Source organism: Trematomus bernacchii, unplaced genomic scaffold, assembly GCF_902827165.1.
Source record: "Trematomus bernacchii unplaced genomic scaffold, fTreBer1.1, whole genome shotgun sequence".
Classification (NCBI taxonomy): domain Eukaryota; kingdom Metazoa; phylum Chordata; class Actinopteri; order Perciformes; family Nototheniidae; genus Trematomus; species Trematomus bernacchii.
Genome location: NW_022987910.1, coordinates 1044262 through 1187005, shown reverse-complemented (window position 1 = coordinate 1187005; position 142744 = coordinate 1044262). Strand labels below are relative to the sequence as shown.

General features: G+C 40.3%; 1 protein-coding gene and 1 non-coding gene across 5 annotated transcripts; one reads left to right on the top strand and one right to left on the bottom strand.

Annotated features, from left to right (window-relative positions):
• Positions 1-24600: 24600 nt before the first annotated feature.
• Positions 24601-137030, bottom strand: LOC117470345 (cytoplasmic dynein 2 heavy chain 1). 4 transcript variants are annotated; one of them, XM_034115089.1, is made up of 97 exons: positions 136944-137030; positions 135724-135941; positions 135223-135396; positions 134679-134817; positions 134243-134361; positions 133517-133661; positions 133014-133159; positions 132768-132854; positions 132147-132281; positions 131656-131769; positions 131430-131541; positions 130893-131017; positions 130477-130652; positions 130043-130238; positions 129860-129955; positions 129468-129629; positions 129226-129324; positions 128486-128625; positions 126358-126586; positions 125632-125759; positions 123921-124036; positions 123514-123641; positions 121221-121370; positions 120536-120741; positions 119896-120051; positions 119677-119791; positions 119138-119308; positions 117671-117829; positions 116667-116735; positions 116355-116509; positions 115864-115996; positions 115538-115655; positions 115321-115433; positions 115051-115164; positions 114661-114811; positions 112000-112205; positions 110844-111026; positions 110481-110663; positions 110038-110261; positions 108363-108478; positions 105346-105545; positions 105029-105160; positions 104655-104787; positions 104216-104423; positions 103998-104127; positions 102942-103097; positions 102421-102680; positions 101242-101488; positions 100882-101033; positions 100517-100661; positions 99773-99875; positions 96747-96911; positions 95374-95498; positions 94562-94810; positions 94217-94325; positions 93974-94087; positions 93423-93565; positions 92984-93068; positions 92392-92555; positions 91839-91976; positions 90040-90153; positions 89743-89903; positions 88536-88659; positions 88275-88396; positions 88001-88087; positions 86420-86546; positions 85047-85188; positions 83945-84054; positions 83550-83570; positions 80137-80235; positions 79125-79248; positions 77977-78140; positions 77730-77849; positions 76240-76374; positions 74764-74907; positions 71129-71218; positions 64849-64914; positions 64695-64745; positions 64564-64617; positions 64205-64336; positions 63078-63150; positions 57227-57387; positions 56213-56338; positions 51630-51740; positions 49381-49450; positions 48776-48861; positions 43885-43960; positions 43122-43348; positions 42002-42106; positions 38228-38344; positions 35934-36041; positions 35296-35397; positions 30303-30392; positions 27912-28021; positions 27749-27830; positions 26536-26652; positions 24601-25416 (listed from the first exon to the last, which is right to left on the bottom strand). In XM_034115089.1, exons 2-97 carry the CDS (start codon positions 135904-135906, stop codon positions 25255-25257), a joined length of 12939 nt encoding a protein of 4312 aa, XP_033970980.1. In that variant the 5' UTR covers positions 135907-135941; positions 136944-137030; the 3' UTR covers positions 24601-25254. The 4 variants fall into 4 exon arrangements, with proteins under 4 accessions (XP_033970980.1, XP_033970982.1, XP_033970981.1 ...); XM_034115091.1 differs by having other exon boundaries at positions 92392-92552; XM_034115090.1 differs by having other exon boundaries at positions 136921-137007.
• trnam-cau lies at positions 60633-60705 on the top strand. Its single transcript has one exon. It is a non-coding gene; the product is annotated as a tRNA-Met (tRNA).
• Positions 137031-142744: the final 5714 nt, after the last annotated feature.

Sequence of the window (142744 nt, the reverse complement as noted above, 5' to 3'; positions counted from 1 at the left end):
ATCAACAAGTCAGAGAAAACACAGATTTGAGTCGCATTTAAATGAGATTAAGAGCTTTACTTCCCAAGTGACGTATACTAGTAGGGTTTGCTTTGTGAATCAAGTGGATCTTCTCTGGTGCGCACACACACACACACACACACAATGTTGAGTCACAGCTATGAATGATTGCAGGCATGATTCCTGTTTGTACCCTGTGGTTTTCGTTCCACATATACCAACATGAATATCAAATCATTCACTAGAATAACCTTACTTTCCTTTCCCTAAGCTACGCCTCACATTTCCATTTCATTACTGTAGATTTCTTGTCCAGTCTTAAAGGTTGCCTCTATTTGTAGTCTCTTTTTAAAATACACTCAAGAGTTACCACCTACTGTATGAGTGCAGTCAGACAAAAATGATTACCATGCAAACAGTTTCTAAGAGAATGCACTTGTATCTGTAGCATGTATAAACATTATATTTTGTGAATTGTGTACAATTGATGTAAACTAACAGCAGGGATATTTACTATATGAATCAACAGATCTATTGTGGGACTGAATAAGATCCTTCAGCACAAATAGTAATCATTATTAAACAACTGGACCAATTTTGGGATGAACACGCTGGTCCTTCATGCAATAGCCGCGTTCACACCAAGTACTTTCCTGTACTTAGTTCCGGCACTCAGAGCCCCGGCGCTTTTTACCCCAGGGCACTTAGTCCAGATCGCGTTCACACCGGAGTACTTTTCCCTGAGGGAAGATTACGCAAATGAGCCGCTGACGTCACTTCTTCTGCTTTGGCTTTACTGGCAGGCCACAAACCACTTCACGGCGAGTACAGTAGGTGGCGGTATGCACCTTAAAGTTGTTTGCAATCCGCTGCAAAACAAGAGAAGAAGAAGAAAAATTTCCCGCGTATACTGCGACGCCCACCCACTCGCTGTACATTAGGCGTCTGTTGTTTACCTTCCGACCTCAGACATGATGGAGATGGAGTCGACTGAAGTTGTGCTGTTTGTGCTCATGTTATACAGCTTTGTAACTGAGTTAATGCAGCCTGAGCAACTTGCGTACAATAACAAAACAAGCCGAGCACGAGTGGTGGTGGAGAACGCTTTTGGCAGACTGAAGGGCAGGTGGCGGTGCTTGATGAAAAGAAACGACTGCAAGATGGACCAGATCAAAATCCAGGTGGCAGCATGTTGCATATTACATAACCTTTGTGAAAGTAATGATGAGTACAGGGACGAATGGACTGCCTTACCGGCGACCCAGCCTTATGAGGCATCTGAACAGCGTGTAAATTGTAAACATTTTGACAATAAAGCTGATCTTTTGTACAGTGCTTTTGTTTCTCTTTTATTTTCCAGTCAAGACAGGCAACATTACAATAGTGTACAGTGTGGCAATATAATAACAATAAACGGTGCCAGGTGTGTTGTATGCACAGTAAATAGGCTCAGCAGCAAACCCACCTTTATTATTTATTATATATCTTCCTGAGACCCACTGCATCCGTCTGCCATAAACACTATGCAAACATACATGTTAGTTTCGGCCCATAGTGGACTCCATTTTGTGTTGTGTAAAATGGGGGGGGGGGGGGAATTAAAAGTTTGCTAATCCCCATGTCCTCCTCAGAGGACAATCATAAAAACATTTAGTTTTAGGTCAAATAATATTTAAAATTATATAAATTATCATATTTGTGTATGTGCCCCTGCCATTCCTCCACAAGGTTGCAACATTGATGATAAATAAATGACAAATAAAGCTTTGCCAGTTTATAACCGAAGAAACATGATGGTATCAGAATAATCACTTACATGTGATGTATAGGATGCTACACAGGTCACTAAAGATAAAGTGTCGGGAGAAATAAGCAAGATACAGGATCTGTTTAACAGTAAATAGAAGTTCATATTTTTAATGTAAATAAAATAGAAGTTGTACATGTAAATTAACATTATCAATATAAAATAAAGTGTCAGTTGTATCAAGACTATATAATAACAGTAATAACAATAATATAAAATGAACTGGTGAGCATCTTGTCCTCCGTTTCCTGGGCCTTGGTGAACAGCACCATCTGATCCCCGTGCATAGACTCTTTCACCACGGCACGCCGGTCCTCCAACGCCTGGGCGGTGTCAAAGAAATTCGCATCCCGTGTCCGCTTTCCAAAGAGGGGAAAATAAGCAAGATACAAGATCTGTTTAGTCGCCATGTAGTTTTACAACATACTAGGAATGTGTTTTTTGTATTTTCACAAATAGAATTAAGGTTTCACAAATCTGAAACTGTGTTATAATGAATGTTTAGACCCTCTGGGATAATCCAGTCCAGATTTGATGAGTCTAGGTATAGTGGTTTTAGATCAGGACCTGGTCTAATGTGGTCTACATGTAAAAAAAGCACTGAAATCTCCCTTTTTTGTATTTTCACAAATAGAATTAAGGTTTCACAAATCTGAAACTGTGTTATAAAGAATGTTTAGCCTCTCTGGGATAATCCAGTCCAAATAAATCGGCTATGCAGCGATTTAAGAGGTTCAAACACGGAGGATTGTGCTTCATGTATGCTTGAACTTTGTTTAATGTTGTTGAGGCAAGTTTTCTTACCGGAAGTCATGTGACCTCTAGCCCGGATGTTTACAATGTTTGTGAGAGAGTAAAAAGGCGCGAACATTTGTAAATGCCGGTCTAGGCGAATACGTTTTCACGCTGTTTCATAATTGTACCAAGAAGGAAATAAACATGATTGTGAACATCAGTTCGATGCGTAACGTTCTTTCAAGACAAAGTTACAGTGTGTGTACCTTTGCGTTTGGTTGCTGGTAAGGGGGGCGAGCTAGCGCTGTGATCTAGAATGCAAAGCTCGCTTGTTTCCAATCCCGAGAGTTGTCCATCCTCGCCTGAAACAGACGATTAGTGCCATGAGTTAGTGAAGCAAATTACAGAAACACTGCACAGTTATTCACAAGTCAAAACGTTTTCATAGCGGCCGAGAATATCTAGCTAGCTAGATGTAGCTAGCTCGGGGCCGGTGTTAGCCTATTCAGCCTAGCATGGCTAGCTTGATCTACTGAGCAAATAAAAGTACATCTGAGACCATTATTGTGCAGATTAAAACCCCAGTGCATGTAGTTGATTTTACCTTCGTCGTGGTCGTCATCGTTGGCCACTGAATCCGCCGTTTGTAGTCCTGCCTGAGTTTCTTTATTTTTAGCCGGTGTGCCGTGGGGCTGTGCACGATTCCCAGGTCGAGTGAAAGCTACTGAACTGGCTTCAGTAGCATTCCCTGGGTCGCGTCCTCGGCGTAGATCTCCAGAAGCGCCGACACCTCCTCATCATTTCTTGATGCTTGCCATAACTGCTTTCAAAAACAAACTACTCTCCGTCGGTGCGGTCGGTGCGCTGGGTTTTTGTAGCGAGGAAAAACAATGGCGGCTCGACACAACATTTTCACAGTTGTACGGGGCGTGGTTTGCAATTCGCCCAGCCAATCACCACAGGAAAGTACGATCTCTCAGCGGGCACTAAAAATGGGGGTAAAAGTTCCCGAGATTAAGTACGATTTTTGGTGTGAACGCGACATAAGGGGTACTAACGGAACTAAACGCGAAAAGTACGGTGAAAAGTACCCCGGTGTGAACGCGGCTAATGAGGAAAGAGTACTAAAATGATCGCTTGCTTTCACCCAGATTCCTGTCAACAGTAGGCGCTTTCACACCGGAGTATTTTTCCCAGGAATAGTTCCGATAGTTCCTGGGAATCACACCAAAAAGATCTGGAACTAGAACTTTCTTTCTGGAACCTTTTCACCCCTTTTCAGTCCCTGCTAGAGGTGGTACTTTCCTAGGGAGGAAAAGGTTCCAATTTCTGATTGGCTGGGTGAATTGCAAACCACGCCCCGTAAAACTCTGAAAAGTTTTGTGAAGCCGCCATTTTATTTGCTCGCATTAGCATTATTAGCATTAGCATTAGCCCAGCGCACCAACGGAGAGAGACTAACTTATGGCAACACAAAAGAAAACATGGGAGCGGTGGAGCGTTGGAGTGATGAGGAGGTGTCGGCGTTCTGGCAATTTACTCGGAAGGCTTCAGTAGAAGCTGCTGGGAGTCCCAGCAGCTTCTACTGAAGCCAGTCCCCAACTCCGGGGACATCCGGCCGGGGACTTCGGGTTGCAGTATACGCCGTGAAGTTGTTTGCGGCCTGCCAGTAAACCCAAAGCAGAATAAGAAAAAGTGACGTCAGCGGCTTAATTTGCGTAATCCTCCCTCAGGGACTTATTCCGGTGTGAACGCGATCTACTAGATAGTTCCGAAACTAAAGATTTCCGGGGAACTAAGTTCCAGGAACTATTCCTGGGAAAAGTACTCACACTCAACCCGTGCAGCAAATAAAGCTTTACGCAAGTTCAACCAGGAAGACCATCCTCAGTCACATTACCCATTTTACTACTCTCTCCTCTCAATTAGTAATCGGGGGCATCACTCCCCAGCTAAACCTATCACTTCGCCTCTATTCCCACAAGCCTATCATAGTGCATTGCTAAACCTTTAAAGGTGGGGTAGGTAAGTTTGAGAAACCGGCTCGAGATACACTTTTTGTTATATTCCATGGAATGCTCTTAACATCCCGATAGCAATGAACATTTTAAGTGCTTTGACAAAAAATCCATAAAAAAATGTCATCTGTGGAAGCTGTGGCGCTGTAAAAAGTACGACCAATCATTTTAGCTGGCCCGCCTAAAATAACTGGATGGCCTACCTGCCTGTCAGCCTTCCATCTCGTGCACAAACTTATCTCGTGCCCTCATTGGTCATGTGCGCGTTTGTGTGTGTTGGAGGAGGGGCTCTGTAAGGAAGTGGCAGATTTGTTCCGGCTGTGTACTGTATTTTCAAATTCTAGCGCACTCGAGCCGGTTTCTCCAAAATGACCTACCCCACCTTTAAATCTGCTCTCAAAGTTGTCATTTCAGGTGACTCAACGTAGCCCTCCTCCACCCCTTCCACCTTCCTTTCTTCCAAATCCAGGGTCAAGCTTAAATCACTACTCTTCAGACCGACCTCCATCAATCCCTTCATGCCTCCACCACTACCAGTGTGTAGACCCCAGGGGGGGGATTCATCGGTTCGGTTGTTCCCCTCCACATTCCAACACAACGGGGTCTAATCGCCAAACACCATTACATGCATCTGTGTATTCCCGGCAATAAAAATATATCGTTATATCAAAGGAAACTTGTCTCTCCTGATTGAAACAGAGTTGGCAGAGCTCAGCAACCATCATGCTCTGGTCTCTGACTCGTACAGGTTGATCAGGACGCCTGGTCAGCAGGGACGGTGCAATCTGCAGAGGACAGCATGAACCTCCCAAGGTGAGCCTCCTCACTGTGTACACAGGGAGGCAACTGGTGGTTTCCTGGCCATGGTTTGGCAGTGACACACACTGCATACACAATGTGGAATTGGCAATGAATGAACAGTCTGGCATGTCTTTCTTATTCCTCTGCCCTCTTTTATCAATAGCTATTGAATTTGTGTTTTTATGTACCAGTTCAGGGTGGCTTTTTTTTATTTTTATGAAGGGACTGCAGATTAAAGATAGCTATGTATCTAACTTTTGCACATTTGCACTAGTAATGTCTATTAATGTTCACTGTGCCCGTAACTCTGTTTTCTGAAATAGGCTCTATTAATGAATACAAATATTATTCTGATTTAAAAAGTGTTTTAAAAAGAAATACATTAATAATAAGAATAATGCAACAAAAACAACATTGGAAAAGAAAGGTTAATAAATCTTAAATAAAATATCTACCCATTCACATTTCTCATATCTAACCCTCCACAAACCTCCTTTCCCCTTCAACAATTGACCACTTTTTGCTTGCCCAACTCCTTACAATTCCTACGAATAATAACAATTAAAAAAACAACTGATGTATATTTCCTAAAGCTTTTAAGGAAAAAAAGAAAGAATAACATCGAAGAAGATTGATGGAGGAAACACAATAAATCTATAAACAGCATGAGAGTAGGAAATAGCAGATCCTGGAAAACAGCATTACAAAGTGACATATTTAGTGACCGCTCCAAGCAGGAAAGTGTGTCGTCTGCGGTTTGTCTCTGAAGTATCATTTATTTTGTGTGTGAAAGAAACCTGTCTGGGAGAACTGGGTTTAGCCAGAGCAAAAAAGTGCAAAAAACAGGAAACACATGGTAGAAAGGCTAAAAAGCTCACCTCAGACCATCGGACACACTCCACACACACACACACACACACGCACAAACACACACACTATAATAGAATGTTCTAGGGTTATTAGAGTTGGAGGGTTATTATTATTAGCTATGGGGTGAGTAAGTTTGTTATCACATAATTGAATACCAATGTTTCACTGGAGCAGACTCTACATACATTATTTACTTTAAAAAGGTACGTTTACATGTTTTTACAGAATTATCCCAAATCAGATCAAACACAAACAAGCTGAAATGGGAAATTCTGCGACCATCAATTCAGATACAAATGTTTATAAATCTTTCAATCGCAGTAACTGATATCCAGTAAACTGATATAGCAAATAGATTTGTTCTGTTCCACAACAACAGAACAAGATATTTCCACAGACAGTTAACTTTATGACATTAGCCCCAACAAAACACTCATATCTTCAGAAATCATTTCAATAAATTCCTGCAGCAGGACAGGAAATCTTATTGTCTACTGGGTCGTCTGCTGTAATGCGATATTCATAAGGTAAAACGTTAGACTGCTACATTAGCACATCAGTGAAAGTCATCCTCTGGGGACCATGAATGTCTGGACAAGATGTTGTGCCAAACCATCCACTTGGTATTAAGATATTTCACTTTACATGTGTAAACTTTGATCAGCAGGTGGCTTTAGAAGGAAGATTAAGGAATGACAAAAGTCATTACGATTTATCCTATGGGCAACATGGAAATCTGTACCAAATATGATGGCAATCCATTTAACAGTTGTTGAGATACTTCAAATTGGACCAAAGACAGACTGATTGATGATGACGAAAATACAGTTATTCAACTCGTATTTTATTCCTAAGCACTAAAATAGCCTGTCCTATTCAAGATTCAAGGCTTTTATTGTCATTCGTACATAGCTACAGTGTAGTTATGTCAATGAAATATGGACAGAGACAAATGATTGTAAGGATTTAAGAATAACCAAAGAAGTATGCGCTGTATCCTTAAATCCTGAAGCATCTGCTCTGTTTACCCAGTGGCCTCCGAGTACTGTACAACTCATAAAACCCAGTGAGTGTGACACTCATAATAAAACCTCTGAGCAACTTGTAAAAAGGAAACAACATCTAAACCACAGCTGGGGAGGGATGTCTGTGGTCTTTGCACAAACATGCTTACCATCACACTTTATCTGTTCATTAGAAAACTTTAGCATTCCAAGGTTGTTTCCCTGAATTGCTGGATAAACACACAACCACTTATGTAACGGGAATGTGAACCGCACTAAACACAATGTTTAACTTCAATTTCCCCATGCTGGTGTTTAAACAGCTGCTGAAACCCCTTAGGGCTCACTTGTAGCTCAATAATAACTGCACTATACAGTTTTAATGTAAAGGTAAGATGTTTGTAAAACTGAAGTAGGAAAAATCTCAGACTGATATTATCAGTCGATCGAGGTAATACCAAATTAAACCCTGCTTGTGTCATCCAAAGATGCACCTGGGTTACCTGAACACTGCATGTATACAGCAAAACTAACAATATTTGTAATGAAAGATAATATAGATGTTACTGGGGTAACTTTCAAAATTAGAGTATTGTATCCTGTATGAGTGTAACGCCTTGGTGCATTGCAGATAAGGTTTGTTAAGCGTTAATCTGTTACACCAACTGGACTTCCTGGATTAACATCAGACCTCCAGCATAGCAGTGTGGCGCTGTGCTGGGCTGTTTTCTGAATCTCCATAACATAAATATAATGTTCTGCACCCCACATTGTGTGGAAGGGTCATGTAAATTGCAATAGTTAGGGAGACGAGGACAGTGTTATTCACCTTGATACAGTATCTATTCACACGCAGCAATGACACAAGGTGTCCCTAGAGAGGGGCGTAACAATCACACATACCTCTCACCACTGTAGAGCAAGAAAATATGCAGAAGGTTGAAAATCGAAAGTTTAATTGATTGGAAATATACTGGAAAATATTTCAATTTGCAATTTAACAAAGGTCTACAAAACCTTATTCACCCAAACATACAATCCTTTTTTAGAAAATCTGAGGCTTTCAAGGCCAAACAAATCAGACATGACTTCACCTACTGAGCAAACAATCCAGTGTGAACCGCTAACCTCTGAGCAACATTTCCCTCTGCAAAACAAACCGCTCATACAGATTATGATTCACCATCAGTAAAAGGTATTTTGACAAGGACAACTCAAAAAAGCAATAACTTCATTGTGGTGTGTGCAAAACAGGAGGACTGATTACTCACCTTAGACGCTTCGTGAATAAGTGTCTGGTAAACAGTCCATTAGCTAGTTCTTACTGGAAAAGAAAGTCATTTTAAGACCAGCACATGTTGGGGGAAATGCTTTTTGAAGACAAGGACAGAAGTGGAGTGACAAGGTTCTGCTTGAAAAGATGCACACAGCAGAGAAGCCTTTTAACATCTGAAAAGCTTGATTACCTTACGTTATGTAACCATCACTTGAGGACAATTTCCTGAATAGGTAAAGTGGAAAACATTTCGGTAATTACAACTGTTGAAAGTCTACCCTGTACCACATGGGGTCACATCATTTTCAGTAAATAAAGATATTAGAAATCCACAAATATATGTCTTTAAATGCATTTGCCATTTTCATCAAAAACATATTTGAAAAGTGTTGCTTTTATTTAAAATCAAGAAACACACTACGTCTGGATTAGAAAATAAATACACGATAAACATTTGTGAAGCGAGAAATGTAAATCCTGAATTAAATATGTGAATCCTGCATGGGCATTTGGTATATTGAAACTAATCCAACCGCATAGTGACACGAGTGTGACTTTTCTGTCTTTTTGTACGTTTTAATTGCATTTAGAGGAATGTGTGTGCATTTTTAAAAGTGTGATCGGCAGTCCATCCTTCCACAGTAACACACACTGACACACACACACACTCCCTAAATGAAGTCCACACTGTCTGCCCTGATGGCCCTCAGCTAAATATTTTAAAGCGAGTGTCTCACAACATCTGACCTGCTTTTTGATGATGTTGGTGGAAAGTTTCAGACCATAAATGAAGTCTGAGCAAAATCCTGACTCAGGGATACACTTTTTTATATATTAGTGTGACTTTTCTGAAGGTGGGGAAAGGGACAGTTTGGCTCTTAGCTGCCTATTTATTGCCTCTAATTTGTTTTATAAGACAAAAACAGCACACAGGTGATTCTCAGTTGTAATCCGCAGTACTAACGAATACACATACGACATATAATTTATGATACTTTAAGACATTTCACTGTAAACATGTCATGCTTGATATATAATGTAAGCGTCCTCTTGGGGAGCAGTGACAAGATGCATCGTCTCTCCATATTTTATGAAAATTGCAATTATTATTGCACAGTGTCGTACTTTTCACAGTGACAGTGTGTCATACAGTTTGTCAAACAAACGTCAGATACTTTACATCAAAGTAGATCAGATATTAATAACATTAATACAAATGGATTATGATTTAACTTCACAATAATTCTGCTCGTCTATGAAGCACTGAATGGCCTTTCTTTCTACTTTTTAATAAAACATAATCTTAGTAATTGAAGACTTTATCTAATAAATCAAGCACCATGACATCTGAGGGAGGCAGGGAAAGTATGTCTTATCTTATATCAGAGTTAGAAATATGGGAGGGACTAAGAAAGCCTTGTAAAATAAATGAATTGGGAGATCTAAAATATGCCTTTTTGTGGTGTCTTTTCTTCTGTATCTATAATTTATTTCACAGTTTATGTGTTTCAACTTTGCACATGTATTCCTACATGTGCAAGTTATTGGTACAGTTTGATGCATATAATAAAAAGGAAGCTTAGCACCTTTAAAGAATTAAGAGAAGCATTTATCAATAAGGTTGTCAAGTAGAAGTCAATGCAAAGTGGAAGCTTACTCTAAGTTTGTCTCTGAATAAACACTGCAGCTTCTTAAAACTAAAGAATATTTTCTATGTCTTGCTTGCAAACTCGCGAGAAAAAAACAAAGTAGCCCCTGTCCTTGCCAGTCTGGGAGCTAAAGCAAACACGTGGACTCCTGTATGATGTTGTATTTGCATTGCCACTTTACCTCAGAAATGTGTTACTATGCAGCATGTATTACCGAGCATTGGGTGTGGTGTTTTCAGCTGTTGGACAAATAGTGTTTTCAGTGTTTCCATAAAACTTACATGATATGACAGTGTGGTTATGTTCATAGTTGTTATTGGATTCAACCCAGGTCGGTCTGTTCAACAAGCGCAAGCCAGGAACTGTTCACTGTGAGTTGCCTCTTTTGAATTTGTGGGCAGGGAGCAGTTAAGGTTAAATCCTGCAACAGTTAACAGTTATTTTGTGCTTTCCAACAATAAATATTTACATAAATGTATAGATAATATGCATGATTGTATTATCAGTTCATGCGTACAGTACCCTCCCATCCTAAAAAGCCACGGTTTGATTCCTGTCTTTATTCCACACGTGTAAAAGAGCGATCACATAAATGTCAATGAACATAGTTTCATTTAGTTTAGTGGTTTAAACATTATGCTGGGTTTTCATAAAATGTGTAAGGTCTAACCTGTCTGCATTCACAAATGAGGATAAGAGCAGTATCGGTTTTAAGTGGTTTAAATGCTCATACTGCGGGCTTTATTTAAATGGCATACATCTTGCCTGACGAAACAAACACTAAATACACAAACTGTCAATGTGTACAAAAAGAAGAACCAGAACATACAGAGGTAATGTTCAGCTTTCTATAGAAAACCTATTTGCGTATCTGTCACACATCTCCATTTCCAGCGACCATTTTGTGCAAATGCTGTAATTGGACCAGTGAAAGCAAGATGGAGAAGGTAATAGTCTGATTTGTGTGGGTGGGAGTGTGAAAAGCCTTTTCAAACCATTAACGCCATTTTCTCTCCTTTCACAGCCTTTAATAGCAATGCAGTGTGACACTGTCTCTTTCAGTGCAGGGTGCTTTGACTGTGGATCCGTCTCTCAAAGAAAAGGGTGAAATCAAGTTGGATGAAGATTAGTCAACCTGGCATTCCTCCCTTGAAGAAGTTTCATTAGAAGAGCACTCTCAGATAGGTATGGGCTGCTTTAGAAAGCAATACAAACACTCAGAGATGATCACAGTAAATTGATCGTAATGGATTCAGATTGAATATCCTCAGGAGTGATTTTAAAAAGCTGTCTAACTTGTGATGGTGGTAGTAAAGTGAATAAAGTTGCACATTATGTATCTATATTTATGCAGGGGGACACTATGACTATCAATTACCCCATTTGATTGTATTTGACTAAAAGGTGTCCACAAAAACATTCCTATCTGTGATGTAATGCAAAAATAATATGCTCTTTTTACCGGCAACCTGTATTTCAGTTTCCCTTTGAAAATGAAATCTCCAGCTCTCCTTGTAGTTGATTCATCTTTGTGTAAATGCATTTGTTAATATATTTAATTTCTCTCTTACTTCTCTCCACCTACAGTATAATCTATTTTCTTCTATTCCAAACTCTTTTCCCGTCTCCATCAGTCTTGCCTTTTTCTTTACAGTATACAGTATTTTTTCTTTAATATTCGGCCAAAAAAACCACCTTGGCTTTTTATCTTCCTCCCTTTTTAATCTTGGTGTCCCATATTTTGGTCTTTCCTTTTCTCCATCTCGTCCTAAGCCTCTTTCTCTGCCGTTCTAATTTTACTTTCCCTACATTTCCCGTTTCCAGAGTCCTGTCTTGAGGGCCCAAACCCCAGCTGCAATTCTGTCGGCTTTTCTATTGAATTTACTCTCCAAACATTTTCTTCATAGATTAACAGTCAAATGATAACATATATGGACTGCACACATGCAGCATTAAACAGCTTATTAAACATGTAGAAATGTTGCTGCTAAGGATTAAATGACCTTATCCAACCTTCACTTCACCACCTGTCCCCCTCACATCTCTACACACACACTCTCCATTTGTTCAGCTGTTGTGTCTCTGTCTGTCTGACTGCTTGGCTGACTTCATCTTTACTAATGAAGCATGTTAGTGAAAGAAACACTGCACTAATCCTGCCCTGGCTGCAGCACTTAGTAGAATTACACACACACAAATTAACAGACAAACCATCCAAAAGGCATTCAAATGTACTGTAGACAATGTTACATTGAGTCACATGAGAGCTGGTATGATGTTGGAGAAAGTGTGTGTCCAATTGGGATATTTAGTTGTTTAAAAACAAAATCAAAAAGTTAAAAGAAGCCATGTTGCATCAGCTGTCGATCTTTTCAAGACACATTTGAAGGCTTAAACACATTTTCATCATCAAGTATTTACAAATATTCTGAGATTTCCAGACCACTGGCTACAGTTGTCTGTTCCTCAAGACGGAGGATTTTGAAGAGCTAATCTGAGTCAAACACTCCACAGATCTTCTGATGCAATGCTGATGATATAGAGGAAATTCAAAGATAACAGTCTCTCTTATAGGCAAACAAAGAGGAACGTACACACAGAAAAGCAGATACGAGTATGATCACAAACCCACATAAATAATATGTTTACATGCACAATAGTTTTCTATACACAAATGTTTCACTGCTCAGGAACATCATTTGTTTTTTCAAAAGTCCTCTGCCAAGTGAAATGAGGATGGGCTTTGCAGAAGTTGCTGAAGCTAAAAGTTGAGTTTTTCAGGTGTCCGGCAAGACACTTCATTAGTTTTGCCAAAAATATATACTACTCAAACAATCTATGTGACAGCAATTATCAAAATATTCTTGTGAACACAGTGACGGACCAAAAGTGCAACTGTTGTTTAAATCTAAAGAGCCTCATGCGTCTTTTTAACAGACTCATTTGAAAAAAATATATATTCCATTAATTAAAAAATGTCTGTGAGATTGCATATATGCATTGGACACAGTCCAAATATAAATCATTTTGGGTTTTAAAGCAACATATTGGTAATTTTTGTCTATGGCTAATCAAAAATGTTCTCTTGATTCACTGTAAAAAGTTATTGTGCTCTTTCTCTTCTAAAGAGAGAATAAAGTCATAGCATGAGGTGAACTCTTAGTTAATATACTTGTGAAAGTGGCCTGTGTTGAAACAGTTTTTGATTATGAAACACATTTGGTGCCACTGGTCCTCTGTGAATGGTTGTGTGGCGAAAGCAATGTTTTAACAATGATAAAAACCATCCGCAGCTCAAACTGATCATTCACTGCCTAGTATTCAGAAAGAAAACTGCCTCTGGGTTTAGGATACTGATGCTTCTATTTGAAAAATCAGTAATACAAAATGCAATTATAGGGAGTAAAATGTTGAATTTTGGTTCTCTATTCTTCTTAAGAATTTATGCGAGTCAAATTGGCCAGTGTCAGCCCACACATGGTCTGAATCTGAAGCAGTCGCTGCGTGATTGTTTCTGACACTTCCCGACTGCGCCTCTCCTCCCACATCAGTGACGCCAAGGTCATGATGAGTCATCGAAAACAAAATGGATACAGGTGAGAAGAAACTGATGAATAATGCTATTTTTCTGAACCCCCACCATGAACTGTCACACACACAAATCCCCTTTAAAAAAAACAATTTCTGTCAAAGCCTTGCACTTTTATCTCAAATCCACAGAATTATTAAGTTCCCTCTCTTTCACCAGAGCTTCTGAAAGTGCATCCCTTTCAGCTGCAGAAACAACAAAATGAACTGCAAAATCCTAAAAAGGATCCGCACTTTCTTCTCTGTATTTTACACCTTAAAGCCTCTGGGGCTTCAGATGCCAGTTATAACAAAAGCTCCGAGATGACACATCGCGCTGTCAGTCAGGACTACACAGCGCTCTTCATGTAAAAGCAATTCTGCAGAGATTTGACCAAAAAAGCTGCATTTGAATCATCTTTAAATCTGACAGTGTGCATGTTTTGTTCACAGGTTTTAGTAATCTGAGGTTAGATGCTAAACTGTGATAGCAAGGTGCCACATCTGCTGTGACACACACACAGACACACACACGCACACTTTACATACTGAGCCACAAAACTCTACAAAGAACCTTTAGGCTGTCTGAGGATGTGTATCATCCTTAATATCCTTATGTGTGTGACTGTGTGCGGGTGTGTGTGTGATCCATGGTTTGTCTGAGGGCTGGTAGACAGGGCCGCGGTCATAAATCCGCCCAGCCGTAACCACGGTGATTTGCAGGTTCAGAGAAACCATAAACATCAGCACTGAGCGGCCCGCTGCCCTCAGAGGAGGCTGAATTAAGTGGTGAGTGTGTAGCTGTGTGTGTTTGGGAGTGCCAAGTGTGTGTTTGTGCCTCCCTGGTTTGAATGAGTGTCTATGAGTTTGCTCAAGGGCATCCCGTGCTGGGGATGAGAGCCCAGTGCGGTGATTGGCCGGGCTCTGAGGGGTCATTAATCTAAGCTGCTCCATTGGCTGTGACGGCAGAGGGGAGGGGTTAGTGCAGCTGGACAGTTAGCCGCTGTCAGCTTTCTAACCGGCTACATTCTTCAATGTTAGATGGAGTGCGCAGAGGTTCACTGGGGCCACACTACATTTCTGTCCTGTGCCGTTTAGTTTCTCATCTTTTATATAAAGGCGGCAAAGTCTCTCGATTTATTTACTTGTTGGGGTTTAGAGGCAATTATTTAAACCGTGCCTTTAACCTTGTTGTCTCTTTTGATAATCCTGATCACACCAGCATCAGCATTACAGCAACAATAAACTAGTGTGTGAATCCTAGGTAACATGTTCAATGGTACCTTTAATGCATTTGAAATGATCAAATGCATCACAGTAGAATCATTGCATAGTGTGTTTTGTAGACGGCATAGTATTCCCTGTCCTTTTCGTAAGGTACATTCAAGCTTTTTCAAATAATCAATGTGCCTAAGTCGCTAGTGCCGTTTCCAACAAATACAGAGGGACCCAAAATGTGTGTCGAAGAAGGATATAAAATAGTAGGTCGTAAATGAATACAATTGAGAACATAAGAGAACTACAAGGAAGAAATAGTGAGCAAAAACCAACATAAGGGATATCTGAAAAAGTATTAAAACAACATGATGGTTCCAAAGGTGCATCGAAGGAAAGAAGCTGCCGGCAGGACGATGACGAAGAGAGAGGGCTGTTGGGAGGGTCTAGTATTCTTTCCACTTTAATTATATTTTTATCTTCCTTCTGCCTCTCTCATATCCTTCTCTTAATCATTTTTATTTTTCCCCCTCCAATCCCTTCCTCTTTTATAGGAGGAAGGATGGACAGTCCAATCTCCGACAAGATTGTTTTTGGTTCCAGTAGGATCCTACAGTGGCTATATGGTGACATTTTACAGCTGCTGCATTCTTGTTGAAATGAAAGAATATAATTCAACTTATATTACAGCCAACTACTGCTGGACAGTGCTCTACAGACAATTCAGGACAAGTCCATGACATGTTGATAGAGAACAGAGGAGACACACACGTATTTCTTGTATGGTTTGACCACAAAATTGCTCTGAATCTGTCCACTGGAACAGTGTACCACATACTATAACAGGAGAAGGAGATCATCTGTGGCTACAAGTTGGAATCGGATTGATCCAGACTGAAGGCTTCATGTAAAATCAATCCACAAAACAGCTTTGAGATGGTGTGTGTGGCCAGTGATGGTGACATCGATCCACTATGGGAAAAACACTCCAAATAGCTTGCTGAAACTTCAATGTCTGGGATAAAAGTCCCTGTCGCCTTCAAGTGGATTCATAAACGGAACAAGATTATAGAAAGAGGAGCTGCGTACAGGGGAACAGTTCCTCTCAAAAAGCATTTAGATGATGTTCCTCTAACGATGAATCACACAATACTATCGATGTATTGGTTTTTTCTTGTATAAAAGATCAAACACACAATACAAATACATTCTAGGTAGAGCAAGATGTGATTCCTACATCCTTCTGCATTGGGTTTATTGAAATTCTTGGGTACAAATTGGTGCCAAGTGATCTTTGCAAAAGCCTGGGCCATCTGTTGAACATCTGGACTGAATGAAGAACACAGTTTTGCAAAGACTTCAGATCAATTCAGGAGGGACTGACAACTGTAGAAACTGCTGAAGGCGACTTTTGAAAAGGCTGCTGGGCAAAGTGCAGACGCCTCTAACCAAAGAGTAGCTGCTGCCTGAACAGAGCCAAGTTTTAATTCCCTCTCTTTGGGAATTTGTACATGCCTTGAATGCTATTTAAGGAACTGAGTTGTTCCTTTTTAGATGAGAAGCTGGCTAAGATCCTTTACAGAACTCTATGAGATCGAGGGAAATCACAACCATTGGACACTTTCCAAACTCAGTGTTACGCTCAAAGCCAAACCTGCTTCGAGAAAGTAGAACTAGGCAGCCCACTAGCACTGCCAATAAAATGTCCTTGTGTATTGACAGAATATAAAATACATTTTTGCCATCCCTGTTTTATTGAGGAGACCTCTTCACCTAATGGGCACAACTATCTCTATGCAATGAAAAGCTTCAAACTGCAGCCAGGCTGAGTCATCACAAGCTACATTATCATTTGTATTGAACAAAGTAATATCATTCAATGGGCTGTTTGTGTGATTTATTCGCAAAACAAAAACCAAGTCACCATTCAGTGCGTATACAATGTACTTTTATGTGCATTTTAAAAATGGTGCGTACAGGATGTCCTTGCCTTTGAATGTTCTGATGACCTTATGAATTCAAAACATTCTCATGTCCAGTTCTCTATTTATTAATTGAAATAAGTCCACTAGCTATAAGGAATCTTACTTGAAAAAGGCTTTACTTCTTCTATGAATACCTTTAACCTGTGTGACACTTAAACAGTGAGGGAAGAGAATACTTCATTTCATTAAAAATACTTTGAGGCTATTGAACTACAATTGAAATTACCTTTGAAACACATACTAGGTCAGTTAAATGGCCCTCAGATGAGAGTAGGGGGAAAGGTAAAGAAAAGAAATGCAAAGGATTATGATGTTATAAGATTGACCCATTTAATTAAAGAACACTTCAAAATAGTGCAATAACATGTACATGGATGCAGACACACAACAAAGCCCTGATGACCAGATCAAAAATAGTCCTTGTCTGTCTGTGCACCCTATGATCTATGTGACTTTTCCTAGAATGAACCAGAAAACATACAAAACTCAGACATTAAAATATTGTATAAAATAAAAATGACCAACAATAAAATGGACACTGCGGTGGGTAAGAGTCAACAGCATCAACAAAGCAGACAACACAAACAATATAAACTCCACACTAGGGCTGCTCAATTAAATCGTATTTTAATCGCAATAACGATTTTGGCTTGCAACGGTTATGAAAACAACATAATCTAAATAAAACGATTTTCAATTGAATTATACTTAAAGTTCAGGGTAATCAACTGTTAAAAACATACTACACATTTTTCTTTTCAATAAATTGATGTTTTCAAAGTAAATGGATAATCGTTTTTAATAATCGTGATATCAATTATTGGCCCAAATAATCGAGATTATGATTTTTGCCATAATCGAGCAGGCCTACTCCACACTGCAGCACACTATCCAAGTAGAAAGCAGCAGCAGTTCCTGAACACAGTGACATTTGTTTGTACTCACCTGTCTGAACCATAGACTGTATATATAAACTGAACACCATTCTGCCAGTTTTAGGCACTGAAGTCCTCCACAACCTGCTTCAGGTTTAACATCTCCACTCTCAATCCATGATATATCCAGTCCACCAAAAACTCCATTGTCCCACTGCACTCCTCAAAGTATTCCAACATTTTGAACACTGCGCTAACAGACAGCAGAAAGGCTTCACACACCTCACGGTACAACTTGTTTTTTAGTGAAAGCAGGAGCCACATGGAAGATCTACCATTTTAGCATTTAGCGTGTTAGCCAGATCCAGCATGCACCTGTTAATCATGTGACCTCATGGGTGTGTTTGATTTGTGTCACTCAGTATGCTGGCTTGGTGGTGCAGCAAACCAGTGATCAATTAGGATGGATACTGTATGTTGTACAATCTTGCTAAACAAAACGGCTAACCTTGTCTATTGATGCAACTTGAAAAGTAGCAAAGCAATTAAAAAAACTCAAATAAAAGATAAATTGTTTATTTTTTAAGAAATACTTGTAAAAGTATAAATACACAAAAGGGTGTATAGCTCAATGAGTTAGTGTAGTTTGAGAATTACATTCTTGCACTGACAGCAATAAACACTGATTATAAAATAAGAGCAGAAAACCCCATTTTCTTTCACTCAGCAGCCTGCATGTGCGCTACGTTCACATCTCAAATACAGACTCCTTTAATACTGTGATCTCTTAAGTCTGCAGGGAGAACATGAGTTGTCAGCTCAGACATGGAATTATACCATAATGACATAATTAACACATGTTTACACATAAAGGCTTTACACTATATCACATATTGCAAAAAAAACGTTGATTTCCTATATACTTTTTTAACAAGTATCGTTTTAACACAACCCTAATCTTGTTTTATGCAGGCTACAATGTTTGTCGATATTGTGACACTGACTCAGACGTTTCTTACTATTGTGCAGGGTGGCTTTCAAAAGAAAAAAATTGTATTCTTCAATTGGATGATTACAGGTTACAATTTCTGAACAAAAAGAATAAACCGTTTTTTACCCAATCATTTCAACCAGTCAGTAGCCTCAAATATAGTATGAAAGATGGCAGGAGGTCCTTAAGGAATGTTGTCTAACATCTAGCAATAATACAATAATCCCCTTAGTCTGCAGGGAGAGCTTGGATTAGAGGAGGGAAGAGAGGAAGAGAGAGAAACAGCCACACAGGAAGAAACCGTGAGAGAAGAGAGAAAGAAAAGTGAGAGGAGTGAAAGGGAGGAGAGGAGGAAGAGTGTGAAAATAAGGTATAGAAAAAGGTGTAAAGCTAAGAGAACAACAGAGGAGGCTAAAAAAAGAAGCAGGATGAGGCAAAGAAAGAAAATAAGCAGGATATTCCCCCTGAAGTATGTGCGTGTCTCCTGAGAGGATCAGCGATCAGAGACCAGTGACCTTGTGGTCGTCTGTCAGCCCTCTGACTCTGCTGGAGGCCGGATATCTCTCCAGGGAGGAACACACTGACACACACACATCACATTGTAGAGAATACTGAGGAGAACATATGTCTTGCCACATTTCCACTCACACATCTAAACAAAGCAACGACAGGAAATAACTTGCTGCACACAAAAAGCTGTGATTTCACCTTAAATGGAGCGAGGAAGGTGCCAGATTACATCATGAAGGCTTTTACAGTAAACAGCATTTTCTGTTTTTCTCATATTTTGTCTACTGTCTGACTTTGACATATCACAGAATGTCATGCTCACATAAAACAGTGAGTATACTGTGCAGACTCATAAAGGGTTAACTAACCCAAAATATGTAAAAAAAAAAACCTGCTTGATAAATAATTCTTCAGGTATAATTTTGAGAAATGTGTCAGAGCTTTCAGCCACACATCAGCGCACAGGGTTAAAACAAATCTCTCTGGACAAATCATACAAAAACGATGTCAGAAACAGTGTGAACAATTATCATTCTACTTTCTAACAAGGAAAAGGTCCTTTCAACAAATTGTTGGCAACGTGTTCTCCATTTGAATCGCTCCACAAGGCACCTACTCCTATGAAACAGCACTGCATGATAACACTGGAAAGGGCTATAATAATGGAACGATTTTTCTCTCCTATGATTACACTGTCTTTATTCTCAGGACACAAGGCTGGGGCTTGTCACAAACAAAATGATGTGAGATCATTTGGACCTTCCATCTTTTCAGTGTGGGTAAAAATGCTCTACAATTATTGTAATGTTCATTGGGGATCATATGGACAGATGAGGATGGTTTAATCCTGGCTCAGGCAACGGCTGACCACTTGCCTTTATTTCATACATCGCCTTATTAAGATCTATATTCTCAGAGGACAGAGCTGCCATAAGGAGGGTCCATTAGAGGATGGAACAATCATAGATATCACAGAAGTAATGTTGGGTAGTGCTATAATATGTCAGATCAGAGATGGAAGGATGGAAGGCCAAACATGCTGCATCACTTTGATGAGATAAATGTATCTTTTATGCACTAATGCAGTCAATAGCAAGGAAAAAAGCTATGTAAATATAACTGCAGTATGACAGAAAACAAGCTCCAACCTTGAGTTATGTGCATATGTTTGTTTGTCATTTAAAATGTATCACAAAAAAACATTATATAAAAAATGTTATAACACATTATTTGTACTTCAATTGGATAGCATACTGTATACATGTCTAATACAAGGATATAGCCCTGTAGCAGCTTCTTTACATGAAGTGTCAATGAAGAGTGTGTGTGTGTGTGTGTGTGTGTGTGTGTGTGTGAGTGTGTATGTGTGTGTGTGTGTAATGTTTTGCTTATCAGCAATTTTAAAATGATGACGGTAGCAATATGCTTGACTTTATTTAATATCGCAAATCCCATTACAATATTGATAATAGCAGTATTTTAGTCCATTGCCAGTTTTTCTTTGGCTTTCAGATCAAAGCCCATTCGCTACTACTTGATATATTAACAACACGTACAAATTGGTCAACAATATCGTTTTATTTTGTAAAAAGAAAATATTATCTGTTGATTTTATTTTTTCATGTGATTCATTTACAGCAGGAGAAATCTAAAATACCACGATCACTATCATTTGATGTAGGTAGATAGCTGCATTTTCACGTGGCAACATACATGTTAAACAGCTATCCCAGTATTATACAATCCACGTTTACTGAGTAAATGAGGGTCAATGGCACTGATCTCTGTGTCAATCAAACCTGCTGGAAACCAGGTTGATCCTGTTTGTCCTCTTCATCACTTTGCCCTCCAGCCAGTGAAGATCTGCTTCTCGCCCCTTCTCCACTCCGCTCCCTTTTCCATCCTCTTCCTCCTGAGAATCCTATGTCCTCACCTCTTACTCTTAAAACCCTCCTACTGATGGAGGACATACTGTGACATCTTTTGTATTCCAGGGTGTTTATTGGGAAGACCGCACAGTGAAAGGATCAAATCTCACACAGAGTGAAGAAGTGGGAGAGACCAGAGGTGTCATCACCAGCTGCCCCCCCGACCGGGTTCAACCCTCAAAGCCTTTCAGAATCCCTGACACAACCCACTCGGTGTGTAGTGAGAAAAAAATATCATTACATTATGCATACTATAAATAGAGCACATTGATCAGATAAAAACTGCAAATGTGTCCATTTTATTCCTGCATATATGCTAATACTATTTGCATTCTTAGTGAATTCTGCACTCACACATGCAGATGGCTGTAGCACTTCTGAGGTTTCTGTGGTTCTCTCTCTGAAACATGGCTAAAGTCGGAGGCAGCAGTAATTAACAGTTTACATCCGGAAACCCAAATGAGAAATCTCACCTCATGCAGGAACCAAACACATTTTCCACTCTTGCTTCATGGGGATTCACCAGATGTTGGCCTAGTTAGCATGCTTGGTGCCAACAGTTAAAATACCAAGATCTGACGATTTAGACAAGCTGTGTCAGGACAGACTTGATGTTGTTGAATGAGCTAATCTGACTGAGTGATTATAAATCCACCGGATAGGAAAACAAATTAAATGCCTGATTCTGATCTGTTTATACCGGCATGCTTTATAGTATTTATTTGGACTACATGTTACTTATATGTTTGTTGTGACAGATTATCAGATACAAATGTTTATGTCTCACATTTAAGCTTTACACAAGCATTGTATTGCATTGTTGGTTAAACAGAAGAGTAAATCCAAACACTGCATGGTGGACGTCATAGAGGAGAGAATGGAGGAAGTTGTGGATGAATTGAAGGAGGGGCACATACGTAGGAGAATGGAGGAAGCAGTAGAGATTGACTTGAAACCGTAAACACAAATTCTGTGATAAAATTATTTCTCGAGTCATTCCCATTGACAAAATCGGTTTTGTAAGATCCAGACAAATTGCAGACAAAAGGAGAAAACAGATTAACATAATGCATCACGACAATTGACAGTTTAACCAACAATTTCAGTGACTCTCAAAACTATTTTATGTTTTGTCCATATGGAATTGATTATGTTTCCTAATAAAAGGAATAAAAAGGAAACAGCCAATTTTAATTACAAACCAAAACATATGATTATTTAAATGTCAGCACTCTTGCGGCATTGTGACGTGTGTCATTGCTCTGAAATGACTCACATAGTGTGGGTTTGTGATCAAAATAAAGCACGTCTCTCTCCCTAATGCAGCTCCTGGACGTCATCAGAGTCAGAAAAGTATCACAATAGGTTAAACCTGGCATGCTATTTTGAGATAAAGACAAACTGTAAACACATTACCTTGGAAACAAGCTCCTGGCGACGCATGTGTTTCTGTTTGCTGCGATGTCGATGTTAATTTCCACCTTGGGCTGCAGGATTAGTCAAATCAACACTTATTGAAGAGTTGTGCAACAAAACTCCCTCTTGAATTTCAAGAAGCTTTTGGTGGATTCTTAATTCCAGGAAAAATAATCAGGTTTATACGTTTGTAGTTTATTTGACCTGCAGAAACATTTAAATAATATACCAAATATGCATGCTTACAAACATGTTTATTTTTCTTTTATAAACAGTCATTTAGTATTGTAGAAAAGGTGAAGACCAATCAAGTCAGCCCAGTAGTGTAGCTAAACGATCAATATGATCTTTCACACTGCCCTCCTGTAAGTGCTGGAAAAAATATAAAAGTAATTTACTTGAGTACTAATACCACACTGTAAAAATAAATAAAAGTACTGCATCATGAATGATACTTAAGTCAAAGTATTTAAGTATAAATTAAGGAAATGTACTTTGAGTATTCAGAGTAAAAGTACAGGGAAATATTTTTTACCAAAAAACATAGGCAATACATTTTGAACCCACTCTGAGTTTAGATACTAACATATAATGTTGGATGGTTTAATCTGTACCAAATAATTATATTTTATTAAGTCAAAATTTGAATTTATAAAGTAACTAGTAAATCCATCTGTAAAATAAATATAGTGGAGTAAAAAGTAAAAAATGTGCTTCTGAAATGTATATGTATAATATGTACTTAAGTAGTCAAATTGAGTAAATGTTCTTAGTTACTGTCCACCACTGCCTCGTGTTCATTTCTCCATATAGCACATCTGTCTGATCGGGTAGAGAGACCCAGCTCCACCCCTTTAACTCTCCTCCAAACGTCTTCGGCGTCATTCTTAACAACTTGTTTCTCTACAATTTTCTCACACGGGTTTTATTGCCATTTTCTCGCTCCTTCACTCCCTGCATCTTCCCCTCCCTCTCCTCTTCGCCTCTGCCGCTCTGTCTCTCTTTCGCTCTCTGACCCAGAGGGCCGTGTTTCGCCGAAATCCAATCCTCTCTTTTTTTTTTTAAACCTGGTGTTCTATTTCATTCCCATTTTGTCACACTGCAGTGCACACACAATACTCGCTCCGCCCTCATTTCAAGCCTTTCTCCCCGTCTCCACAAAAACACACATTCACAGAAGAGTGCACACACAGATATCCTCCATACATCTGCACAACTGCATAAACACAAAGGTGGGTAAAAAGCAGATACAGGGAGAAATGCTTAATTAAGCCATCCATCACATTTGATGCTCTTGGTTGCATTCATGCACAACCGCACACAAACATCTTACACACTCCCTCGCGCTTCTGTGGCTATCCATCACAGCTTCACGGACTCCACTCTACCTCAACTCACAACCAATCACAGAGGTTAGAGACTAACAGAGCTTGAGAATTGTGTGTGTGTGTGTGTGTGTGTGTGTGTGTGTGTGTGTGTGTGTGTGTGTGTGTGTGTGTGTGTGTGTGTGTGTGTGTGTGTGTGAGAGAGAAGCACAATTTGCTTTGGGAAAAGACAGTGAGGGGTTTCACGCCTGTAAGGCCCGTTTAAGCAGAATTGAGTGAGTGGCAGATCAAGCAGAGTGAACTTTGATTCGTATTGTTTACTGTCGATCAAACGTGACTAATGCTAGTGTGTGGTCTTGCTTGCACACACACACACACACACACACACACACACACACACACACACACACACACACACACACACACACACACACACACACACACACACACACACACACACACACACACACACACACACACACACACACACACACACACACACACACACACACACACACACACACACACACACACACACACATTCTTAACTCTGATAATAGATGCTGAACTGAAATCTATTAAGAAGGGAGACCACCTGACTCGAAGGATGCAAGTAAAAGACAAAAAATGACAGCAATAATGACTTTAATTTCATCTTTATTTTGAATAAATATGGTCCAAAAATACATGTAGTTAACAGAATAACCATGAAACAAACATTCAATCCTAAATGTATTTCATCAAATTTGATATTGTTCTTCACAAGCTTTTAACACAAAATAACTTTTAAGATAAGTAAGAAGATAAATACGATTTCTACACTATTTTACGAAATGTATAAGATATCTGTAGTGAGACTAACATTAGGATAATTCAGAGGTATCAAAGGTTATTACTTGATGTTCAATTAATATTATGTAATGTTACTGCTGCTCCATTTTGCTGTCAGGAGAAGAACGGGCTTTACATTTCAGTATTAGTGTTCCTATAAGCAAACCACTTCAGTCAGTTATGCAGTTTTCACTTCTGTTGTACCATCTAATGCAAATGGTGGCATACTGTAACTGCTTGTTTTAATCTTTGGTCTCCAAGCTAAGGTGCTTCATTAAAAAAACGATGGTGTCAGCGTCAGAGCCTGACTTTTTGCAGCGGTAATAATTGTTCCTGTTATTTGAAGCCCCAGTGAATCTGCCTTTCATGCCAACATCATCTTCATCTGAGGCTTACAGTGCTCACACAGTCCTCTGTTGTTAGGGTCTCTATGTGTGTATCCTACTTCCTTTCACTGTTGTTTGAGGAACAGAGCGGCTCCAGTCTGAATCCACTGGTTGGGGTTCACTCCACAGGGGAGGCAGATGTGTGTGACCACCTTCACCCTCTCTGAGCTCGTGTACAGAGGCAGCCAGATGCTCTCCTCTGAAGCAGCCGAGTCAGCAGCAGAGCTCTGGGACCAAACACAGAACACAACAATTAATGACTGTATGCAAAATGACGGAAAATGCAAGTAGTTAACATGTATTAAACTGATGTGTTACACACACTAACTGAAGTGGCACATTCTTGGATTTCACTTTTCTGAAGCCACTTGAGGTGAGGTAAGGCGAGGTGAGGAGGTCAGCACATTTCCCCAAAAGTGGGCATAGAGAAGCTGCTTTGTTTAACCCAAAAAAAAAATCACTATTCTGATCATGCTATCAAGTGTCCAAAATAATGTGTCAAATGTTGCCTGAAATAATGTAACAGAAAATGTGGTCGGTAAACATTAGGCTTTCCGCCAACTAAAACAAGACCACCCATTTGTCCTGTCTATTTAAAGACTATCAGCCTTCCCTCTACAGCTGGAGCCTAATGGTGCCCATTATTAACACATATTTATATAACTAGTAGACATAAGTATCTAAATATATATAACGATATACAGTATATTTCAAAACTCATATTTTAAGTCTAATTAAAAAATATATATTTTTGTTATTATCATCAGAAAAACCAGAAAGCTGAACATTATAGATGGCTTCAACCCGAATCAATGAATGTATCTCCAAAGATTCCCTGTAAGAGCACACATGTTTGGTATTCTGCCATGGACAACTGCTTCATCCTGAATACGTCTTATTTAATCATGACTTTCATATTAAATAGATAAACCGCCCTTTAGCATTCACACAAAGTCTATATGTTGTTGCATGACCGATCAGACTGTAGAACAGAACCACATATTTGGTTCTTTAGATTAAGTCATCATCCCATTTCCATGTTTCAAACACCTTTGAATGTCAAAGGTTAAAATATGTTGCTGTTGCTTTAAATTCTTATATACTGTATGGCACATATTTTGACAGTATTTACCGGATATGTATATTTCTTGTAAACATATTTCTTTTATCTGATTTTATAATAGTTATTTTAAATCGTTGTTAGAATTGGTTTCTCCCTTTTTACAACTTAACTCCCCCTACGATATTGATGTATAAACCATTATACACCAAAGCAAACTCCGTGTGTGTGTAAACATACTTGGCAATAAACATGATCTGATCCTGATTGAAAGACAAACACACACCTGTGCCACCCAGGCCATGTAGCAGGGCGGGACCGCGGACACACTGGGAGAGTCGTGTTGATTCTCACAGAGATGAACACCGTCAAAACTACAACCCTCCAACTGGAGACCCCCGACCTGGAAGAGGAGTACAAGAGGAGGCATGAGGCGCAAGGAGAGGCAGAGGAACACATGAACACAGCAATTGAACAAAGTGATTGTAAAATGAGCAGAGAAGAAAGGAAAGAGAGGAAGGATTATAAGCAGCATATTAAACTATGAATGACATAGCAAAAAGTCTGGTGAGATGTAAAGAGATACACAAATAAAAAAGAAGAATGCTTGTTACTACATGTACAGCTTGAGAGAAAAGATGAACTAGCATGTTGTACACACTGTACATGAGTGTTTATATGAGTGAATTCAGCACAGTGACTCAGGGACTTTCCACAGAAGAGCAGACTATAAAGGGAACTCTGGCGTCAAGTCAGACATGCACAGACAACTACTAGATCACCATAACCTGGGCAAGGATAAGCAAGAGAGTGAGCGAGAGACTAATCCCAGAAAAGCAGCATTGTGTGTGTGTGGGTGGGTGAGTGTGTGTGTGTGTGGGTGGGTGGGTGAGTGTGTGTGTGTGTGGGTGGGTGGGTGAGTGTGTGTGTGTGTGTGAGTGTGCTTGTGCGTAAGAGAGCTCATTGCTTTACAACAATTATCCCCTTTCACTTTCCCTGTCAGATGTCTGAGTATTCCTCTTCCCTCCCTGCAGCTGCAGTCTCCTTTTAACCACCCCGAAACCCTTCCCTTCTCTCTTTGTATATGTTCACTAAGTGCACGTCACGCCATGCCAATTCTCATTGGCAACAATAAAAAAGGACATCTAGAAAAAGAGTATTTAAATTGTAGACAATACAATTATATCCCCGTTAAATCAGAGCATGCAAATGTAAAACTGAGAGTTGTTCAAAGTGAACACTCGCTCTTTTTATTGTATGACTTGGTGTCCATTAAATCCATGAAGAGAGCATATTACACCAGGGTCTCTAATGGATTTGCAGCAGTCGTACTCACTTGCTTCTCTCCTTTAGGTGCATTTGTATTCTATTCTTGCAGTCTACCACTTAATTTCTTTCCAATTATCACTGAAAAGAGTCTTCCTCCTCCAAGTGTTGTTATGTTGTGTGTGCCTGCTGTCTGCATGCATGATCTGTAGGAGAGTGTGAGCTTGTCGTACCTTGACTTGCAGCTTGGCGTGTGCAATTGGACTCCTCCATGACGACACAAACACTAAACTATCCATAGAGCAACCCATGGATCTAAAACCACAACAAAGAAAAGATGGTATTAACTTCAGCACTGATTATTTTTCACACAAATCGACTAGCATTCAGTGTCACCTGGCAGTTTCCTGTCTCAAAGCGTTGAGGAAGGTGTCAGGGTGGAAGAGCTCGGAGAGATCCAGGGCGTCTGATAGAAGAGCCTGTCTGCCTGCACGCTCCACCCAGCTCTGGATACACAGAATACAACACACATGAATGAACCAAAAACCTAGCAAATAATACACAGTAACACATCAATCAGGCATGACATTGTATTTGTCTCACAGAAGGGAGCCAAAACATTCAGCAGATCAATACAAGATAACATTTTCTTCAGTTCAATTAGTGGCATTTGACACAGATAGAACCGGCTCTCAAAACTTGAAATATTCGTTCTAAATCTTCGCCCTCTCATGACCACAATAGTTTATAACAATTCAGAAAGTACATTTTGAGAGGGAACATCGATCTGTGAGTGGAAAGATCATCATATTCCTATTTGAGTCAGTGTGTGTTTGTTAATGAGAGATAAACAGGGTTACAAAGAGGCACACACACACACACACACACACACACACACACACACACACACACACACACACACACACACACACACACACACACACACACACACACACACACACACACACACACACACACACACACACACACACACACACACACCACACACACACACACACACACACACACACACACACACACACACACACACACACACACACACACACACAAAGACAACACATGCAGTATGAATCTGTGTGATGTGTGTACAGTGTGTACAGTCTTCCTTATACAACACATCTGCTCTGATAGTGTAAGCAGCCTCCTTCTGTGTCACTGCAAAAACGAGTTATTGTCAAAGGCCTAGCTCAGGACTGATACCATATCTAACACAACAATCGTCTTTTGTACGCTTTCCTTTTTTGGGGGGGGGGAAATGTTACTGAGATGCAAAATAGCTGATCTCATTGTCCTTACCAGCGAGCTTATCTTGATATAAATAAGCCTGAATGGCTTTAGTGGTCAGATTTAAGCCTTGAGAGTTGACATAATATTTCCGTTTTGATCTATTCTGGGCCATTTATTTGCATTGTATTTAACAGTAGGCGTGTTTCTCTGTCACACCGTAACGACTCAAGGATTTTGGAGGACAGCTTCAGAGAAATGCTGACAAATAGAGGCAGAAGTAGAGACACACATCTGATCCAATCTTTATTATAAATGTATTCCCTTGTAGCACAGCATCAGTCTTCACTGTCTTACGAGATAAATTGGGATGAGCATTATGTCAAAAAAATGCATAAATGCAAGTTCATACTGATTCACAGTCACGCACACAGAGAGGCAGACATGCTCAGAGTATTTTGGGTATTAATAAGACAGCCAGGCAGCGTGTCCTGCTATGCATAGCATTTGTGTGCATATTCTTTATGTGTGTGTGTGTGTGAGCAGTTCAGTGTTTTCAAGGTCGGCCTGCTCATTTGGGGTGCTCTGCTGCGCTGTTAGCTCTTTATTCTTCTGCAGCTCCACACAGCCTTTATTAGGCTGATTAGCTAACAGGACGCAGACACACTGCTAACAGAGATATCACTCAGTGCTGATGGGCAGGCATAGACAGCTAAGGACAGTGCAGCCTCCAGATAGATACACAGGGAGACAGATGGAGAGCAGGTAGACAGAAAGAAAGGAGAGATGGCAGGCAGACACACAAACAGATGGGGAGGCAGACCGACACACGCAGGCAGCGATGCTCGCCCACATGAATAACGAAGTGCATCAAATTCACATGAAATAAATAATTTCTGAGCATGTGTGTTTTCTAGTCTGCCAGAACATATTGAAGTAGGCGTACAGTCAGACAGTTGAGAGGAGTTTCAGCCAGAACCAGGGCAAACACTTCACCGGACCTCATGCTTCTATATAATGATCCGATTTAGTTTTTGAATGAAACACCAGAAAACAGGTTTATCTGAGGTGAAAATATATATTTTTTACAATTTTGTGACTACAGACCCCTTGTGTAATATGAATCACAAATGGCTCCTGGTAGGGTATTAATGCATGATGGATTTAAATACATGTCTTAATCAGTGTACTAATGCTGATTAAAACACTGGTATGCCTCTTGAGTTTAATTCCTGTGAGAGAACAGAGGGTTGCCAGGGGCTGTTGGGTTTTTAATAAGGAGTTAGGTCGCCAGAAACATATCAGGACTACCAGTTATCGCTCACAAATGTTACCACAAGTCCTCTGATAGAAGCAAGCCTGTGTGACTTTCAGCTGCTGAATGACACTCAACTTAACCATGACTAGGATCACATGATGATTAATGATTATATGACATTTTTCCCCATAATAGTGTCTTCTAAGGTTCCATCAAAAATAAAATGCACTGTACCATTACAACTCAGAGAAAGGGAGAGATGAGAGTACAGTTTGTTTTGTTACCTGTATGGCGAGAGCCCGGGTTACTACAGCTCGGAGGTACTGCATTGGCTCTTCTGGTCCCTCCCATTTAGTCTGCCATGTTAAAGGACACTGAAACAGAGGTAAAGGGATAAAGAAGAAGAATGTTTATTCAAAGCCATAATGATAAAACGCAAAACATGATGTCAGCAAAATAGTCAACCATATTAGCTGTGGACTCTCAGTAAGCCTGCAGTGCTTCGGTCCTGCTGCTGTGTTGTTGACTGAACGTGCCTCTTCACCACTTACTGAACGCTGCTGACAACCCAAAGAGCCTCAACAGCAGGACTGCAGACTCACTGAGCTTTGTTGGAGATATTCTTCCAGGAGAAGTAGCTAATGTGTGCAGAAAGAGTCACTTGATTTGTTTTGTGCCTGTTATTTTAATTAGGTTGCTAGTGCAGTGTTAGAAGTCACTTAGTTGTGATGCTTCCTGATGGCATAAACCACAAACAGTGCTAAATAAAGTCTCCAAATCTCAGTGAGATTATGTCTCCCTCTTTCTCTATCACTATAGGGCTGCCACTGTTGCTAAAATGTCCTCGATAAACCTGACGACACTGGACCCTGCGGGGTCACCTAACACATTTAAACATGTGGTTTAGCCGCTAAAGCTCATACACACTCCCAGGCTGGACTGCCACTGTGCTCTGGCAAACAAAATGTCTATTTCTTCTGTGGTGTGAGAGGCGAGATCTCTTTTTCATCTCCCTGGGTAAAGGGTTAGAGGTGGCAGATATGCAGATGAATAAATATTGTAAGTGCTTGTTTTACTGTATACATATTCGGCTTATCACAAAATAAATGCTTATACAAAACTTCAGTGACTAAAGACTGAGATGCAAACACAGAAGTGGTTTTCGGTCTGGCTCATCATGTTAGTACAGTACGTGGTACAATTCCTTTAAATCATTAAGTCTGTTTACCCATTGTCTCACACAGGAACTGTTTTAAAAGAACATTGTAAAATCTTAAAGTACAGTGCCTCACTGATTTGGCAAAACAAACCTCCACAGAAAAAAACAATTACTTGTTTTTTCGAGGCAGCATTGTTCATTTTATAAAACAGAACCCAAAGCAATGTTTTAAAGTGCAGCAAAATGTTTGGATGAGGAAGGATGGGCTAATGTACGAGACTACAGTCAATGTCCTTTACAATAACAACCATCTTTACACATGCTTACTAAGTAGTTTTAACCTTGAACAAAGAGGGGGCAGTTTACAAAACACTCATTTGTGTTGTTTTGAAATGCTCAAAGAATTCATCATCCTATTTGTGTGTAGGTGGCAAAAGAAAACATTTCCCCAGGAGACAAGCGTTAACTCAGAAACAGGTTAGAGATTATTAAACAGAGATCAAAGAACATACTCTCTTCACGCATTAGCACACATCCTCACAGTGGGATATTAAGGATTACAAATTCGATGTTATTCAAGCTTGAAAATTCATAATGGAACTAAAAGGGTCCTTGCATGTCTCTCAGCTGCAAGTCAACTGTTCAGTGACTCTCCTGCTGTGTGTGTGTGTGTGTGTGTGTGTGTGTGTGTGTGTGTGTGTGTGTGTGTGTGTGTGTGTGTGTGTGTGTGTGTGTTGTGTGTGTGTGTGTGTGTGTGTGTGTGTGTGTGTGTGTGTGTGTGGTGTGTGTGTGTGTGTGTGTGTGTGTGTGTGTGTGTGTGTGTGTGTGTGTGTGTGTGTCTAACTGATTTGAAATGTGTGGGCAGATTAACGTTATATCAATGAAATTCGCTAATATTTGTTATACTTCTTTTGATCAATGTTAAGGATAATGGAAGACACATTTACTTCCAGAGATATTAACACCCACAAAAAGCTTATCTGAGTATAGATTAAACTTTTGTTTTAATATTAAGCAGCTTTTTGTGAAAATAAACATCTAAAGATCTGTTTTCAGACCAAATGATTGTTGACTTAAAAAAAACGAATGAAAAGACTAAGCAGGTGTGAGCTCTCTTTAGTTTGTAAGAAATGAAGAAATCAAGGAATACTTCCTGCATTCGCATAGCAGTTTGTTGCCTGAGCATTTCATTAATGCAAATCCAGTCTCAGAGGTAACTGCATTTTTAAAGTAGCTGGTGGGGCTTGCTGTCAAATACAAGTTTTAAATAAGAAGATTAATTTGATCAATTATTTGCTTGGACGTCACTTTGGTAATTACGTAAAAAAGTACGAATTGACATACCAATTATTACAACTAGCACTTAAAAGAATTACTGATCCTAGAGATGTTTGAACCTTTAATCAAAAAGCCATCTCTGCATCATGTCTCGATATTAATGATCTTTCCACTGACGAAAGGCAGTGCTGATATTTATTTCTCTTTTCAGCGCTGCTTACAACTTTCTTGTGATGCTTGGGTAGTTTCCAAGTATCTAATTATTTTTTACTGCACAGCTCAGGAGAGGGGCAATGGAGCTGAGCCCTCCAGAGATGTGCTTGCTATACTTTTACAATATTACACAACCCCAAATGGTCCGTTTTCCAAATAGATAAATCACTTCAGCAGCTCATCCTGTTCCTCTTCTGTGGCTGGAACTGGGCTAATCAGAGATGGTTGGTTAAAACGGACACTTAATACATAATGGAACATGGCTGGAGACCGCGATGTGCAGAGTCATTTTACTTCATGTTATTTCTGGTAAGACATCTAATGTAATGTAGACTGAGCAGTGACAACCATCTGTTAACACATGTAGAATTTAATGTAATTATTCTGAGGAAATGGACTTCATAAAGGCCAATGAATTAGTAGAAAAAAGAGGTATGTTTTTTATTGCAATATAACGGCATGGGATTAATGGTATTTAGCATACAGTAAAAAGATGGGATTCAGATTTATGAGACATAACTTAGCTCTCTTTTATTTTGTTTGCGAAGGTGTTATGGACCAGGATGTAATGTCATTATCTACAGAATCAATCTAGACTTTACAATTTAACTGCAGATTATGAAAGGTCATCAAATAAATTCTGCTCTGATAGATAATGGAGGATTATCATATAGCTCTGAGCTGTGCAGTACTGAGTGGTGACCCAAAGCTGCAAGACCACGGCGTTACCTTCATGTGACAATAATAATGCTGATGTGTCTTATACCGACTATAGAATTAGTGGTTGAAGTCAATCAAATAATAAAAAATACATTCTCCATAACCACAGAAACACATTTACTTAAAGGTGGGGTAGGTAAATTTGAGAAACCGGCTCGAGATCGCTAGAATTTGAAAATACACAACCGGAGAAAATCTGCCACTTCCTTACAGAGCCCCTCCTCCAACACACACGTGACCAATGAGGGCACGAGATAAGTTTGTGCACAGATGGAAGGCTGACAGGCAGGTAGGCCATCCAGTTATTTTAGCCGGGCCGGCTAAAATGATTGGTCGTGCTTTTTACAGTATTACGGCTTCCACAGATGACATTTTTGTATGGATTTTTTGTCAAAGCACTTAAGATATTCATTGCTATCGGGATGTTAAGAGCATTCCATGGAATATAACAAAAAGTGTATCTCGAGCCGGTTTCTCACGTTCATCACGTTCTCAATTCAGCTGCTAGTAAATCTGATGTAAGTCAAGGATTTTCTGAACTGCAAGAATATACGACAGCATCAACAAGAGGTGACAACTGCTCCTTTTTTCCAAGGTTTCGTGATACTACTGGCAATTTCTGTTCAACACACTGTTATCTGGGTCTGATTTCTTTTTTAAACAGGCTATAGTCAAACTCTACAAAGTTGCACTGCCCCACAAAACACCAAATGCATAACAAATACATGTATTTGATTAGTAAAACAACTCATTGAAATGCAGCATTTTGATTATTCGCAACACAAAGAGAGAGAATGTCTAAAAAATGGGTCATAGAAATGATCACAAGGAACAAAAGCTTTGCTCACTCCTACTGGGTCACAGGAAGTCTTTTACCAGCTCAATTAAAAGGCAGGGGGACATTTATACACTTGTAAAACAGGAATGAGAGCTCATCTGTTTCATATACTGAGTAGTTACAAGAGCAGGTCAGTCAGAATGCACTACGATGTGTCCTCATTTGTGGCAATGGTTGGATACTTCAAAGAAACAGAGAAATCAAACATTTTTTTCAGTGTCTTTTAGTTACCTGCATTATCTTCAAATTCCTCGTACGTGTAAACCTACCTGGTAATAAACCTGTTTCTGATTATGATTATTCATGGTTTTGCATACATATTCAAAAAACTCACAAAAACTCACCTCTTCAATCTGGCTTTTAATGTGTGATTGTTTTTGTATTATTTGACTTTAACTTTAACTATATATATTTATTTGTTGTTCTTTTCTTTTCACTATATCTGTAAAGCGTCTTTGAGCACCTGTAAAAGCGCTAACAAAATAAATCTATTATTATTATTATTATTATATTCCGCGTTTTATATTGAAAAAACACTCCATTTTGTGGGATTGATTTCAACTCTATAACAACCTACCTGGTAACTAACACATTTCAGTGGTATGTGATATGTTAGAGGGAAGAGAGGGACACATAGAGAGAGAAGAGTGGAGAGAGAAGGGGATGAGACTAAAGACATGGTGATTAATAGAAAAAGAGAGAGGAGGAGAGCCGTGAAGAGGGAACTCTGCCCAAGGCTGCTCTCAGGAGATTACACACGTAGAAGAAGTAAAAGGTTGATTGTGCATCTCTCCCGCTCTACCTCATCATATCCCCTTTGTCTTCATCGCAGCCCGGGGACACACACCAGGACACCTGCAATGTTTGCTAGATGTCTACAAGTCAGCTCTCTGTAATGTTCAGTATGTATGCCTTCTCATGTGGTCTCAACTTCAGCACAGTATGAAGGCTTTACCCTCCTCCTTCAAAACCAGTCAGCAGAGAAAGTGACTCACCTCACACATGTGAAAATGCTTATTCTATGTGTTTCAATGTATGATTACTCCCTGTCTTCTTTCTCCTTTCTTACCTCTTGATTGAGCAGGGCGGTGGCCAGTTTCTGGACTTCAGGAGTCAGCAGTTGGGTCCCTCTGATGACTTTGCTCAGTGCAGCCAGGGATTGGTGGATGCTCTGTGACCACACTTACAGTTTAGTTTACATACTGTGCCAATATTTAGAGCAGTGATACCTGGGGCTTGATTTGACATTGTTCCATTTAATTGCTGTTAACTACAGTAGTTCATTATGACAGGCCCTTTGATTGACTGATTGGGCTTCTTTCTCTCATCTGATTACCTAGCTCTCTTAAAAGACATTCTAAGATGTTAAAGAGAGTATTCAGTATATATGCACCTGTGGTTTATATAACAAGTTAAATACAGACTGCTGCTAAGACACTGGAGAAGATGAATTACATTTGTCTCACTGTTTATGATTCGCACTTATCTCATGCATCTTTATGAAGCTAACGAACCATAACTCTTATCATTCTAACATACACATCTCTTTAATATTTTAGGTACAAGCCAAATGTTATTTGATAAGAGCGTTGAGTCAAATTCAGTAAACAACACACTATGAGAACTTTTCTTTTTCCTTTTTAGGCAATGTAATGCAGGGGTAGCAATCTTTTCTGAGATAACGTTAGCACAGTTTATCGGACCCACCTGGACCAGGCGGATGGCGTTGAACTGCTCCAGAGTGATGAATGACAGGACCGGGGACCCCTGGCCTTCTGTGGGTGGGGCCACCTTCTGGTGGATCAGAGAAGAACCCTGAAAGAAAGTAGGAACATAAAAAGACATATCAGTTTATTGACAGGATAGAAAGATAGCTAGAGTCCTTTAAAGATGTTATTTCCAAGACTGAAAGGGACAGGTTTGTATAATGGAAGGAGAAAGAGATGTTTTATTCCACAGACAAAGCATTACAAATAATTACACAATCCTCAGTCTAATTAACTGAGAGCTATAGATATTTTTCCCTTGGCTATAGACGCTTGAAAGATTGTTGAATAATATTGATCAATTGTCCTAGAATTGCTTTATGTCCCTCTTACGGCTGGAACACTGATAAACTTCAGGCTACCTAAATTGGTCGCTTCACAGGAGCACAAACATGATGTTATTCACATGTAGAGTAAGGCGTTTATTGCATTTTGTAACTGCCGCTGTGCATCAGCATGCTATCATTTTTCTTTTAAATGAGTTCCTCCATTACCACTGTATATCTTCCCTGTGGATTTCCTTAGCTCAACACACATAAACTAAATTAATTCGTTCTTAATTCTTCCACAGGAATAACAAGAAGTACCAAAATGGGGAATTGTCTTTCTCTCTCTCTGCAGTGCCAACCAGGGGGAACATTTGTTTACAGAAGTGAACACAAAGATTTACTGTAAGTACACCCAGTGTTCCTGTTTGTTGTTGTGTACGTAAAGAACATATTAAATAAACAATAGGCACAGACAATGATCATTTGTTGTATTCTGTTGCAGATATGACATTCTGCGCATCCAATTGTATTTTCCTCGCATCAACTCAGATCGAAGCTGAGGAGGAAAGAGAGGGAGAGAAAGATGGTAGGACTGTTTGATGGAGGAATGAACATGTTGAGAGAGAGAGATAGACGAGAGATAAATGAGACGAAGAAGCTGGCAGGGTGGGATTCAGCTCTGCTATTGTCTCTATTCAAAAATGCAACTTAACAGCCAAATAACCAGTCTGCTGTCTCATGCTTCTAACATTGTCCCAGACTAGATAAACAATACACAAAATAAATACATTCATGTTTTCACCCGTACAAAATCCTGCACAGACAGTTTAAGACACCAAAATGCACATGGCCATACAAACTCATACAAAAGCATGCAAGGGCACAGTTATAGAGACGCACACAAGGTTGAACATTTAACACACACACACACACACACACACACACACACACACACACACACACACACACACACACACACACACACACACACACACACACACACACACACACACACACACACACACACACACACACACACACACACACACACACACACACACACACACACACACACACACACACACACACACACACACACACACGCTATACAGGAGAACACACCCGCTGATGGTCAAACGTAGAGTGTTAGCTTTCGACAATGGGCTGTTAATTGAAAGCAGTCAGAGGCAGATTGTGATCTACAGTATGGGGAGCTAGCTGGTGATACAATGGCAACAATTAACACAGTCAATCATTTTTTCTTCTCAGTGGGTACAAAACAACTCTGCTGCAGTGGACTGAAAGAGAGACAGAGAAGGAGGAGAGAGAAGGAGAGAGAAAGAGAGAGGTTGAGGGTGCCAATGAGAAAAAACCCTGATGGAAAGTGTGTGTGATTTACAGCATGAGAGAGAATAAAAGACAGGCAGAACGAGAGAGAGCGGGAATATGGAGGCTAAATTATTTAATGTAGAGGTGGATGTCCTTTTGATTTGAAAAGGTGCCAATCTCCAAGCAACTGCACACAGCAGTGCAGCCTGACGAGGCAAGCCAGTGGCTATCACACACACTCCTCAATTAGACTCTGCTAATTTCCAATTAGCTTTCACAGCTTTTAATTTAGACTAGCTGCTGCTGCATGGGCAGTGCGGGCAATGCAAGAATATGTTTTTGCATACCAATAAAGACTAGCATAGAACTGTAAAAGCCTGAGAAGAACTAAATACCAAGCAGGTACTATCAGTTCAATGAAAAAATTGTATAAGATACAGTATGATGTAATTTACCAATTTTAGAGTTTGAGGTTTTGACATTGAAATTAAATTAGTCATTTCAGAGAGGTAGGGTACATCGTATGAACCTCAGGCATGTTAACCAGTGGGGAAAGAAGTACTGAGATATTTTACTGGCAGTTAAAGTAAAGGAATAAAACATGTGAGGAAGATAAACTGAAAATACGGAAACTGACCTGGTTGAGTTTCTTCCACAAGTGAAGGATGGGCGACAGTCCATTGGACCAGAGCTCCCTGTCGAACTTTGACCCTGTGGCTACAGAGCGGCTCAGGACACGCAACTGGGAAATCACCTGTGGGTCAATCAAATATAAACACAACAGTTATTCAATATAGCAAAGGTGCTGTATAAGGGACAATGAGGTACTTGTTTCAAATTACAAATTAGTCATTTGAGGATTGTATTTGTTTATGATACAGGGTCTGTTGTAAAATGTTGGCCAAAAACAAATGTTTATGAAGCATGCATAAAGGTAGAAATAGAGATGTGATAAATGGTTTAAAAGAAGCTCAAAATGTATACAAATGTGTCTTCTGTGAAAAATTTGAATTTAATAACAAGAAATATATACTTTTTCTAACTTTACCCGAAATAAATGATCATAGAAAAGGAATCTACTATTAGTTTTTAAGATAAAGTAATAACATGTCACTGACACCTTGTGGCTACACTCTCCAGTGACAGTTAACACTGTTGCATATCTTTGAATACCGCAGGTGAATAAGGCCTAACCCCAAACTCATCCCTTAACTGCTCCTTACACACCTAATCAAGTATGCTTAGCTTCACTTCAGGCTTAGAGTCTTGGATAGTGCCTTTACTCAGTGTGTGTGTTTGTGCAGATGTGTGAATTTCTATATGTGTGTGTTGTGAGCAAGGCAAAGTGTCTGATAAATGGCTTTCATTTGGTCCAGGAGAACTCCTTACTAACACCTGCCTTATCTTCTCTGCTCAGGAGGGAGAAGTGTGTGTATGTGAATGTGTACGAGCATACATGTGTTTGTATGGAAGGGAGAGCCAGGGGGTGGGGGGCAAAAAACTAGATAGCTAATCTAGAACTTCACCATGACAGCATTAAAAAAGTGTGCAGCTGAGGATGGAGATTTGAAATATGTTGAGTTTTAAATATACAGGGATTTCTCTGAACCATGACTACAAAACAGCAACTGCATTCTAGACAATGTCAATGTGAAAAGTAGTACCACTAAAATAACACTCAGTGCAGTCCACTCAAAGCTTTTACTTTTGTTCAATGTCATCCAGGATTGTGATTCAGGGTTTAGAGTTGGGACAATTTCTCATGGTCTTAGTCAAGATGGTGTTCAATTAAAACAAACATCTAATGGGCTCTGAAAACATAAGCAAGGATGCTATTATACCCATATACCAAATGGGGCTTTCAAAGAACAATAGTCCATTCAGGGACAGCTCATTTATAAGTAAGCTGTAAAATACTGTTTTACACCTTATTTTAATCTAATCTAATTTGCATGCTACCCTGATGATACATTTTCACTTGCTAGTTAATACTTATACTCATTTGCATTCAACACAAAAATACATTATGCACGTATACATCATGCATTGTGTCTGTAGACCCTGATGACCCGCGTTGGGTCATTCCCACTGAGCCTATGCATTTATTTGAAATGGCGTCCACCAACACAACTCTGTTCAGTGTGTGTGTGTGCATGTGTGTGTGGTTAAGTGCCCAACCCACAGACAGTGACAATAGTCTTAAGGGAGAGGAGAGGGCACAAAGAGAGGTAAAGAGAGAAAAGGAGAGAGAGCATGAACGTGACAGTGACAAATGACAGGAGGGAGGGGGAGACAATCACAAGTAGGGGAGAGAGGTGGATAAAGACACAGTCGAACACACACACACACACGCACGCACGCACGCACGCACGCACGCACGCACGCACGCACGCACGCACGCACGCACGCACGCACGCACGCACGCACGCACACACACACACACACACACACACACACACACACACACACACACACACACACACACACACACACACACACACACACACACACACACACACACACACACACACACACACACACACACACACACACACACACACACACACACACACACACACACACACACACACACACACACACACACACACACACACACACACACACACACACACACTTTGGCCTCGTGGGATTTGGTGGCTACATTGGTGGCTACATTGGTGGTTCCGGTGATCAGCAGACCACAGTGACAGTTTGAATAAAGTTAAATGCATTACCACCCACAGGAGGACTGTATACACAAGCTGTCTCCATCTCAATTTATAATGAAAGCATATACTGTACAATATGTGTGTGTGTGTGTTTTTTTGCTACCATTTCTCAATCGTGCAAGAAACAAATCAAAAGAGAGCAGTCCAGTCATGCACTGTGCAATCTAGATCTACATCCTGTCTTTGTCATCTCTCAAATCTCCATCTGTCGGTTTTGATAAACACACACACACTCGCATACACATGACAGTAAAATAATCCATTTGTTATACGTTTCAGCGTATTGCGTTAAGTTACATCAGAGTCTGCAGTGACCATCAGCCATCCACACACACACCCACACCCACACCCACACCCACACACACACACACACACACACACACACACACACACACACACACACACACACACACACACACACACACACACACACACACACACACACACAATGATAATTCATGACAACATGAGCTTCAATATTGCAGACCATCTGCAAACACACATGCGCTCATACGCTGCAAACAGACCAATAGACGAAAAAAGAACCCTAAGCAGATTCACAACATAAGGGGTCCCTCTCTTTTCTCGTGCATGACCGCGGTTCTTGGTTTCAGGATCAGACTAACAGAGATTGATTTTAGATTTTATAGTGATACTGTAGAAATATCAGTTAAAATATGTGAAGCAAATCCAAGGTCGAGAAACGTTGCCTTCACCTTTAAACTCGCATGTCTAACCTTTACAGTAGATGGGTAATTCTCTGTATTGACCACCTTTACACTTTTTGAAGACTGTTGAACAATTCACTATTTATTTGATGTTCCATTATTGCTGCAGTGTGGAGTTTTAAAAATCGGATTACACCACAAACGCAATGACCACACAATGACAACATAACCTTGACACAAACAATGAAAGCAGACGTGATATTATATGTGATGGATTACCCATGTCTCTGCAAGTGAATTTTATTTCATAGTGAAATAAATGGAAACGGATGAATGCTTGGTAAAAGGCTTCAACCTTAAATTGAAGTCTTGACCCTAAAATAAACTGCCTGTTTGCCTCCACGACGGAGGTGGTTCCCCGCAGCATGACTCGAATTGTGGGTTTGTTTGAAGGGTAAACGCACACAAACCTTATGCACTGTAACCCACACACTCAAACACACACACAAACTTAGAATTTAGACTGATGAAACTGAAATAACTGCATTGTTATACAACGTAACAGCACAGGGTTCGTCTACAATCTGGTTGAGTAATCAACTCTGTAATTTGAACAGTAATTGAGAGATAAATTGCCTTCCTGTACAAAGAGTGCAGTGAAGGAGAAAAACTTTTTACAGGAGCTACCGACTCACAGAGTAGAGATTTAAGAAAGAACAAAAGTGTAAGAATGTCTGTTTGTGTAGTGGCATGTAGATAAATAAATGTGTTTCTATGAGCATGAACAGTGTAAAATGTGCGCTAGTGTATTTCTGCAATGTGAAATCGCCTGTAAGTTTGTATAAGCATATGGGGAAATGTCTGTGTGTGTGCCAGTTGATTTATTTCTCTGCATAATTGAAGAAAATATGAAGGTTGTTTGGTGGTGTGTGTGTGTTTGTGGGAAAAGCAGGTGGCTGTGGCTGTGTGTCTGTATGAATGTTTGTGTGTGTGTGTGTGTGTGTGTTAGTGCACCTGGGAGCTGATGATTCTCTGGGAGGATCTCTCTATGTTAGCAGGCAGACCAAAGAATGCAGGTCTGTCGTCTTCTGGGAGATTCTCTATTACGCTGCGGTAGTCCTGGGAATAAACAAAGATTAATCTTCTACAGGTCACACAGAGATGCACTTACATGCCCTCTTTTTTGTTTTATTACAGATCAAAGACACCAGATAATACGTCAGCATCTACTACTGTAGCAACATGCGCTTTTAAGTTGAAACAAGTTGAACTCGTAGCACACTAAGATTATTAACAGTTAGATTTCTGTGTTGGAGTTTAGGATAACTTTTTTTTTTTTAGTCAATTTATTGAACATGTCAGAAACAAAACATACAACAATAATAATAATATATATATATTTTTTTTTTCACTCATAATAATAATTATAACAAAGTACAAAAAATAATAATACAAAATAAAAAAAATAAAAAATAAATAATAATAATTCTAGTAGTCTCTGTCATCTTCATCAACTCATGCTATACTGTCTTGCATAAAGTGAATTGTTTTTATGGTTTGATCTAATAATGTCAGTATGGCACACAAAGTACTTTAAATACTTAAAATGAACTCTGACTTACTAGTGACTGTCACATTGATTTTAAAATATAGATTTCCACATTGACTTACCAAATGGTCTCTTAATGGATCTACTTTCAAAGACATCTAATTAATAGTTTAGGGTATAGATGTCCACTTTTAATTGTGTTTTTCTTTTACGTATACTTAGCATCTAGCATCAATATAATGGAAAGGTAACATAAAGCAATGGAATAACAAATCCAAGTGAGTGAACATGAGGCTACGTTATAAACTAACTTAAAATGAAGCAAACACAACATCAACTAATACACATTCAATACAAAACTACCTATTGGAAATCTAGTAAGCGAAAAGATAAGGTGCATTTATTTATTATAATTTTATTTTTAATGTGTTTGCTTCCCTGAGTGCTTAATGTAGAAAAACAATATATATACAATATGCTTGTTTTTTCTCTGTAGCTGTAATAAATGTCTTGTAGCTGTACTATATAATCCTGCATCTATTCTTGCCAACCACATTGTGTCACTGTGTCATCCTCAAAACCTACCAAAACTGAGCAAGAGTTCGGGAGGCTGATCTGAGGTGGAAAGAAGCGAGTTCCTCCTCTGCTCTTTCTCTGACCGGCTGAGAGGGAGGACGAAAAGAGGCGTGCAGAGAAGAACTGCTCCAGGTAGGAGCGTAAGATGCGGAGGTCAGATGGGTTGTCGATCCGTCCTCCATATATGGCGCTCTCCAACAGGCCATGGACAAACTCCCACTGGAAAGGTTTGCCACCTTAGAAATACAACGACACACAGACACAAAGAGAGCTATAACCCTGTGTAATAAGGGTACACAGAACAAAAGAACACTTAGGCTGTGCTAAAATACACACACACACACACACACACACACACACACACACACACACACACACACACACACACACACACACACACACACACACACACACACACACACACACACACACACACACACACACACACACACACACACACACACACCACACACACACCACACACACACACACACACACACACACACACACACACACACACACACACACACACACACACACACACACACACACACACACAAGGAGATACAATGAAGGGCTCGCATATAAACACAACATTAAAATGCAAATGCTGCATTGTCCAGGTCATGCTTTATCTGGGGGAGTTTGAATTAAACAGGTAATTGATCAAAGAACCCACAGGTTCCAGTTCTCATTACCATAGGTGCTGCAGAGCAAATCAACATAGCAGAGCTCTCCACTGCATTGTAATGTGTGTTAGAAGCCCCCCTACCATCAAAAAGCCTGTCGATGATCTCAAAGCCAGCACGGAGGTCCGACATAGAAAACTCATAGAACTTAGTCCAACCCTGGAAAAAGGCACAAAGGAGGGAAAATAAGCTTTTCAATGTATGGTACTGACTGTAGGGTCACAATACATCAAGTACTACTGGGTTATTTGAAGTCAAGATAACACGACAGCCCTATGTTTCTACACCAGATATCATGTCCAAGTCTGAGAAATGAAAGACACATCTATTGATAATCATTAGAGACTGGGTAGTAGGTCAATATCTTTTCTGAACAAATGTTGTTGTGGGTCTATCAACCATCTGTATGAGCTATACTTGAGACTCTTGAAACATCCTGAATACCTCCACAAGATTGTTAAACATTTTACACAATAACACTCAAAAAACCTGGCACAACCCCAAATATAAACTGCCTTAACAGCCAGTAGCTGTTGAGTTATGGTTAGTAATGTTTAACACTATTCACTTTTTTAGAGTTTTCCAGTCTGGCCACAAGAAAACGTCTTTTACATTTAAGAGGGACAATCACCAAAGCTTTTGCACATACAAAAACATGCTACCCGGTGACTTGGATCACAGATTGAAGACATAATAACTGAGGCTTCAGGGATGAAAAAAACAACAAGCCTGATGCAATCAGACACGTAAGTATGCACAAAATAACACACCCACAGTGTGAAACATTGACCATTACACAAACCATACAGAAGTGTGAGGGTGTTCAGTTTGTAAGTGTGTGTTTGTTGCTCTTCACTGCTATTCAATCAGCAGTTGTAATCTACTGGCTGATGGTGTAGGTGGAGGAAAACTATGTAGGCAAGTTCAGTAATTCTTTGAATGATTAAGTGTGAGTTGTTTGTTCAGTCATTTTGTGCTCGAGTGTGTATTCACAGACAGTGGAGAATGGTTTTATATTTGATAAATGTACTTACATATGTATAAGTGAGAATGTGCTCGTGCATGTATGCATATGTTTTTACCGTTGGCTGCTTATGCAATGAATGACTCAATATACATTATGTGTCCTATAAGGTAACAGTGCAAGTGTGTGGCATGTGAACATTGATTGTGTGTGTATATGTTTCCGATTGCTTGAGATAGTGAGTGCTACCGTGATTCACTAGAAAGTATAAACACACACACACACACACACACTTCTGTCTGCTGCAACACACACATGTTCACACAATTTACCATTTCAGTTGGAAAAGTACATAATTGGGTTTCAGGGCTGAACACAATCTCACACATGTCTCTGTCTTTCTGTTTTCATCTCTCTCTTTTTCACTTTCCTCCCTTTGCCTCTCAACATCTTTTTCCCCTGTCTTTTTAAATGAAGTGGTGCCTGCACACGCTAGTAAAAACGGTGAAAAAAGGGATACAAAAAAAAAGGGGTAAATGAGAAAAGGATGGAGGACAAGCAGATGAAGCAAGGAGGGAGTAACTGGTGGTGGTGGAGTGGACGAAAGGAGCTGTGACGGTTTGAATAATGAGGCGATCATGTTCTTGGAAGAGAAACAGCATTACCATCTCAAATGAAAACACTTACCAGGGATTCAGTGATTGAGAAAGTAAAAATGGAAGAGAGAAGGTAACAGTAGGCAGGGAGGGAGGCCAGTAAGAAGAGGCTTGAAGGGGAACAAGTAGGCAAAGTAAAGTGAGATCATTTGAGGGAAGAGAAATGGAAAGACAGAAACAAAGTCAAATCTTATAGGGCAATCAATTGTTGCTTTTTCCCCAAACAACTCCACAAGGGAAATGGCGAGAATTGGGAGCAACAGCCTGGGGCAATGGGAGAAACAGAGAGAGAAGAAACACGTGCAATGTTTCTTGTTTCATTACATGTCTTGTTTCAGTGTGCAAATGTTACACTAATCTAATTAGAATAACATGTTCTCTGCCACAGATCTCCCTGGTGTTAACGATTATCTGATCTATGTTGATTGTGTGTTGGAGAAGAGACCAAAAGAGATGCCTTTGTGCTTTAACTGAAGACATGTTGTGTCAATCGATTAGACAGACCACTTTAAGGCAACACTACAGTGCACACAAATGAGTCCCAGTGCATCCGGCCACTCATCCACATGCTCCCAAAGTAAGTAAGTAAAAAGATGACACAAAAAACTGCAGCAAGTATCAAGAAATGACAGGAGCAACCACATCCGTTTCTGCTTGCGTTGAAATGTCTTTGCATCTTTATATTTGATTAGCCTGGACTCAATCTCGTTAATCACAAGCAAACCAGCTTATTAAACAAATCAGACTCTAGAAGCTTTAATTAGTGGACTTAAGGCTTTATTGTGTTCCTTCCTAACCTTCATAAAATATTGTGCATAGTAATAGCAGGCTAATGCTCAACACAAACAACTTTGTTTTCAAAGTGTTTAGAGCTTTTCTGGACAGCTACAGTCCAAGGCCGGGAGAACATCCTGCTGTCATTGAGAGGCGAGCTGATAATCGCTTCAATATAGGGATAACACACAGTCTGACTTTCCTGAAAGGCATTCATAGTGTTACACTCTGATGTACACATGAACAGGGACAGAAATGTCCAATAATTGTCCTATTAACTTAAAATGCTTCTATAAAAACTTGATACAGAAAATGATACAATTCATTTTGTAATCAAATTTGATTATTTGCAAGACCTGTCTTCTTTTGAAGCAAGGTTCCCAATAGTGCAATAACTCATTGTTCAGCGTCATTTCCCTCAATGTTTTTTTATTTGCTATTAATTTTGTGCTGATTCATCTATGCCTCAGGTTTCAGAAAATAAATAAACTAGTTTTCTCTGTAGGGATGCAAATGATATCATTCTTTATACCCACAAGATACAGGATTTCGTTTTTTTTACATCTCAATTATAGAATAATAAGCAAATATGAGTTTTGGTTCCTCGACATTGCAGCTATCTCTCTTGTTATGTAGTGGTGAATTATAATCGAAATCCCTTAAGTTCAAATAAGAAATACTGTTATATACTGTAACAGCATCACAGGAACTCATTTTTGTTTGAAATCCTTGTGTATGACATCTTAGTATTTCCCAAGCTTTTATATCATGACAGCGCAAACACTTTGATCAATAGGCAATGTTCAGTCTGAGTTGACCAGGCAAGAAAGGAAAAGTTATCCTTTTTTTTTAACAATTTCTTTGGGTGTCAATGCGTTTACGATAAGGCAATGGAATGTATCGAATTTCAACTACAATTACGATTATGAATACAAGATAAACGTGATTAAACCTTTATTGTGGCACATAACCTTACAGTATGATACTTTTATTATGTCTTTATTGCTGTATTATCTCCAGACATGTCTCTTAAATAATCAGGATCTAAATATTGAACAAAATAATTGTGATTATAATTTTTGCAATAATCAAACAGCCTTAGTTGACCATGACTTTTTATGTCAATCTGTATAGTTTTGGGTACTTTTCATTAACTGGATACAAAATAAAAATAAATTCATTTGTATAGATGTGTGGTGTATATATTTGTGCTGTAAATATGAACTGCATTTCCTGTTCCTGTAATAACCAGTGTGCACACAAAGTCTTTTGCGGTTTGTGTGGGTGTGGGCAACTCTTTAGGTTTTAAAAGGTAAATTGTCTGCATTTATATTGCTTCTTCAGCCTACTATAACCTAAAGAACATATCTAGGATTAAAAGACTAATGTCACAGCAGGATTTGGAAAGACTTGTCCATGCTTTTATCTTCAGTAGACTGGACTACTGCAATGGTGTCTTTACAGGTCTCACTAAAAAATCTATTAGAAAGCTGCAACTGATTCAGAACGCTGCTGCTCGAGTCCTCACTAACACTAAGAAAGTGGATCACATCACTCCTGTTCTGAAGTCCTTACACTGGCTTCCTGTGTGTCAGATAATTGATTTCAAAATATTGCTGCTGGTTTATAAAGCTTTGAATGGTTTAGGCCCAAAATACATGTCTGACCTGCTGCTAAATTATGAACCATCCAGAACTCTCAGGTCTTCAGGGACTGGTCAGCTTTCTGTCCCCAGAGTCAGAACTAAACATGGTAAAGCAGCGTTCAGTTATTATGCTCCAAATATCTGGAACAAACTCCCAGAAACCTGCAGGTCCGCTGCAACTCTTACTACTTTTAAATCCAGGCTGAAGACTTTTCTTTTTGCCGCTGCTTTTAATTGAACTATTCACATCTTAAACTGGACTGTAACTTTTATCCATGTATTTTTTCTTTTAATGTTTATTTTATTATCTTTTCTTTTTAATGACTGATTTTAAATGCCATTTTCTTAATGTCTTCCATTTTTGTAAAGCACTCTGAATTGCCTTGTGTTGAAAGGTGCTATATAAATAAACTTGCCTTGCCTTGCCTTCTTTGTAGCTTACCTGAAAAAGCGCTCTACAATTTACTTCTCACAAACCCATTCATACAGCAATGATGGTGGAGCTTCCTTGCAAGGCGCTGGCCTGTCCAACAGTTTATTCAAGTAAAAACTTGTGATTTCAAAGGAAATTAAGACACATTATTATGCAGTAAGCATCAATTTAGGTTGTCAGATGTGACAGCAGCTAATGCTGGTAGAATTCATAAAAAGCTTTAATCGAATGGCAGGAAGATTCAAGAAAAGGGGCTGATTATGAAGTTCTGCCATACTTTTGCTCTTATAAATGACATTATAATTCTACAGATCTTTGAGTTTACTGTCCTAAGATTAAATTGTAGGACTTTGACTACAACATGAACTTTTCAGAATATTTGTAACTGTAACTTTAAGTATCATTTGAATATCAGTCATACAAAAATCCCTCCATAGATCAAATGTATAATTATTATTATTATGGCCACTTGAGTGTATGTTAGGGTGTTTGTTTATTTTACCTGTGGTATGTAGTTGCGTCTCTCTTGGCAGACAGCATGGAACCAAGCCAGACAGAACAGAGACTGAGCTCTGGCCAGGATGCCTCCTGCACACAAACAGTCATCAGCCTATCACATCCGAAATAACTACAATAGGCAATCATAATCAGTGTCAGTGTTTGATGGACTTTCATGGCAGAAATCTTTAATTATTTATCAAACACAAAACAACAGAGAGGACAGAGGATAATCAAGCATTCTGCTGTGGACTTGTTCTGAAGGCTGTGCTGGAGCCCCATATGCTGCTGTTCAATTTCTGTCCCAGAATGTGCAAACATGCAGGGATTCATCTGTTCACAGGATGAATTAGCATAAAAATATGCAATGTAAATAAAACAAACAAAAGTGAACTATTTCTTTACTTGGAATAACTACATAGCACACATTCTTAGAGCATAGGGCCAAATCATTAGCTGAAACTAGTTGTTTCATTCCTTAAAACACAAAGCAGAGGCATGTGTACACATTTATATAATAGCATTACTCAAAAGGTTGCCTTTGAATAACAGGACATTTGAAACAACTGACTTTAGAGAATTATTTAGGGGCAGAAGAGAAGAGCCAACCTTTACTGATCTGCTCCGGAGTCCAGGACTCATATGTTCTCAGCAGATTTTTCTTCAACCCGGGAGGAGCCTGGAAATGGCAAAAGAAAGGGAGGAACATAGACGGGCAGGAAAGGAACCAGGTCAACAAGGGTAGAGGAAGGAAGGGGAAGAAGAAAAGGGTTTTATTATGATGGAATATCCCACAACTTTCAGATGTTTTATGCAAGAACAGATTCCAAGATCCAAACATAAACCTTCCATAGCACAGAAGCATGGCAAGGCAAAGGGTGACACTGAACATGTGTGACAGGCTTATATGCTGCATGATAAAAGGATGATGGAAAGTCTGTGCACCACAAAAAAGGCACTGCTGGGATTTGAACCGGGGATCTTCTGTTTACTAGGAGCTTTAAGACAAGATTGTCCATCCAGCAAACGGGAGGGGATACGACCTGGACCAAGAAGCTATAACAGATCAAGATTCAGATTTTTCAGTGTGTCAGTGACATTTTTATATATTTTAATTACATGTGAGCTTGTATTATTGTGAATAATTGGTAGTGTGTTATACTGACATGCCTAAAGGCTATGATTCTCAAATTATTCATCAAATATGTGCGACTGGCAAGACCAAAACGAAGATGTAAATGCAATTCAACGTGTCAGGTGATAATTCCAGCTCAAACTTACTTTGTAGGACCAGGAAACATTTGACATTTGCAACTACCTTTTGTTAAAGCAATTTGTAGCCCGTTTGTGTCTCTGTTCATTAAAACAGGAGTCTAAGAATACATTGAAAACATATTGTTACTTCAGTGTTGGATACCCAGCAGCCTTTGCCACCCACAGTGTCTTCCTGTGTTATACTGTACTTTAGTTAGTATATTCTCTACAGTTCATGAGTCAGCCCATACTGTATCTCTGAACAGTTCACTGTACATGTGGTTCCTCCGGCAACATGATGCTCTTTTTAGAATAGAAACAATGAGCATACATTGACATCAGATCACACATTAACAGCTTTGCTGAACATTTGGCTCATCCATCTGTTGGCTCTGATAACACACACAGCCTAATGTATGTGCACTGCATTTCACAAGAACAACTATTACAACAAAAACATGAGATATGTTGCCAACGTCAGCAGATTACGCGTTTTTGCAAGATGCTTACTTTTTTAAGTTTTACATCGTGTCAGTTGGAATTTTACTCTCTCTGCTAAACTGCAGCATACATGCATCCCTGATACAGATCATGCTTTTATTCACCCATACTATAAGTAAACTCTGCTTTTAGACACTTAAACAAAACAAACAATTAAATAACCCTTTTCTTCCATTAAAATGTTCTCATGGAGTTTGTTCTTTCAGGATCTTTGCATCTTCACTGCCAATTCAAACTTTCAATATCTGCTCTTTGAGATGCTGGTTTAGTCTGTAAGCCAAGACTAATCTGCAAAGTGGAATTGAGTAAGGTATTTAGGTTTTTGATGGAGAAGTTGTAGTCACTGTGTTAGAACAGTTTTCACTTTGTTTATATCAGCTCTGTACAATCCAGATACAATGACACTGACACACTAAAAACATCCATATTATCAGTTTATGTACAGTGTATCGTTGGTTTAGAAAAAAATACACTTTCTTGTCCTACAGTTGGGAAATGATAAATGACAGTGACTTTGGGAATGTGTTCAGGATTTGTGTCAGAATTTTTAAAAAATGTCAATAAGTATGCCCATGAAAGAGTGAGATGAGAGAAAAAAGGAAAATCAGACAGATAGAGAGGAGGGAGGGAGGGGTTGGGGCGTTTGTGCAGCATGCTTGGCTGCCGAAGCAGCTAACCCCTTGAGCATGACTCCCATCAGATTTAACACTAAAACACGCATCACTACCACACAAGCTGCAGGCCTCTGCTCCTTGCAAATGTACAGTATATACGGCTGCATCGCGTCTGTAGCATGACCTTTCCACACATCCTACACTCTTCTTAGTATGCATTAGCCTGTTAACTTCACACACCAGGGCTCAGACAAATATGACTGCCTTCTGAAGAGATTCAGAGACACACAGCCTGTATTTGGGAAAATGACACTGTATGTGAATAAAACATTGTAGTGAGCATTAGTGCTAAGTGTTCCTGCAAACATGTGGGAGCATGTTTGTGTTAAGACCAGTTAGGTCAATGCTAAATAACACTAAACTTCATCATACGATATTGTAGTATTTCGGCGTTTGTTTCTATGCCTGAATACATGTGTGTGTGTTTACCTCATAAGTGATTTTGAGGCTGGACTGCAGCAGTATGGGAGGAAATCGGGGGTGAACTTCAGCTGTCAGCCAGAGACGGAAGCCTGCTTTGGGATGTAGCACATTTAGCTCCTGTGGAGGAAGGACAGCAGACACATTAGACATTAAGAGATCACCACAGGAGAGCAGACGACCTGTGCAGAACTATCTGGCAGTAGAAACAACTCTGAGCGAAGTTCTCCTTTTATACACTCATGCCCAGCCTCACACACATATGCAAACACACTCATATACTATTTCTCGAATCATACAACGCATATATTTATAAATACAATTACACAAGACTTGAGCCTTTGAATGCACACATGTTCCATACACTTTATTACACAGGCTCCCAACTTAAAATAATAGTTGCCATTCAACCTTCATTAACCCCTCCCCCCTCCCCATGTTGCTGTCTCCTCGTCTCACTCTCCAGCTCTCTCTCCCCACTTCTCTTCTGACATTCCTTCCTTCTCTCTTTCCTTCTTTCTCAAAGACTTGTGGTTAAAAATAGCATTCTGGCACCTTAGGGTCTTGTGTCATCTGATTGGGTTCTCACACACACACACACACACACACCACACACACACACACACACACTTGTAATCAATGTGTTTCTGCATCATTTGAAACCTGCAATCACACATGATCACAGAAACTCAAAGAACACAAGAAGTGACATCCTTCTAAGAAAATTCCTCCTTCTGTCATTGAGTATGTATATGCGTGTGTGTGTGTTTGTATCTGTGTGTGTGTGTCCCATGTGTTGTCAAGCAGAATTTCACCAGAGCAAGTGAAAATATCTTGAGAAAATGCAAGACAGAGATATTTACAAATGAAAAAAAAGCCATCACATCCCAACCTTTCTTTTGATAATATATGTTTGTATTGTTCAGACGCACAGTGTGTGAAAGACACAACACTCTTATGCTGTTAATAGAAAACCTCAACAGGCTTCATTTCCAGTCATTTTTGATGACGAAAGTTGCATCTCCACAGTAGAGATAGGAATCATTCAATTCAGTTTCTCCTAAAACAATCCTATCACAATGATTTGACCAGTGATGAAAATCAGATGACAATAGATGTGATTTATTTATTACAATCCACTTCTATCTGTTTTTAATTTCATTACATTGTGACTGGCAGGCTGAGAGACATTTAGAGCGATAGATACATAGATGGATGAAGTGGATGATGATAAAAATGAGACAAGTGGAAGAATCTGAGCAGACAGGGATGAGAGGACATCTGGACCGCCAACTTCAATTATGAACACTGACCGCTCCCCTTTCGCTGTGTCTCTTCCCCTCCTTCTCCTCTCTCTAAATGACCAACTGGGTTTTGGAGGGATAGGACCGGAGAGACAGATGGCAAGAAAGAAGCGGGAAAATTAAGAAACTACATTTAGATAGAGTAAGACTCAGCAGATGGACAGAAACACAGAAAGAGAGGCAGATACAAAAACTAAAACTAAAACAAAACACTGGATTAGTCGAATTTCCACCTGCAAGCTGAGGCTCAGATCCTCTTACCCTACATCCCTCCTTTAATATCCACTATGTCTTCATTCTTTCTTTTCCTATGCATACTGCCTCCCTCGATCCCCTTGTTGCGTCAGTTTTTCATTTCAAGCTCCGCTGCCGAGACCACAACCTCATCGGTTGTTGGGCAAAAAGCGAGACATTGAAACAGTGACAAAGAAAGGAACCGGTGGAATGAGCGTTTTAGTTCTACAATATGAGAGGGGGAAAGAGGAGTGATACGAACAACTGGTGAGGAAAGAAAATAGCTGGGATGTTGAGGTGGAGGCAAATGGAGAAAAGAGAGAGGGGTGAGGAGAGTTGAAGAGAGAATTACAAAAGTAGAGGAGGAGAGGTACTAAGCTATGCTTTGGGTCACACCGGCAGCGGCAACATTTCTGGACAGGAGGGACCTCAAGCTAACCCGAGGCATGCACATACATTCACACACACAAAGTAACACATACACTTTCTCACACACAAAGTAACACATACACTTTCTCACATACACTTTCTCACACACACACACACACACACACACACACACACACACACACGCTTTCTCACCAACACACACACAGGTGAGGGCAGACACACAGGCCAATCACTGCTGCTAACAGCTGTGCTGCAAAGTGAGATATGACCTGCTGCAGTGATACAGCACTAAAAAGAACCGCAGGTGAAGCACACAGACACACATCAACACGGTTAAAGTGGAAGACACACATCATTATAACACACCCAATGTAATGTGACATACAAGCACATATACAGTACACAATGACAACAGCATACAGGATGAGTAACATGAGCCCTATGGATGACACACACGGGTATGCACTGCAAAGCAAACATGATACAAACACACTCATATACATGCATATGTGCCCTTAGACACAGCAAAACAAACACACACACACACGCACACGCACACACACACACACACACACACACACACACACACACACACACACACACACACACAGCCACACAAACAGCAGAGAGACTCATACGGTCGGACAAGCAAAGGCCATTGTGTTTGTGCAGTTAGAGGACAGAAGATCTAAGATATGGACATTTGGACAGCCAACAGAATGTGTACTTGTGTTTTTGTGTTGCAATATTGTAATATAAAAAGTAACACAGACAAGCAGCATGACGCTAGGAACACACTTTAGGTGCACAACATACTCCATGCCTTTTCAACTGATCTTAACGGACCTTAAACCCAAACTCTACCTACCAGGAACTCTGGCCTTGAGGTGATGTGAAGAGGTGCGTGATTCACTTTAGAAGTTGTGATGAATATGCACACTTAATGTAACTAATATCATGCATTATATTGTGTTTACTGAAAATTGGCCCTTCGATTGTGTTTTATTTATGAAGATTTTCTATTTTCACGGTCAACTTGTATATTTTCTACTCTCTAATGCTGTTTTATTTCTATTTTGAGATGTTACAATTTTAGAATGGTTTCAATGGATCAATAAAGTACATCTTATCTTATTATTTTCGTATTATTTGAATATAGTCCCATCGATGGATCATTGCATCATGTAATCGAACTACATGTCTATATTCTGTGATTTGTCTTTCCCTACCCACGGCTCCTGATGCTTACCTCGCTTTGCACAAATGTGACTGCAGTATTATATCTATTTACAGTAAATGTTAAAGCACTGCTCCTTAATGCAATGGTTCAGTTGACAGGCACCAGTGGCGTCGCCTGGCCTGGGCATCCGGGGCTTTAGCCCCGAATGTTTTTTCTGTAGCCCCGGACAATTCTCCCTCAATAATATAATACATTAACCGTGCTTTACGTGAACCTCATCATGACACGAGAGGACGGCAGCACTGTAATTTCCCGTGTTCAGTGAATGCAACAGAGGCATGACACCAGACCAATCAGAGAGTTGCATGGAAAAAACGTGTGCTTGTGTCATTCAAGCTCGGCTCTGTGTGTGTGTGTGGCAATAGCGCATTTAGTGTGATAGAGAGAGAGAGAGGGGGAGAGAGGGAGAGAGGGGGAGGGAGGGAGGTGCCAGCATGGACCGTGTTGTTAGCATCTGGTTAGCTAGCTGCACTAACGGACATAAGGAGCTGTTTGTTCCACAACAAGCTGGAGGAGAGTCCTCTCCTCTCAGACTGAGAGACTCAGGTGAGCTAAAGGACTCTCTGAGTGTTTAGATACTTATCTTTAGTCTAAGTTATCTCAGTGGGTCTCAAACGGTTTGGTCACAAATTATTCAAAATATTATTTCTGCGGCACACCTTCATATGATCATTATAGTTATTAAAAAAAAGAGAATAAAGGAAAAACAGTTATGAAATACTATATGGCAGTAAAACAAGAATAGAGTTTAAAAGGGGAGTGATTAGTAAAATATCCATAAAGAAAAAGAACATCTGTTTACAGTTCTGCTTCATATGGGTGTTGAGAGAGGTATCCATAGATCTCTTCATTTTGCTCTCAAAGTGCACCAGATTGATGCATTTAACTTCAATATTTAAAAAAAAATCTTCCCGGGGGAGCATCCCCCCGGACCCCCCTAGAGGAGGTGAGCCCCCCACTCATAAAAAATACCACTTTACCCCTGCCTATATGCCGTGAGCTGATTATCGAGCCTTCATTGTAACAGTCGCGGGTGTACTGTGTGTGTGCGTGTGGGGAGTGTTGCAGTAAAAAATGCCACTGTAGTGCCGCCGCCACTGTGGGCTAAGTCCCGAATGTTTTCAGGTCCAGGCAACGCCCCTGACAGGCACACATCCATACCTAAACATATATATCCACAAGTATATATAACATGTGGGGTTTCACTATCAATTTCATCCGTCTCTCCTTCAATTGATCAACAAGGATAAATCTCAGGTGTATAATATTTAGAGATACACCGAATATTACACACAACCACCCTCGAACAAAAAGCACTACAGAGAAAACACAAATGACGAACTCCTACACATATCTATGTTGTAACTGTATATCCAACAGTAATTGACTTACCACACACAGGATCTTAGACACAGAGCACTTACTTTTTCCAGGAGCGGTAGCCATGAAGTGACGAGGTGAAGGTTTTTCAGGCAAAGCCATTCTCCATTTCTGGAACTTTCTCTGAGTGTCGCTAAGGCCACATCAGCCTGGCCCTGACCCATGGAGATCTAGACACACAGAGACAGTGGGGGAGGTAGGGGGGGGGGGGGGGGAAACAGAAGCAATGGGAAGGAACATTTGATTCTACATCAACAATTCGGGGGGCAGATAATCTGATTCAATATTTGAAATGATTTCTCTCGTCTCAGTGGGACGAACGATGACATACCTGCAAAGTGGAATTCCCAGTGGGATTTATATTAATAGAGTTCCCACATCGAGGCTGGTAATTCATAATTAATCAGATTTATATGTAACCAATTTGAGTTTGAGTAATGATATACGCAGCGCCCATGTGAGAGAAACGCAGCATGTACGTCCCTCGTGCCCTGCTGTATATGGATTCAAATATACATGGTTGTAGTTACATTGTAAAAATATGTTTAACTGTCAATTGGATCATCTTGGATAAGACTCATATTCGCTACGGTATATTGTCAAATGAATTTGAGTGCTAATTTTTTTTAAGTTGATTGTAGGAAGGTTGCATACTGAGACAAATATATTTAACAGAGACCAAAAAAGCACATATTTTAAAGGTTGCAAATGAGACAAACCGCAATTAGGTGAACAAGTTTTGACATGGATATTCAAAACTGAAGGACGAGCCATAATTCTTAGAAATATAACTGTAATAAAGGAATATATCATGATAAGCAATGGCATGGCTCTTGTATGTATTTGTTATGCTTTTTGAAGACAGTGAAGGGGGACAAGTCAGAGAATTTCATAAAACTTGATGAACTTAACCAAGAGTTATGTCTCAATAGCTCCATCCTTTTGCCCATTTCCATGGACGACTATTTAGATCTACTCTGGGTATTCTTTTGGAAAATATCACATTGCACCTCACAACCTACTATGATTTGTTCCCATGTTATCCTGTTAGACTCTACCTCATGATAGTTTTCCCTGCCCACGGTTTCGGCTGCCAGTTCTGCGAGCTCCTGGGACGGGTCTGCCCCTGGAGAGATGGTGATCAACACAGGCTCCAATTCTAATGTCTCAGCGTAGAGACGGCGGAGGTTCAGAGGAGGGGGGGAGAGCTCTTTCATACCTGCAGAGACAAGGAGAGGGGGATAATAGGAGCATGAAGGGTGTGAAATACATATCTGTGAAGAGTGTTTCAACATTGCATTTAAAGTTGTTATGCTGCTCAAAACTGGAAGTTCTGCAGAGAGAGGGTTTACCAGGAATGGATATATAAGGAGAAAAACAGCACTGAAAGGGGCTTTTGGGGAGGGTAGATGGGAAAAGAGACCATGGGTAGACAAATCAAGCAGAAAACGATGACAGGGAGACAAAGGGAGGGCATGAACAGGGAGAGGTAGACAGTGCCTAAAGGAGGGTGATGGGGAAGGGAGGTTGGGGAAATGAAAAGAAAAAGAAGAAGAGAAGCGTTGATGGAGAAAGAAAGAGAGAGGGCACAAGAGGAAGAGACAGAGCGAGAGAGATTAGGAGCGAGATGTGCTGTGCATACTGAGTGCTAGGTATGCAGCAGTATTCATCACACATAGCAGAAGAATACCTTGTCAGCCTCCTGGTGTCGAGGAGCCAGGGTCTTTCTCTATGTGCCTCAGTGTGTGTCTGCATTTGTGCGTTTTTCTCACTGAGCATTAGGCTCTAATCCTGCTGTAATGTTATGAGTCAGATATGGGCTAATAGTGACACACAAGCAGTGGCACAGGCTCACACCGTGTGAGTGGCTGTCTTAGAAATTCCTCCATGACGTTATTCACACATCAGTGGATATCTTTGTCACACACACACACACACACACACACACTTTAGTTTTCTCTTGCCAAATGAAATCTGCTCCACTTGAAGTATACATACTTGCACGCACAAAAGGTCTTGCTAGAGAACATCTCAGAGCGACCTTTTGATATACATCACCATGGCAACTCTGAGCAAAACAGTCATCTGACCACATGACTTTTGATGTCTGACTACAAAAGAAGGGAGCATATAAAGAATGTGCGTATGCAGAAATACGTGCACAAGCACCTTTGACATGGGAAGGTGATCAGTATTCGTGCTGCAGACCAGCATCCTCTGTCTGTGAGTAGGAACGTTCACCTTGGCTTTTATTACACACATAAGGCCGTGCCACTAAAAAGGCCGTGCTATATGCTCCCTGTGGTTCAAACACTGTTTAGTGGAGGAAACACTGACTGCATAGCTATGAAATAATGAGCATAAATTCAGATTAATTGTAAAAAAAAACAATGTCTTATTGATTGATAAGAACAATAACTGAATGACAGAGAGAGATGCTTTTTTTGTGGATATTTGAAAGAGGTTTGTATTTTTGAAAAGTACAGAGAGCAAGTGTGTGTGTGTGTGTGTGTGTGTGTGTGTGTGTGTGTGTGTGTGTGTGTGTGTGTGTGTGTGTGTGTGTGTGTGTGTGTGTGTGTGTGTGTGTGTGTGTGTGTGTGTGTGTGTGTGTGTGTGTGTGTGTGTGTGTGTGTGTGTGTGTGTGTGTGTTTTCACCCAGGCATGCCTGTGTGCATGAACAGTGCCCAGGCCTGGACTGGGGGGATTGAGCGAGATTAGCTATAAGAGGATTACAGACCATGCCTCATTAGCATACTGATTTACTGCCAAAAACACATACACATACACACAACATCGTCTGCTCTCCTGTTCTTTATTTAATCTGTCTGTCTCTCTATCATTCAGACACACGCTCTCACCCACATAACTTGTACACACTACACCTTCATCAAGGGGTTCACTGGGTGTTCAAGGAGTGTGAGGACTATCTCTTAATCAGGATAGTGTGTTTGTTTATTATTACAACTGCCCACAAAGGAACATGAAGAGTGACACTTGTGCCCTCAGGGAATTAGCTTGAATGTACACACCGACGCACACTTTTAAAGAATATGAGCGTCAGAAAGGCCGGCTGTCGACACCCACAAACTCAGGAGTACATATACGTACATCAAAAGACACTTAGACAAACAAAGTGGAACGCACAAAAGGATGGTGCGCGATCGTTTTACTTTTCATATATTTGACAATAAATCTTACAGCTTCATTTGGCCAGGAGTTAGCCAGTATCCTAAATCTAAATACTGTAAGTTTGAGCTTTTCAACAGTGCAGATAGTTTTAAGAAAATGAATTACGATAAAACAAGAATGAATGAATGAACTGAGAAAGTCACTACATAGTCAATGTGGTGCAAATAAAAAAAACACCTTTAAAGACAAGAGAGATGGATGTAATGGATCCCCATCAACACAGATATACAAATAGGCACACACAAAGGCTGGAGTGAGCCCCTCCACTCCCCAGTATTATTATTAGCACTAAGTGTCAGCTGCACAACAGCTGATGCTGAGTTTCTGTCAATAGAGCTTTTTGCTATCAGTAGGAAACAAGGCAGCCAAGGTATTCTGGCTCACACAAGTGTTCCCTTTCTCTCTGTCTTTATCATCTCCCTTCCATTCTGTTTGGCAAACACGTTGTTCTTTTTACCAAAGTGCTCTCTTAATGTCCAATAAACAAACATTTTCAAATATGGATGTGTGAGGTCAACTTGACATGTTCACTTATTTTCCCGGTCTCATTGCTAGTGTAGGCAGCACCAGGGTCATATCATCTTATTTGTTATGCATTTATGAATACCCTAAAGCTGCTCTGAGTCCAGCAACACTCCAGCTCATCATTGTTTTTTTAAACTGTCCAGCATAGGATTCTGACACACAGTACCTCACTGTCATCCCAGGACTGTATTTCTATCTCTTTTGTCGTTGTTAGGGAAATGAAGTACAGTATAAGAACACACATCTTACAGCTGGTTCAGACAATTATAGGTTTCTTTTTTTTATTTACCAGTCAATTTAGTTTACCACCCTCACCTATTGCCATAGGCTTAGGGTAGGGACCAAGAGAATGAGATTGCACGTACAATTGGTGAGAATGAGTTTCCTTAGTAGGGTGAATTGGCTCATCCTTGGAGCTAGGGTAAGAAGCTCACACATCCAAAGGTAACTCAGACTACTGATCATACGCTTAGAAAGGAGCTAGTTGATCTGGTTCCGACTTCCGATAAGGATGCCCCCGTATACGCCCACCATAAGGGTAAGAGTAGCATAGAAAGAGATGTCTGGACTGCTGTGATAAACTGCAGAAAAGATTTGGATGGTAGGACTGACTTCTTAAGTTGCTTAGACATGTACAAAAAAAAACATGTTTGTCAAACTCACCGAACACAACTTTCAGGCCTTGTTGATCAACAGACGGAACGAGATGCTCAGATCTATACAAAAATAAATAACACATTCACTTTCCCAGCCTCGTTGGCGCAGTTGGCAGCGCGTCAGTCTCATAATCTGAAGGTCGTGAGTTCAAGCCTCACACGGGGCAGTGTTTTAAAAAATAGAGATACAAAAATCTATGAGGAGACATACTGCTTAAGGATAAAAACATCTATAAAAAACATAGAGCTTATGACAAAGGAAAGAAACTAAACATACCAGACTCCCGAGCTGGGCAGTTCTCCTGTGAACAATCCATTATCACTACACCACCATTCATCTTTGTTTGTTTGACGCTGTCCATTGTAAGTCCCTGACACACTGCATCACACTCATCCATGCACACGTTCACCACTGAATAAACTGACAAGCAAATTAAGTGTATTATCATTTCTTTTTTATGTTTGCAGTTACATTCTTGGTATTGCGTTCATCAACCAGCTCTCCCCGTAATTTGTCACTGCTTCAGTGCTGGGTCATGACACAATGCACCTGGGCTTGATTAGGGCCTTTGTGTGAATATTTCGATGTCCACATACTTTGTTTAGAGTAGTCACTGAATATTTTAATTATTTAATTGTTTCCCTAATTGCAGTTTATGCCACGTGCGCATGCGTTTTTAGATTAATGGGAAACAAATGCAAACTGTTTAAAGCCGGGTGCCAGTAGATTTGTGTAAGAATTTACCTGCTGCTGAAAATTATAGCAAGGGGTTGAAATCTGCGAAACAAGCTAAAAAGTAGGGTTGTATATCAAATGTTCTTCACAATAAAATACTTTTAGAAGAACAGCAGACCCTCAGTCTTGTTCAAATGCAACAATGATTATATAAATGGTTCCTGTTAAGCCTACAAACTCTGAATTTCCTTACTGCTAACCAGATGATCATATACTCATAAAGTTTTACCCTAGTGTCAAAAACTATTGAAGGAAGTGGGAGGGGTCTCATTAAAATAGGGAATGTTTGGCCTTGAGTTATTGTTTATTCATCAATGAATATTCTTATGAAGAAGATGCTGATGTCCAAAGCAAATAGATTTCCCTACGGTTAACACGCCAAGTAAGGCTTTTTAAATGACTGACAAAGGCAAGAAAAGCTACAGAAGCGTGCCCTGAGGCTGTGTGTTGTAAACGCCTCCCATGTGGTTTGATTTGGTACATTTTTCTTCATGTAATGAGAATAGAAAGTTCTGAGAAATGTGTTATTTCGTTTTACTTGCCAGCTAAATTGCCTGGAAAAAGTAATTTGGCATTAGTGATTTACTAGATTGGGAGCTTCTCAAAAATGGCCCAGCACATACACACCCTCACGAAAAAAAGAAGATAAAAAAAAGACTGACATATTTATGCACAGTTGAATGAACCTGCTCTTGTTGCCACAATCCAAAAATATCCTACATAGCAAACGAGAGAAGAACCAATTAAACTAAAAGCCTCAGAAGTCAATTAACATGTCTTGTCTCACAGCACAACTGAAAATGAGTTTGGTACACATACATTATAACCTGCATATTAGTTTCACCTGACATCAATTAGCAGCATCCCAGATAGTGCAGACAGAATCCAACACACCATTAGGATTATCTGGACTGAATGAATGGGCTCATTAAGCACAATAAACTCTCTCGCAACATAATATGGGTGTCTTAGTGTGTGTGTGTGTGTGTGTGTGTGTGTGTGTGTGTGTGTGTGTGTGTGTGTGTGTGTGTGTGTGTGTGTGTGTGTGTGTGTGTGTTTGTGTGTGTGTTATTGTGGGTATGTATGTGGCAATTACTCAAGGACAGGGGCAGTCATACAGGGATGAAGGGATGAAATACAAATAGAGAAAAAAGGAACATGGGTTGAAAACATGATTGTGAAGTGTATAGATCCAGAATAAACCTTGTAGTATTTTTGCTTGAGTTGAGTGTGAGGGCTGAAGAACCTTGGAAAGCAAAGTAGTTTATCAAAGTAGTAGTAGTTTATCAAAAGGGGCAAAGGAGGATCTAGTAATTTGGGATGTTTACAACTCATTATTATGAGTTATCGCACTCCAATGGAGAAGGGCAAATATGTACTGAACCTAAACAGAACAAACATGTCAGCTTGTTCACATTTTTCAACAGCTAATCAAGCTTCTCTTCCTTTGTACAAAGCAGAGCTTCCGTTTATGTGTTTGTTTGTTTATCTCAACATATGCACACTTAAAATGTGTGCCAGGTCAAATGTGTGTATTCATTGATGTGATACTCATACAGTATCTAGGGTCTGGGCAAGTTACAGTAAAAGAGGAAACAAAAAGAAACCTTTTAAATAATCAATGAAGATGGGACCCATTTCTAGAGCAGCTGGGTGCCCACTTTGTAGCACGATTATGTTGTGAATAATAAATACATTTTCATAGTCCATGGAAGTACAACGGTACTGAGCTCAGCTCCAGCCTACTTCAGCACATTGATTGAAAAGATTTAAAAGTAAAAAGCCCTACAATGAAACACTTACCCAGGGCCTGGGTGGCAAACGCTGCCATAGTACTCTGCAGTCGGTCTGGTCTGACTGCTTGAACCAATAACAGCTGGGGAGAGGAGAGCAGAGAGAAAAGAGGAAGAAAGAAACAACAGGTATCACTAAAGGTCAAACCCACTCATCGTACACAAACTTGACAAATCCAAAAGGAAAAAAAGTTGCACCCTTTTGATTTGGATGCTCCTTTTATTATGTTTTTCAGAGCATCATTTGTAAAATAAATGAGTAAGTCAATTGGTGTGACAAGTGGCTTCTGTCTTGCTCATGCTTTGAAATGAGATTAGCTAAATCTTTATTCAATCTCAAACCACATGTGAAGGGTGTGCTCAAGGGCACAAGCCAGCTGTTTTGTTTCTGTTCACATCACATCTTCTCTTTAAGAGGGAAAAAAACAAAGATTTGAAAAGGCTTTCATTAAAGTTATCACAGTAAAAACTAGCAAGAATTTAGAGAGCAGTCACTTCTGCCAAGGCAGCATTATCTTCCAAACGTATTGTATGGTAAATAGGGTAAGCATTAATCAATAATAATTATAATGTTTTGGAGAAATACTGTTTCAAAATATGTATTTATTTCAGTACAGGAGGATACATTCTGCAAATTCCCATCTGCACAATAAATAAAAGCAATGGGAGCTTGAGCAATATGTGCAGCACAAAGAGCAAATTGGAAATAACATTGTATGTAAAATTAGATTTTTAAGAGTGGTAATCAAAAAATGTTTTGCAAAGAAAAAGCAGGAATGGGGTTGGCCTACGCCTACGCTGACGGATTCCATTTTGAAACAACAAATTCAGAGTAACTTTTTGTGTTGCTACGCTACGCCTCAATTTATGCTTCATCATTAAATGTGTTTTATAAATGGCAGCACTATCTGCACTTAAGCTTAATCAGTTCTTCCCTGACCCAAGTGCTAACTTTACAGCAGACTTGACTAAAATCTGCTGACTGACAGAGGAACAATAACATACACTGAGATTATAACATTGTTTTCTTGGCAGAGGAAACAAACACATAAAAGTGTGTGTAGACTTCTGATATACTCTGTCAATTATGATAACCATTTGGCTGATGAAGTGAATGCTTTTTGATTGATAGCTGACCTGCTGGAAGGAAGTAATCTTCTTGGCAATGGAGGATGGGATTTCCTGCTCACACTGCGAGCTCTGCGAGAAGGACAGCCAAAGGTCTGAGTCACTCAAACTTAGCGACTGGTAAAGGGCCGGGAATGTAGTCTGTAAAAGAGTTCAAGTTAAAAGGGTTAAAGACAGGTCAACAGAACTGCTTAGCTGGCATTGTCTTTGAGTCGCATTAAGTTCTTATTTTATACGTTGTTGTTGGAAATGTCAAAATAATTGTATTAAGTTGTTATCACAGATTACAACTGATGGGGTAATATTGTACATATTATGGTTTGAGTGTGTTTGTCTGTGTACATCGGTAGGAATATCAATGTGTTTACTTTAAAAATGGCCACCGCTCCTTGTCTCTCCTGATCAATCCAAGAAGGGAACTCCTACAGAGAGAGGAGAGGTGTAAGTGAATTACAGAAGAAGCATTGTGTTTTCCCAGAAAAGAAAGCTGCTCTCTTACCTCTTTCTTAAACATTTCTCCTACAATGGATCCAGTGAAGACATCCCATTCCTGCAGCAAAGGGTAGTTTTAACATTACATCGAAGCTAAATGTAGCTTTATTTCATTTGTCACTGAATTTTTTAAATATGCCTAATTCTTCAAAGACACTTACACTCTCCTGGAAGAGTTCAGGGTACATGCCTTTCACAAAGTGCATAGCAAACATCAACTGGTCAGCCTTGAAAAGAGAGAGAAATAAAAGGTTGAAACATTGATGGAATATGTCACATATGAGAACATGCTGAGCTCAAAACCCAACAACCAATAAAGAAGAAACAAAATGTTAGCAACTCTTCCAGGCCGAGGGCACTCCTATTCCCATTGCATGATATGCAGCTCTGTCATCTTAACTAAGGGGCTTGTAACGGGTTGCTACACACTGACATACAACTCCCAGGGATTTCACAAACCCCACACACACACACACACACACACACACACACACACACACACACACACACACACACACACACCACACACACACACACACACACACACACACCACACACACACACACACACACACACACACACACACACACACACACACACACACACACACACACACACACACACACACACACACACACACACACACACACACACACACACACACACACACACACACACACACACACACACACACACAGTCTGTCTGTCTGTATCTGTCTTTTGTCATCCACTGGTGGAGTTCGTGGAAAACCAGAAACAGCAAAAAAATCCCACCCAAAAAGAGTAAATGAAAGGCAATGACCAAGACTACACAAGGCTTTAAGTAACTGTATAAGAAAGAGAATAGAACAATAAAGAAATCAGTGAGTTAAAATGCAGACGACACATATACAAACACCTTTAAACCCACATATAATGCCACAGTTTTCTTAAGAATCCCATAAACAAGAAAACCTTATGTATGCTGTTAACTATGAAAAGATATATAGAAAGAAAGACTGACACATATAAAAAATAAACCTGTATGTAAATAAGGTTAACAACATTACTGCAGCACAGCATACCTGCATGTTTTCTTTACTGTTATACACAGTTTACACAACAACTCAAAGTTATTTTTCCTTTCAATACAGGCACTATTAATTACACTTCTGCTGTGTGAATGGCCCAAAAACGCATTCAAATATTGTCTTATCTCTGTATAAAGTTACAGTATAAATTACACCTGACTAACATTTTTCACTTCACAACAATACCATAATACCTATTCACTGAAGGTAATAACAGGCTGTGCAACTAATAGCATTCACATTGAAATGCGTTCACACTGCTTCGGTGCTGGTCATGTATATTCATGTGCATCTCATTTTATGCACTTAACAACTGGATGGCGAGGACCACCAAATTAGACATAGTGTGCAATTCAGTAATACCTCTCAATGGGCTTTTGTTAAGTGGCATTAAGTCAAATGACTGAGGTAATGAAATCAGATTGGCTATTTACATTAGCTGCTAGTGCTACCAGATGTGGGCATTGCTGATGGAAACAGGTACATAAGGGAGATGGTAGCTCAACGGAGAAAACCTCTACTGCAAACCACAGTGGCTATAATCATTCAGATGCGCCTAATGAGCAGTTACTGAAATACAGCATTATTTTTGATGAAATGAAATCCTGTTAGCTACGGAGACTGCATGTAAAAGACAACTGAATCTAATAAACCAGTGATTTGGGCTCCCAGTGGTCTTTTACATCCACCTGAGAGTGTGTGTTAAACTAAGTACTGTTAGAAAGAATACTTATTACACTTGAGGAATAGTGCAATAGTGCAATTTGACAATGCAATCCAATCTTGAGCCTCCTGTGTTCAGCCTACGTTTTTATTCATAACCAAGCCACGTGGGACCCATGTACTGCAAATCCCATGACCCACAATATTCCTGTGTCAAGCTGTTTGGACAAGCTGCCAGCATGGGACACGGGTCAGGTAGTGTGTCACATAAACACTCACACCCACAGGCCGACACATAATATCTATTTTTTCTTTTGATTTTGAAAGAAATATGATGGATGTCTCCTGCACACACTGGATTCAGTCATTCGCCGGTGCTTTCTTTTCCCTCGCAGCAATTGTAGGGATCAGCTCGATGTGTTTTCAATTTACAGTCTATGTTTTACTGTGATGAACGTTCAAGACTTTAACTGTAAGTGTAAGAGAATTGTCAATCAAATAAATTAGTTTAATACAAATAGGTTAATTATTTTCTTCCGAAGGTTTCTAGGCCTATTATGCAAGTGTGTCGAGTTTTATAAAACCAGCTTGAGCACCAATGAGGCTAACCTTCAGATTGCATTTGAACTACAGATGTTTTACTACCGTGCCCTCTTTCTGACCTTCTCCATGGTTTGTTGATGTCTGTATGATTTACACCAAGCTGCCAAGATCAACTCCATCAACTGAAGTGACAGTGCGCGCAGTTGAACCGAGAGAGAGCCGAGCCATATGAAATGACTGATCTAACAAAGAGTGGCACAAAGTCCCGTTTTGTTGTGTACGTGTGGATCTGTGTGTGCATGTATGTGTCAGAGAGCCAACAGAGTGCAATGAGAATAAAAGTTGGTGAGAGTTTGTGTGAACTGCTGTCATAGTGACACGTTGACAGGACAGGAACCAGTACAACCTGGAATATGTCACTCTTTTGGCACATCAACTCAAACTGCTGCATGTAAGAGAGGCTTCCACAGTCTCTGACACACAGTTAACCTCCTGAATGCTTATTCCTGCCACCCCACACACCAGCATGAATAAGGAACCAACATAACAACAGTTTACACATAGACATCCATTCACTGTATATTAAACACACACAGATACGTGTCTCAGTGCTTTACTCTCAGAGCGGACTCACAAAGAATGGATTGTAGTTGCTTTTAAAACCATTAGTATCACATCGCTTATGACCGCTATCTATAATCATGTAACAGCGCAAACACAGCAATGAAGTTTTGCACTGCAATTGCCCTTTTTTGCATCTGATCGCAATCATCCATGGGGCAAAGTATAAATCGCTCGAGGCCAATGCGTTTATTCGGAGAGTCACCCCGAGTCAGAGGTCTCATCATGGGGGGGGCTGCGAGAGTCACATCTCTATATCTCCCGCAGGCAATTAAAAGAGGTCAAAAATAAAAGGGAATAAATACTTTTCTTTTGGCTATTAGGTATTATAACCAGTTTTCCTTCTTTATCCTTTCTGCATGTATTTTCAAAACGACATGTAACCACGCTTTATTTATTCATTTATGAGGACACAACTGTCATTGCATCCAGTCCTTGCATTCCAAATGAATGAGTTTGAGCCTCTGAAGACGCAAATCATTTTACTGTAACTGCATGAGGCGATGTGATCGGTGTGAAATGGACAGTTTTTGAGGTGAGGCTGATTTGCATAGAAAGGGGACAGTTTTGCACACCAAGTATGCATATTATCTCATTTATATACATTCAAAAAAGCCCAGGAGCAACGAGACGTTATTTGTTTGACAGCACAGTAAGGGGTGCATTTCACTCTTTGCGAGTTTTTTGACACTTGCACAATTTATTTTTTGTCTTATTTGCACAGGATAAGCAAATTCTCCCCTTATATATATTCTACTCAGTGTCCACCCCATGCTCTTTAAGGAAACATTTTCCCAGTGGATTTCTCTATGAATTATTCTAAAGGCACAATAGTTGCATAAACCAGACAAAGACTACATACTGTTGAGTCTTAAGCACTGACTTCATCATGGTCAAGTTACACTTCGTGTCATTGCAGGGGGATAATATACGTAAATATATAATTTATATGTGAGATTTTCTTCATATTGGAATGTTACGATACGATACGATAATACTTTATTGGTCAGATCAAATAAAGTCCAACACCAACGTAGACACATATCCAGACACAATACATGAAACACAAACAACGAACATTTAACATAACATCACAATCACTGAGAGAAAACTTTTCCATTACCCTTTAGCGTGCATTTGATCTGGGATTTAGCTCTGTATTTACTGTGAGGATTGACTGATGTACAAAGGAGTGCTTCAGTCTGACCTTATTGAATCGTGGGACCCTGAATGTTCATTCAATTATGTTTATTTTAAACTTGAAATGAATTGCAAAAGGTACAATCATCATAAACATTAGGAGAGAGCATCCAGCCAAAGAAATGCGATGACACTTTTTAACAACATAAACAATCTCTGTTAAGCCCCTTGAGGGAAATCTGTGATTTGTGATATTGGGCTATATATATATATGAATGAGTTGCCTTGATATAATCTGTACCAGATGTCCACCTGCATTTTCAAGAGGCACATCCAAAATGGATCACCTATATTTCATTCAAATATACCACTATATCATTAAGAGACTGCTATTAGCCTAACATTTGTATTTCACAGGCACATCCAGGAATTTAACACTGAAAATATTCCTCTTCAAGACATTTACTAGGTGAATATGAAAGCTGGTCAAATGTAAAACATCTCATTATAAGTCAAATAACATATGCTTAATAATCTTACACACATACAAATATAAAATAACATAAAAACCTCATGAGAGGTTCAACAGTCTACATTTGAGTAACCCTGATTCCTAATTAAGCTTCTGTGTGGGTAGCCATGCTCAATCAATACCTGATTAAGCTGAAGCAATTCCGTTCCTAGTGGAATTGAAAACATACAGAACAGTCCGAGTGCCGACCACGGCTATAAAAAAGACATTCTGAAGATATGGGATGTTTGTTTTTTCTACAGATGCTTTGGTATAATATCCTCCTTCAAATTAACCTTTTTCTCCTATTACACTTTCCTAATTTTTGTCCTCTCTTGCTCATTATCCACCTTTATCTTTCCACTGGACTCTTTCTCCCGACTATCCTCTCTCCCCCTTGAAGTTATCTCTTCTGTAGCACTACGGGGGGTGCTGGCAGGAGCACTGATAATGTAGTCCAATGTTTCCTCTCTGCTAATGACTGGACTGCTGCTGTCAACATGTCTGTGTGTGTGTGTCTGTGTGTCTGTGTGTGTGTGTGTGTGTGTGTGTGTGTGTGTGTGTGTGTGTGTGTGTGTGTGTGTGTGTGTGTGTGTGTCTGTGTTACTGTGTCCTACTGTTGGGTTGATCGCCTGTAGACGTGATCAGCCTCCCTATCTCTGATTGAAACGCACGCACGCAGCACGCACGCGCGCGCACACACACACACGCACACACACACACCTTTCACAAAGTGCATAGCAAACATCAACTGGTCAACCTTGAAAAGAGAGAAAAATAAAAGGTTGAAACATTGATGGAATATGTCACATATGAGAACATGCTGAGCTCAAAACCCAACAACCAATAAAGAAGAAACAAAATGTTAGCAACTCTTCCAGGCCGAGGGCACTCGTATTCCCATTGCATGATATGCAGCTCTGTCATCTTAACTAAGGGGCTTGTAACGGGTTGCTACACACTGACATACAACTCCCAGGGATTTCACAAACCAACCACACACACACACACACACACACACACACACACACACACACACACACACACACACACTACACACACACACACCACACACACACACACACACACACACACACACACACACACACACACACACACACACACACACACCACACACACACACAACACACACACACACACACACACACACACACACACACACACACACACACACACACACACACACACACAACACACACACCACACACACACACACACCACACACACACACACACACACACACACACACACACACACACACACACACACACACACACACACACACACACACACACACACACACACACACAGATGCAATGACTGCTCTCTGTTGGTCAATATTTGGCACTTCATCACTGTGTTAGTTGCAGTGGTCTGATTGTGTAAGTGTGTAAATGTATTTGTTTCTCTGATTGTGCGTTTGGTTTAAACAATCAATAAGAATACTACAGTAATACAACTTTGTACTAGAAAGTGTAGATCTACGGGAGATTACCAACCGTGGTACAAGAAGAAAAATAAATACATCAAAAATAACTCAAATTTATTTTTATTTTTAAGTACTTTTTTGAGGTAGCTGTTGGATTTGACTTGTTCTCTCTAGCTGTGAGTACAAAAGAAGATACATGTATTTGGTTCATGATGGGTGATGTGTTTAGGGCAGTTGATATCATTTGAATCAATTTAACAACAAGGGAAACAAGTAAAGCAGTTGGTGGTCTTCTTCCAAACAGATTGATCTTGTTTTGCTGTGAAAACCCATCACATGTTTCTTTGTTGTCACTATCCTCTCATCACCAACACAAATTACCACAGGGACGACTGGCTCGAAACCACATTTGTCCTATTTCTGTGTGTAAGTGTGTGTATTACCTTGAAAAGAGAACGGCAGACATACTCATACACCATATTCTTCAAGCTGGCGTCCAAAGCAGAAATCCTGGCCTCAGTAGTCTCTGCTTCCTAAAATGAAAAACACAAAAACATGCATTCATGAACACAATAAAAGAGGGAAAGATCATAGAAAGATGCGGCTGCTAAGATAATGTACGAGGGACATGATATCAGAGATCTAAAGTGTTATTCCTCAGCTTTTAACAGAGTGTCTTTGCGCTACGTGCTTTTCATTCAAGCTATATAAGAGCGAGGTGTTTGAACAGCTCGAGAATATTAAGGAAAAATGTATTCAAATGACCTTTTAAGTTAGGCTGCGACAGCCTAAAAACTGACAGGGAACGTGTAGAAATACAAAAACATCACTTTAATACCAAAGGTGAGACCAGAAAAAAGGTAAAAACTCAATAGCAATAGTTAAACAGAATAATTCAAGCATGGTAATTGGACACAAACAGTAAATGTGAGAGAAATAAAGGGCAATTTGAGTTGGATTTCTCTTGTTCCGTCTTCTTTTAACAGTTCAGCATGTCTTTTACTCATGTTATCCTCCCTGGATGTCTGTTTTGTGGATTTTTGCAGGCATGTTTTTCAAACACCTGTGTTTACAAAGTGCTACCCTGTGTATAAAGTACATGACGTAAACATTTTATGTATCTGCTCTTGTGTTTGTGTTTGTCTGTGTGAGCTAAAATATGGATTTCTGTATGTGTTATTTCAGACATGAGAGGTTAAAATTCTCATCTAGATCTCATTTGCAGCTCATGGAATATAAACGCAGCCATGCAAAACAACTGAAACAAAGATAGATAGATACATCTGACCACAGTGAATGTGTCCACAAGCCTACCTTCACACAAACACACACACCAGAGTTCCCGTTAGCCGGTAATTACCGGACAATGACCGGTAAAATATGCTGAAGTCCGGCAAATCTAAATCTCTCCGGTCAAAATGTCCGGTCAAAATAATTTTCCCTTAGCGCAATACCGCATCAGTTGCGCCACTTATGTGACAGACAAGAATAGTATGTGACAGACAAAAGAGTATGTGACAGACAAAAATTGTCAATTATAATGTCTAACACTTAATGTGGAGAAAGAGATGTCCTGTATGGGTTGATTGTGCGTTGATCTGTTGGTAATGCCTCGGGGTTCCGGTGGGCATGTAAACAAATGCATAATGCTGCGCTATACTTTGTGGCCTCATCCGGTTGCATAGCGACGCTTATTGTTTAGGTGTCTTTTAACAAGCAGGTAGTCATATCATTAGCTAGAACTAGCTAGATCTGATCGATATGGACATAAATGCGAGTAAAGTCTAATCTGACAGGAGAGAGAGATCGGCTGCTGCTGACGAGTCGACACGCAGCTCTGCATGATCCCCTGCAGCGGCGAGCAGAGCAAAACACACTTCAGGTTAGAAAATCACACGTAGCTATTTTAATTACCTCTCAAACTACCTAAACTAGTTATAGATATGTTTAGTTTTACTGTCGGGTCACTCATTACTGGATCCGCGAGCTGCATGATACTGACGGGCTGTCAGGAGAAGGAGAGAGCGCTCCGTTTATTATTCCCGCGTTTTTGTAAATTACTGTACACTTTTGAATAATGTAGTTAATCTACTATAATTAGTTTGTTTAATGTCGAATCATATCAATTTGTTTTAAAGCTCAATAAATAACAAAGAAGACCTTTAACCGGCACTTATCTAATTTTGTCCGGAAGATTTCAACTTTAACGGACATGTTGACCGGCAAAAAAATATTCTAACGGGAACTCTGACACACACATGTGACAGTGGTGACCAGCTGCTGCCTGGTGACATTCTTGGATGACAGCACTGGCTCCAACAACCCACACAGGATTTGGGGAATTAGTGCTCAATCTTTTTAACCCACAGTCTGTGTGCCTATGTGTGCATGTTTGTGAGAATGTGTGTGTCCTGTTTATCAGACAGTGTGTTGAGGGGCTCAGATGGAGAGCAGCAGTGTGATAGACACACCATGATGCTCTGCAGCTGCACAGGCCAGACTCAGATAAACTGGCTGAAAAAAATGAGCTGAAATAAATCGAGCACACCTGATACAAAAGATAATTGAAAAAGTTGACAAAAATGGAAATGGTGTTAGGTTTAGCTCATCCAAAATGTGTGCTGAACTAAATATACCAGAATATATTAGACATATTAGATATTAGCCCGATTTCCATAACTAACACAAACCACATTGTTGAATAATGTTGCTATATGAGTTTATATACCTTGTGGAAAGTTACTGCACCTGTCCAAAAAATAGTCACGCATACCCTGAAGAATGTTGATTGTCATCTTACATTTTGTTTGTGTACGGACATAACACAACATCAGATATAAAGGATGAATTAGTGAGCTTAAGAGGAGGAGGTTATCTGAACTTTGTTTTTCTTTATGCAAAGCTAAGCAGCTGCTGTCTGAAGTCTTAAGGCCCTGACACACCAAGCAGTCACCAGAGAACTCGCCGACGCCGACGCCGACTGTTGCGTCCCCGTGTTCTCCTGCGTCTTGGCCATGTGTCGCACTGGAACACACCGCAAAGACTTCAGCCGAGCACGTACGAACTGCGCATGCGTGAGTGGCAATAACTCTCCTTACCAGCAGGCGGCGGTAGTTTGTATTCGTCATTCAAAAGAGGCAACGGCCGGAAGACAGAGAAGAAGAAGAACAGACTGCGTGATCTAAACAAACAACAAATAGCGTGTGCGTTCCATTTTCACTCTCGTCCATCGAAAACATGTTTCGTGCGGTACTGGAGCTATCAGCCATTGGAGTGTTGCTTGTGGAAGACATTCTCAAGCAACCGTTTCGCTTCTCATGCACTGATTCGCTCGCTGAACAGCCAATCAGAGTGATTTCTTTGTCCGACTGCCTGTGGCCGACGCACGGCCGACTCAACATGTTGAATCGGCCGTGCGTCGGCCATGAAAGGCCAAATAAGGCGTGTCACGGCCGACGGTGCGGGACACACCAAATTGAGTTTGGGCGACAGGGCACGCTTCGTCGTCCGACTAACGAAAACGGCCGATTTCAGCCTGGTGTGTCAGGGGCTTTATACTTAACAGATGTTTACAAGAGCATACACTTTCCAATCTAACTCGACACCACAAAGAGATTTCGTTTTTCTCCTAACAAACCAAACTATTTATTTAAGCTGAATGTATGCCAGACAAAGCCCCATGTGTGAGGTCATTAAACTCATAAGCTTTTGATAGTTTTTCTTCATATTCATTTACAGAAGCTTAGTTTACACCTGGAGACGATTTTAGGAGAGGAGCTTTAGTATTTAAGACAGATTCCCATAGGAGATGAATTGGCTTTCATAACAAATGTGCATCTTCTACTACTGTGGTTACCTTCTATACAAAACTGTTCAATGTGAAAAGGTTATCTCTTGTGTTAGTATTTTCGTTCATCTATTGAATGCTGTATTTGTTTGTGTAGTTACATGAAAATGGTTGTATTGAGGTTGGTTCTGGTTCAAGGACGTGTTATTTGCAACAATTTTGAAAACCGAGATGTTAACACACTGCTGTGCTGGAGGAAAATGTGAGTACTCTATTTGAGCTGTGTGCTACCTTCTTGGCCTGAAGAGCCCTTTGGAAGAGGCGCAGAAAGGAAGCGAGGCTGAAGCGGTACATGTTGTTGATCCTTGACAAGTCTGTGATGACAAAATACATCTTGCTGGCACTCTCCGCAAGAGGAAGGTAGGCATCCCGCTCCTAAAATAAAAACACAAGGAATGGTGAAAAGGAGCCACAGATAGAAAGGGAAGAGAGTAAACAAACAAGCAGCAACAGAAAACAAAGATGTTTTTTAGAGTTACAGAAAGTTCCACAGATGGATGGAGTAGGGTTGGATACAAAGAAATGTGGTGTACACAATGTTTAGAGAAAGACAGAAAGAGAGAGAGGGAGAGAAAGAGAATTATAGATGACATGACGTGTGATATGGAATTCTCAACAGAAGGATCTAAAGAATTGTATATGTATTTTTCAGTTAAAGAAATTGTATAAATTAAGAAAAATGGGACTATATGAAGCAGAATGTGAATACGTGTATGTACTCTGGTCCTGCATTGCTAAATATTTTTGAGGTCTTTGATGTGATGTCTGTTCTTTATTTGCAGGTCCCATTGTTATTGTTATTATTATTATTATTATGCAACGCTTTCCACCTTCTTCTCCAGTAGGACTCAGATGAGGGTGTTGCACGTTTTTTTTAGAAAGGGGCTGGTCATATAAGATTTTGTTCTTCTCCCTGCTCCTTTTCGCTCAATGGTGTGTTTGTAGAGACATGTTTTGTTGGCAATTATTGTACATTGGGTTTTGCGTACCATGAGCGGAACAAATCAAAATGAAATGAAATAATAGAAAAAAACATTGAGGTTCATATATGAAAGAGAAATGTATACAAAGGGTTCTGGTGTAACACTGCACCCTAGAGCAGGACAGTGTAATGCATCTACAGAAGCTCCTTGCTTGTTCATCTGCGCAATCTGATTTCTGTGCTACTCACTACCAGTGGCTGCCGGAGTGCTTATCTACTCACTACTCAAATGAGCTGAGATGTTTGTACTCAAACACCAGTTAACACGGCATGATTTCAAATAATAGTATGTAATATATGGTGAGGATTCATTTTAAAGGATTAGTTTAAAAATAACAAACAGGAGGACAACTTCTTAACCAATTTAGAAATTGGTTGAACCAGGCACATGAGAAGAAACGTTACAGATGTCCTGTACAGCTGCTCCGCCTGGTCCCTCTCATTGGCTGTTGTGGTTGCCCTCTAAAAGAACTAAAGTAATCACCCAGATAATACCTCTTCAATATCAAACAAGTTTAAAATAATTGGGTTAGCCCTGAGGATAGCAGTCGGTATAAAGGGATTGTATGGCACTACATTGATCCACGTTAATGCTGATTCTCTTCTGAGATCACTTTTTCACGACAGCTTTAAAAATGAAAAAGATAGTTAAACAGTGGTGCAGTCAGGTAGGCCACAAAAATGTTGTTTTTCAGATGTTGTGAGTGTGTGTGTGCATGACGTACCTGGTCCAGGGATGCCTGCAGCCTGTGTGACTCCAGCAGTGACTCCTGGATCAGCGCACTGCTCGCCTTGGTCTGGTTCAGACTGTCGATCAGCTCCCTGTTCTCCAGGATATTACCCTGAGATGTAGCCAGGGTCTGAAACAGAAAAAAGATAGACGGATGGACAAACAGGTACAAATAAAGAAGAGAGAGTAATCGATAAGAAAGACAGAATGAGAAATGAGAGGTAGGGATGGCGAAGCAGAAAGTTTGACTAACCAACTTCATTCTGTGGAATCTGTTCTCTGAAAATAACTGATACAATTTATTCAAATAAAATATATGAGAGAGCAGTGGAGCATGGAAATGTCAAGTCCAATATGCTCCTGCAATTCTGGAATAATTGCACGTCTTGTACCACTGAAGCACTGACATCCTGCTCTCTGCACTATCTGTGTGTGTGTGTGTGTGTGTGTGTGTGTGTGTGTGGGTGTGTGTGTGTGTGTGTGTGTGTGTGTGTGTGTGTGTGTGTGTGTGAAATTCCCCTAAGACTGTGTGCATGGAAAATGATCATTAAGTTGAGGGTCTATGTGTCACAATGTACATCAACTGTGCGTGTATGTGTTTGATTATAAATATGCATTAAGCCATGTAAGTACATGGAGCCCCATTAAGTATTTGGCAGCAACTAACTGTATGATGTTCCGGCTCCATACTGTCATTACTGTGGATGTAACATTATCTAGCACCTGCCTACACATGTCTGCACAAGTTTGAAGTGCAGGAATAAGTAAAAAGAAATGCAATGCAATAAAATGAACTCCCCACTGACATGCCTAAGGTGCCAGCGGATTGGCTCAATCTAACTCATCAGGAGGGGAACTGTGCATTCCAAATTGGGAGAAAAGGAAGTCATCCACTAATTTCTTCAACATTGTCTTATAATTATATATTGATTAAAGCTTCATCTGTTTAACTGAAGTACATCATTTTGCTTTTGAAGGTACAAATTGCAGGCGTACTGTATTGTTAATACAATTATGGATATTTTCTTCTTGTCATATTTAGTTTTTTAATATACACATTTTTCGATCAAGACTGAATGTGCTCAAACATTGGTATTTTGAATAAAGTCAAATACCATGCATCATTTAAGTTTAAATACTACTACGCGAATCCGACTCATTATCAGGCAGATACCAATTTATTTGGCCACTATTATTTTTCCCTTAAAAAAAGAAAAGTGATGTGGGAGACAACCCAGTTAACAAATCAAAAGGTCATGGTGAGGAAAATGGCACGGAATACATTACATTTGGATTCACAATGGCATGCAGTGATGGGCGACGGTAAGCAGAATATCTATTTTGGTAATTACCATTTAAAGTGTCATACCAAATATGTTCAACCCAGTTAAAGGTTTTTTTCATTTTATGTTTTTTGTCCATAATTCCAAAGCCTAGAATTCTCCCCTTCTTTAGACACCGTATGCTAAATGTTTGCATGTGTACCTCTAAGAGGGATTCCTCCAACTGAGCCAGCTGTATCTTCTTGTCTTCCTCTTGTTGTAGCAGTCGGGTTTTTTCCGTCTCCAATTCTGGCTTCTCCTGCTGGATGGTCAAGGCCAGCAGCTAAAGTGAAGACATGCACACACAAAAAGATAAGCAAGTGGACACATAGTATGACTTAAACATACAGTACATGCCAGTGTATGTATACACACTGAGTTATAGCACTATAAAAGCACTTGTGGGTTACCTGTCCTCGCAAGCCTGCCCTAGTGGTAGTGAAGTTGACCTCTGTAACCACAGAAACGGCATCGGGGGGGATGAAGGGGGCCGGATTACGTGTTGCCAGGAAGAGACGGAAGTCCTCATTGTAATCGATGACCTTGTCTCCTATCTGGACGACATATCGGGGACCTGTATTTGTGTGTTTGTGTGTGAATATGTGTTGAAGTTGGGCGGAGAGAAAAACGCTTTGTCAGCAACATATACTCTATTATGCAATCTTGTTACTTTCTCTACAGTGTTCACTTTGAATCCCATCGTCACCCTTTTACTTTCTCCTCCACTCTCTGTCTTGTAGATGTCTGCAATGCAGTACTGCCATGCCTTTGTCTTGCTTCTTTTTTTCCATCCTGTTCGACACTACTTTTAAGTGGATAACTTGCCCTTTCTTACACTTTCTCTGCACCCACTCTTTCCAATTTAGCTTCAAATAGACATCCGCCTCTCCCTGGATGATTCAGAGCCTCATGAATCACCCTCATTTTCACAGGTATGGCCAACCTCTGTTTACACTTGCCCACAGCTGTGATTGGTATGCAGTTATTTTAGCCAAGAAACTGAAATATCACACGTAAAGGTAAATCAGAAGGGCAGATTCATTTCTTATTGGAGAATTATTTAAGCATTTATCTATAAAATAGAATAGTAAAAGCACATCTGAATGCTAATTGTATATACAGTAATACATAGGAATTTTCAATAAAGTATTTAAGATGTCTGAATTCCTCAGTTAGGTTCAAACAACGTTTGTAAAAATGTACAATATATATAAGGCAAGCCAACCATTTTTTTTTTTATTATATATGTTTTTTATTATATATAATGGCTAATTACGACTAATCCTTCATGGAACACAGAGCGAAGCGTTTGACTGCCCTTTGCTCAAATGTCACAATTCTTCAATTAAATGTTGGTAGATAATGTCAAGCTGCAGAGTAGATTGCACCCATTAACAAAAGTCAATTTCAGACAAAAGTCTTCAAAATGACATGAGATAAATTGCCTACATAAAGAGTGGTCTGCTTTTTATGTAGCAACCACTGGCTTTAATGAAGAATCAATCACTTCTCCCATACCCACTTTGCATGATAGTGTGGTCTGTGAGTGTGTGGTTACCCTGTGCTATGAGGTCCTTCCTCAGCAGAGGGTAGAGCACAGGTTCAACTCCATCCATCTCCTGGATGATGAGGGTTTTTCCAAATCTGACCGCCAGCTCCAGGGATGTCATGAAGTTGCTATCCTATAGAGAGAGAGAGAGAGAGAGAGAGAGAGAGAGAGAGAGAGAGAGAGAGAGAGAGAGAGAGAGAGAGAGAGAGAGAGAGAGAGATAATACCTTCGTTTCTAAGATTGGTTGGTGACACCATACTCTGTATTATATCAGAGCAATATTTGTTCTATCTTCAATATCTATACGAAAATCATTCAGTGTTTAAATAATTAAAGAGTAAATAGTGTTTTTTTCAGAATAATTAAAATACAGATAAAGTAAATCAACTTGTATTCATTTATCTGGCTGACAACAGAGATAACAAACCGGGATGAAATAAATAAAATACAAAGAGAACCAACAGTACTAAAATACAGCCCTTCAATTGACACACACAACACACACACACACACACACACACACACACACACACACACACACACACACACACACACACACACACACACACACACACACACACACACACACACACACACACACACACACACACACACACACACACACACACACACACACACACACACACACACAGATTTATCAATCATATCATTTGTTAAAATCAACAACTGGACAGATTCAGGGGTGAAGGTAAAGGTGGCTTAATCATATGCTCTGTCAAACAGATTGGTTACTAAATGATAAGGCTAATGGAATTTAAAATAGACATAGATTCGTCAGACAAGAAGAAGGAGATCAATCAAGGACCCCTAATGAAACAGTTCAAAGAAAAACAGTAATTGCTTTACTGGCTCCTGCAGACACAAAAGTTACCTCGCTGACAGGTTGTGGTTTATTTCATCAGTGTGCATGTGTGTGAAAATGAGTTTGTGAAGGCACCAGGAGAGTTAAGGACACATATAATGTCCTTTTGTATATGTGTATTTGTATGTGTGTCTTTACCTGTTGGTTGATAACTTCCAGTCTGTGCTGTTGGAGATGTGTGCGCAGCCACTCTGTAGCTCGGGATGACGGGTCGATCAGGAACGGACAGGCAACACTCTGAGCACAAACAATGATAAAGAACTGTTTTCAGCTTAAGTTGTTTTGGGATAGTTATACTTAAAAAGAAGTTCAGTTACTAAGGAAAATAAGGTGTGTAAAGGCACTTCAGTCCTGTCTCACTGCTGTCATGCTTATCGACCAGTGTCACTCCTTTGCCTGGCAAAGGAATTAAGTCCAGCTCCCTCTTTTCATCCTGCGCTCTTCCATTTCACGGTTACTTGCTCAACGATTCTCTTCCTCAGACCTGCTTATTTGTCTGTGTATTCCCCCCAGCCTTATTTGACATACTTATCTGTTCTGTGTACTGATAGAAGACGAAGAAGAAGAACTCTGGTCTACCCTATGTTGTGTGTATGTGTGTCATGGACATCTATACGTATACATTTTGCAACAGCCTTAGACCCCATTTACACGCAAATGCATACGAAACGCAAACGAACCGAATACGATATAAAAAAAGTCTTCCGTTCACACGAGACCGCTCGGGAGCGCTGGAGACGCTGTATTACATATGCCGGGCCTGTAAGTGGCGCTGTACTTCCACACGAGACCGCTCGAAAGCGCTGGAGACGCTGTAGTACATATGCCGGGCCTGTAAGTGGCGCTGTAATTCCGCAAAATACACCAAAAGCAGCGAAGAAGACCCCCAAGCATGGTTGCCATGGTTGCCCTTCTGTTTATGCCCCGCGGTGGATTTAGCAACATGTAGTTCATGTAATTCTCCATGTTCACTTGTTGCTGATGGTTGTGGTAGAGGAGCTGTAGATTTTGCACTAACATCTGTAGCATGGTCAGTAGCAGTAGCAGTAGCTACTGACAGTAGCTACTGACCAGTGGCGGCCGGTCCATAGGGGCGCTAGGGGCGCCGCCCCACCTCTTCCCATATTGAAAAAAAAAATAATAATAATAATTAAAATTAAAATTAAAAAAAATATATATGTTTAAAAAAATATATATGTTTTTATTTTTATTTTTAATGAACAAGGTAAATATTATATAATTGGTATCAGTAAAATGTATAATCTACAATAAAATCTCGTTTAAAATTGTGTTACGATGTCTAAAGTTACTGATAAGTCACATGTTTCCTGCCTGGCCTTGCCCATGCACCTTCTCTCGTCTGGGCGCTAAGAGAGGAGCCTTCAACCAGTGCAGCAGCGGCCACCAGCAGCTGACTGTTGCTATCTGTAACGTGTAAACTATGCCGCGAAAATATAATTTCAGCCAATCAGCGTCGTCAAAGATGACGGTCACCGGGCGCCAATGTCAGCGCCCAGTGCAGTCTGTGAGTAGTTTGGACAGTGACTCGTATCCGGTTGACGCAGTAGTTGATGAGGATGGCTTCGTGTGCAGGTGGAGTCTCCGGACCTCGGTCCCCGACTAATTCTGTTCAAGAGCTAATCTCCAATCCTTTCGAAAGGAGAAGTTTGGCAGATAAATTGTTGCTTAAAGACCTTGCACCGGACCAACCCGATTTGAATATATCGCAGCAATCTCGTGAAAAAGACAACATTTATACACGAGGCTTCACAAGTAGCTGGTACACAAGAAAGGCTTGGCTAGCTGGATGCAAACAGGTAAATGCTGTCTTTTGTTTCCCATGCTTGGATATCACTTTATATGTAGAGAGGAGGTTTCCCATGGTTGTTAGAAGTTTATTAATAAGTGGGCATTTATCACAGAAGTGATTGTTCTGTCTCCACGTTTGTTGCATTGTCTGTGATGTATTTTCCAACGGTTATAGCTCCTGTTCTGTCCCAGCAACACTACACGGTTTGCAGCTCCACCACATTTTTGGTTTATCTTCGGTGTCGCTTAAAATCTGCTTCCCATCGGACTAAAACCTCCACGTAATCTGAAGACAGATACTTGAAGTTATTTAAACCTTTTGCAAACTTTATGTTCTTTCTTGCTCTAGCCTTGCCAGTTACATTGTACATAACACATATATTATCATTATGCTAACTGGTTGTTCGTGTTAGACGATGTAGCTTTTTCATTTCTGAGTTATTGCTATATGTAAATAAGCCTGTTTGTAAATAATCCTCAGAGAAACAAAGAAAAAACACAATTTATGACATTTTGTGCTGTGGTTATTTTTTTTAAATTGCATTTATTCACAGTTCAGTTTGAAATGCTGTAGTGACTTGTATTGAACCACTTAAATATTTATAATTAATGCTACTGAAAAGATGCTATTAATTTTATATCTCACATGCAGTTCACTGTAAAGCTACTTGGTGAAGGTGTTGGTTCATAAAACATGAACAGTTTTAAGAAAGAAAAAAACAGACCAGTTCTGAGAACACAAATTCCTGGTAAAGTAGTAGATGTTCAGGTTGATAAATAATATTTTCCACACTGAAGATTATGGAGGTATTGATCAGTCTTCTCATATTTTTAAGCCTCGATTTCTCCTTTCCCCCCCCCCTCTAACATCACCAGAAGTCATCATTTAAGGGGTCATTTCTCGAAAACAATTTCCCCCGGACCCCCCGGGTAGGTCACTTACGGTACGTCAAGAGCCCCACCAAAAAAAAAGACCACCGGCCGCCACTGCTACTGACCATGCTATAGCAGTGAGCAGCAGAGGTGGGGAGAGGCGGGGCTATGGCTTCATCGTTATCAGGAAATGATCGTATAGGGCGTACACACGGAGCCGTTTGCCCCCCCAGAGCGTTTCGTTTGCAGATCTATCCACTTTGGGACCCGTTATCGTTTGCGGGGTCCGTTTCCGCGGTTCCGTTACGGCCTTGTGTGAACGAGCGGGCTATATACTGATATTCTGCACAAACTGTGCTGTTGTATTTGCTGTAAAGTGTCTTTACTGTAGAGTATTTTTATTATATGTACAGCACTTTGGCTCAACCAAAAATCGTTTAAAAATGTGCTATATAAATAAAACTTGATTTGATTTGATTTGATACGAAAGAGAAAAGTAGCGGACACAACCGTTTGCGTTCTTGTGTAAACAGCACCTTAGTATATCACAGGCACAGCATACATTGACATATTAGTGAGAAACTGCTGCAATTAACCCCCTTTGTAGTTCTGTACCAAATAGGCTAATTGTTGAGATGATTAGGTTGTCTAATAAATATACAGATAAAGGTCATCTTGGCTTTTGCATATTGGTGTTTGTGTGTTTGTGTTAATGTGAACGACTGCCATACACATTTTGTTGGTAGTGTATACAGAAGATGAAACAACAATAATAAAGAAACTATAACATAGGAACACACAGACAGACAGTGAGAGAAACAGGGAGGCTACGCTAAGCTATAAGGAAGAATGATGGAACAGCTTCTTACCCGTAGCTTGAGTGCATTGATCTGATGCAGCAATGGTAAAAACAAAACACATTACAGACAAATGGAAGACGGATGAATGGCAACAAGGGAAAGATTATTGACAAAACAATTAATATGGAGACTGGCTCTTACAAGAGAGTGCTGTATTTATATTGTACTTTGATGTCTTTGTTAATGCATGAGAGCATAAGTCTTACTGTACGCTAATATAGAAATAGAAATACAAAAAGAAAAAAAGTTAACTTTGCAGAAGGAGATGGATGTTGGGGATTACATTGCATTAAGTCTACATTACCATAGGTCTTCCTGTGAAAAATCTGAATTGTTATCAAGGGAAATAAAGCAAAAGTGGAAAAATGAACTAAATTAGACCGAGTGACAAATGGATGTCTAACCTGTAATATGACCAGTGCATTCTCCATGGAGAGGTCATCAGATGGCAACCCTTGACCCTTCCAGATCAGCTGCTCACTCTCCGAGCACAGGAATGAACGCAAGTCAAACTCTGAAACCATCAAACAACACAAAAATGCAGATTCTGATTTGTTGCTTTTCTTTTTGCCCACTAAAAACAATCCTGTGATATGACAGTTACTGACAACAAGCCTCATCAATAGTGCCTAAACACAGTAAAATACACTTTAAGTGGGTTCACTAAGTTATCTTGACACCTACATTGTGGAGAAGCCATTAGAAGGACATAAGGATTTTAAAATGATAGTGGGTCAACTTGATGACTCTTAACATGCACATCTGAAGCCCCCTGGGAACGAGGTTGCCAAGCGCAATAATGTGGAAGGAGCTATTAATAAGGCAATAATTAGGGCTGAAAGAGACTTTCACACATTTTACAGGTTCATTTGTGTGGAGGGAATTTTAATAGCTGAATACAGGCTGACAAATGAAGGTGATTATGCTTGGCAGATGAGAAGTCAAATCCAGTTCTGAAAAACAGGATTATTCAATTCTGTAATGCTTAATGAGTGTGTGAATTCCTGACATTTGTACTTGTTGTGTTGCTAAATACAGTTGCAATGTTGGGTTACTTGAGTGAACTTGTAGTCTTAGAGTGTTAAATGGTCATTAGTGAATTTGAAAGTACGCACCCGAAAAAAATCTGCCCCTTCCTTCAGACTTCCTTACAGAGCCCCTCCTCCAACACACACGAATGTGCACATGACCAATGAGGGCACGAGATAAGTTTGTACACGAGATGGAAGGCTGACAGGCAGGTAGGCCATCCAGTTATTTTAGCCGGGCCGGCTCAGATGATTGGTCGTGCTTTTTACAGTACTACGGCTTCCACAGATGAATTTTTTTAATGTATTTATTGTCAAAGCATTTAATGTATTCATTGCTATCGGGATGTTAAGAGCATTCCATGGAATATAACAAAAAGTGTTTCTGAAGTGAATTACCTACCCTACCTTTAAGGAGAGGAGGAAGTAGTGTGCTTTTTGTGTGTCTGGTGCTAGTGTGTCGTAGCTGTATGTTTACTTTGTAGTCCGGATTGAGCCATCCATGTCTCTTGACAGTGTCTCCTGCGGTCTTCAGATGCTGCAGAGAGGTAGGTGATGAAGGCTGCAGCAAGCATGGCCCTCATAGGGAGCGTTTCCAACTCATTCTTTATCTCAGACATCTGATCAAAAAGAGAGTAGGGGATTAGAGTGAAAGAACAGATTATTATTAACAGACAAGAGAGGGGAGGGCACTGCGGGGATTGGGAGGAATCAGAGGGATAAAAGAAGGGAAAGGTAAGTAACTAGACCCCCGTGGACATTGCATGCGTTTCCTCTGATGAACCACAAAACGCTGACTTCTAGCCCCAACAATCCCCAAAAGTCTACACTGACTCTGACTAGAACACAAATGCAGTAACACAGGCACACACTTGTTATTATGAGATAATGTAATGTTATGATTTCTATGTTGAGCCAGACTTAATTTGAGTCTATTTAGCATGCCAGTTGATTTTTGGAGAATAACTATGCATCAGGCTTAATTGAAACGCCTTATTACCCTGAATGCCCCCATCTCTGTGCTGCCGGTTTTCATAACCATGCGATCTCTGGTGTAATACTGTCAGACATCATGATACACCCAATACCTTAGCTCAAAACATCCATCTATTTATGCACCACTCAGTCTGTACTCGCTCACTCTCTTGTTTACCCCTCTCCCCATGTGCCTCTCACTGCCCTTGAAACACTTTTAACAACTTAGAGGCATTAACATATAGCTAACCACAGCTTCTGCACAGTGTGCAAAAGTGTTGGGGAGGAAATGTGTAGTGTGAGGATATGGAAATACGTGAGAAGAGAGTTAACTGGCTTTTTGGTGGGTGCGGACCTTGAGGGAGGCAATGAGTGTGTGAGTGTGTGAGTGTGTGTGTGTGTGTGTGTGTGTGTGTGTGTGTGTGTGTGTGTGTGTGTGTGTGTGTGCAAGTGTGTGTGTGTGCAAGTGTGCGTGTCAGCAAGAGATTGAGTGTTTTAATTAAGGCGCAGACAGATGCTGCAGAGAGGAGTAAAAACAGCCAGAAGGGACCAAAGACAGCAGGATACATCCCCCCTATCCACCCACACACACACACACCCCCACCCCCACACACACACACACACACACACACACACACACACACACACACACACACACACACACACACACACACACACACACACACACACACACACACACACACACACACACACACACACACACACACACACACACACACACACACACACACACACACACACACACACACACACACACACCTCATGTTGCTCTTACATGTTAAATGTGCCTCTTTCTTAGTATAGTATAACCTGCCTCACCAATACACACCTCAACACACAGACACGTCAAACTACCTGTGCGTTCCACCGTGTGTGTTCTCCTTCCAGTTGTGATAGGAGCTGCTGGGCGGCAGTGATCGTGTCCTGAGCTTTTGTTACCTCAGCCTCCAACTTAGCCGCCTCTGTAGTGTGACACTGAAACCTGAGATAAAGAATAAACACATGTGTAAATGCTTTTGATGTGGAATCATTGGAGATTTTTAAGCTCGACATTTTGATATTCGTTTCCTCTACCCAGGCTAGATTAAATAGATTGAAAACATGTATTTAATTATTTCTCATTTGTAGCTACTTCTGTGCCTTTCAAAATACAAATCTGGATAATGCGTTGTTGGGACAGGTGAGGTGAGGTGAGGTAAAGTGAGGAATGGTGCCAAGAGACTACTCAAGAGGAGAGGAGAGGAATGGCCGGGGCAAGTAAGACATCTTTCAGTTTGACTAACACAGTTAAGAAGTAATTGTACAAATAGGGTTGGATACTAAGTCAAATGGCAAGACAGATTGTCTGAGAGAGCAAAGGTTGAACATGTTGGAGGAAAGAGCAGGGAATGAGCGCTCAGTCACACTTGTAGAGTGAAGTTTGTTCATGATGTCCTTATAAGAAAAGAACTGGCTGATGTCCAGGCAAAAGAGAGTGGCAAAGAGCTGCCCGTTATCATTGATTGTTTGTATCCTTGGTATAACTACATGGTATAAGAGAGGAAGGGATACTGCGTGGCTGGCAGTAAGTCAAGGCAACTACTAGATTTGTTTGTGGAAATCTAGCCTGCAAGCCGAGCTTCAGAAGTTTCTTAAAAGCTTCATCATTTCCAAAGATTCCTGCTTTTCACCAAAGCTTTGAAGTAAATGATACTTCACCAGTCCTGGTTCTGCCCATGCCATGAAACAAAATGAACCATTTATTGTCCTGTCTCTAATTGAATCTCTTTGTTTTTAGCTTTTTTGTCAACCTAACGTGAAGGCAATATTTAGACTTTGTGTGACGACCCCTGCCTTGCTATCTCCTGTTGTGTGTGTGTGTGTGTCCCTTTAATGTCCTTTCTCTGCTTGTGCCCGCACTGATTGAGGACACCTGACGGCTGGCACCGGAGGATTAAGAGGCCTGAGCCAGAGTCTTGATCTCTCTCTCCGCGGAGGACCTGTGCTGAGAGCGGCCACTCTCGTTTGTACTTTGCCTTGTCTTTGTGTTAGTTTTGGTTCCCGTTTAGTTTTGGCTAATAAACATACTTTCTTATACATCCTCTTGTCCTTTCCACACTTTTTGTTATGGCCGAGAGCCAGGCCATGACATTTGTCACTGGTGAAATACAGAATGGAAGGATTCAACGCTGGAAGAATAGATGGAAAGTCAACACTAAAGACTCACTTCTTCTCCCTGGCCTTCTAGTCAGAGCGGAGCACGACTCATGACATTTCCCTGTGTTTGATTTTTATATTTGCTGTTGTAATTTATTGTCTTTTGTTTGCTATCGCAGTAAAGTGTTTTTTATTTGCATGTACAGCACTTTGGCTCGACCAAAAATCTTTTAAAAAATGTGCTATATAAATAAAACCTGATTTGATTTGATTTGATTTGAAAGTTAGAAGGAGGCATACTTCTCTTTCAGCTCGTTGACTTTGGCTCCGACAGAGTTAAGCTGGTCCTCCAGCTTATTCTTCCTGCTCTCCGTTTTCCTCATGTTTCTGGACACACACAATAACAAGTGTTAGGTCTGTATATTTATTTTGAGAGAAAATGAATACGAGCTGCCAGGTGAAGACCAAGACCAAAAGTTCACTTACAAGCATTTTATTTGACTACAATTATGATGAATAAGTGTGTGTATATGGTGCTATCTGGAGTGGTATTTGTGTGTGTGTGTTTTCCTACTCCAGTAGTCCGGCCTGCTCTCTCTCCAGTGGCTGGATCCTCTCTAGGACGTGGGAGTATTGGATGTTGGCTTTGACCCAGGCGGCCAGGGGAGCAGCTGCTGCACTCGCACGCTTTGCATTCTGACCAACAACAGCAATAAGTCAGTAATAACAAAAGCTACAATACTATTTTCAGCTAAGAAATACAAAAGGACCAAGGGGTTAATCACTTCCAGCTACCAAACATCTAATTCTTATTCTGCTATTGTGGCTAACTGACCTTGGGATCGAAGGAAGCCTTGTTCCTGTTGAGCAGTTCTTCCACACTCTGGCGAATCTCAGGGGTGATGTTCCTCACCTCAAATGTTGTTATGTCCTCCCTCACACCACGCTTAGCCAGAAAACTACAGAAGAAATGAGGAAAAAACAGGAGAGAGAGAGAGGATTGGACATGACCAGGTGACAAATAAATCACATACATGTTGACTGTGGTGATATTTTGATGTTAATACCATGGCAGTAAAGCAAAGTCAATAAGTGATAGAGAGACAGATCTTTAGAGAGGAAGATGGAATTAAGTGACTTGTTATCTAGAAAATGAAGAAGCTAATGTTCACACACACACACACACACACACACACACACACACACACACACACACACACACACACACACACACACACACACACACACACACACACACACACACACACACACACACACACACACACACACACACACACACACACACACACACACACACACACACACACACACACACACACACCACACACACACACACACACACACACACACACACACACCACACACACACACACACACACACACACACCACACACACACACACACACACACACACACACACACACACACACACCACACACACACACACACACACACACACACACACACACACACACACACACACACACACACACACACACACACACACACACACACACACACACACACACACACACACACACACACACACAATGCCCAGAGTGGAGTCATTAGCAAGGCAGCATTATTTTTGGTCCGTCTGATACCCTCTAAAGGTGCCCGCGGTCAGATGAGTGTGTTATTCAAAGCTACATTTACATGAAATCAAAAATGAATTGCGTAATGCTGCATAAATACCATAGTTCTTTTTTCGGGCCATAAGAACAAATGGTGGGAAAATATAAATGTTTGGACGACACACAGACTATAATATTATGCCATGAAGACAACTAAAGCAGAAATTGATGATTCATTCCCTCCAGCAAAACCTTTCATCATCTTCTTCCTCCCATCGCTCCCTTAACACCCCCTCCCCTCCTTACACGTCTTCTTCTTAACCCAAAAGGTGTTGAAGATCCTCGTCAGTTGAATTACTCCCGAAAGCTAAACTTTCTCCTCATTTATTATTCCACCCTTCTTTCTTTCGCCTTTCTCATGTCTATCCCGACTCTTCCCCTTTTCACCTTTTCATGCTGACCCAGGAGGTGTCGAAGGTTCCCATCATTCTCAGGACCCCCTCCAGGATGTCTCTGATGACGTCAGGCGGCATGCGGAGGGAGCGGATTTCTGACAGAGCTTCAGGCTTGATGTTCCCAACTGCACGCTTTGCTTCATCTACCAAAGGCTAGACGGCAGCAATAAGGGGGGGGGGTACAGAGGTTAAGAAGGGATAAGTACAGCTGGGATGGAGAGTAAATACCTGTTCGAGGGCAGTTGTATTGCGTGTGTAGTTCTAGTAACAGACGTATAATGACACTTACCTGCACTTCTTTCAGCTCATCATCTATTTTTGCCTTTCTCTCTTCAATCTTGGCCACTTCATGAGCCATCTTCCCTTTTATCTTTTCCATTTCTGTCTTCTGGTCACTTGCATTCTGGATGGAAACAAAAAAAGAAATATCTCGTGATGTTTATTACAGCCTTCATATGTTTCTGAAACAGAAGAATCTTAAACACAGCATACTGTCTTCGTCTTGCTACTCTCTGAGAACACTTGACCCCTTGACCTGGAGATTTGACAACTAAAACCTCTCTGAACAACCTCTTAAAATGTAAATGAGACTCTTTTTCAATACTTCAATTCTGAGATGCGTCAGACATACAGCCCCAGTCCTGAAAGATTTGGTTTCAGAGTAGGACACATTGTTGAGGATGAAAAGAGAAAGTGGTTGAATCACCTCTATATGATCCCAATAATCCATATCCATCTTATCACATCGCACCCTCAGCCCAAGCAAATCTCTTCATTGACTGTCTTCTCATCCTTCCAATTCTCCCTGTCAAGTCTTGATCCCTTCTTACGTGCCACATATGTCTCCTATTCGTTGATAGAATCTAATTTGTCTGCCTCTCCCACTGCTTTCTACTCTTTCCCAAGCCTCTATCACTATTCCATCAAGTTTGTTTCCCCTAGTCATTGCTCTGTCTGAGTGTTTCTCCTTTCCCCCTCCCTGCTGTCACCATCTCTACAGGAGGCGTAGTTGCTACAGTCCAAAGGGACAAGTCTATTTGGTAATTAGCACTCTGCAAACTGACTCTGCTGACAGTTTCTCCTTCTGTTGTTTCCTCTCTCTTCCCTTTTCTCTCCATCTCACTCAAAAAAGCCAATTCCCCACAGAGAGGAGACAGAGGGATATCATATCTAATGAACAGGGTTCAGCTTCCCTTTCCCTCCATACATCTATCCTAACATCCATCCATCCACCTCAAGACAGAGTCAGCAGGAGGAAATGGAAAGTGTGGATATCAGGAGAGAGAAGACTCTGGATGAGAAGTCACAGAACAAAGTAATGCGCAAAAGCACACCAAACTAAATAAATAGCGTCTTCACAGCAGGGTAGACACAGTGGTGGGAAATACATAAAAAGTTGTTTGCATAATACAATGCAGATGAGGGGAAGACACGTGAAGAAGAGAGGCAAAGATAAGAGGAAGAGGAAAGGGGAAAGGGGAAGAGAAGTAAAGAGAAGAGAAGAAAATAGAGAGAAAGAAGGGAAGAGAAGCCAAATTGAGATTAGAGAAGATGTATAAATGAGAGAAGAGAAGAATAGAGAAGACTAGAAAAGAGAAGACTAGAAAAGAGAAGAGTAGTTTGGCAGCAAGAAGGCCCGCAGTGAGAGTTCGGAGGAGGATAGATATAACTTGGAGGAGACACGAAACCCTGCTGGACCTCGGTCCTGTCTGCCACTGAGCGTCAGAGTTACACACACAGTCACAAACACACAGTCACACACAGTCACACACAGTCACAGTCACAGTCACAGTCACACACACACACACACACACACACACACACACACACACACACACACACACACACACACACACACACACACACACACACACACACACACACACACACACACACACACACACACACACACACACACACACACACACACACACACACACACACACACACACACACACACACACACACACACACACACACACACACACACACACACACACACACACACACACACACACACACACACACACACACACACACACACACACACACACACACACACACACACACACACACACACACACACACCTGCATAGAAGTGGTAATTTCCTGCAGGGCAGAATCTGCCTCCTGTTGTTTTGTCTTCAGCAGTGCACTCTGCTCCGCAGCCCGCCTCTTCAACTCATCCACCAATGACTTAGCTTCGTTCAACTTCGACACGCCCGCCTGGAGACACAAGTCGAAGAAAGTAAATATGACTTTGATGTTTGAGAAAAACAAACAACCGAGGAAATGTTATACCAAATTCAAAAGGCTCTTAATCCTAAACAGAAACTGCATTTCAGATTAGGAAAAGACATTAACCTAAAAAGCCTTTATTTTGTATGTATCTTTTAAGGTTTTGATACATATCACAACTAGTTGTTTTTGAAAACTTCTACAAACCATATACACAAAAATATCTGTGTAATACAAATCATATTTTTACTTTTGTATTTTGACAGACAATACTTATATTTGTCTTAGTCTTACAACTAAATTATGTTGTAAAAAAACAAACAATAAAACATTTGGTGTGAGTACTTTTTATCCGTCGTAGTTTTTGGTGCATATGGACATTGTACTGTATCTGATATTATACCTGCAGGTGCTGCTGTCTCGTTGTGAGCTGGCTCTGTTTCCGGCTAAATAATGCAGTGTAAACATGCAGGAAGGACATGTACTGGCTGGGTGTTGCACCATATTCTCTGCATGACTCATGGACCATCAGGAACAAACGGCACAGGTCTCCCTGAGCAGACCCTGCTGAGTGGAGAATATGGAAGATGGTGAGCACAAACCGGTTTAAATTAAGAAGGCCATTTCACTTCTTTACAAGACATACAAAGCCAAAAACAGCTAAGAACAATGGTCATTTTCCTACAGCTTTATCATGTGAAAAATAATAGAATAGTTGTTTTTCTTGTGGTTCACATACCTTTCTTGCATTGGTGGAAACATTTACCCTCATATTTTTTAAGTTATTTATACACTGGTGGAAAAAGCCATTTTTAAATGACAGCACTAAAATTGTAATTGTGATAACTGGAAGATTGTTGGATTATATTAAGTGTCTTGCAACTACATCCACAGCATTACAATTATTCTTAAGGAGATGACAAGGATGAACTATAAAAGTAACTTCAACATAATTATAATGAACACAACTTTGCTCTGTGTACAAGCGCTCCCACCTGAGTTGTTCCCCTTTGTGGCCGTTTCCCTTCCATTCTCCTCTCCTCCTCCTCCTTCTGTCCTTGCTAGCAGCAGCTCAGGAATCTGACAAGATTAAGGTTTACACACCAGATGAAAAAGTTATATGAAAAGTGTTAATGCATGCGTTAAAATCTTCTTTATTGAAGAAAAATGTATGATTTCAGTTAGCACAATTAGGCAAATGTACTTCTTAAGCCCTGTGTTGATAGGGTTAATATCAAATATGAAACCACTTGTTAATCATACAAGTATGCACGGGGCTACAGCAGAGTAAAAGATAGCTCAACAGATTTTAGCTCAAGGCTGCACAAGTATGTATATATATATGTATATCTCTCTACTTAACTGCTTTAAGTAGCAATTGTTTATTTAAAATATGTCACTGTTGTTGTTGCTCCTTTCTCCTCTTCCTCCTACCTTCTTCATGCTGCTTTCAGACCATCCTTCCATCCACTGGACAGAACACTTGCGGTAGAAAGCTGGGTTGCTCTCACAGTTGATGGTGAAGTTAGAGTTGGAGCAGTCCATGATCAGAACAATGTGGAGGTTTTGCTTGATTCCTAGGGAGGGGTGGTGCACAAACAGAAACGCCATGTAGGGTGATTGTTAGGAAATAAGAACGGTTTAGGAGTTAATCATAAAATGTAGTTTGAGACAAAACAAATTAGCTGGAAACAGAGATAGTAGGGGCAATTTTTGTGTTGCAGAGATTGTCCCGTTCAGCTTATACCTTCTCACAGAGTTGCTCTATAGCGGGTATACTTTGACAATAATAGAGCTACTGATTGTATTCTTTAGCAGCAGCATCAACCTCAACGACACTGCACCATTTGTAGAGTGAAGACTCCACTGCACAGCAGGGAAGCAGAGGATATGTGAGCAGAGGGCCAGAATACAACATCTACCACACAGATTGGAACAATATTTTATTTGTTACATTAAAAAAGAGAAATAAACTGTGGACCCACTGTGGGAAAAGTAGTTGTACAGTGGTCCGGTGAATCCATCCTGGGAAGCAGCATCTTTGAGAGAGGAAAGGAGAGGCTCCAGCTCTTCAGGGGTGTACAGACCGGGAACTTCACCTGAAGAATAATGCAAACAAACACATAAATATAATCCTGACCTTGAAGTTAATAAAGAAGAACCTTGCGGTCAAAAGTCAAATCTGTTCTCATACAAATGGAAGGAAGGGAAACAAACACTTTACACACCTGATGACAACAGGCTGTTCACCATTTCTAAGAAAGCTTGGTGAACAAACTGATAATCCTCCAACAGTAGAACCACCTGTTGGCCCTCCAGACCGGCAAGCTGCATCACCTGCACATACATACAAAGACATTTTACGTTTTCATATACATAGACACAATCACAATTTTTGCCAACAAAAAGCTATATAACAAACTACAGGAAAAGGGAAAACCCCCAAAGCATAATATGGCCTAAGGGAAATTAGAAAGCTCAGTACAAAAAACTCTAAGGGTTTTCGGCATACGCTGGTTAGTTTGGCATAATGTGAACTAGTTGAGCCGATAAAAAAGGCAATCCACTCTCACCGTCTTGAGATCATTGCTGAAATTCTTGAGAGCATAACCACGGGAGATCTTGGGCGTGAACAGTGTGAATCCATGCATGTGTGACACCAGGCAGGTGGCTGTGTGCCGACCCACTCCACTCCTGCCCGCCAGAAGCAGAGAGCCCCCGGGTCGGCTCAGGACCCGGTCCACCCTGGACACGAAGTCACACACTTCCCAGAACAGAAGGAGATCCAGCTCCTTATTATCACGGCTGTACAGCACTACTCCCTAGGGGAGGGGAGAGGAGGAGCACACGCAGGTGAGAGAGCTGCACCACAGACACTCAGAAGAAAGAATGAAACACCGACACAGGAACAGAGCCAGATTAATTAGGCGTAGAGATAAAATCAGAAGCTGAAAAAAGAACATCCTTCATTTACTAAGGTAAAGCTGCAAAACCACAGTGTTAAGATACATCATTATAAATGTAAGCAAAGTTCTAATTATGCAAAATAGCATATTTTATTTGATATACCATTATTTAAAATATACCTGTATTCACCGCTACGTTTTAGCCCCTGTCTCTTTAAGCCCCCGCTGAATAAGCTCAATATACTGTGATTAATCTGGCAGTAAAAATGTGGTGAACCTTTGCAAGTAAGTTCACAAGCTGTGAGTTGAGATGGGAGGCAGTATACTGTAATGAATCTTTATGTGACGCGATAAGGGGAGCCAAATTACAATGGCTTGTTAATACCCTGTTTTCTGCCCAAGGTTGCCAACAAAAAACAATTGTGTTTTGTTATTTTACTGTTTGTGGGTTGTTAGGCACAGCACTGCAGACAGTGTACCTTTTGTATAACTTGCTTGAGGTCAGCAGAATCCAGGCGCCCCAGTTGTTTACCATGAGGAGGGAGAGACTGGCCTGGAGCCATCACAGCCCCTTCAGAGGCTCCCCATGTCACATAGAAACCATCTGCACCCGGGGGAAATATTACAGATGGTTAGCAACACACCCACCTACGTGCACATCAAATGACAGACTTCAGAGGATTCAGAGGTGAGAGAAAATATGGGAAAAATGTGGAAACTACTGTCACAAAAATGAACCAATACCAGTCAAAAACATCTGAAAATGAAATAAATGTGTGTCTGAATGTTCAACATGGGCATTTTTGATTAGGTTTCAAATCGCACAGCTTACACACCAGATGTTTTAGAGAAGCGGGCAGGTGTTTGCTTTGCAGGTGGACTGCACTTCTGGCCATCATTTGGAAGAGACATTTCTTGCAGAGTATAGGTACCAGCCTTTAGCTGATGCTCTCTCACAGGTTGGATTTTAATGCAGATGGCTTATGTTTAAAGACGTGTGAGCAGATGACAGGGAAGTTTGGGAAAGTACTGGTACTGCTCTGTCTCTGCAATCAGTGCCAGGTGCTACAGAGGGATATTGCATGTCTTTTATTTATTGAGCATCAGGGACCTGTTCTTAAAAATGTTGCCTCTCTGAGCTGAGCCAGCTTTCTTAACATGGTTGTATTATACTGGCTTCCATTATTTTTTTGAATGACTAAAACGGGCAATGGCTTCCTCTTGCCAGGTTTCACCAAGTATTTCTAGTGCTGCTGTGCAGATCATTACGAAGCATAGTATGTATTGGTATTATTATATTCATTAATATGCAAGGAGGGCATAATCTGCATTTATCTGCAGTCCACTTAGAGTTCTGAGAGGAGCTTCTGCACAGGGAGGACAACACTAGAAAAAGACTTGGATGGCTCTTAATTGGTTGATTCTGGAGTATGAGTTTGTTATTGTTTATGACACACAAGGAGTTGGCATGCAAGTGAAGCGTTGGAGTCTTGCCAGTTGCCTGTGTCTTGCAGCTGCTATAACCAAGGAATCAAATTGGTATGACTTGTAGTGACACTTTGTTCTTTATCAGAGTAAATAAGGAATATGTGCTAAGCCGTAAGCACTTGAAAACATTTGATCATGTCATGCCTGTTTAAAACAGACCATTAGCTGAGGCACTGCCTTTAATGCAGAGCTGTCAAAGAACAAAGCCAGTCAAATGTTGCTTTCATTCTTGCATGAATGTTGGCAAGAATTGCATCAAGCACTCAATCTTAAATAGATGTGTTTCTGCTTTAATTTGATGTTGTTTTGTATATGTGTGATTTCAATGAAAGAGTATGTCGGTGATATGAGAGGTCTCTCATACCGGTCATGTTGTCGAGAGCGTCAGAGCCCCAGTCTCCCCGTACGATGGATGAGAGGATGTTATCAAAGGTGTGAAGGTCTTTAGAGGAAACTAGCCGGTCTCTGAACAGCCTCCTGGCCTCATATGCTACCACCTCCAACACGCTGTCTGTCACATTGGATTGAGCTAAAGAGGAATAGATGTCACAAGCACACACATACTTGAATTAATAACTGACAAAACATTTATTTTTACATACATTTTTTTCTCACCAAAACATTAAAGGGGACCTATCATGCAAAATGCACTTTTTGATGTCTTTTATACATAAATATGTGTCCCCGGTGTGTCGGGGAACTCACGCAGCGTCAGAAAATGAAACCCTCTCTCTTTTCCTCCGTACCCAAATCTCTAAAAACGGGGCTACAACGGAGCTGATTCAGATTTGCGTCCGATATGACGTAATATCTGAAATGTAGGCTGCTTTACACCCACGGCCCTATCTGAAACGTTGCTATCAGAAACAATGCCCGACTGTTTTGGACGTAATATGGTCGGTGCATGTTTACATTAGCATCGCTAACACTCAGAGCTAACCTGTACTGCACAGAGCATGTGTGTGAAGAAGCAGGAAATAAAAAGGAACTCGCCTTGTGGTATAACCGGCAAGAGAGAAAGCCTTTGAGCTCCATACTGTTTCAGAAATAATCCTTGATAACCCATGATATGGCATTTCATCACGGCAGTATTTAGTTTAGACCAATTTTTTTTTAAAGCTTTATATCCCAAATCAGCACTTTTGAAACAGGAAGTGAAATAGAGGGATATGAGGCATGGCTAGAATGGGTGATCTGTTTGGTATTTTGAGCAAAACACTTCATAGACATGTTTTTTATATTTTTGTATATATCTGAGACCTATGCTATTGCCTAAAAATAGCATGATAGGTGACCTTTAATACAAAAGCAAGAGACTTTCTAAGAAACGTACAGATGTATCTGCAGAGGTAAATTAACTTCTGTTTCTCACTTTCCCCATTGTTAGGGAATAATTTGCTTAGGTATTCAACCTTTGACACGGTTCATAGTTTTCTCCTTTCACTGTCTCTTTACCCATGGCATAGGTCTAAGGCCTTGGGTATTGCTGCTATCTCTCTTAAGGAGGGGCAGCTTGGGCGCATTGTTGTTGCCACCTTATGACCGAGCACAAGCCGGCATGAGATAGTTTATTGTTCAGGGACAACGTTAGGTTCCTTGGCGCACATTCTTTTCTATGGACGACAGCTCTAGTTAGATTCAGGGTCCATATTTGTTTAGTCTCGCTGATGAGGAATGCTGATTATTACACTCCGAACAAGTTAAAACCTCGAATTACAGAAAAGTTCTTCAGAATTGGTTTGGCAACCGCTGTGACACCTCGTGGCACAGCACATGTCTTGTGAATTCTCCAGCCGAAGCTCCAAATAAACCATCAGTGTTTGCCATCAAAGTTCCTGCTCTCCTCGTGTCTCTCTGAGTCCTGTCTCCATTGCTTCAGAAGTTTCCATCACACCCATAATACATAAGATTACAATTTTGTTGTGTGTCCATATCTGTCACAGTTGTTTACGTTTCAAAAAGGGCAGATACAGACACAAGCGCACTGTTTACACTGTGACTCAGGCCTCAACATGAGTAAAAGGGCTGTTTTGGGTGAAATCAGGCATGACAAACGCACCTCCCAGGGATTTAATAAATGTACTACATTCCCCAGCGTAGTGCTGCTGCGCTGTAGCTAAAAAAAGGGGATTGCTACAGGGACAGGCCAAAATGGTGGTCTCATAGGCCACTGGCTTCAACAGTGTCTGTCACATTATATTGAAAGAGTTGAAGAAGAGAACCAGCAGAGACACAGTGACACTCCTGGGTTACCCTGGCTTATTAAATGTTAAAGACCACAAAGTAAAACAAAAATAAACACTTAAAGTTCCAAGTAGCCATACTTAAAATGTTCTATGCTTATAATGTCCTTGCCAAAAAAACACGAGTGAAACAGAACTTAAAAAGATAATAAAGTCGGACCCATTCTGGATTTAAAAAAAGTTTTAATTCAAAATATTTATTTAATTAAACACATAACATAAAAAATGATGACCATGAGTGAATCAACTAATTAAATGCTATTTTGTTTACAACTTATGTTAATGCAAAAAATATATATCTATATTTTCTTTGAAGTTTTGTATTATTGTTTTGTGTTATTTATGGGCTTACATTTCCCTGATAATGATATATCTGTGATAAGCTTTAATTAGCTGATTAAATCTGCCTTTAATGTATCTGGCATCATACATTACCTCATTATAATGTGTGTGGGGAAACACAATAAACAAAGAAAATGCCAACAAACAATGCCATGAGAGTTGTTAGTGATGTGTTGTTGATACATCCATTGTGATCAAATGCACACTCACATTTACCACATACATCAACACAGTCATAGAAGTGAGGGTTTTTTTACATACCAAAAAGAAGGTAAGCAGCGAGAGGGGAAAAGAGAGAGGAAAAAGCAAGAGTACGTTAGAAAATGATGAGCATAGGAAACGAGAAGTTTGTCCGCTGACGTGTTTAATTAAAATAAATGATTGGACTCACTATCACAGCAGGAACACATTGCAGAAGGAGAGAACGAGCGACAGAGGGAGAGATGAAAGGACAGCAAAGGGAGAGGTTGATAAAAGAGGGGGAGAGAGAAGAGTGACAGAGAGGAAGTGAGCAAACAGAGGAGAGATCAAGTGAAGGAAAAGGTGAGAGTTGGAGACAGTAGTTCTGAGCTAAAATAAAACTGACAACAGCCATATGGTGTTGTCCTTTTGATCTGGCAGTTGTGATGCTTTGTGTTCCTCAGTGCCAACTAAATGAATCTGTGAGGACTGGTCGCACAACATGAGCCCGGGACACCATTCAGGTTCCTATTTGTTTCCTAAGTGAGACCTGGTAATGTCATCAATCTTATTCCCGACAGTAAAAGTGCTTACAAATGAATGTGGTGCGTGTGTGTTTGGTTACCTGCAGTGAGGTCATATCGCAGCAGGCTGAGGACCCACTCTGTGAGGATACAGGGGGTAAACAGGTAGTGGCTGTGGTCATCTACTGTAAACTTGGCTTTCACCTGAAAGTAAGATACACAGGAAAATGAATTATCCGTTTATAGCTATAGGACAAATCCATTAGCAATTGACAATATGTTGAATGTCAAATCAACAAATCAATGTATTTACCAACATAAATTCCATGCCTCATCAGCATTAACAGCATCAAACATAACTTATCTTACCTCTAAAAGCACAATATGTGTGCCATCCACAGTTTATATTTGGAATAAGCCATATGGGGCTTCATTCACAGATAGGCTAGTGTGTGTGTTACATAAAAGACAGAATTTAAAAAACTCTCCTCCAGAACTCCACTTTTCAAAACACATGACATGGGTTAAGGTTGTTAAATAATTTGTAATCCAGTAGTATATTGTAATTCTGTTGAATCCTCCTTCTCACCAAACCATTATATTGAGTTCCCTTAGCAAGAGAACCCTCAGAGAAAACAAACAAAAGCATCCAATTATAACTTCAAATATCACATAATTAATTGTGTGACATTTGAGAGTCTAATTAAGTGTGCTACAGAGTAATTTCAGGAAGTTCAAAAAAGGAACCTGATATGCTAATGGTTATGCTTTCAACATCTCAGGCGAGACCATGTAGCTGCAAACACAAATGTGAGCACCAACGAACAACCTGTCCATGTAAATACCTGTTCATAGAGCTGCACCAGAGACCCAGCCAGCTGGTGTGTTTTCCCGGTGCTGGCCCACGATGCCTGGCTGCCCAGGCTGTGCTGGAGAACTGGCTGCAGGTACGCAGAGTAGATAGTCTGCAGCTGCTCCCTGTCTGGATAGCTAAAGGCAGAGGCAAAGAGGCAGAGAAACAGATGGATGTAAGAAATTAAAAGAGAGGGGATTGGGGTAAGAGGGAAACCAACAGTGAATAGATGAAGGTAACATGCTGATGTTACAACGTGTCCAAAAATGTTGAGTGCCTGCAGTCAAAAACATGTATATTGCAGGCAGTTCTGCAAAATATGAAGAAATGCTTCGATTACATTTGAGTTCTACTTACTCTATAGTGCCAATGCGAACTATAGATGAGAAGCGGGAGGTGAGGGAGTGGCTGCCTACAGCTCCCCCTGTTGACATGGAGGCCACCACCTGGATGTTCTCAAGACTAACCCACTCCAGATTCTCATCATAGAATCCTTTATATGTCAAAACCTGGAGGAAAGACAAAGAGACAATGAGAAGATATAGACAAGGAAAGTGGAAGTTAAGAGAAAGTAAGTAAAAAAGACTCTTAAATTGTCTCAGATTATACATGGAACAACCCTGGACTCCGGTGTCAAAGGTTTTTTTAACCATATCAAGTATTCACTGATTTGTTGTCTTGTCTATTAGTATTTTGTTTTGAATGTGTGGTCTCTACCTGCTGCAGGAAGGCAGTGAGGTTGCTGGTCCCCCATTTGTCAGGTTTGGGTAGGTTGATGTCTTTTAGGTAGAGCACGAGGTTCTCACAGTCTTTTGGTCTAAAGACTCGGCCCGTGTTCGAGCTGAGCAACATGCAGGTCTGACCGAGCTTCTGTAGCACATGGCGGGATGACGTCTGGGCGCTGCAGTGAACCACCGCCACCTGGGTGGAGCGCAGCCGAGAGAAGGCGTGGCGCAGGAGCATGCTGGACAGGAAACAACAAAAAAGGTTTAATTAAAAAAAAAAAACAGGCACTTAGAAGGTGTAGGCCAAACAGGGTCTAACTTTTGTGACATCACTCATATGTTTACAATGGTGTAATCTCTACAGGAGATGATGATAGGGAGATATGAGTAACAGTGCTGTATTTATCAAGAGAGCCACTTGGAATCTAATCCAACAATGTTTGTCAGAGCAGACCCAAAGGCAAAGAGAGACATTTTATGAGGGCGAAGACAGAATGATAAAATAATTGGAAAGCTAAATATTGTGTGTGTGTGTGTGTAAATTAATTAGATGTTCTTTGATCAAAATAGTACGCCGACAAACCCAGTGCCTCATTGGCACAATGACCTTTCAGAAGAAGTGAGGCGAGGAGAGAGACAGAGAAAAGGAGACTTTGAGTGAGACTCAACTGGAGTGTAAAAGGCAAACTGAGTGACCCTTGTTCTTCAAAGCCCTTGGGAGCGAGGCAATTACATTTGAGGCAACCGCTCTCTGAGAACATATACACAAGCACGAGCACACACACACACACAGATCCAAGTCTTATCCTGACATATGAGTGCCTTTTACACAAAAGGTCAAGCCTTAAAAAAAAGATTTGATTTCAGTGTTGATTGTTTGCTTGTATTATTTTAACTTTCTACATAATGCACACTGTGATCTTACGAATCCTTTTTAAAGCAGACCAACATGAGGTTTGCAAAGAAGAGTGTCTATTTAAACTGTTAACATGGACTTCCACTTTATAAATAATATGTAACAACCATGGATGTGTTGTTAATGTGTGAATGTTAGATGAGTTACTCATTTATACCATGTGTCTCAATATACATAATATTGCCAGTATGTGTGCAAATGCCTGCTCAGTTTATGATGCATGTATGTAAATGTGTGTGCTCTGAGTGTAGTTACCCCTTTCCACAGCCCTCCGGCCCCACCACCATAAAGGGCTGCCTGTGCTGAGCGGTGAGCCACGGGGAGAAGCAGTGCAGACCCCTCTGCATGTCTGGGGTCTCAATAACAGGCAGTGTGTGTGAATGAGAGAGCTGTTCCAGCGAGAGACCGTCGGGACGATGAAATGTATAAGCAGCTAGATGTCCGCTGTCTGAGTCATAGTAGGTATCCAAAGGTTTTTTGGTGTCTGGTGCGCTTTCCCTGGCCCAGCTCAGCAACTATAGAAGTACAAAGAAACAAGGGCAACAATTAAGAGCAGGGCTGATAGCTTTTGTGAGCGGTGGCATAAGAGAAAATGTCACCAGGTGCATATCCTGTATTTCTATTTGAATAATGACTCATCACTTTATTTTTATGTAAGTTATAGCTGACTCTCAGAAACAAGCTTTTAAGTTTGAGACATGATAACATTTCAATACTCAAAGTAAACTGTTCTTATAGTCACATTCAGCCCATACAAAACACACAGGGGTCCTCACCTCTTTGGCCAGCTCCTGTCTTGTTTTGAAGTTCAGGTTTCCTCCCAAACCCCTGAGAAGACCAACGATAAACTGACCTCTCTCGGACACAGCATTAAGGTGTGACAGGCCATTGAACACTGTACCCACCAGACTAGTGTCCACCACAAAGTCATTCTAAAGGAGAGTAGAGAAGGAGATACACAAGTTGGTTTCAAATTCAACAAAAAAAACTAAATGGGGTAAATCAAATCAAATCAAATCAAGGTTTATTTATAGAGCACATTTAAAAGCGATTTTTAGTCGGGCCAAAGTGCTGTACATGTAATAACTACAATCACATAAAAACACATTTCTATAATCACAATAAAAGACAATAAATTACAACAGATATTTAAAAAAAAAACACAGGGAAAAGTCAGGAGTCGTGCTCCGCTCTGACTAAAAGGCCAGGGAGAAGAAGTGTGTCTTAAGAGTAGATTTAAAAACCCCTAGGGTCTGGGCCGACCTCACATGGAGGGGCAGAGTGTTCCAGAGCCTCGGGCCAGCTGCTGCGAAGGCTCGGTGCCCTCGGGTTTTGAGCCTGGTCTTGGGCACTATCAGCAACAGCTGGTCAGCAGACCTTAAAGCTCTTGTTGGGGTGTAGCGCTGAAGGAGTTCAGCTATATAGGCCGGAGCCAGCCCATTTAGTGCTTTAAAAACAAATAAAAGGAGTTTAAAATCAATTCGGAACCGAATTGGAAGCCAGTGCAGTGAGGCCAGAATTGGGGTGATGTGGTCACACTTTTTGTGGCCAGTGAGTAGACGTGCAGCTGGGTAAAACATTTAGTTTAGTTTATGATTACTAAAGTCTGCTGATTTTTGTGAATTCATCTCACTCATGACACACAATGTCCTTAGAATGAACAATGGTCAGTGTACATGGAGGCCTTCTTTTTTCTAAAGTCCTATCTTTTAGGGCCACCAAAATGTCCACTTTTGATATACACATAAAACATTGCTACACAGCAAAACTGTGTCAGCATTGTTTGTTTGAGTCAGTGTTAAGATGTAGTACAGACTCAGAGTAAATGTTACCTGTTTGAGGACCCAGTCCAGGGCCCGTTGGAAGTAGTCTCCCAGCCAGTTTTCTAGATTACTGCGACAATCCTCTGGCTGTCCCTTCAACCACGACTTCACCAAGGCCCCTACATCAATGTCCTCATCACTGGAGTAGAGAAAAGTAGATATAAAAAACAACATGGAGAAGAGCTAGATGGCAAACCTGGAACTTGTAGATGCACAGTCCAACCAACCTGAGAAAGATCATTCCCATGCGGGAGATGGTGGCTGGTGAGGCACAGCTAAGGTCGTGAGTCTCAAACAGGAAGTTAACATTGGGCCCAAACTGGATGCGTTCTCCACTAGGCATGGTCAGCAGCCGATTATCATCAAGCACAGAGTTGAGACTCTCAATCCACTCTGGGTCGATGTCGCCGTCGCACACAATCCATGAGCTCACCCCTAGAAAACACAAAAGCACATATACATATCTCTAACTCTAGATACATACAGTACATGAATCTCAGTACAGAAACATACACACCTAAATGCTTACCTTATGCAGTCCTTGTAGAGTTTACTGGTTCACCCTGACTTTTTCATTTAATATAGACTTTATTGCAGTTATCTAAAGTCTGGGTTAGCAAAACAGATGATAAGTAACCTATTAGCGCTAATGGAGCGATGTCTTACCCTGTGGTTCTCTGACAACACTCCTGGCACTGTGTGTGAGGACGCCATCAGCCCATTCTCTGGTGTCCATGTCTATATGACCCAGCAGCTGTTGTCTGGGCATAGCTTTAGGATTCATTGTGTACTGCTTCACCTACAAAAACACAGCATGAAAGCATTAAAGATGGCACACAAGATTGGGACAATACTGACCTATAAACTCTTGAATAAATGCTTTAAATAATCGTTTATATGAAGAATAATAATGGATATTGTGTTAGTCTTACAAAATGTACATTTATAGCATTTTGCATTTTTTTTTACAATTGTCATTTTAAAAGTACAGCATGTATCAGTGAATGAACAACTGTGTAGGCGGTTTCCCTGTTACTCACCACTTTGCCTGTCTTGCTGAGAGCGGCCCTGAGCATCCTCCAGAGCGTAGACTTCCCCGCTCCACTTGGCCCAACGATGACTACACCCATGCGTTGTCTCAGCTGTTCATTCAGCTCCAATGCCTTCTTCAGCTACACAGAGATGGAAAAACAGTCAGCAATTCCTCTAGGGTTTTCCATCATCCTTCTAACAAACTATTCAACTGTCTCAAGTGAATACTTTTTTGTGTTTCCCAAAAACTGGTCAGAGTTCATGAAAATCAGGTGTATAATTGGCTAGTGCTTGGATGTCTTCACACACACACACACACACACACCTGGCCGGGTATAAGTTCGAGCCGTGCCTCCTTGTAGACTTGGTCCAGTGCTTGCATTAGACTCTGGTCCTCCACATCGGTGAAATTAACCCCCGAGAAGACATCTCTGACCAGAGCATCAAACCGGGAGCTATCCGAAAACGTCAGCTTGGACATGGTGTTCAGTCTCAACGCCTGCACCACCAGACCGCTCTCCTGAACTGCATGTACATGAAAAAGATTTTTGTACCATTCCAATGTGAAATATGAGAGTCATGACAAAATACTAAAATAATAATATATTAAATAGTTTTATACTGATGCACAAATAGAGGCAATGATACATGCTTGATAAAGAACCACAAAGCAAAAGGTTAAATGATAATGAACTTGTCCAGTCATTATTCTTTTGCTCTCTCACCCTGTTACAAAAGTGCTCATTACCAAAGCCTGTCATGATTGAAGAGTTTGTCGATACTTTTGTTCTCTGCTCCAAAGTTGCTGGCCTTTTATCCGTAGCAGAGAGAAACACTTGGCCAAGCTACACACACAGACGAACACAAGAAAACCTCAGGGACTCATCTAACAGACAGAAAGTGCATGTACTGTGTGTGTGTGCCTGTGTGTGTGCCTGTGTGTGTTGGACAGATAAAGGGCTGCTGATGAGACAGAAGGATTTAAAAGAGAGAGAGGGGGATAGGTTGAAGAAAAAGGCAGAGGCCGGGGCGGAGTGGCGCAGTGGGCTGTGCGTTGATCATCAGATCAAGGGGGCGTTGGGGAACTCCAGTTCGAAACCCGCCTCCGCCGCCACTGCGTCAGGCCGTTGTGTCCTTGGGCAAGACACTTCCCCCGAATTTGCTCATGTGGGTACAGTACATGACCGTTACATGTGTGTAATGTGTACTTGTAAAGCGCCTTGATGACTTCGAGGTGTGAAGATGGGCGGAGTGACGCAGTGGGCTGTGCGTTGATCATCAGATCAAGGGGGCGTTGGGGAACACCAGTTCGAAACCCGCCTCCGCCGCCGCTGCGTCTGTAAAGCCGCTGTGTCCTTGGGCAAGACACTTCACCTGAATTTGCTCCTGTGGGTATTGTCCACAGTACATTACATGTATGATATGTGTGTAATGTGTATTTGTAAAGCGCTTTGAGCTCTGGAAAAGCGCTATAATAAATATAAGGAATTATTATTATTATTAGAGGGAAATTAAGAGAGGGGAAATAATTGAAAGTAGGGACATGAAGGGGAGATGGGGTGAGAAACAGAGGGCAACGAGTGAGAATGAGTGGGACGAGAGCAGCATCGACAGAGAGGAATCAGAGAGAGAGCTAAGAGGTCAGAAGGAGGCGGATGGAGGTGGAGAAAGAGAGCCTGAAGAGGTAAACAACAGAACCCTGGCAAAGTGTTTGGAAAGGAGAGAAAGGAGAAGGACAAAGGGACAGGTAAGTAAAAAGCCCAAGGGAATAACAGTTTTAAAGGTGGGGGGCATTTGGAGTAAATGTCAGTTAATGGATTTAGAAGACAAGGACAGCGGCAGGTGTACTGTGCTGGGCCATAAATCCTATCCGTGTTCAAATACACTCTTCATCTGAAACTGACTTTAAGAGGTATCCACAAATGAAGACACAGATTATGAAAACAGTTTGTATTGCAATGCGGTCAAGGACAGGATAAGAGTCTCAAAGCAGATTCATTTTCACTTTTACCTCATCCTTAAATCCTTTTCATCAGGTTACTAGCTTTCTATCGCTCAGGTCAAGCTTACTAAGAGTGCACTTCTCAGGGGACACATTGTAGAGACACTTTCATCCAATATACAAAAGCACATTTTTGAAATTTGGTTACAAATAAATGGTATTGGAACACTTTACTTTACTTTAACTAATACAGTGTAGGGACATTACAGGCAATGTAAACATATCACAGAACAATCAGTTTGACTGTTCTGTTATATAATAAATATGTGAATATGAGAATCATCACATGTAGATATTAAACGTTGATATGTTAATACACTTCGGCTGTCTGCGACAAATAATATAACATGACAGTATAAAAAGTCTATTTTGGTTTTGTGGTACATTAATTCCTGAGAAGGCTGTCACTACCCAATGAAGCTCAGCGCAAGTTCTTTCAGGAAGACTGGTATACATTCACTCCGTAGCTGCTTCTAATCAGCTCATCACGGGCTTCCTGCTAACCTATTACATTCACCTCAATCTCAGCAGCCAATCATCGTGCTGCAGCCAAACTTTTAAATGGTTCTCCTCTCTCCTGCAGTCAGCTGTGATTTCAGGTGTTCATGCTGCCGACCACCTCCTCCCCATCCACCTCCTTTCATCACATCCAGTGCCAGGAGAGCTAATCCAAAGACCTCATCTCATCCCCTCTTCATCCCATCTCCTCATCAAATCCAGATCTTCAGCATCATCACCAGTGTCTAGACCCCGGGGGGGTTCCCTATGCTCACGGCTGCATTTCCCCCTTTAGATATACGATTTCAGGATCGGGGTCTAATCGCCAAAGACTTAACATTTATCATATGGCATGTGTCAATAAATGTTCTTTAAACAAAATGAAGTCTCTCCTGATTGAAATATAATCAGGACGGAAACATAACTTTAATGCCATAAATAATTTACAGAATGTAATTTGGCACAATCCTCTGAAAAAGTCAAACAACACGAAATGTTTTGATGGAAAAATGAAGACACTGTATCTTTGGTGGAAGTAAGCTTTTTCTTATGTAGCATAAGTGGCAGAATCTCTCAAGTAAGGCATGAATGGATAAGAGATCAATTCGTTCTTCATTTGGCTGGAATGGAAGCCTGCCCATTTCAGCCCTTGATGGCACATTATTGAAGATCCTGCCTTATATTTTACTCAATAAATCCTGTTACTGCAAAGAAAGTGACTCGAGGTCATGGCCAAAAAAGGCACTCTCTTTTTCCTTACTTTGCTGTCACTCTCCACTATTGGAAAAGCCTCACAGAAATATTGTAGCTCAAAATAAAAAATAGCCAGAGGGGGGTCTTACTCTTGTCCTTGTCCTGACTCCTCCTTTGTTGCTGCAGGAGACTGCCACAGGCCTTCAGCACCGTCTTCAGAGCACGGAGACCCCAGTCGTAGTGCTGCTGGGGAGTCAACAGCTCCCTGGACACACACAAAAAGGCACATTTTCACACATAAACACACACTCTGAATTGTTTGTAGTGCTAAGGGCTTGAATGTAGGATCATATCTTATATCCACAACATCAAAAGGCCTATATTACAATTAGGGTTGCAAAATTCCGGGAATTTTCAAAGATGGAAACTTTCCATGGGAATTAACGGGAATTTATGGGAATAAACTGGGAATTTTCTAAATTGAAGGTTTGCTCTTCATAGGGAACTTAAATATAGTTGGGGAAAGTATATTTTAGCATAATCATGACTAAAACAAACAGATGCCATTCAAGCACACTTGAATATCCATGCCATAGCACACTGCTTACTGCATGGCTATTGAGACCACACAAAGGTTCGCAACAGGCTCACAAACGTGAGAGTGGAAAAACTGGTTGGCATTCGGGCAAACCTAAGGCTCTTTGAGCCTGACACAGAGCCATCCTCAACAAGGCTGGACAGTGACACTGAAGAGGAGGAGGAAGAGTTGGATGTTGATGAGGCCCAGCAAGAGCCCGTTGACTGAAAGGGTTTAGCAAAAATGCAGAGGATTGCTTGAAGGAAGATTAGCATGTTTAATGGGACTGTTTGGAGGGAGAAGGGCTCTTTTCATTTAACATTTTGAATGGGACTTTGTGCAGATTTTTGGATGGGGGGTGCATTTTTGTTCATTTTTTAATGAGTGGGGTTGGGGGGATGAGTAATATTTAACTCAACATTCCTGTTTTCGTTCTTCAATGAAACAAATAATTGTTCGATAAAATAATTAAAACTTGTTCTGTTCTACTTAAAAAATAAATAAATAAAAAAAATCTGTTGAAATGTCATGTTTTTTGTTTAATTTTGCATCGAATATTTCCAAAATTCCCCAGATTTCCGTGGAAACTTTCCGGAAATGTACCGGAAATGTTCCGCCCCTTTGCAACCCTAATTACAATAGATTTTAGTGGCCAAGGGGTCATTTCAAATCAATTCAACAGCATTATTTGGTTTCGCAAACAAAAAACACTTTGGAGCTTTAGGCAGATGTATTCATGTTAACCCCTCCTAATCTATGAAAAATGGGACATTGGTTCGTACAATTTTTGGGCCCAAATGTTTTACCTCTCACTGCAAGGTATTATCCTTCTACAGAAAGTTGGGGTGCAACATCATTCTCCATAATGTATACATCTGCTTCCCCATGAGATCCCTTGTGGTGGTGCATTGCTCCCTATGGCAGGATAATCCTAATATTATCATGAAGTGTGTGGTGCGCCATTATTTTCAAATCTTGTAAGATGTTCTTGTATAGATACGATACATCTGTTCCTCCTAATGTGCGATGAAACCTGACTTTATGTTTTAAATGGCTTAAGATCTTAAAACTCCTGTAGTCTGAGTCCACACAGATTTAAAGACCAGATTGGTGACACAGTTCACAATACCATCTACATAATCAATAATCTGTTGATATATATTTCTTGTCTATTTATGAAAAAGAATATCCCAACCTCATCCAACCTCAACCTCAAATTAAACCAAAAAAAGACCAACAATTTCTACCTTGCCAGGTTGAAGATAGCAACCAGTTTGCGTCCCAGCACTTCTCCGCTTTTGAAGCCCTCGGAGTAGAGGATGACCTCAGCGATGAGCTCATTGTCTGGCCGGCTCATGGCCACGGGCCTGAATAGTTGCTTCAGGTTGTCTGGAAGCTTCTGTCTGCCTCCATAGCCTTTACCTGCCGGGTTTAATGTGATAAACACCCCAGAGTTTGGGTCCAATTCCACCTGAAGGATGAAGAGAAGGAGAACACGTTATTCACATTAATATGTTGTTTATTCGACAGCAACATTGTGATAGCTTCATTGATTGCTTCATGATAAATGACGTGACCATCTTGGTTCATAAAGACAGATAGTGTGCGTGAGAGATAGTGAGTAATTGCTTTTTTAGCATCAGTACTCTATTATTATTATCTAATATTTGTCTGAATCTTATTTTCTGACCTCCTTCCCGAGCAGTTCACATGAGTTCTTGTGATGTTTGAGGGAGTCTTGAATGGCCTGAATCTGCATGGAAACTGCAGACAACACTGCCTCCTCTAAGCGGTTGAATTCGTCAAAGCAGCCCCACGCTCCACACTTCACCAAGCCCACGAAGATCCGACCCATTGACTTCACGTCGATACCCTGAAACACAGATGAATGTAAAACTGGAGAAGACACCTTCTCATGTGTTCTCAATTACCAGTCTTGTTGGTGTGTTATTAAAAAGGAAATACATTTAGATATGTATGACATTCATAGCATACTTTTGTAATTTCGGCCGAGATGTTAACCCAGTATATATTCTCTACGAACTCTTCATACCTCATCACAGTTGAACACCAGCACTTGGCGTCCGAACAGCCCCCCCAGGGCTTTGACCGACTCCGTTTTGCCCGTGCCAGCAGGCCCATAGGGGTTCCCCCCAAGTCCCATCATCATGGCCTGGGTCAGAGTCAGGTAGCACTTATCAGTCAGCGGGGTGTGCACCAGCTTGGCCGCATTCCCCTGGGAGACACGAGAGGTAGGGTGGAGAAGAAAGTGAGCATTACAGAGAGAAATCAAGTGGCAAAAAAAACACAGTGAGATAGAAATAAAGATATGGTGAGTGAGGGAAAAGTGGAAAGGGATAAAAGAAGGGGGGCAGAATTCAGTGGAGGAGAAAGGCAAACAGACAGATGATGGATTGAAAAAGGAAGGAATTATAAAACAAATGATAACAGGCAGAGAATGAAAATGAGTGAGACTGTGTGCTTGTGTTATCTTGAAGATTCTGCAGAGGGGGAATAAAGCAAGGTATCTCCAGTGCTCTTCATCTCTGCATAAACAGTGCCCCCTAAAGGTGAAAGATACGAAGTGGAGCTTTATATCTGTAACCAAACATATTTTGTGAAACCCTGAACGGGACACACAGTTCTTTAATTGATAGTGGTAACCAATCACTGTTTAAACAAGATTTTTTTGATTACTACATTAATGATTAAAGAACTTTATATGTATTAATCAATGTATAACTATGGATTGGGTTAGGTAAAGCGTGAATGGGTACACTGACACGAGTATGGTACAGTTTGTACAGTTGGCAGTATGTCTTTTCAGAGTTTATGTTTTAGCGCTCCTTATATGTATTTGATGAGGAATTGCAGTAAGAACATTTCAATTATGCGCACAGAATTAGTTTATAGCGGGTGTCACAGAAGGCTGAAATGTGTATCGTGAATGAGAATCAGAGAATTAGCAAGTCAATCTGAAATAAAATTGATCAATTAGTCAATTTAATTAGAGAGGCTTCCTGCTTTCCTCTCTTTCAAGACATTGCAGATTGAATACTAATCAAGCTGATATCTACTCATTAAAGTAACAGCTAACTGATCAAAAGTTAAGTCTCAAACAAGCTTAACTGCAGCCCAGGAAACATCAAGTTGTGTCCATTTGGTGAAATACAAAGAGTGTATACAGTTGTATGTACATGCCAACAAACCTGGTATTCATATGTGTAGCTGAATTGTGCGTCCACCATATGTATAAGGCAGCCTTTGTCTGTTCCCATGTAGAAGCGGAGCTGCTTCTTCCAGGCCCAGGCATCAGCGCTGGTCACCCCTGCCTGGTTCAGTTGCTTCACCACACTCATGTTGTGAATAATATCCAGAATCAACGCCTTCAGCTTCAACTGCAGGACACTGGACTCTGTACATGAAGACATGTCAGAATATCAGGATGGTGGAATTGGTAAAAAGATACAATTAACCAACTTGATTTGAAATGCTGTGGATAGATGGATGGAGTTCATTGTAAGCTGACAGTGGCAGTAGCTTTTATGTTATCGTAAAATCAGCGTCTCTACAGTTGTAAGGGAAGCTGTTTCAAGTCGTAATGCAGAACAGTTACCATTGGTGAGGAGAACAGGACTTGTCTCTATAAACTAACGTACATTTTAGGAACATTTTATCAGAAATTAATTCAGCCAAACTGATCATCTGGAAAGTCAATATTACAAACTGGATAAACCGTCAAAATATAGGGGCGTCCCATTCAAAGACAGAGTCCCAACTGTGGCCCTTTCCTGCATGTCGTCTCCTCTCTCCCCCCCCCATTGGTCAATATGTCCTTTCTCTCCAATAAAGGCAAAACCAAAAAAATGTATCTTGATGAAAATTGTGATTGGTACTCTGAACGATTAAATTCCCTCTGTAAATTTAAAAATAGAATAATGTTACGGCTGATAAATAAATGTAAAATAAAAATAGAAAATAATTAAATACAAAAGAATATTAGATAAAGTTAGTTGTGGATATCTTTGTGCTCATCCAAACTCAATATGTTTATTTATGCATACAAATATGCAAAAGTCAAAATGACAAGTCTAATGGCCAATATAAAATCAAGTGAATTGTGTTCTACTGCCAGTCTCCAGCAAAAGTAGGAGTATTTTATATGCCAGATTTACGGCTTGGATCTTTGAATCATAAATCTTCACTGTGCTTTTTCACATACAGCTCTGAAGTTGGGATTGCATACCGTAAATTACACGGGACAGTCGTTATGTACTAGGTAGGTGCTTTGAATGCTTTGTATGTTCAGTAGAAATGCTTCAGTGATGTCAGCCCAGGAAGCATTCAAATACCTTGCCAAATGAACACCATCTTGTCTTGTCTGTGTGCCAAAGGGAAGTTCACTCGCACTCCCCACCATGGTTTATGGCCCATTCATGTAGATTGGGTAATTAGATTATCCGTCTTGCCATTACTTTAGCCACTTTAATCAATACTGCCACTCCAAAGCCTCTTCAGCCTACCTGGTTGTTTTAGGAAGTCAGTCATTTACAGAGATGTTATCATGAAAGTGGGCTTTATTTCAAGCGTGGAAGGTTGAATGCAAGACAGACGGAACACAAACCACTTTATCGACAAATATTCTAACCTTCATCACCGCGCACTGCTGAAATACTTTATAATTATATCAGAAAAGTAAAAAAATCAAACTAACCGATGACAAAAATGTGCTACCAATCACACATGGTGCGAGTGAAACAAGCACTGTTATCATAGATACGTTTTCATGACACAGAAATGTGGAATTTGGTAGCAATGTACCGTGAAATGATGCCACTACCAGAGTTATGGAAGAGCTTTTCATCTCATGCATGAATAAGAAACCTTGATTTGAATTTAAAAGTCCTTTTTAAAAATTCAAGTTCTGTAAAAAAAAACCTCTGCTGTCATGGTTAATGTAGCTTTATATCCAGCCCTGAGACATTATTAGCCTGCCAGCGGCTGCATCTGCCCCTCTGCAGCCTCTCCAGTCCTATCAACAGATTCACACAAGAGCGTGATCTCTCAGTCCTAAGTAACAACCCAAGATGCTGATCAGAGCTAAATCATTACCAACACAAGAGGGAGTCTGATAATGGAACAAAAGGCAAGTGGGAAGTCACAAGTGTTTATAGAGATTGGCAATTTGGGGAGATTAGTATCAACAGGAATGTGATTAGCAAACAAATATAGCAAATATAAAAGGGGGTTGAAGAACAGAACAATACCCTGAACATTATTTAGCATGTCTGAGTTTGTATTTTTATCACAGATGTTTAAACATCTTGATTTTGAATGACTTCTTAAATTATGGACATTCAAGAATATGGTAAGAGGGTTGCGTATGCACTAGAACAAAACAAAAATGAACACGCATAGCTTATGAAAATCAGAACCTAGTGTGTGTAGATATTTAACCCACACCGAGTTTACACATACAAACCATTTTCTTCATACCATCCATGTCATCATTTAACTTTATATATTCCACATGTATGAAATGCATCAAGGTAAATGTATTTATTTTAGTCAATAGAGGTCAGACATCTCCTATCAATCAGTCACATAGCGATCGTATATTTTCTTCTGATGTTGCTATAGCTTACATGTAAGCATACAATAGCCTACTTAGGGTGCATTAATGTTGAAAGATGAGTAGAAACAAACATGCGGTTTCTCTCTGGTGGTTAATAAAAGCAGCCAATCCCTGCAAGTAACTTGGAAAGCTACAGTTAATGTCTTGCAAGTCAATACATTGAAGTGACCCCTGTCTTAGAACCAGGACACACATACATTCACTAATGCATACAGACAAGCAGAGACAGTAGTACCTGAATTAGCTTGATCATCAGAGCTGGTGTCCACCGTAGTGTAGTGTTCTAATTTGGCACTGAGCTCCAGCTCCAGCTGCTGCAAATTCTGCTCTTTTAGAGCTCTTTCCACATCTTCAGTAAATTGAATTTGCTCAGCCAGACACAGAATCTAAACCAAAAAAAAAAGATGGTTCAGACACTTGACACTGATATGATGCTTTAAAGGACATTTCAGTTATTTCATATCTTGGGTCACATATTACTGACACTGTGCCTCTCATCTTGAGTAAAGTATTGGGGTTGGTTGGGGTTAGGTGTGTGTGTGTGTGTGTGTGTGTGTGTGTGTGTGTGTGTGTGTGTGTGTGTGTGTGTGTGTGTGTGTGTGTGTGTGTGTGTGTGTGTGTGTACCTGTGACGGGTAGCGTGAGGGGTCCACATTCCCTTTCCTCCCTGCTGACAGACATTCATACAGCAAGTGCTTCAGAGTCTCCTTCATTTCCACAGACAGCTCACTTAGCCACATCTAGGAAGGAGTTCAAAGAAAACAGCCACAAACAATAATTGAATTAAAACATGAACACAGTATGCTCGATTGCATAAACATGCAAAGCTGAAGAGTATGCAACCTATTATCTATCTCCGACATACAACACAGAACATCAATTCACATAGACTTTACCTCCACGAGGCTGGAGATGCGTACTAGGTTTCGGAGAGGCACGGTTTCTCCTTCCAAAGAACACATGGCCACAATGTGCTGACACTGCTCATCAAACACAACACTGTGGATGCCTGCGAGGATAACACACACACCAATTATCTTCACTGTCAGGATATGATATGATACAAGCAATACAAGGGGGAGGGATGAGCAGACAAAACAAAACAGATGTGACCTGCAAAGAGTTTCTTGAGGTGTGACTGGATTACAGTTGGGTTGGTTGCCTGACCGAGAATCTCTAACAGATCATCATCTCCTATGAAATAGAACCGTGGGAAGGCAGAGCGCTTCTCCTGCGAAAAACACACGATAAAAAGAGTTGTGATTCCTACCATTCATGTGGTAAATATGTAGTCTTTGCATGAAAAAATGCACGTGTGTGTGTGTGTGTGTGTGTGTGTGTGTGTGTGTGTGTGTGTGTGTGTGTGTGTGTGTGTGTGTGTGTGTGTGTGTGTGTGTGTGTGTGTGTGTGTGTGTGTGTGTGTGTGTGTGTGTGTGTACCTCCAGGAACTCATTGAGTGACTTCTGGCAGCGCTGCAGCTGATCCAGTATGGTGACCAGAGAGTTTCTGATGCCAGCCCTTGAGCTCAAAGAAACAACTCTGTTGTCCCTCTGAATGTCAGACATGATAGACCTGTAACACATATAGAAGCAGTTTTGTTGTTTGTGAATGTGCATGAAAACACATGTCATACAATTTCCATTGGTCAATTTGTTCTAGGAAAAAATGAAATCATCCAATTGTTATACTGAATATCAGCCATAACAATCAGAAACTACAATTAAATAAATTAAAAACATGTACTCTCGAGCAGTATAGGATATGGAATGAAACAAAGCTTAAATTTGAGGATGTGTATATTCATATATATATACATAGGGTAGATAATGCTTAATTTCAGAAGTTCTGGGTGTGGGCAGTGTGCTTGTTATTCATTGGTAAAGATGTGAGGTCTTCATTTGACCTGTCTTTTTAGAAACACACACAGTACCTGAAGTCTTCATCAACACGTTTGAAGCGCGCCTCCTCCCGGGGCAATGCCCCTCGCCCAAAAATGGGCTCCAGATAAACCCAGCGCCTCTGGATGGCATTCAGACTCAGCAGGTACTCGTCTAAGTCTGAGAGCCGGACCTCCCACAGACTAACCTGGACACACACACACAGTTAATACAGGAGCAGTGGTTATTGCTGCTTCATTAAGGATGTTTAAACCTTTCAATATGGGTGAACAACAACACTTTTTGCATACGTAATACGAAGTGCTTGAAGGTTATAAAGTATTCATAGATTTTATTGAGCTGACCTTGTCTTGGAAGCTGCGGTAGTAGGGGGAGTCTTTCAGAGACTGCAGCAGGCAGCGGTTATCTCCCACCTGGATGGGCACAGAGCGGTGATAAAGCCAGTGTTTGCTAATCCCTTACATTTATTTCGAAGGGGTCAGTAGATATTCACGCCCTTCTCTATTTTATCTACCAAGTGGTCACTTTAATTGACCTGCCCGGAACAATAATTATCAAAAAAATAAATACTTATGATAAGGATGATTCCGACAACAGTTATAGCCACCTTTCAAATGACCAAATGTTTTAGTACGCATTGCTCTGCATGCAGACTTTACTTTTTTATATCATCTTAATAAAAAGCATTATGTGAAGTCAGAGTCTAGCGTTGTGGCTCACACCTCAGAGGCAGAAAGGTTAAAGATATAGACAACTTTAAAACATTTATATATAAATACATAAAATGCCTTACTACATATATATAAATAGTATACATAGCATAACGTGCAGATTATTAGGCATCTTTTCTTGAATTTACAGATTATAATTCAGTAATCAGGACGTCATCTATATTATGTATGTATTATCTGTGTAACTGACTTTTTACATTTTTTATTTTTACCATCAAACCATCTTATGTTCGACATGATACCCACACAGCCACACACATTTCTTAAGGAAATGCACTCAGAGACAAGGCACACATGCACTTAATTAAACAGTATCCTGGTGCTGAGGAATCCCTTGGTTGGCCATGTCAGGCAGGTGGAGAGCAGTTAGAGGAAATTAAGATCTAATAAAAGTAATACTCAGTCATTTTGGTCGATGCAATCAGCTTTGTACAAGTCGGTTATGGTCAAACTGTGGCTAATAAAACTATAACCAACTGCAATAAAATGTAATTAAGTCAACTGATTAAACATTTGTGTCTACAGCTAACCATGATTCTGTGTGACAATAGCACAAAGTGTGCGTGTTGTGTGTATAAAGTACGCATTTGTTTGTTTTGGTGTGCCCCTCTGTGTACCTGGTTGACTATATCCTTCCAGTCCTTGATGAGGGTGAGTGTGCGCTTGCTGCTGTCTGTGTACTCCGTCAGGTTGAAGGTAGCTGCAGCTCCCCACAGATCCAGCTCCCTCAGTGCTTCTCTGATCGTTACTTCTGCCTGAGCGCGACTGTTCAGGTCCTTAACGCAAAAACACATATTCAAATACACACACACACAGCCACACACACACACTACTTTCAATACATTTAGTAAAAACAGTACATGGCATCATCGAGGATCCACCGGTATTACTCCTCTGGGCTGGTGAGCAAGAACTTGTACCTCAGATCACCCATGTACCCTGTAAAGTTGTTTGGCCCTGATAATCTTGGATGTGAGAAAACTTGGCATATGATGATATAAGAATTCATTGTACAAGTGTATCTTTACTAAAATCAACCTTATCATATACATTGTTACTGCATTTAACTTTGAACCCACCTAATAAGAAATAAGAAAACTGCAATTATCAGTTATTATTATTTTTTTATGTGGCACCAAAACACTATAAGGAGGTCTGATTGATGGAAAGTATCTGAATCCAAGATATCAGTGTTTTCAGATTAATTAAATAATATGTTTACACAAACACAATAGCAAGATTTCTTACTTTAAATAAGGATTTGTTAAAAAAAACACAGAAAATGCTAATATTTCATGTACATTCCAAACTCTTAATGATTTACTGAATGTGTCTGTAAACCTGTTTGGTCATAACCATTTCCTGTACAAATATTATAAGTGCAAATTCCGGCAGTGGCTCAGTCAGTAGGGGCTTGGACTGGGAGCTGTAGGGTCGCCGGTTCAAGTCCCCGACCAGACCTAAAATGTGGAGTGTGGACTGCTACTTGGAGAGGTCCCAGTTCACCTCCTGCCCTGCCGTGGTGCCCTTGAGCAAGGCACCGGACACCCCCCTTCCCCCCTCACTCCCATTGCTCCCAGGGCGCTGTACAATAGCTGCCCACTGCTCCTAGTGCTAGACTCCTGGTACTAGGATGGGTTAAAAGCAGAGGCCAAATTTCACTGTGTGTGCTGTGTGCTCTGCATGTGTGACCATTAAAGAGGGGTTTCATCCCTCCCCAATTCTTATCTGCTGTTGCCCCCGGTGTCCAAAGTCAGTTATGGCATTAAGGAACACCTTTGATGCAGTTGTTCTTTTTTGTTCATGCAATTCAAAACTATTAATGTATAAAGTATATATATTGGATTGGTTTGAATAACCTTATTTGAATTGAATTGTAACTGTATATCGATGAGAAGGGATGTATTGCATCGGGCACATTCTCAATATCAAATGACTGGTATCAGGGGTAAAAACAACTTGATAAGGATATCCCTAAAATAGATTAAAAAAAGTATGAACAATTTAAAGACGTCTGTGTCCGTAGAGATGTGCATACCTCCACCATTATGTATATACATTTGCTTGAGTGTGTGTGCACATACCTTAAGCTCCAAGGCCTTTTCAACAATGGTATTTGCCACATTGAGGAGGTCATTAAAGACGAGTCTCTCTAGCGTTGTCCCTCTGGGAAGGCCAAGCAAACGGAACATGTCCAACCAATGGTCCTGGGACAGGTGCTCCCCGCGCACATACTTCAACACCGGGACCATGTTCTAGACACGTAGAGGGAAAATAGTGGAAATAGAAGTATAAAAAAATACAAACTATCCAATGATGTGTAAGAGGATCAAATAAAATATTGCTTCAAATATAATTTAACATTCATCTTTTAGTTTGATACAGTTATAACATTTATGTATTCAGAAAAAAAAAGATTTTTCTGCTTGCACAATATATATTGCATACGTCTGATTGGCATTTTCTAAAATAAAAAATGAATGTATTCTTTCCAAAAAAGAAACTAGTAGGCCCTGCTCAAGGGTTTGGCTTGAGATGTGTAGTATTGTTCTTCTAAACTAAATGAACACAAAGTGGAAAGAAGATTATAATATGTTATTCCACCGACTGCACTCCTGTCTACCTTGTATTTGTCCACTTCTCCTTGCAGTTTAACAGACATGGCAGTAGGCTGTTCCAGCTTCCTAAGTCTGTCCTGCCACGTAAAGAGAAATTCCTCAAACACATACGTCTTACTCCTGAAAAACAACAGAAACATAGATATTAAGACACAACCAACACAGGTAAGTGAGTTCAGAAGATTTAGATCAATCTACAGCAGGATTAAACTTGACCTCCCCACCTGAATGTGATCCAGTCCTCCTGGGCCTTTTCTGTAAAGCCTTGCTGCCACTCCTCATACAGACCCCACATCTGGCTATACTCCTCCATGTCTCTTTTTGTTTCTTCCGCCAGAGAGAAATCTGGAGTCCCCAGGTCAAAAGAGGTACAGTCCTCACTGAGGAGAGGAGAGGAGAGAAGATAGATGCACACTTTGAATGTTCTTAAATGTATTCAAACCTGACAGAAAGCACTCAAACTGTAGATTTAGGAAAACACGAGTATGGTTTTACAGAAGTTCTAGTCCAGGGATGTAGTGTAATTGTGAGGAGGCGATGTTAAATATAGTATTTCAGGTGTTTTTAAGTCAGTGTGAATCAGTACAATACTGAGTAGCTTCAATAGAAAAATCTATCTATAAAGATAACAGAAACAAGAACAACTAAAGACATTACAAATTAAATTGCGATGCTGTTTCATGTTGAGCACCAAACGTTTATAGTGTATCTGAATTATTAGGCAGATTTATGGCACACATCATAATCACATTTGATCTAACCACAGCGTATTGTAAAATGATTATCCAGGCAATGAACATCCTATCAGCCGTCCCAACGCAATAAAGAAACCACTCGAAACTCGGCATATTCAAAGTAACTTACAGCAGTTTACAGCGCACAAGCTCGAGCTCCTGGAACTCTTGCTGCTTGTCCCTGATGGTCTGCAGGCAGGCAAGAAGGGCATCGTGATCACCACTCTCAAGAATCTCGTCTTTAGGCTTCAGCTGGTCCCAGCGGGCCTTAAAGCGCTCCAGATCCGCCCTGTAGGCGTCGATACGACCAGCAGCGTTACTTCTCATCACCTCCACCTAAGGGAGGAACAGGGAAAGAGAAAGCAATGAGTATAGGAACATGGTGTAAATAAAGATAAAGAAAAGAAAGACAGGCAGGAGGATAAATAAAGAGACTATATAAGAAGTAGCAGAAAGCTGTTGTTACAGAACATTTGGGATGAAACGTTTTTAAACCCAGATCCAACATGTGTACAATGTTCAGTTTCTCTGGTTTCTGTGGCTGCAAGGGGGTGCAGTCGTCTTTCCATAGAAAGGTTGTGGGTTCGATCCCAGCCCTGTGCAGTCAACATGTTGATGTATCCTTGGGCAAGATACTTTACCCCGAGTTTCTCCTGATGGCATGGCCAAGGGTGTGTGAATGTGTTGTATGATTGTTAGCTTACATGAGCAAGATGGTACATTGCTCTGTATGAATGAGGTGTAAATGATGACTTGTAAAGCACTTTGAGGTGAGACTGGACAAAGCGCTTCATGAGTACAGTCCATTCTGTTACCTGATCTTTGATCATGAGCTGGTGGCTCTCCATGACGAGCTCAAATTTATCCCACTTGGCCCTCAGTGAGGAAAGGGAGTCCATGCCCCCCCCAGCCACTGCTCGTAGCAAACGGTTCTTCTCCTCAGCACACTGGAACTGAGGCAGGATCTATTCACACACATTCAGCAGAATTTGTCAATTAGATAGTTTACGTCCATAGTATGTTAAACACTGGGTTTATTTGACATGAAATGATAAGTTATGCTTTTATATCAAACATCAGAAATGTATTAAGAAAAATGCCCATACACTAGAATTCCTGCATGTCATGTTATTGACTTCAGTATCATAAAAACGGCAAGATTGAAAAGTTAAAAAAAATGCATTAATGTCGCGAACAATATTTCTTTTATTTGACATGAAGGAAAAATAACCTTTATGTCTTAATTCCACATGATTTTAAGACAATTAATAAGGGATTAGAGCAGTGTTTCTCAAAGTGGGGGGCGCGAGGAAAACAAAGCATTTATAAAAAATAAAAATAAATCATAATTTGAAAAATTATTGATTCGAAAATAATATGATACAGTACAGTACAAGTACGTCTGGGTCTCTGTGTTTCATTCAAGCTCGGCTCTGTGTGTGTGTGGAACGAGCCATTTTGTGTGCGTGAGCGAGCGCGAGAGAGAGAGAGAGAGAGAGCGCACCGGTACCGGAGATTGTTGTTGTTAGCTTCTGGTGCTAGCGAGCTACGCTAATGGATATCAGGAGCTTTTTCAACAACAAGGTGGAGGAGAGTCCTCTCCTGTCAGACTGAGAGGCTCAGTGAGCTAAAGGACTCTCTGAGTGTTTAGATAGTTAACTTTAGTCTAAGTTATCTCAGTGGGTCTCAAACGGTTTGGTCACGATTAATGTAAACAACTATTTCCGAGGCACATGTTTATATGATCATTATAGTTATAAAAAAAAATAAGAGAATAAATGAAAAACAGGTTTGAAATACTATATGACAGTAAAAAAAGAATAAAGTTTAAAAGGGTGATTTGTAAAATATCCATAAAGAAAAAGTAAATCTGTTTAGAGTTCTGTTTCAAATGAGTGTTGAGAGATGTATCCATAGATCTCTTAATTGTGCACCAGATTGATGCATTTAACTTCAATATTTAAAAAAAAATCTTCCCTGGGAGCATGCCCCTGGACCCCCCTATGTGAGGTCCACACACCACCTATAAAATAGTACTTCAGTGTTTCCCCTAGGTTTACTGCTTTGGGGGGGGGGGGGGGGGGGGGGGGGGTCATTGGGATATATATTTTTTAAATCCTCTGGAGCAGAGAGAGGAGCTGTGGATTATTGTTATTGATTAATGCATCAGTGTTTCTTAGGGTCAAAAACACTAAACTCACAACTTAAAATGATAGCGTTTAGTTTATTTAATAAAAGAGCCCATGTTCAATGTGAAAAGTGACAGTACATATAGATTAGTTGCAATTTGGTGCTATGCATATATAAAAATTAAAAATATATAAAAAAACTTTTTTTTTTTTTAAACACCTTGAATTTCAGGGGGGGCGCGGGGCTCCGTTGGCGGGGCGCAGCGTCCCTCCAAGACAATGGTAGGGGAAACACTGCACTTTACCCCTGCTTACACCTATAAGCCGTGAGCTGATTATCGAGCCTTCATTGTAACAGTCGCTCGCGGGTGTACTGTGTATTTGCGTGGGGATTGTTGCAGTAGAAAATTCCACTGTAGCGCCCGGTACATTAATGGGAAACCCTAAATGTTTGAGCACCCTCTATGAAACGTCAAGCTACCCCACAGCACCCCCAAAAGAAATCTCTGGCGCCGCCACTGAGCCTGCAACCACGTTTTGAAGAAATGTGCAGTGCAAAACAGGCTCATTGCAGCCACCTGTGATAAGACACACTTTTTTGCCAAATATCAGCATTTTCTTTGCAAAGTGGCAAAGTATTATAACTTATTGTTCTAGCAAAGGGATTGCACATTGTATTATGTATTTTTTTTTTTGAGCACACAGACTTATGGAGCATTGTTTTATTATCACTGTTCTAGCAAAGTGATTTTATTTAAAGGAATGCTCACGTTCATATTGATGTATTTTAATAAATGTTAACTTGGCCCATTACGTGACTATTTGTGTTGGGGGTGCCCGACTTTTTTTTTTCTCCAAAGGGGGGGCCTGACAGAAAAAGTTTGAGAACCACTGGATTAGAGGGAACCTATTTGCACAACTCGAGCCTTTGTACTGTCATTTAGCTCCTGGTCAGAGTTTATGATTGTGTTGGTCTTACTTCTGGTTTGCGGGCTAATATCTGGTTATATCTGCCACCGGCCACACCAATCTCCTCCATGCTCTCTGGTCGAGTAGACAACACCTCCATTGACTCTGAAACAAAACTGTCTATGGCCTGGGTGTGCCCTGAAAGCAAAAGGAAAATAACATCATGAAAGAAAGGAATCAGAAAAGGAAAAAGCATATAATGTCATTGGGCAATTAGAATGAAAAACCAAACGGAAACAAACAAGAGCAGAGAAGGAAAATGGAACAGTGAAGTGGGAAAGTAGTGAGTAGACTTGTGTTGGACATAAATAACACTAATGACTTTCTAAAAAAGGCATTTCTATGCTGCAACAAAAACGAAACCTAGTGAGTAAAGAAAATGAAAGTAGAATGGACAATCCAGCTGTCTGTTTTTACCTTGTATGGACTTCCTGAGTGAGGAGAGCAGCATGTCAAACAGCCTCTGGATCAGGTCATCGATGGCGGCTTTTACCGGCTCACAGTTAACTGTTATACAGTCGACCTTCTCCTGACTGAGAGGAGGAAGAAGAGGATAAGTGCATGTGACTCTTTTGTTAGAGCGTAAGTTCCCTGTATTTGTAAAGTAAATTCATTGGAAGTTGAATGAAGAAGTACATTTATTCCTGAGAGGAGATTTAAATGTCAGCTACAGTAAAAATGGCTTAAATTGAGCAAGCAACTGAAAGTCACATACTGTTGCATTATCAACAGTTTCACCACACCCAGATGGTGTAGATAACAACATTTTTTGTATGAATCGTTCATTCATAACTATCTTTAGATATCCAAATAATGATGATTGTCCTGATTAAAGGTAGGGTAGGTAAGAATGTAGAAACCAGCTCGAGTTCGCTAGAATTTGAAACTACGCAGCCGAAAAAATCTGCCTCTTCCTTCAGACTTCCTTACAGAGCCCCTCCTCCAACACACACGAACGCGCACATGACCAATGAGGGCACGAGATAAGTTTGTGCACAGATGGAAGGCTGACAGGCAGGTAGGCCATCCAGTTATTTTAGCCGGGCCGGCTAAAATGATTGGTCGTGCTTTTTACAGCGCCACGGCTTCCACAGATGACATTTTTGTATATATTTATTGTCAAAGCATTTAATATATTCATTGCTATCGGGATGTTAAAGGTGGGGTAGGTAAGTTTGAGAAACCGGCTCGAGATACACTTTTTATTATATTCCATGGAATGCTCTTAACATCCCGATAGCAATGAATATCTTAAGTGCTTTGACAAAAAATCCATAACAAAATGTCATCTGTGGAAGCCGTAGTACTGTAAAAAGCACGACCAATCATTTTAGCCGGCCCGGCTAAAATAACTGGATGGCCTAGCTGCCTGTCAGCCTTCCATCTGTGCACAAACTTATCTCGTGCCCTCATTGGTCATGTGCGCGTTCGTGTGTGTTGGAGGAGGGGCTCTGTAAGGAAGTGGCAGATTTTCTCCGGTTGTGTATTTTCAAATTCTAGCACACTCGAGCTGGTTTCTCCAAAATTACCTACCCCACCTTTAAGAGCATTCCATGGAATATAACAAAAAGTGTATCTGAAGTGAATTACCTACCCCACCTTTAAATGCTTGCCAGATACTGGGTGTTTCTCAATCGCGGGTAAAGCTGCTTCAGAGCCACTATTTCAAGCATACTACGTCATCGAGTGCCGCCGAAGTACTGTTCCAATCTCCAGCATACTTGGAAATCTACCGAGCCCGGCGTACTCCGTTTGGAGAAATATCGAGGCTGCACATGAGTAGACTCCGCGGTCTTAAAATCCCCACAATGCTTTGCGCACGGACCAATTTCCCCAAATCTGTGGCGGAAGATGTAAGGCGGGGCCTCTCATATGACGCACACCTGCACACTTGCTAGCGTGTTCCACTCTTCTTTTTCCGAATGCCAGGAAGTATTCTTGACTCGCTTCTGAAGCTAGATGCTCGGCAGACATGTGCTACCAAGCAAGCGTACTCGCGATTGAGAAACACCCACTGTGTTATGAATATGTATTTTTTTTAAACTCAAAACCAGTTTTAACATAGTTTTTCTGTTGAGTAGTTTTAACTTTGTCATGTTTACTTTTGTTTATTATGTGTGTTATATACCTTAGTAGACGTTCTGACTCCTTCCCTCTGGCTTTCAGGGCCTTGAAGTTTCTCTCCCAGTCTTGCACAGAGCTCAGATGCTTCTCCACTAACTTCTCTAAATCAACCTGGCCCAGCACCACCCACTCCTACAACACACACAATCACAGTGGTTGAGTGCAGTGCATATTTCCCAATTTGAAATGTTTCTTTGTCAAAGGGGACCAAATTACGGGCAGCAAGAAGACAAAGATGAGTCATTAAAAACAGAACTAGGGAAAAGTGGAGGAAAAAATAGATTTGTGTTGACTGAGGGATTTCCCCAACAGTTTAGATATGCATGGCTGCAAACAGAAGGGAAAGTATCGTATACTGTGCTCACTGTTAGATCGAGTAGTGTTAAAGGAAAAAACAGAACTTCAGTATATAAATAGAGAACATGACTTATTCAAGGCTCTTACTTTCAAAGAAAACAGGGCAGTATTGTCTGATTACAATGCTTCAATGAACAAAGTAAAATACATGGAAATTTAGGCTTACATCTCGTTTGTGTCCAAGAGCAGCCGGCTTGCCAGAGAATGCAATGAATCAAAACGGTTCCATTTTATGTAGTGATAATTAACCTAGCATTAAAAAAACAGTTGGTACTCTTCTTAACATTATACATGTGCTTTTTTTTGCCTCAGTTGAAAAATATAAATCAGCCATAATTAGTATTAATGTCAAAATAATGTGTTGTTTGTGCACCTTGAACTTGTGCTGTATAGCCTGCAGGCGGCTGAAGAGGTCCTCGGCCTTGCTGAAGATGGTGACGAACCCAGTGGCATTTCTATCAATCATGACGCTGAAGATAAGCTCCTCCCCCTGGGCACTGACCCCTTTGAACTGGTTTGGTATTGAGATGAACCGCTTCATCTCCCTGAAATAGCGTGCTCGCACTTCCTCAAAGGGAGGACGGAACTGCAATCGACCCTGCCTATTCACGAGAAGTAGAACAAAAATGAAGGGAGGTTAAAATTAAATCAACAATGTTGGTATAGGAGAGAGAAAGTAAGAAACAGATGGACGCACAAGAAGGGAGGGGATTTGGGGAACAAGTTTGAGGGGGAACCGAAAAAGAGGAACGCCCTATTAAAATATTAAGAAAGCAAGGCAAGGCAAGGCAAGGCAAGTTTATTTATATAGCACCTTTCAACACAAGGTAATTCAAAGTGCTTTACAAAAATGGAAGACATTTTAAAAATGGCATTTAAAATCAGTCATTAAAAAGGAAAGATAATAAAATAAACATTAAAAGAAAAAATACATGGATAAAAGTTAAAAGTTACAGTGCAGTTTAAGATGTGAATAGTTCAATTAAAAGCAACGGCAAAAAGAAAAGTCTTCAGCCTGGATTTAAAAGTAGTAAGAGTTGCAGCGGACCTGCAGGTTTCTGGGAGTTTGTTCCAGATATTCGGAGCATAATAACTGAATGCTGCTTTACCATGTTTAGTTCTGACTCTGGGGACAGAAAGCTGACCAGTCCCTGAAGACCTGAGGGTTCTGGATGGTTCATAATTTAGCAGTAGGTCAGACATGTATTTTGGGCCTAAACCATTCAAAGCTTTATAAACCAGCAACAATATTTTGAAATCTATTCTTTGACACACAGGAAGCCAGTGTAAAGACTTCAGAACAGGAGTGATGTGATCCACTTTCTTAGTGTTAGTGAGGACTCGAGCAGCGGCGTTCTGAATTAGCTGCAGCTTTCTAATAGATTTTTTAGTGAGGCCTGTAAAGACACCATTGCAGTAGTCGAGTCTACTGAAGATAAAAGCATGGACAAGTTTTTCCAAATCCTGCTGTGACATTAGTCCTTTAATCCTAGATATGTTCTTTAGGTGATAGTAGGCTGATTTAGTAACTGTTTTAATGTGACTGTTGAAACTCAGGTCAGAGTCCATGACTACACCTAGATGTCTGGCTTTATCTGTTGTTTTGAACATTGCAGACTGAAGCTCAGCGCTAACTTTTATACGTTCTGCCTTGGCTCCAAAAACCATTACCTCAGTTTTATCTTTGTTTAATTGGAGAAAGTTCTGACACATCCAGTCATTGATTTGTTCAATGCACTTACTCAGTGTTTGAATTGGAGCATAATCTCCTGGTGAAATTGTTACGTAAATTTGTGTGTCATCCGCATAGCTATGGTAACTTATTTTGTTGTTTTTCATTATCTGAGCCAGTGGTAGCATGTAGATGTTAAAGAGAAGAGGCCCCAAGATGGAGCCTTGAGGTACCCCACATGTCATATTTGTCAACTCAGATGTGTATTTACCTATAGAAATAAAGTTTTTTCTGTCCTTTAAGTAGGACTCAAACCAATTTAGAACTGTTGCCGAAAGTCCCACCCAGTTTTCTAGTCGGTCTAGTAATATGTTGTGGTCAACAGTGTCAAATGCAGCACTGAGATCTAACAATACTAACACTGAAGTTCTGCCACTGTCTGTGTTTAAGTGGATGTCATTGAAGACCTTTACAAGAGCAGTCTCAGTGCTGTGGTTTGGACGAAATCCTGACTGGAACACATCCAAACAGTTATTTAAATGCAAGAAGTTACTCAACTGTTGAAATACTACTTTTTCAATGATTTTACCTAGAAATGGCAGGTTTGATATTGGCCTGTAATTGTTCATTACTGAGGCATCTAGATTATTCTTTTTTAAGAGCGGTTTAATGACTGCAGTTTTCAGGGCCTCTGGAAAAATACCTGAGTGAAGAGATGTGTTTACTATATGAAGTAGATCTGAGGCCATGCAAGGAAAAACATCTCCAAGCAGAGAGAAATGGAAAAAGAGAATATGAATAAAGAGCGGGACAGGAAGTGTATACTGACTTGAAAGTGAGGTCTATGAGTATTTCAGGCAGGTTCTTGTTCAGAGCCTCGAGACCGGTCTGGTACTGGTGTTCCAGAGCTTTGTACAGCTGATGGTTCCAGTGCTGACGCCAGGCCCGCATGTCATCGGACCGGAAGCCCTAAACACACACGCATGCATTGGTTAAAGCAGGTGTGTCAAACTCAATTTCATCGCGGGCCACATTAGAATTATGGTTGCACTCAAAGGGCCGGTGGTAATTAACTTTAACACTATATAAATATACATAGATAAATATATATAATATAATGTATTATTTTACAATATTTCCTCTGCATTGGATTATTATCGGATATGGTAATAACTTCATAATTAACTACGTCTGAAAGCAGAAGTCTAGGGCAAATCATTGCAAGTCTCTTCAGTGCGCATCTCACAAAATGAGATGCATTGTGGGACATGTAGTTTATGGGCAACGTGCTCATAAACGTATCATATTCTTTGCAAGCTCTTGTGGGCTACATAAAATGAAGTGGCGGGCTGGATTTGGCCCCCGGGCCTTGAGTTTGACACCCCTGGGTTAAAGGGAGAGGATTAAGATTTGTTGTACAGGTTGTGCATGTCCAATAATGCAAGAAGCTTCCTGGTGACCACATTTTTCTACAAACATATAATGAAAATAAATAATGTATTCAATATAAATAGGTTACTTTAATACCAGAAGCAAAGAGAGTTATATATGTTTGACTGCTATCACAACCTGAGCCTCCAGAGTGGCAAAGCCGGTGCGGAGGTCCTGCAGGCCGTCCTTCCACCGATGCTGCTGTCTCAGTAGGTCCACGTTCATCAGTGTCACCACCTGAGACATGTACCCAAATATGATTTTAGATACAAATTACAACATTATTATTTCAAATGAATGGGGTTGTAACAATTAATGCTAGTATTTAATCATTGAGTTAAAAAAAAAAGGGAACAAAAACACAACAGCAAGCTACAAACCTTGTCGATAAAGTCAGTGTGCCACTTGCGTAACTTCCTGTTCTCGGTGGAAAGTTTCTCCGCGGCAGATTGCAACTTGGCAATATAAACTTCCAACTCTTTGGGGTTGTCCCATGTGATTTGTAGTTTACCACCAGATTCCTTTGACTGAGAACGAGGATTCTAAAAAAGCAGAACAAAGAAATCAGTATTTCCAGTCCGCAGTATGACATTTACGCCAGACAAGATGTATAGGTTGTTTAAAATATGTCATTGAGGAAGAGAAAGTTCTGACTTGTTATGCTCATAAAGAGGCATTGGCGAGTCTTCAGCTTTCAATATCCCTTTTTACAACTTAACTTTTATGAAAATAACAAACACATTTGAACATGTGAGAAAGTGCTACACTGTACCTTGATGACCTGTTCGAAGGCCAGGGCAAGTCCAAGCATCATAGGTCTCTGAGAGGGAATCATCTGCTGGTCAATGGTGTTGTAGAAATGGGCCACCTACAACAGTCACATGATACAATATGAGCTTTAAAAAAGAAACAATGACACAGAAATGAATACATTAATGAGGAAAAGGCCTGTCACCTGTTTGAGGACTATGGCTTGTCTGTAGAATTTGTCTGCAGTATTAGCAGCCTGCTGGATCTTGGCAGGGATCGGAAACCCCAGGGCGGAGAGCTGCCGGACCTCCCTGAGCAGACTGACCAGCCTGTCTGAATACTGGATCTTCAGCCTGCCGTCCACATGGTCCAGGTCCATCACACGGTTACTGGCCTGGAGACTATACAAAGAGAGACAAATGTAATTGAATCCTCTCAAACCAGCACCCTGAATTGCACTTTAGCAGTGTGCCTAATGACGTGATGTTTAACATTGAAAAGTTACAAAAACAGCAGTAAGTTCCAGGTACTGTGACATAAATTGACCTGAATGCTTCCAATGGCAATTAAGATGTAACTCAGTGTTGCTCTTGACTTTTCTTATACGTCTTATTAGTCAACGTGTGCAGAATTTCTAACCTGATCCCTGACTTTGGGTCGGCCAGCCCTGACAGTATATCTCTGGACCAGTCCTCGAACTGTTCCTGTTCATACGCCCTCAGAACCTCCAGCAGGTCATCACAGAAATGCAGGAACCCCTTAAACCCGGACAGGTCTGAGAGCAGCGCCTCAGCTATGCGGACAGAGTCCTCGACCTATAGGAAGAATGCAAGTACAGGAACATAATAGAACAAAGGGATCAGTATACACTATTCTATTAATCGTCATAAAACCGATTTGATTTTTGTAACATGAGTAAAAGCTTAGGTTGTATGAAGTCATTTTCAGAAGTTCCTCATCTCAGTATGTAATGACATCTCATTCTATTACACCTGGAAATCATTGTTAGACTTGATGATTGATAGATGTATGTGAAAAGACACACACTTAGTTACCTTATGTATGAGCTGTCGGACCCAAACAATTTTGTTGACCACCTCAGGGAGGTTCCTGCCGATGAATGGCCCAGACTTGTCTCCAGGAGCTCCATGGCAACGACTCTCAAAATCAGTCTTTAGGCCTAAGAAAATCAATTAAGTGAGAGAGGGGTCAGTGATCTGGGAAGCATAATACAAACACATTTCACCTTTATTTATATCCACTTATTTTTGCTCTTCTCGTATTATTATACATTTTGAGTAATTGCAATGATTGTATTATTACATTTGTGGGCTAAATGAATACTATTGGTCCCAATTAGACTATAAAAACCCTTTGAGGATATATTACATGCTTTCAGCTTCTGAATGGCTTACATACTGCTCTCACACATTCAGTTAACACTTTAAAGTCATTTACCATTATTGAGTAGATCAAGAATAGATTTAACATTTCATATTAGAGTGTTTTTTTTAATGTAGGCATCTGGTGATTGTGTGCCACACTATCTCTGACAAAACAAGACATAAGTGCTTTGAATCATAACTGTGTACCCTTGTTGTAGTCCAGGAGTCTGGCTAGTAGGGTCTCTCTCTCTGACTGCAGCTCTTTGCTGATGGTGGGACGTCTGATCAACTCCTTGTGTTTTTGGAAAACCTGCAACAGCTAGACAACAAACACACAGACACACAGGCATAGGGACATACAGTAAGCTCCCAAATCAACACACACCCAAACACAATATTTTAGCATCCGATGTGAAGAGGTGTGTTACGCTACCTGCTGTGGGTTGTCCTGTACATCAGCAATGTAGCTCTTCAGTCTGCCAGCGACTTCCTGTTCTGAGGGAGCCATCAGTCGCTCAAACTGAGCCACCGCTGCTGTCCAGAGAGGCTAAAAAGAACAATTACAAGTAATAATCTAAGTAAATGACATTACATTCTTGCCTTAATAGTGTAGAAGCTGCTACTTTAAAATCCCAAATAATCAGCATTGCTTTTCTATGCTTAAAGACAGGTGCTTTTACATGGGTTTGAAGTCAATTCAGGACGAGGTGGGTGGAATATGTATAGCGCAGCGGCCATTCGGCCAGATGCTTACAAATTGTGAGCCTTATTGGGGATTCCTTTAGCTTGGATATTAATCTTTATGTGACAACAAGCAGCCATGCAATGGAGAACCTGCACCTGTACCATATTGTGCATGCATGAATGCACTGAAAGGCTAAAACAAGGTCATTCAGAAGTGTCACATGGAAATAAACTAGTAACCTCAGTGTAGGGGTTGTAATGCAGAGGGTTGAGTCCAGAGAAAGGCTCAAACACTCGATCTGAAGTCAGAGCCTGCTGCTTCCCTGCTGGTAGCAGACGCAGCAGTTTCTCATGAACGATACGCAGAGTCACCACCTGGAAGACATAAACAAGGAGAGTGTTTTCAAGTTATCTATGTCTGTTTTGTTTACGTGTTTGGTTATAAGGCTTGCAGGAGTCAACAACATGACTTACAATGTGTGACTGACTTATCAGACCATGGCACTATTCCTAAGATGCTGTGTAAATGGGTTTGGGAGACACAATATAAAAAAATGTCTTAAGCATGCTAAACTGATAACAAAAACATGTTTGAAAGAATACAGTTAATAAATATCAGTGTTGTTACTTTCAGGATCAATAAGGTGCACAATGTGCAATTCTCTTTTTGAATCCGTTAATGGTTCACCTTTTTTTCCTTGTTCTGTTTTAAAATAAATGACATGTGGAAATTCCACCTCAATGTGACGTCTGTTCTTTTTACAGAAGAGCAAAAACAAGGAAAGGTCAACCAAGACGCTTCTGACAGATAAATGTCAAGCACTAAATGTAATGTAACCACAATGTCAGGAGATGACTTACCTCATCCAATCTTTTAGCGAGGCAATGTAGGGTTTGCGGGCAGTGCTTGTTTCCTTTCCAGGGGTGTGGAGCATGTCTCTTCCACACCTGAGAAAAAAGGCCGTTTTAATACATGGTTAGTGTTTACCACAGACACTCTGATGATCTTCATTTAGATTTCATTTTATAATTATTATTATACGTATAAACCATATTATTTATAACAATTTTGTGCACATTTCATCATCAATTTGATCTCTTCCATACCTGTCCAGTCAGATGCTCACAGGCTACCACCCACTGTTCACAGATGGAAACGCCCGTCCTCAGGTTCTCTCTCATGGATACAAAAGGCTCCTCAAATATTTTTAGACTACTCAGCTTCTTCTGCACATATCTTCCCAGGGCTCCACCTAGTACACAAAGAATAGCAACAATAAAAGATGACAAGGTTAAAGTACACATGCTCAAACAGATAATCTTAGATTGCCAAACAACTGTCTACATTTCACGGGAATGTAATATTTCTTATGTAGGATGTCAGAAGTACTGAGTCAACATTAGCAATTACTCCCTTAAATCTCAAAAAGGTCAACATTTAACTATTGGCAAGCCATGTTCTGTATATAGAGTCGTTTCTTGGAAGTCAGTTTCAGTTCTCAAGAGATTGCGTTTCTTGTTTAACCTCAGTAGCTAACTGATCTTATAACCGACGTAAATGTGTTTTCATTTCCTATTTTAGTTTTTTGTTTGTGTGCGAGTCAACCCACCAATAACATCCATGAGTCGCACCATGCGCGTTTCTGGGTAAGGGTCAAAATCAGTTTGTCTCCAAACATCATCCAGACTGTCTTTACTCTGTTCCACCAGATCCACAACATCAGGCATGGAAAGGCCATCAAGACCCCCGTACTCCTGGTGGAATCACAGAGAGACACATAAGTTAGTTCAAAGATAGTTCCCTGCAATTTGAATATCAGTTGTAGAACAATTATTAAACACTTCTTAAAACTATATGAAAAATAAAGAAAATGTTAAGATAAAGGTTTCAAACATAAAATAAAATATGTACCAAGTTGAAAAAAAAGGTCTTTTAGCATTTTATGTGTGGAATCATTGCATGTTCCTGTTGTTTGTGGCATCCAATGAAATAGAACAATTAAAATGAAGACAATGAGACAAAACGTGCTAAATCCATTTGAACAGGGAACATCTTTTTTAATTCTGTAATGTTTGCATTGTTTTTATTGCTTAACGTGATGTGCAATCTGTCTGCAGTGCACCTTTAAAAAAAGTATCAACTAAATAAATAAAGTATTTAAGTCATAAAAAAAGGATATTTTGTCAAATGTATGGATGAAAAACAAAATAGAGTTTTAGTGCGCTGAACAACAGCGTGAACTAGAAGATAGCAGCATCACTTGTTTCTGAGTTATTTGTAAACGTACATACAAATATGAATATCAATATTGATCCATAAAGGTTTGCATGTATACCTTTTGTATGGGTTTAAACTGTTCAGTGATATATAAAGCCCTCTCTCTCGAACTGTTCTTCTCTGCAGACTCAGCCAGGTCCTCCCAGTACTGGAACTCATCACTGGGAGTCAGGATGCCTGCATCGCCAGAGAGAAGTACAATGTTTCAAAATAATAATTTACCCATGTTAAATTAAGCAAAGAGGTTAAGACAACTCATTTTATGAAGTGAACCGATATTGTTTAGCCATACATTTATTTAGTATTTGTGATAGGTGTACTGAGATTACACTTTTTTTACACTTATTAGCTAAATGTTTAATCCAATCATTTGTATATTGTTACACCACTTCTAAAAACTAAAAGAACAAAAAAATGGATTAACCCTTACTTGATCATAGACACTAAGGCCCTGACCTGTGTATTTCATTTTGCAAAAATGTGTTTATGCATACCGAGGACATCTTCCTCTGAGCGACCCTTCTTAGCAGAGGGATGGTCTCCTGACTGGCGGACCACTGAGCCCAGGCCCAGCTCCAGCTCACTCAGCAGAGCTGCCAGCTTAGGGTCAAATGCTGAACGCCAGCGCTCATCCTACAGAGAGGTAAAGCAAAGAATACATTTACTAAGTTGACTGAATTGTCTTGTTCTCTACCGGTGCTTTATTTGGGCACAAAAAAAACGTTAATCAAAACTTAAGGGTATAACATTTTAAAGGTATCTATTTACATGTCCCAATGGTCTTGTTATATGTATTTTCAGTACTTGTTTTAAATTACTTCATTTGTAATAGATGAATGCAAGTGTTTATTTCTAACTAAAAATGTATGAACTGTTTTGAATTATTCAAATTGAAATATGTTCCAAATAGTAGCTTGGGGAATGGTACCTCCTCATACTATTGTGGATTGTTATTGGCTGTGTGGTCGAGCGGATTCTTCTACTTTTGTTGGTGGTACTATTAATACTGAATTATTGAATACACAGAGACAGGCTCACCTTCAGCAGTACAGGTGCAAAGACTTGTCTCACAGCCTGGTAGAGGGTGTTGATGGGAGACTCCAGCATGGACGACACAAGGACGCTATGGTGAAGGTTGTCTTCTGTGATGACTGTGGGATACAGCTTGAAGAACACCAACACCTTCTCTCTGTTTTCCCCCGATGCTTCAATCTGACAAAGAGCGATAAAATATGTCAAAAGAGGCGGGGTAAGACACTGCTTTGTTGTCAAGTGCATTTGTGTTGTCCATACATAGGATGAGGCGGTTTGTTTTCACATATACGAAGTAAACTATTATGGAAAACCACTTTAAATGTGCTTATATAAACAGCCCTACTAGGGTTTAGGCTGGACATTTTTGTCTTTTTAAACATTAAGCATTAGTTGAAAGGTTAGATTGTTGGTCTTATGAGCCCATAGGCAAATTCTTTCACAAGGATATCTTGATCCACACTAGAAACTGAAACACTGTAATGATGCCATACATGTTTGTGTTACCTTATTTGACAAGTGAAGGTCCCCGTCATGTCTGCTGATGGACAGGACAAACTCATTTCCATCGTCCAGAAAGTTATTGAGCTCTGGGCTGTCAGTCAGGGACGGTGAAGGTGTTATCCCATAGAAGTTTCCTGTTGTGGTCAAGATAAACCTTTTGCGAGCATCATCTGAACCGTGGGGCATATTTCAGCTACAGCGATGTACTGATGCTGAGAAACCTGTAATATACAGAAAATAACACTGTAAAGACTGCACGGTGGGAGGGATAAGGCTTAATGGGATATGGCTTAATATAAAATGAATATGGCTTAATGGTCACTATTGTGTAATACAAGCACTATAAATTGTGAGTTTAATTTTTAATGTTATTTATACAGATCATTTGGGCTCAGATTTGGCTTTTTTCAAAGCTTCCTTTAGGGTTGAAATATCTCATAGAACACAGTTAGATTCAGACATATCATTGTATTATGTGGGAAAGAAGGACTCAGTACTTTGCCACTCGTGTAAAATAGACTTGAATAATAAGCAAAACACATTAAATGGATTTATCTATTACATAAAAACCCATCTAACATGTCCAATACACCCAGAATCAGACCAATTACTGCCGCATCAGGAAATAAAATGAGGCCATATCAGACTTTGACAAAAGTTAATACCAGCGTTTGTTACGCTTTAACCTAGCGTTAGTGCGTAATGTTGTTCTGTCGACCCAGAAACAAGCAAATAGAGCAGTTTCAAGCCTTTCTCAAACCACATGCCCGTGCAAGTTTCTATGCATTCTCTAAACAACTATAACGTTACGCCAGATACTTTGCTCTTAAGATAATTGAGTACGTTAACATGTCAGCTAAGTCTTTGAAGGGAGAGCAGTGCTAACGTTACCAGAGTATTGCTGCTAAACTATTAGCTAACTTACATTATAACGCTACTATCGAAGGTGCTAGTGCTAATACAAAGTTAGTATGTGTGTCTCCTTTGTCATAGCAGATTCGTTGCTTTACATGGCAAAGACTAAAATAATGTTTACAAAGTTAAGGCGCAGAATTATTACAAAACAATGGCTACAGGAGGTCAACAAATCCACAAGCTAGCTAGCTAACGTCACCATCTCTTTGAATTAAAGTTAAGCATTTTAGCTAGCTGGCTTGACTCCAGCACGCTAGTAAGCAAACAGAAGCATTGGTTTCATACCGTTTTGCCAACAAGCATACTACCTTTAAAGCTGTTTGTAACACAATTCATGGAGGGAAGCTGTTACTCATGCCTGTCTGTTTCTTCAAGAATATGCTTGCGTGGTTGCCAGGTAGCAACTACGATCCACTGTACCACGTGACAAAGCAGAAATAGAAACCTACGCAATTTACTTACGCCATTTACTTACAGTAGGTGCAGAGTTCAGAGCCAGGCAGCATATGTTTCCACGATGGCACATCTTCTAATCATATACTTTAAATAAGTGTATTATATGTTTTGATTCATTATGTACATGTATTTAAGGTTGCATTATGTAGCCGTAACTTAAATTACTTTATATATTGCTGGGTAAATTAATCTTCCATAATACATAGTCGTGCTTTAGTTGATTTGTATTTTGTGTTAATAACATATCATTTTGTATAGAAGGTTTAGTACAATATTACCCTCTGTAATTTGTTGGATTAAGTATTAAATAGCATTATAATCAATCAATCAACAACTTTATTAATCCCGCAAGGGGCAATTGGTTATGAGCAGCAGCTTATGTCATGTACCGCAGGCAGGAACATACAGGAAGAAAACACACAGATACATCCGGGAGCACAGATGTGGATCATTCCAATTTACACGATAAATAGTTCATAACATCACAATAATAAATAAATAAATAATCAAGTTAAAAACTTTTCAAGAATTTAAAAGTTTGAGTGCAGAAGGGATGAATTATTTTGCAAAACGATTAGTCTTTAGAGCAGAGCTTTAGAGAACACAAAGAGGTAGTCAGAACAGCACATCACACCGGCCTTGACTTTGTATGGGAGCCGCGCTCCCCCGCAAAGCTAGGAAGCAACATTATGGTTTCCCGCTATATCTGAAGAAACGTTAGAGAAAACAAATTAGTATGATGGTGCCAGAGTAGGGAGGGACTTCCACAGGCCGGCCGAATGCTGATTGGAGGATTGTGTTGCCAAGAGACTCTATCTGAGTCTGCGCACCAACCAAAGAGAACCAAGTCTAAACCGCGGTATCTCTTCAGCTAGTCTTGACCAATCATAAATGTACGGGCAACGCCCTGTGTAATAAAATGTATTGTCGCACGAGGTTCGAGGCTCTTGACGGATTTGGTGGTTACAGATTACAGCTTTGCTGCCTGTGATTCCCAAAGACGTGATGAGTCCTTGGCCAAGTAATATATATATTTTGCTCTCTTTACAAGAAATAGTTAAACTTAGAAGTTGTCTGTCTTTTCTGGAATTCTGAACCCAACAGCAAGTAGAGCATATCTATGCCCTGATGGCAAGAGACGAAATTCATGTGCAAGAACATGACCTGGAGAGGCCAGAATGCTCTCTGCTTTCCGCAGAATCTGTTTGTTACAGAAGGAGTTTAAGTCTCTCTGTTTAACTCCGATGACTTTAGAGCAGGTTTTAACAATGTTGTTCAGGCTGTTCCTGTCTTTCAGTGTAAGGCTATGGAACCAGCAGATAAAAGAAAAAAAAAACATTAGGCTCTCAATGAATGCTTGGTAAAAAACGACAAAGAATGAAAGGCCTGACAGAGAAAGAGTTCAGTTTGCGAAGAAGGTGCATTCTCTGTTGACCCCGTTTCACAATACACTCAGTATTCACATCAAATTTGAGGTGGTCATCGAAAATGGTGCCCAAGTATTTGTATGATGTGACAATTTCTACCTTGTCATTGTGTATGATGCACTCCTTAGGAACATCCTTGTGACATCTAAAATCAATTATCAATTCCTGGGTTTTAGAGACATTTAAATCCAGAAAACTGTCATCACACCAGGAAATAAAATCAGTAAGAGCACACTCGTGGCCTAATTCTGAGCTGCTAAGGAGGGACAAGAGGGTGGTATCATCAGAGAATTTAACCAGGTAGCTGTTGTCTTGCATCCTCCTGCATTTATCAGTGTACATTATAAAAAGTAGGGGCGAAAGAACAAATCCTTGAGGCGAGCCTGTGGAAGTGATGACAGAGTAGGAGAGGCGTCCGTTGACAGACACCTTCTGCTCTCTATTAGTTAGAACGTTTAAAATCCATAAGGAAAGTATCATGGAAAGTAGCCTGCATGTACCCCACATTAAGTAAATTCCTGACTAAATGTGGTTTGGTTAATTCCACCACTGTTGAAATATTTATTAACATGTATTACAGCATTAATTATTATCATTATTAATGCATTCAGCATTACCTAATAATTCCTATTTAGATTTACTCCAAAAAGAGAGACACATCTTTTTTTATTCTGTTTTACTACTGGTTATAAAACTACAATGGGCCTTTGTGTAAGCATTTTTACTTTACTTGCTAAAGACAAATCACTTACAGTACAATGACTCAATATTAAGTGTCTCAATGAGGCAAGACCGTTGTTAGTATTTTCCCAACAACAGTGTACAGTGAGTCATTGCTTGTATTACTAACACCTTTTTCTTAGAATGACATGTGTCATACTTGAAAAAGTCGTAAAAGGATGTCATCACAAAACATTTATCATCATATATTTTAATGTCTCCTTCCAAACCTTGGTCAGGTTAACCTACTATCCCTTATCTTTGTGTTTATAGTATTTATGGTATGTCCGGATACATTTTTTTAACACAATGTTATTCAGGATGAGCCCCTTGTAAGATTTTTTTTTATACTAGAATTTGACATAGGGCCAATCTTTATACAGGACTTCAATGCCTGATAATGAAGAATGACATACCTTAACACCAACACACACAAAAGACGAAACAGAAGGACAGGGATTCCCTTGGTATTTAACAGAGTTTCATGTCTTTCAATTACCGTATATAGATGGAAGGGAAACTCTTTTGTCACACACACACACACACACACACACACACACACACACACACACACACACACATGCGCACACACACACACACACACACACACACACACACACACACACACACACACACACACACACACACACACACACACACACACACACACACACACACACCTTTTCCCATCTTTTTGATCAGTAGACTGACCAATAGCATTGATGATAGAATTTGACATAGGGCCAATCTTTATACAGGACTTCAATGCCTGATAATGAAGAATGACCTACCTTAACACCAACACACACAAAAGATGAAACAGAAGGACAGGGATTCCCTTGATATTTAACAGAGTTTCAGTTCTTTCAATGACCGTATATAGATGGAAGGGAAACTCTTTTGTCACACAGCATCCACAGACACACACACACACACACACACACACACACACACACACACACACACACACACACACACACACACACACACACCCACACACACACACACACACACACACACACCTTTTCCTATCTTTTTGACCAGTAGACTGACCAATAACACTGATAACCATACTCAATCTAGTGCATTTCTCAAAACAGCCTCTAAACCTCTCATTGTTCAATCCAATTTAATTTACCACATGTAAATAATATTCTCTGACTGACAAACATTCACTACAATTTATTTCGGGAGCACAAACAAATAAAGATTGCTTTTCAGAAACAAGCAGATAGCAGTACCAACTGCACTCTTTGTAGCACCATGCAATGCATTTGTACATAGGGTGTTGTTACAGATAGCTATTAGATTATGAGGTAGTCTTTGAGTTTCAAAATCCCCTAGAATAGTGAGAAGTGATTTCTGTAAACCAAAGTGTTATCAGCCCTTCCTCCCAAGTACAGCCCACATAACAACAAATGACTGTAAGAAAGGCTCACTTTCTTGGTATACAGGAAATGTATTGTTCTGTGGGCAGTATGGGGGTGGAACTTCACTTCCACATAACGCTTGACTATCTATAATGTCTTCTCATCAGTTTTGTAATAAATATGCAAACTGTTGATTTATATATTTCTTTGCAGTCTTACATTTTACCTGGATGTACAATTTCTGTTATACCCTCTTATCCAATACATAAAGCTCTAATTTATCACATTATACCAGAAACAGCAATTCACCTTCACAAACATGCATGCCACCTCTATAGTGTCAGTGTATTTTTTATATGGAATGCAATTCTTAACCTGATGGAATGAAAATGTTGCCTTTGACAATAACAAATTATGTTTTACAGTCATTCTATTCTATTAAAATTACTATTTAGCTATTTTACTTGTGTAAATTTAGGCAACTACCTAATTAGTAATTTAAAGTCAGATGATTCAAAAGGAAACCAGATATAAAGTGGTTTACCGACATGCGTTGGGATGGGCTATGAATATAATAGGGATGAGTCATTGTGTGGCTCTACGTTCTGGGTACATATCAAACTTTTCAGAGATACACACGAAAATCCTCAGGCATTCCCTGTTTAATGTCTTAGTTAGTTAGAGGCTTTTAAAAGAATAGAGAAAAGATAAAGAGCAGAGACACTGAGTCAAAACTGGGTGACAAAACCATGTATTTTTATTCTTCAAATGTCAAAGTGAAGTTAACACTTCATTAAAGTGGACCTATCATGCTATATATGAATAATATATTGTAGGGCCATACCTATATAAAACATGTCTGTGAAGTTTTTTTTTCAAAATACCAAACCATGCATTTTAGCCATGCCTCATTTCGCTCTATTTGCTCTATTCCAGCCCTGTTTTCTGTGGCAAATGAGCTGCAGCTGACCACGCCCCCCTGCAAAGGAGGGGGGCGAGGCACGAGCGTCATGTTACCATGCTGTTACCATGCCACGGCAACCTCTCATTCCCCTGATAGGTGGAGAGTTGTCCATATAGGCGGAGCAGCCCGTTTCTGACGTCAGAACAATTTCAAATCTGGATCAGTTTTTATCAGATCCGTTGCAGCCCCGTTTTTAGAGATTTGGGTATGGAGGAAAAGAGAGAGGGTTGTGTTTTCTGACACTTGGTGAGTTCCCTGATACACCGGGTCATAGGTCCCCTTTAAGTTAGCTTGGTACCTTGTCAATTATTAACCTTTTTGAGAGGCAATTAGCAGGAATTAAGTGGATAATAAGAATTGATAATAACAGTAAATGTTTGAATATCAGACAAAGTGCTATAACAAAGTGATTGAAAAACAGAAGTGAAAAGATGTTCTAAATTTACACAGAAAAAAAGTGTGAAACACAAACGTTTTTTTCTGTGTACCACACACCACAATGTGTGTGGTACACAAGTCATCTGCAACAGTGTCAGAAGCAATGCAGCTGTGGGAGCATATTGGACCTTTTTGAAAAAAATGTACACCACCTGTATCCAAAAGTGCTTTTTGAAAATCTCATTTGCGGTGTCTGAGTTATTGTGTGACATCACCGGCATTTAAGCACCCTCTTTTGATCAATGACTGCAATGTGGAAGATGGAGAATTAGAGACTCACAGTTGAACATAATGCATCTCAAATGTTATCGCAATAATGCATGTCACTGCTCTATAGCAATATTCAAATGTATTCTTGTGTCCCAAGTGGCCACTTTTTTACCCAAAAGGGAAACAGTTGGCCTGTTTAGTATCACTTGCCTCTTTTCTTGCACAATAAAACATTTGTATATTATTTATTTAAGGAAAAACAAAACTAAATTGTAAAGATTTTTCTTGGATAGGAGAGTTTCCACTTCTCCCATGTCTCATTAAGATTATGAAATAATAGTTGACTGATTGAATGAATTATCTTACAATGATCTGTAGTATCCTACTCCCCCTCCCTCTGCATTCCTTGTGACTTAGTTCTGTGATGCCTTGGTTCAGAAAATAAATAAAAACAATCATAGCAGCAGAATATGAATGCAACACTGCATATTACTGTAACATTTGACTGTGATTCATACCACAAG

What these genes read in the sequence shown, in the direction of transcription:
- LOC117470345 (XM_034115089.1), bottom strand. Translation starts at nt 135,906, where the DNA reads ATGCCCCACGGTTCAGATGATGCTCGCAAAAGGTTTATCTTGACCACA. An exon ending in GCTACACATATGAATACCAG is followed by an intron (nt 111,027 to 111,999) that starts GTTTGTTGGCAT and finishes CGTGTCTCCCAG; the next exon opens with GGGAATGCGGCCAAGCTGGT. An exon ending in CGAACTCTTGCTCAGTTTTG is followed by an intron (nt 42,107 to 43,121) that starts GTAGGTTTTGAG and finishes GTTTATTCCCAG; the next exon opens with GACTACCGCAGCGTAATAGA.